General features: G+C 46.4%; 4 protein-coding genes across 14 annotated transcripts; 1 reads left to right on the forward strand and 3 right to left on the reverse strand.

Moving 5' to 3' along the window:
• Positions 1 to 2,348: 2,348 nt before the first annotated feature.
• Mmp14 (matrix metallopeptidase 14) lies at positions 2,349 to 13,158 on the reverse strand. The gene is made up of 10 exons (XM_038309975.1): positions 12,781 to 13,158; positions 8,860 to 9,008; positions 8,321 to 8,443; positions 7,673 to 7,980; positions 6,521 to 6,682; positions 5,714 to 5,874; positions 5,375 to 5,513; positions 5,111 to 5,261; positions 4,525 to 4,640; positions 2,349 to 4,207 (listed from the first exon to the last, which is right to left on the reverse strand). Exons 1-10 carry the CDS (start codon positions 12,886 to 12,888, stop codon positions 3,876 to 3,878), a joined length of 1,749 nt encoding a protein of 582 aa, XP_038165903.1. The 5' UTR covers positions 12,889 to 13,158; the 3' UTR covers positions 2,349 to 3,875.
• Positions 13,159 to 15,273: 2,115 nt separating this feature from the next.
• Positions 15,274 to 18,245, reverse strand: Mrpl52 (mitochondrial ribosomal protein L52). 2 transcript variants are annotated; one of them, XM_038310238.2, is made up of 5 exons: positions 18,170 to 18,245; positions 18,038 to 18,095; positions 17,899 to 17,966; positions 16,236 to 16,300; positions 15,274 to 15,440 (listed from the first exon to the last, which is right to left on the reverse strand). In XM_038310238.2, exons 1-5 carry the CDS (start codon positions 18,195 to 18,197, stop codon positions 15,294 to 15,296), a joined length of 366 nt encoding a protein of 121 aa, XP_038166166.1. In that variant the 5' UTR covers positions 18,198 to 18,245; the 3' UTR covers positions 15,274 to 15,293. The 2 variants fall into 2 exon arrangements, with proteins under 2 accessions (XP_038166166.1, XP_038166165.1); XM_038310237.2 differs by having other exon boundaries at positions 18,038 to 18,098; positions 18,170 to 18,229.
• Positions 18,246 to 27,213: 8,968 nt separating this feature from the next.
• Positions 27,214 to 77,426, forward strand: Slc7a7 (solute carrier family 7 member 7). 10 transcript variants are annotated; one of them, XM_038309924.1, is made up of 11 exons: positions 27,678 to 28,085; positions 30,486 to 30,593; positions 35,012 to 35,554; positions 69,241 to 69,366; positions 70,510 to 70,654; positions 73,180 to 73,303; positions 73,543 to 73,646; positions 73,896 to 73,992; positions 75,256 to 75,405; positions 76,500 to 76,683; positions 76,967 to 77,426. In XM_038309924.1, exons 1-11 carry the CDS (start codon positions 28,079 to 28,081, stop codon positions 77,068 to 77,070), a joined length of 1,692 nt encoding a protein of 563 aa, XP_038165852.1. In that variant the 5' UTR covers positions 27,678 to 28,078; the 3' UTR covers positions 77,071 to 77,426. The 10 variants fall into 10 exon arrangements, with proteins under 10 accessions (XP_038165861.1, XP_038165854.1, XP_038165852.1 ...); XM_038309933.1 differs by lacking the exons at positions 27,678 to 28,085; positions 30,486 to 30,593 and adding an exon at positions 27,214 to 27,253; XM_038309926.1 differs by lacking the exons at positions 27,678 to 28,085; positions 30,486 to 30,593 and adding an exon at positions 27,298 to 27,649.
• A 750-nt stretch (positions 77,427 to 78,176) lies between these two features.
• On the reverse strand, positions 78,177 to 85,845 carry Oxa1l (OXA1L mitochondrial inner membrane protein). Its single transcript, XM_038309934.2, has 10 exons — positions 85,713 to 85,845; positions 85,159 to 85,308; positions 83,182 to 83,395; positions 80,039 to 80,182; positions 79,747 to 79,832; positions 79,411 to 79,575; positions 79,154 to 79,258; positions 78,906 to 79,068; positions 78,608 to 78,688; positions 78,177 to 78,527 (listed from the first exon to the last, which is right to left on the reverse strand). Exons 1-10 carry the CDS (start codon positions 85,773 to 85,775, stop codon positions 78,403 to 78,405), a joined length of 1,296 nt encoding a protein of 431 aa, XP_038165862.1. The 5' UTR covers positions 85,776 to 85,845; the 3' UTR covers positions 78,177 to 78,402.
• Positions 85,846 to 141,458: the final 55,613 nt, after the last annotated feature.

Below are 141,458 nucleotides of genomic sequence, written 5' to 3' on the forward strand. Positions count from 1 at the left end.
GGAAGTCTATTAGACTGTGGGGGGAAGGCACTGGGAGAGAGGCTGGGGAGGACCAGCAGGCTAACCAGATTCTAGAGGGTGGCAATGCCCCTCTGCCCACACTCTCTTTCGGAGGGTGTGGCTCCTCCAAGGTCTTCCCTGATCTGGTCTGCCTGGCTGGCAGTCCAGGAGGCTTTGGATCAGCTGGTGGCAGGATCCCTGGAAAAGGGGAGCGATGGAAAGAGAGGCCCCCACCTCTGGTTGAGGGGTGTGTTGGTGGACAAATCGTTGCTCCTTCTTGCTCTTTGTTCCCACTCTAATATCTTTTTAGAGCAGTGTCCCCAGCGCCGCCCAGGCCTCCTCACATATTCCACTTGGCTCCTTCTGGCTGCCCCAGCACACAAGTGCTGCTTTCGAATAAAGGAACTTGGAACCATAGAAACTGGGTCAGGCCCAGCAGAGAAATCGGCCAGGCCAGTGCGAACAGTGTGCAGGTCCTTGGGAGCCAGAGGGCCCTCTGCCTCCTGACATGGTGGCTCACTCAAGTGGGGCCTCATGACCACTAAAGCACCTCCCAAGGTCGCTGGGCAATCTCGCAGGTTCCAGTGGGCAGGTCCAAGTGTATCATCAGCACCAGACCCTTCTGCCTCCGCCCCACAGTCCCGTCTGTGCAGAATCAAACTTCCAGCTCATCCCCGCTTTGTCTCCAGTTCTGCATTCCCATTTCTTCCCCTTGGCTTCAGAGAGCATCTTGTGATTCCAGAATCCTAGCCAAACAATTTCCTCGTGATGGGGAAACCGCACTCCAGCCCTGGGCTCCCCTCCTCTTCCCTCTGGCAGTCCCCCCTCCTGGGCTCTTCCACTGGCTCCAGCTGTGTTTTGCAGAATTCCCTCTGGACAGCATCTGTAATTGCCTCCATATGTGGACCACAAAAACACAAAGGGCCATGAGCTCATCTTCTGAGTTTTTTGTCACATGCATGGACTTGATTACCCCTAGATGCCCCCGATTTCCCCCAGGGCCACCTTCTCAGTTTTAATCCCTTATGGTGATGGTGGTGTTGGGGGTTGTGCCTAACTTCACCGAGACACACAGGCCCTGCCAAACAGCTGTTGGCAGGGGAGGCACAGGTGACCATGCTTGGGGTCAGGGTTGCTGGCTGGCAGGAAGGTTGGGTACCCCATCTGCCAAAGTAATCATGCCAGCCACCCTGCAGAGCAGTTGGCTAGAAGGGTGGCATAGGTGGGGCTAGGCTCTGAAAGGCAGGCTGTGGAGGACCTGGGCAGAAGCCCAGTGAAGCCTGGGCTGAGGCAGGAAGGGAAGGCGGGAGAACGGGGCTGCTCTCCTCCAGCTGAGCTGACTCAGCAACTGAGCTGACCCCTCCCTTCAGGCTGGTTTCGGAGGAAGGGAGGGGTCAGCAGCCTGGGAACCCTGTCTAGGGCAGCAGTTTCTATGGAAAGTGGAACAAAGCCTTGTTATTCTACCCTTGCAACCTGAGGGTCCTGGGTCTCCTGGGCAGCTGACACTGTGCTACCAGGGGTAGGACACGCCTAGTACCACCTCCCCCCACCTTCCTGATCTCCTAATCCAACATCAGAGTCCCAGGCCTGTAGGAACCACCACCTTTTCCTCTTTTTTTCTTTCTTAGGCAGGGTCTTACTGTGTAGCTCCAGCTGGCCTAGAACTTACTTATGTAGACTGGGCTGGCCCAGCAGTATGCCTGCCTCTGTCTCCAGAAGGGCTGAGAGTACAGGTGTGCATCACTATGCCCGGATTTGTCCTCGGGCCTGTCCCTGAGCTCCAGTGTAATGTGATCATGGGAATACCCTTGCTGCGGGGACACATGGATGAGGAAACCCGCGTGTCTGTGGCCAGATCACACGGCAGAATAATGCAATTTAGGAAGATTTTCCAAATAGTCTCAGCTTGACCACTTCCTCCTATTTCTGGCAGCTTTGACATGCAATGGTAGACTTTTAAGGATTTGGGGGAGGGATGCTGGGTTCTGCCGATCACTCCTCTAACCTCTAGTGGGGTATGCCTTGCTCCCAACTCCAGCTCTTCAATCTCACCGGTCCACTAAGAATAAATACTTATGACACATACTAAGCCCCTAAATCGTGAGAAATGCTCTTCTCAACGCCTGCTCTTCCTGGCCCTGCTTGGCCACATCCAATTCACCCCTACATCAAGCTATAGTCACACAAGGAATGTGAAACACAGTTTATTCTTCGTGGAAAGGTTGAACAAGGTCAAAAATGTCCTTAGAGGGCACTGACCCAGCCCCGCCCTGCAGGTTTCTGAGGTCAGTTGCCTCTGCCCCCCTCCCCCACCCCTCCCCATGCCCCTTGTTAACAAAAAGGAACGATTTGAATGGCATTCATATATAATAATTATAATAAAAATATACATTAAACAAAACAAAAAACCCAAACAAGACAGAAATTTAGCTGGGCTTCCAGCACCGTTCACCCCGTTTTCCCTAGTCCCAAACCCCACCCAGATACTCCTTTCCTCTCACCCCCTCCACAGGGTGTCACTCTCCCTCCTGAGTCCCCAGTACCATGACCACCTTCAGTGGCTGAAGGAGACTTTCAAATGGGTTGGCTGGGTGGGGAAGAGGAAGGGCAGGACACAGGTAAAATGGGCTGAGGAGTGCCTGCATCAGGAGAGGGAGGGGCCCACCCTACCCAGGAGCACCCAGACACCTGCCTCACTAGTACAGTGAGACAGACTGAGCAAGGCTAGGCCACTATCAGCCTGGTCTGGTCTCTACGGAGTCCCCAGTCCCTGTACTATAGGCTCTTCACTCCTATAGCCACCCTTATCCTTCCTGTCCACAGTCAGTAAGCAAGGAGACAAAAAGAGGCCAGTGCGGCTTATTAAGGCCCTCTCTGAGACCCAATACAATGTGCACGCTCCTGGGTACCACAGTGTCATGCGTGTGCTCTGCAGTCTGCCCAGACTCCCGGCATACACTGCTACCACCACACCTCATTTCCTGTCCCCTCGGACTGCTGTCTTTGGGTCCCAGCCCCAGCAACTTGCATGTGAACCGGTCTTTTTCTACTCTGAGCCCTAAGGCTCCTTTTCTCCCATGTTCCAGATCCCACTGTCTCCTCTTGACCGCTCTGTACCCAGGCCCGTTCCCCCAGCTTTCAGCTCTTCTGACCTTGAACTGGACAGCCAAGGCTATTGAGGAGGGGCCAGTTTTGCCAAAAGTTTCCTCAAACCCATTTAGTCCTAGATGGCTCAGGCTCCTTGGACGTTCTCCAGGGTGGGTTGGATAGAGGCAGATCTTTGTGGAGAGAAACTTGGTTGTTCAAGCCACCAAGACCCTCATTGAGTGATTTTTTTTTTTTTTTAAATCAAAGTCTTTAGGGTAGCTGAGCAATCTTTCCACTTCCAACATACACTCTTAGGTTCCTTTTAGTCGGTGGTGGGAGGGCTGCCAACTGGGTACACTTGGCACTGAGAGGGCTCAGATGCCCAGAGCCTCCTGAGGTCAGAGTTCAGAGATTTAAGGTATGCAGTTAGGGGAAGGAAAAGAAGCAGGTGATCTCATTTGGCCTTTGCCCATGAGGTCAGAGGGTCTTGCCTTCAAGTGCAGAGCCCTGAAAACATTCAAATAGGGTTGGACACACACCAAGCTGTGAGGTTCCCCTGAGGGCCAGAGGTGGGAAGGGACCACCTTCCTGCTCAGCCCTCAGGGGACCCACCTATGGCTGAAGCAATGCTGGGTGAGGGTAGGAGAGGCCAATTAGGGACCGAGAAAGGAGGCCGGAGGGAGAGAGGGCTCAGGATGGGTGTGAGCAGCCCACCTGTCACCACCTGCTGCCACTGGCCTTCAGGGGCAAAGTTCATGTGGTAGAAGTGGGTGGGCCAGCGGTGGGGGTCAGACCTTGTCCAGCAGTGAACGCTGGCAGTAAAGCAGTCGCTTGGGGGTCCCATGGCGTCTGAAGAAGAAGACTGCAAGGCCCACTGCCAGCACCAGGAGCAGCAGCAGCACAGGTAGGACCACTGCGGCTGCGCTCACTGCTCCGCTGCCGTCCTCGTCGACCTCGATGATGATCACCTCTGTCTCTTTCTCAGTCCCCTCATCCGGGCGGTCCCCTGAAGGGCAGCCCATCCAGTCCCGCAGAGCTGACTTGGGGTACCCTGGCTCTACTTTCAGCTTCTGGTTGTTGAATTTCCAGTATTTGTTCCCTTTGTAGAAGTAGGTGAAGACTGAAGGGCACCAAGAGGATGGTGTAGGACGACAAGAACCAGGATGGGCAGAGTCCATAAAGGCCCCAAAGAGAGAGAAGAAGAAAGCACGGTTAGTGTGATGGGCAGCTAAGCTTCCCTCTCAATCTTCCTCAACGTTTGCTTCCTCAAGTGGAGAATGGAGTTGATTACAGCACCAGGTTGGAAAAGTGGCCAGACCGAGGGTGGTATTACATATGCAAGCACCATCAATGTTTTCCACTAGACACTCTGTCTTTCTGCTCTTCCTCGGCTCCCTGTGCCCTTCCTTCTCTACACAGTTTCCCTTGCCCACTCACCTTCATCGCTACCCATGAATGACCCTCTAGGAGACTCAGGGATTCCTTCCCAGACTTTGATGTTTTTAGGGTACTCGCTGTCCACTGCTCTGAACTCCTCATTGAAACGGTAGTACCTGGGGGAGGGGAGAGAAACCGAAGCGGCTGGATACTGGGCATGCCCTCAGAGGTCAGCAGACCCATGACAGAGTGCACCGGGGAACAAAGGGTAACTATGGACACGGTTGGGGACAGGGGTTTTGAGTAATGAGGGCCTGCAGCTGAAAGAGGGGAAGGAGGAGGTGGAAGGGAGGGTCCAGGCTGTAAGGAGCCACCAGCAGCCCTTAATAACAGTGCCTGGTGGCTGGGGTGGAGACACAGTGCTGGGGGCAGGAGGCATCAAATGACCAGGTCTGAAATGGTGACCCGGTCACATCCCACGCACGCAGCACTAAGAAAAACTGCCTATTGCTAGGCAACATAAAGACTTGGCCAGTTCCAGGGCAATATACCTTGGGGGGTAAAGTGGGCCTTTCTTCAGAATTTGGGGATTAGGATATTTGGGGTGGCAGTGGAGAGGCTTGGAGTGAAGGGCTGGAGAGCTTACTTATTTCCCCTGAAGAAGTAGGTCTTTCCATTGGGCATCCAGAAGAGAGCTGCATCAATCTTGTCGGTAGGCAGTCCTCGGCCTAGCTCCTTAATGTGCTTGGGGTACCCAGGTTCCAGGGAAGCCTCATCAAACACCCAATGCTTATCCCCTGGGATAAGAGAGGAAAGAGGAATCTGGACTCAACTTGACTCTGAGGTCTCTGGGAATCAGCTCACCCACGGAGACCCTCCAACTTCCCCAGTCCAGGAAATGCCTGGTTACCTTTGAAGAAGACAAATTTGCCATCCTTTCTCTCATAGGCAGTATTGATGGATGCAGGCAGGCCCCTCCAGAACTGGCCAATAGGCATTGGGTATCCATCCATCACTTGGTTATTCCTCACTCGCCAGAACCATCGCTCCTAGAAACCAGTAAAGGTGGGATTGCATTATGCCTTGTTCTTCTGCAGCCTCCTAAGCGCCCCCACTGCCTTCAGCCCTGTGCTTCTAACTTTCATTCCTCCTATTGCTATTGTCACCCAGCTTCCTTGCTGAGAGTCCTTCTGCCCCCTTTCTTCTCTTCCTCCTTCTTTTTCCTTTTCCCTTCTTCTGGTCCTCTCACCTTGAAGACAAACATCTCTCCTCGGAGCATGGCCACGGTATCAAAGTTACCATCACAGATGTTAGGTCCATAGGTGGGGTTTCTGGGCTTATCTGGGACAGAGGGCCGAGAGGTAGTTCTGGGTTGAGGGGGCATCTTGGTGGGTGACCCTGACTTACTCCCTGAGAAAGAGAACAATAGGGCACTTCAGATTTTGAGGCAGAGAATAGAAGGATAGACAGATAAACAGACAGCACCCTTAGAAAGCACGAAGAGAGTGGGGGTGATCCAGAGGTGGCTCAGTGGTTAGAGCAATACTGCTCTTGTAGAGGATGTGAGTTTGAGTCGCAGCATTGACATCAGGGGGCTCACAACCTCTAGAACCCTGCTTCTAGGAAATTGGATGCCTCTGGCCACTGTGGACACATACACACCTCTAATAGTGTGAACAGGTTTTTGGAGAAGGTTAGGGTGGTATGTTCAAAAGGTATGCTTGAAAGTGGGAGCTGCGGAGCTGGGGACGCGGCTGACTGATTGGGAGCACTTGCAGTTCCTACCAAGGACCCAAGTTTCGTTGCCACCACTCACCCGGCAGTTTCTGCTGGCCTCTATGGGCACCAGGCATATACGTGGTACATGTATACATATATATTTGCAATATACTTATAAAAAAAAAAAACTTAATAGAGTCGGAGCTAAGAGAGGTGGGGAAAGGTGGTGCGTATGTACGTACAGACTTCACGGCACGCCGCAGGGAAAATGCAAACCAGAGACTGGAAAGGGACGAGAGCAGAGGCAGAGGAGCAGGTAAGCGGATGGATAACTTGCCATAAAGTTGCTGGATGCCGCGGCGGTCATCGTCAGGCAGCACAAAATTCTCTGTGTCCATCCACTGGTAAAAGGGTGCCATGATGGCAGAGGGGTCGTTGGAGTGCTCCAGGCCGAGAGCATGGCCCAGCTCGTGCACAGCTACCAGGAAGACATCATTGCCTGGAGGGATGGAGATGGTGAGAGTTTGGATCCCTTCTTAGGCTTCCTGCTTCCCCTCCAGAGACCTCAGGTTTACAGATAAGCCTGCCGGTCAAGTTTTCCACCTAAAGTGACCAAATCTTGAGGGTCAGTTTCCTGTTTGGTTCAGTCAGTACCCTCTTCTGGGTGGGGTGGGGTGGGGCGGGGCGCCCTGGGGCAGGATTCCAATTCCAAGGAAACCTATATTGTGGAGATTAGTTGCCTCTAAAAGCTAGGTAGGCATCATGTTTGCCTGGAGAAGTCTGTGATTGGCAAGGTAGTGATAGCACACCAAATATACAGACATAAATAGCTTTAAATGTAATTCCTGCTTTCACAGTAGGCCTGTGTGGCTAGTACTTAGCTGTTGCTGGTTTTTTGTTTTTGTTTTTGAGGCAGGGTTTCTCTGTGAAACAGCCCTTGTTGTCCTGGAACTAGCTTTGTAGACCAGGCTGGCCTTGAACTCACAGAGATCCGCCTGCCTCTGCCTCCTGAGTGCTGGGATTAAAAACGCATGCTACCATGCCTGGCTTTATTATTTGTTTGTTTTTTTATTTTTTGTTTTTTGAGAGAGGGTTTCTCTGTGTAGCTTTGGCTGTCCTGAAACTCACTCTGTAGACTAGCTTGGCCTTGAACTCAGAGATCCACCTGCCTCTGCTTCCCAAGTGCTGGGTGGGATCAAACACCTGTGCCACCATCGCCCGGCTTTGTTGCTTATTTTGAGAAAAGTCTTGCTATATATAGCATAGGCAGGCTTCAAACTCACAATCCTCCTGCCCCAGCACTTAGACTTATATTTTAATTTTATTGATTTATGAGACAGGGTCTCACTACTGTAGCCCTGGCTGGCTGGAACTTACTATGCAGACCAGGTTGGCTACTACTGCTAGCTTAGCTTCTGGAAGGAGACCCCTCTATAAACAAGGGACAGCACACGCTACCCAGGGTGGAACTCAGGGTTCCCTTACTCACCATTTAGGTCCTCATTTTGGACAGTCCAGGGCTCAGCAGAATCAAAGTGGGTGTCCCCTCCGATACTGGGGCCTGGGAAATAGGCATGTGCCAGGAAGCCCCCTTCACCATCAAAGGGTGTACTGTCACCGTGGAAACCCTCAGCAAACAAGATCATGATGTCAGCCTGCTTCTCATGACCCTCTCGGATGTAGGCATAGGGTACTTCACGGAAGCGCAGTGGCGTGGCACTCTCCCATACGCGGAAGGCCTTCCTAATGGCCTCGAATGTGGCATACTCGCCCACCTTGGGGGTGTAGTTCTGGATGCTGACACCCAGATATGAGGGTAGAGAAGGGAAGCATTAGGATAAATGAGGCAAAGTTCCCTGTGCTCTCCCAGCCCTGACCGAACTGCCCGGCCACCTTGCCAGACCTGCTATCCCTGCTATTGCATATTTGATGTCTCAGCCCCCAAGAACCAGAGTCTTGGGGGTGTTGGCACAAGTGTATCCCCCAGATAGCTGCACTTCTCTGCAAGGTTAGAACTATTTTCCTTCCCAGTCCCTAAGAACGGGGGAGACTAGTACAGGCCACCCCTGCCTCTACCTTATACAATTAAGAGGGAAGGGTAGTGGATGTGAGAACAATCTCTAGTAGTCGGACTCACCAGAAAGTGATCTCATTGTGCTGCCATTTGAGGCCCTGGATGGCGTAGCGCTTCCTTCGAACATTGGCCTTGATCTCAGTACCAAACTTATCTGGAACACCACAGCGAGGGCGCCTCATGGCCCTGGGGAGGAAACACTGGGGTCAGTATAGTACATATAATAAAAAAGCTCTGGGTGGTGGTGGCACACGCCTTTAATCCCAGCACTCAGGAGGCAGAGGCAGGAGGATCTCTGCGAGTTTGAAACCAGTTTGGTCTACAGAGTGAGTTCCGGGACAGGCTCCAAAGCTACAGAGAAACCCTGTCTCAAAAAAACCAAACCAAACAAGCAAACAAATAAACAAGTGAGGTCTTCAAGGGGAGAGAGTGGAGCGTCACAGTTGACCCAGGGTCCTGGCCTCTGGCCCCAGGTCAGTGTTGGGTGAGGCCTTGTATATGCCAGTGTAGAGAAAGGCCAGGTAATGATACCAACGGGAGAGGGTTGGGACACTGGCACAGGGGCAGGTATTCAGTGTGCTCAGTGGACATTAGGAACTTACTTCAAGGTGTCCAAATCAGCCTTGCCTGTCACTTGCAAACCATAGAACCTTTGCATGGCGGCAATGGCAGCTGAGAGTGACTGAGGGGAGCGTTGTGTGTGGGTACGCAGGTCCCCTGGAGGTAGGTAGCCATACTGCTGCAGCCAGGCCTGTAGGGAGAGGGATGTGGCTTAGAGAATTTTCCACGTGGTCCAGGGGGCCCACCTGCCTCTCCACAGTGCCTGGAAGATATCCTTGGCTTAATGAGAAATATGATGGGCTCCCATTCTGGTTCTGCCAGGAACTTTCAGGCTAATGGCTGACTTATATTGATCTATAGCCTAGATCCCAGTGTGCCTGTCCCCAAGGGTGATGGGGAGCAGACAGCTATAAGGTTGGAGAGCCATTGGTCCTGACTGGTTATAGTACTCTAGTAAATGAGAGCATTAATGGACTGAGAGAGTCTTAGGATGCTTTTGGTTGGTGCTTACATGTATGTGGAGGTCAAAGGTCAACCTCTGGTGTATTCCTCGGGAGCTGTCCACCTTTTTTTTTTTTTTTTTTTTTTTTTTAGGCAGGGTCTCTCACTGGAATCTGTGGTTCACCTATTAGGCCAGGCTAGATGGCCAGCAAGCCTCAGGGAATTGCCTGCCTCTGCCTCCCTCACACTGAGATTACAAGTATGCGCATCTTGTCTGGTGTTTGCCGTGGGTGCTAGGGTTTAAATTCAGGCCCTTAAGCTTGCCGCAAGCATTTTACTAAGCCATGCCTGTGCTCTAGAATGTCTTCTTAGAGCTGGTATTTTCTCTATCACTTTTCTCCTCCGTCAGTTCTGGCAAAGATGGCATGTCCCATTTGAAAGTGAGTTATGTCCATGATAGGTAGAATGGTGGAGTCGAACAGGGTGAGGGGGTTCCTGCAACAGAGGTGCCACACTTCTAGGGCCCTCAACAGCAGAAATCTTTTGACGGAGTCCAGGAAAGGAGCCAGGGTTGAGGCTGGATGCTGACGGGGAAGCTGGGCTCTTAGGAGGTGGTAGCTAATCAGCCAGGACCCCAAATAAATACTCTATGACCTAGCAATCTAGGCTTGGAAAGTCAAGCAAGCCATGTTGTGTATGAACTTTGAAGATGCTTGGATTCTTTTGTAGGGAGCCATGATCCAGATAGAGCTGGGCCTATTCCAGTTTTACCTTATTTAAGGAGTTCAGAGGGGGGCTTCACGTTGCCTAGAATGGGCATTTGGAGGGGGAAGGGCAAAGCGGCTTTGGGTCCTGCATCTCCTACCCGGGGTCATTAGGATGGATTTATCTCCACATGATGCTTCCCCATTAGGGCTAGGCATGGGTGGTGGAGCAATGCTCTTGTGTGGGGTCTGGGGGTGATTCAGGAGCAGCTGACTTAGGACCTGAGCCCAACAGGGGCAGGAATTGCAACACAGTTCCAGGAAGTGATTCCCCTCAAGTTAGGGCCCAAGTTGTAAACAACCCAGCCTTTCCCCCAGCCAATCAGCCTGGCCAAACTTCCCTAGCAGCACTGGTTAATCAAAACCCTTCCCAGGGGCTCAGGAGTTTTTAACCGCTTGTATGTCAGAGGGCCCTAGCAAGGTGGGTAAGTCCAGAGCTGTTCCCTCATATCTGAAGGCTTGCCCTGACCTGTGCTGGCTGATGCCACAGCCAGCGCCCTCCTGAGGCCTGCTGTGGCCTGTGCCAAGTATGCAGGAAACTCCCTTTGCACCTAGTCTCACCTGTAGACTCTGACCCCTGCTAGGGTAACACCTGCTACAGGGAGGATGGGAGTGGCCTGCTCCCTCCCCCCATAGCTGGAAGTCAGGAGGAGTGGAGGGTTTTTAGCCAAATAGAAGGAATGTTCCTACAGGAGGATGGAGAAACTGGTGGGAGAAACAGCACAGCCAGGAGCTCTGAATAAACCCCTTTCCTCCTGGCCTTTCAAGAGACAGGCAGGTCTAAATAAGCAAACTCATAATCCCTGCCCCATACCCTGTGAAGAAAAGTGGATGCTTTGTCAGGAAAAGGACTCCCAGGAAGAGTATCACAAAGCCAGGAAAGAAAGCATCCCCATCATTTTCTTCCTTTCCCGGACTGGGCAAGTTTCTTTCTCCATCTCACAGAGCCAGGCTCTGAGCAAAGCAAGAACCACAGACTATGAGCCTGGAACCACAGGAGAGGACTCTGGTGTCTGCGGCTGAGTGGGGGAAGGGTGAAGCCCCAGACACACTGTTGTGGAGTAGTGTGGAGCTATGGAGGCCTGGTGAAAGGGACCGACCTCGCTGCCCAAGGCCAGGGCTGCCTCTCCCCTTCCTTCAGCTTGGCCTGGAGAAGGAACAACTATCTTGGGTGGCAGAACCTAGTTGGCTGGCATTGTCTTGATTAGTAAGTGCAGGGTATTCCCTATGAGAAAGTCAAGGAACACCTCCCACTGTAGGAGGCCAAGAGGGTGGGGGCTCTCCAGCTCCACATCAAACCTTGGATCCTGGCCTCTTCTGGGGCTGCCCCGCCCTCCCTCAGCTTCCCACCCGACTGTGTTCCAGAAGCAAATGGTGGTTCTGGCTCTGGGACGACCATGACCCACTTAAAGTGGAGCCAGGGCTGCCGCCCCTCCCCTAGGGGACCTAGTGGAAGCTGGGGAGGAGAGAAAGAAGTTGGCAGTGGGCAGTCTTCCAGGGGTTCCTTTTGTTAGGCACTCTCTTTGGGGCTAAGATAGGAGCTTCAGGCCTGGGAAAGTCACCTCCTCTTTGACAAATGGGTTTGGTCTCCAGTCTCAGAGAGGATTTTACTCTTTCTAGACTCTATGCACAAGTGTGGCCCCATTTCTAGGGCCACACTTGTCCCTTCAGCCCCAGGTCTCTTTAGGGGCACAGGCAACATGTGCCCCCAGTGCACCCCCCCCCACATCACCTCGGAGGGTGTGATCCAGCCTGGGCCTGGGACTAGAGCAAAGGGAATCAAATCAGACCATATCCTGCCTTTTGGGCCCTTCCCTGCCCTTCCCTACCACACCCAGGTTCTCACCAGGATGAGTGGGTTGGATGGCCCAAAATAAGAAGCTGATTAAATCCATCTCCCACCTTCACCCCAAAATAAGAGAGGGAGGGAAAACTTCCTCAGACTACTCCCACGCTGCTTCCTTTAGGACCGGGGTGGGCTACGGTCATGGGAGGGTTGGGGATGGGGGTGGGGGCGCCCAAGCAAGTCAGGACGCTTGAGGGCGACCCAGGCCCGCCCTCAACTCGCTCGCCGAGCAACTCCACCCCCCCAACTCTCTCCGCAATTAACTCAGAAAAACAGCAACAAAAAGCGTCCCCCCCCCCACCCCGCAAGGCGCCGGTTAGGGTGAGGACGCGGGGAGGTGGTGGCCAGGCTGAGCCCCGCGGCTCACAAGAAGAGCTTTGTGTGCGCGGAAGTTCTGCCCGCCGCGATCCTCGACGCCAGGGCCCGAGGCCCGCACCGAGGGCGGTCCAGGGAAGGCGGGTAGCGATCGGCCGCCCCCGACGCCCCACTTGGTACAGATGCGCCGGTGCAGGGCCGAGGGCACCTGAGCGCTGCCAAACTGAGGGAACAACTTGCGTATGACACCGGCACGGACGGCGCGGGGTTGGAGCGGAGTCCAGTGTTTGTGAAGCTCCTGCCTGGCCAGAGTGCGCGCAGAACCCGGGAGAGCGAGGCCCAGGCCCCGCTGCAAAGTTCTTCCAGGGAAGGGAGGAATAGGAAAGAGGCGGCGGAGGGGTTTGGCTGGAGGCAGGCAAAAAGTTGGATCGACTTGCAAGTTTGCAGATAAGGGGGGGGGGGAAAGAAAGGCCAGAGCAGCAGAGTGTACCACCCCAGCGGGGGGGAGTTCTCAGCGGGGGCTGTCCCCTTGGAGACCCCGGGACTCGCCTACCCGGCGGGCGCAACCCCGGGAAGGGCGGGAGGAGCTCACTTACTTCGGGGCTAAAGTTGCTGCCTTGGGCCCAGCCGAGGGAGGCGAGCGCGGTGCCGAGCGTGAGCAGGGGGAGCAGGAGGCTGCGGGAGGGTCGAGGGGAGGGAGACATGGTCTGTGGCGTCGGGGCGCCGGGCGGTGCGGGCTCCGCGGCGGGGCCCACGCCCTGGGGTCGCGCCGCCGCTCTCTTTGGGCGCCTTTGTCTTCTGAAGGCACGGAATTTGGATTCCTAGAGGGCAGCCGGCTTGGAGGTGAGGGGATTGCTCCTGAAAGTGCCTGTTTGCTCTTCTCTTTTCCGTTTTTTGATCTTTCTTCTGCTTAGTCGGCGAACTGAGTTGGAAGCCTTCTCTACTCTCTCCTTTGGTCCCTCCCTTCTCCCACAGCCTCTCCTCCGCCCCCGCCCCAATGCCCTCCTTTCCTGGTGGGGACGTGGTTGTTTCAGCCTGAATCCAATTACAGCCAAGAGCAGGAGAGAAGGGGGTGGGGGGGGAGTTGTCTTTCTGTGGTGCAGGCTGCCATCTGCAGGGGTTGAGGCCACAGCTGACAACTAACTAGGAGACTGGGTGTCCCAGGGGACGGATGCGGAAGACTTTCTCTTCCTAAGCATTTTTTGGGTGGCCCGATTCCCGTAGTATTCAGCACGTCTCACTTCAAGAGTGTTAAGTGTTGGGAGGTCTGATGGCTAGGGAAGGTGGTGACATGACGTTTTCAATGCCTCGTGAGGAAGGGGCATTTACTAACAAGGGGTGTGTGTGCTGAGACCTGTGGACAGCCTCCTTCTGCCCCAAACTTACACGGTAACAGAAGCCATTACCAAACAACAATCACAATTACTTTAAATTTTGGGGCCCACTCTTTTATTAATGGCTTTTGCTGTTCCATTAATTGTGAACTGCAGGGGTAGGAAAAGGTTCAAGGTCGGGGAAAGCCAAATGGAAGTCTGATTAAAATTGTTGGAAGAGGAAGAAATGGGAGTTAGGATTATGGAGTTTTGTTCAGTCTTTACACTGGAGATCGTTCCTTAGAGTACAGCTTCCGTGCTGGTGAGCTGGGAGAACAAAAGGAGAGGTATGCAGGGGAGGGGAGGACAGGCTGAAGCTGGCAGTAAGAAAGGCAGATAGATAAGAGGTTGAGAATTAGATCTGGAAAAACACCAAGCAGTGGGACAGAGGCAGGAAAAGAGTGGGAGACAGAAAACTCGACCATCAGCGAAATGTAAGATCCAAGAATTGCGTTTGGTCAGCGAGAGGAAGGAGGTAGTGGGGAGAGGAAGGGAGGGAAGGCAGTAGAGGGAAGCAGCAGAGGGTAGAAATCAGGCCAGGTGGGAAGCTCCTGAAATCCACAACTACCGACCGGGTTTATGGTGGGAAGATGCAAGCCCAGCATCCAGTACTGGCAGGGAACAAAAGCCCTGGCCTTCAGAATCCTGGGGAGGGATCATGATCAGTGAAATCAAGGGCTGCCAGGTCACTGGCAGTTTCCAGGAGGTTCACCGTGGGTATTAGTGCCACAGGGGTATTGTTAGGGGTGAGGAAGTACAGAACCCTCTGCAACCAACCTCTGGAATTCAGTCAGAACAGAACTCCTTCAGCAGAAGACTAAATATACAAGTTCAATTCTTCCTAGGTCAGCTTTCCAGAGTGAGTGCCTCCTGGAGCGTGTATCTGGACACTAGTTGATGGTTAAGAAAGAGACTTCTGCCAGGTATGGTGGTATTGTGGTTTAAACCCAGAGGCAGGCAGATCTTTGGGAGTGCAAGACAGCTTGGTGTACATGGCCAGTTTAGGCAGACCCTATCTCAAAAAGAAAAAAATGACCTCAGATGGGAAGCACTTCTTTTTAAAAAATCTACAGCAAATTTCCTCTTTATTTTTATTCTATGTGCATTGGTGTTTTGCCAGGGCTGTCAGGAAATTACAGACAGTTGTGAGCTGCCACGTGGGTGCTGGCAACTGAACCTGGGTCCTCTGGAAGAGCAGTCAGTGCTCTTAACTGATGAGCCATCTCTCCAGCCCCTGGGAAGCCCTTTTCATCAAAACATTTATTGAATGCCAGCAGCACACAAATGAGCTGTTTATGGGCTAAGCTGTGACTCGAGGAGGACATGGGTAAAACCAGGAAAACTGGTACTGCCCCCTTTTCTTCCTTCACAGAGCAGCCACTGCTCTTTAGATGGGTTGGCCCCATGGCAAGCACAGCAGAGATTAAAGTCCCAGAGCAACAAGGCTAAGTGGTAGGGTGATGGTGTCCTTAATTTCCACAGGGCTCTGGATTTGTTCTCTACACCAGGGGCAAAGTAATAGCCCCAGAGCAAGATCTGGCTGAACTGGAATGGAGCGTGGACTAAGGGCACCAGGCCAAGCCTCCCAGGCAGTGATTTTAAAGTTCCTCTTGGTGCCTGACGTCTTTTACTGTCAATACAAATGGCGGGAAAAATGACTTCATTCTCATGGGATAAAGCATTTGGTGACAGAAAAGAAAGGCAGAGAGTCTGGGAAAGTGTGAATGGAGCTGTTTTTATTGATGTGGAAGTGGACTTCTCAGTGAAATCCCCTTGGGTTTAAGACCATGCTCCTGTTTCCTTTCTTCCTCCAACTTCTGCTGCCTAAGCTTCCATGCCTGTAATCCAGCATCCATTTCCTGTGTCAGCAGTACAACTCGTCTCTGAAAGGACAGGAAAAGAATAAATAACACCTGGGGCTCAAGTGGACCGGACAGTTGAGCAGATATCCTTTCCCTCCAGAAGTCAAAGGACTTCAGCTGGATGTTGATGCTGTTGACTGGCATCAGACCAGCATTTGCCTGACAGAAGGGAGCTAACAATGTGAAGGGAAGGTCTGTTATTGGTTTCTGCCACAAGCCCCCTACTCCAGTCACCCCTTCTAACAGTGCCATTAAAACATTTGGCGTGGGCAGGTAGGGTGGTCCATCCTTTGATCCTAGCACTAGGGAGGCAAAGGCAGGCCCATCTCTTGTAAGTCTGAGGCCAGCCTGGTCTATATATCGTGCCTAAATGAATAAATAAATAAGTTAGTTATCGGCGGTCAGGACTAGAGACGCGGCTGCTGGTGGTACACTTGTCTAGCGCCCAGGAAGCCCTGGGTTTGCTCCCAAGTTCCGCCAAACAGCAGCTCAGGCACAGCACAACCTAGAACAAATTATATTATAATAACTGAGATGGCTCAGTGGTTAAGAGTACTTTCTGCTTTTACATCGGACCCAGATTCAACTCCCAGCACCCACATGGCAGCTCCCAACCATCTGTAATTTCCGTTTCAGGGGATCTGACACCCTCCTCTGACCTCTACAGACACCAGGCACACATGTGGTGTACATTCATAGAGGCAAAACACATACATATAAAAGTCAATCTTAAAGAAAACAAGGAGAAATGATCATCTAAATTTTCCTCCTCCAATTATAAAGAACGCAGGCCTTGCTCGAGTTCCAGCTACTTACTGCAAGCTTCTCCCTTTGAGCTTTTCTTCGAAGTTGGCCTTTCATTGGGGGAGCAGGACGGCCATCTACAGACAGAGGAGAGAAAAAGGGAAGTGGTAAATGTGGCCGGACCATCTTCTCCAAATACTATGATGTGACAGGAACTATAGAAGAGTCAGTCTCTAGCTCCCCTCTTCCAGTTTACATCTGCCAGGGCTGGGGTGGGGACTAGCATGTAAGGCCCCCAGGTTCAAGTCCCAGCACTGCCCATCAAAAATAATACTGAAGAGGAAACCAGTCCACAACCACTCTAGCTTAGTTTTGTAAAATTCATCTAGCATCTTCAATGGTGAGGTACAACACAGTCATGAAAATGAGTTCTAAGGGGGCTGGAGAGATGGCTCAGAGGTTTAGAGCACTGCCTGTTCTTCCAAAGGTCCTGAGTTCAATTCCCAGCAACCACATGGTGGCTCACAACCATCTATAATAAGATCTGCTGCATACATAATAAATAAATAAATCTTTAAAAAAAAAAAAGAAAATGAGTTCTAAGACACGTTCCTATTATTTCATTTAGTCATGTGATTAGCATGGAATTAGGGTCATCTGCAATGCTGAATTCACTCTTTTTTTTGTTTGTTTTATTTTTTGAATTTTTGAGACATGGTTTCTCTGAAGCTTTGGAGCCTGTTCTGGAACTTACTCTGTAGACCAGGCTGGTCTCGAACTCACAAAAACCCAGTTGCCTCTGCCTCCAGAGTGCTGGGATTAAAGGCAAGCGCCACCACCACCTGGCTCACTTTTGATGTAAGGTCTCACTGGACAACCAAGGCTGTTCCCTAGCTCTCAATCCTTCTGCTTCTACCTTCTGATTACAGGCATGTGTCATTACTCTTTCCTCATTTTATGTTTTAAAAAAAAAGTTTTATTTTTATGTGAATGAGTGTTCTGCTTGCACCGTGTGGGTGCCTGGTGCAGGTGGAAGTGAGAGGGATTGACATCAGATTTCCTGGAACTGGAGTTACAAGGAGTTGTAAGCCACCATGTGGGGGTTAGGAATAGAACCCAGTTCCTCTTGAAGAACAGTCAGTGCCTCTGAGGCATCTTTTCCAGCCCATAACCTTTTTTTTTTTTTTTTGAAAAAAGAGAAAAGACTTCTGGATTGAGTCTGCCATCTTCAGTCTGGTAGGGATCTTTGGCGTTCCTTTCAGCAGCTTTCCAAATAATTCCTTGTGTATGTGGAGTCAAATTCTAAAAATGCATTCACCACACGTGCCCCCTTCTGAAAAGATAAAAGCCACACACCCTTCCAGCCCCAGGACTGCCTAAATTAGAATTATATCTATAAGTCATGATCCCCTACTCACCTTCCTTAGCCAACTTACTATTTATTTATCCATTTGTTTATACACGGGGCCTTACACTGTAGTTCAGGATAATCTGGAACTCACTCAGAGCCACATACTTGCATTGACCTCACAGTGATCCCTCTGCCTCAGCTCCCAAAAGCTAAGATTTCAGGTGTGAGCTGCCACACCCAGCTCTGTAGTCAGACAAAATTAGAGTTCCTTTCTTCAAACACTTGCCTAAGTAAAAGGTTCAATATTTTCCCAGACACGCCCCCAATCCCTACCGGGGGTGGTCTCCTGGAGGAAAAGGAAAAAAACCTGACATCAAGGCTCACCGGCGAAAGACCAGTCAGGAAGCTCCGTGAGGGGCCCATAGCCGGAAGGATTGGCAGCCAGTCCCTGTCTGGGTGGGGAAACAGGGGGTTAGGGCTCGGCCGGCTTCCAGGTCCCGCCGCGCCCCCGCCCGGCACTCACTGAAGTCGCCAGTGGCCGCCGGCCCGAGCCGCTGCGCTGCAGTGCAACCTCCGGACACCTACTGCAAGAGCCGGGAGTTAGAGGGCAGCCCACCCCCCGGGATCCCGGGTCCCCAACCCCACAGTCACTCACTGGACAGCCAAGACCCCAGCGCAGCCATGCCGCGGCGAAGGGACCGGAAGTGGGCGTGGCCCCGACGGCCACGCACGACGCTGCGGGGCAAACCGGAAGCCGACATCTTGAATGTGGTTTTCAATCGCGGGTCCCGCCATCTTGGCTCCGCGTACGGAAGTCAGGGCCAGCTGCGGGCTGGGCGTCTTGGGCAGGAGGACCTATCCCGCGCGTGCATCCAGGCTTTGGAATTTGGGGATAATTCAGAAGAGTAGCCTCCAGCGAACCTCTTTGTGCAGCACTCTGCATGGTTTTTAACACTGGTTTTCGGATCAAGACATGATCAAGTATAGAACGAGCCAGAAAACTTTGTTTCTCGTCCAACCAAACCGAAGAAGTAGTGAGTGGGTTTAGGAAATTGTTAAGAGTAGCTAAACCAGTTCATCAGTTAGAGCGTTGGGTCTAGAGAAGACAAATGGTCACAGACATGACTAATACTACAGCCGAGTGCTGGAAAGAAGAAGTGCATGTTATTTGTGAGAACATTTATGGAAATAGGATGCAGAGGACACTGTTAGGAACTTGTACTGGAGATAATTTCTTTCTTTTTTTTTTTTTTTTTTTGAGAGTTAACCTATGTAGCTCTGTCTGTCTTGGAACTTAGTATGTAGACCTGGCGTTGAACACTGCCTCCAGAATGCTGGGATATAAGACGGCAGCTCTGGTTCCCTCCTCCCTGCCCTCACACCTCGCCAGACTGGTTTCTCTGTGTAGCTCCGACTATCCTGGAACTGGCTGCCTCTCCCTGCTGAGTGCAGGGGGATTGAGGGCATGTGCCACCACCATCTGTCTCTGATTCCTGTTTTTTCCTGTTATTTATTTACTTTTTTTATTTTAGAGACGGTTTCTCTGTGTAGTTTTGAAGTCTGTCCTGGAACTCGCTCTGTAGTCCAGGCCAGCTTTGAACTCACAGAGATCTGCCTGCTTTTGCCTCCTGAGTGCTGGGATTAAAGGCTTGTGCCACCATTGCCCGGCTTCTTAAAAAGCGTCCAAAATATATTCTTATGAGTTAAGTATACATTGAGTGCTCCCAACCTGAAAACTGAGCTCTGAAGTGCTCCAAAATCAAACTTGTTGAATCCATCTAGCTTGCTACAATGGAAAATTCCACACCTGGTGTCAAGAAGAAACGTTATCAAAAACCAGGTGTACTAAGGGCTAGTAATGGTGCTGGTGGTGGAGTCTAAGCGTGCTTAGACTTTGGGTTCATCTCCCACATACACAAAACTAACATGGCCGTAACTGGGCAATGGTGGCTAACGCCTTTAGTTCAAGTCCAGCCTGGTGTCTACAAAGTAAGTTCAAGGACAGCCAGGGCTGTTACACAGAGAAACCCCTTCTTGAAAAGCCAAAAGCTTGGCAGCTTAAAAGAAGGGCCTTGGGCCTGGGGAGATGGCTCAATGGTTAAGGGCACTGGCTGCTTATCTAGAGGACTTGGGTTCGATTCTCAGCACCCACATGGTAGCTCACAGCTGTCTGTAACCCCAAGATCTGACACCCTCCCACAGACTATATGCAGGGAAAAGGCCAATGCACATAAACAACAACAACAACAACAAAACCCCAAAACCAAAAAACAAACAAAAACCCAAGGGCATTATGGCCTTTTTTCCCTGCTAGTAGGCCTCCTGCTGATGGATTGGCTCCATCAATTCAAGGCTAGATAAGGACACATTACAAAACAATTGTGGGTCAGTCATCCATTCTGTCTTCAAACTGACTAACTCTAAATTAGGGGAGGAAAATTCTTCAGAGAATTAAAAAACAAAACAAAACCCAGACCTGGAGAAGACACTGGATTTTTGTCTTTCTGAGTCCCCCCATTCTCCTTTGCATAGGGCCTTTTCCCTCTGTGTCTGACTCATGTGTTTCTTTACCCCAATAAAAGCCCATCTTCAACTGCTGATTCTGTCTTCTCCTGTTTACTACAATTGAGATTTCTCTGCTGCTACCTGTTGCATTTGAGATTTCTGAGTTTTCAGAGTTTTAATTCCTTAACTGGCAGTGGAAATAAAACTGATTAAGATCCCTTGATGCCTAGCCAGGAATAAAGGTGGCACACGCCTTTATTCCCAGCATTTGGGAGACAGAGGTAGGAGGATGAGTTCAAAGCCAGCCTGGTTTACAGAGCAAGTTCCAGGACAGCCAGGAATACACTGAGAAACCCTGTCTTTAAAAGCCAAAAACTGGGAGCTGGTGAGATGGTCCAGGGGTTAAGAGTACTGGCTGCTCTTCCACAGGTCCTGAGTTCAATTCCCAGCAACTACATGGTAGCTCACAACCATCTGTAATGGGATCTGATGCCTCTCTTCTGTCATGCAGGTATACATGGCAGAACACTTAACACATTAAAAAAAAAGACTCCTAGATGTTAACAATACCAAGCATTGGGCTGGAGAGATGGCTCAGTGGTTAAGAGCACTGCCTGCTCTTCCAAAGGTCCTGAGTTCAATTCCCAGCAACCACATGGTGGCTCACAAGCATCATGTAATGAGATCTGGTGCCCTCTTCTGGCCTGCAGGGATACATGCAGACAGAATACTGAGAATACTGTATACTTAAAATACATAAATCTGTAAAAACAAAACAAAACAAAACAAAAAACCACCACCAACAAAAAAATACCAAGCATTTCAAATAAAGGATACTTAATCTTTAAAGCTAGCTCTGCCTTACCTGCCCACCACCGCTTTTGAGATGGGGGTCTTGCTGTGTAGCTCTGATGACACAGTACCTGCTAGGTAGCCCTGGCTGCCCTCAGTGTTTTCAATATCACCCCTCAGAATACTGGGATTACAGGTTTTGAATTACCATACCTGGTTTTATTTATTTTCTTTTGATATTTATTTCAGTCTTTGAAGGAGTCATTTTCCCTTCCTTTCACCTCTCTTTCTTTCTCTTTCCTTCCCTGCCTCCTTCCTAGCCTCTCTCACTTCCATTTTGAGTCTTGCTATGTAACCCAGGCTGATTTAGAACTCTTGAGCTCAAGGTGATCGTGTAAGTCAAAGTCCTTTATGGTAAAACTACAGATGTACTCATTAGTGGGTTACAGTTACAAACATGTGCAGACAAGGACAAGAACATGAGACAGTGGTTTAACGGCCTATCTTCAAGCTTCCGTTTCCTTCTGTAAGACTGGGAGGTTTTTATACTGGAGGTGTTTCTGAGTTGTACTTTGAAAGAAGGGAAAAGTGGATCCTGGTTTAAGAAGTAAAAGCTGATAACAAGAATGTTGAAAGATGGGACTGAACTAAAAAGTGGGGATGGGAACAAAAAAAACGTTAGCTAGATGCCCCAGATTGCCACCCTGCCCCAAGGAAAACAAAATAAAGCAATGGGGAGTTGGGTATGGTGACAGAGCATGCACGGGGTGGGGGGAATAAGAGAAGGGGTTCAAGGCCAGCCTGTGGTAACTGAAAAATCAAAACACTGGAGCAAAATAAGGCACAGACACAGACTACTACTCTACTATTGCTTTTTTTTTCCTTCTTTTTTGGAGTGGGATGGAGTCTGTGAAGCCTAGGCTGGTTTGGAGCCCATGGTGTAGTCCATGTTGACTTCAGCATTGCAGTGACATTCTAGCTCGAAGTCCTCCCGAGTGCTGAGATTCCATGTGAGAGTCACCATACCTGACCCCAGCCTTTATTTTACTTTGAAATTTGAGACAGAGTCTCACTCAGTTTGCTCAAACTGGCCTTGAGCTCTGTATCTCAAGGTGGCCTGCCTCAGTCTCCCAAATATGACAAGGATTAGAGGCCTGGCTTCCGTGTACATCCATATAAGTTTATCTTTCTTTTTCTTTTGTAGTCATGTTTTGAACATGCTAGGTATGAACTCTACCCGTTAGCTCCATACACCTATTTTTCTTTATTTTCTTTTTAAAAATAATTTATTTAAATTTACTTTATGTGTATTGGTGTGAAGGTGTCAGATCCCCTGGAACTGGAGTTACAGACAGTTGTGGGCTGCCATGAGGGTGCTAGGAACTGAACCCGGGTCCCTGGAAGACCAGCCAGTGTTCTTAACCACTGAGCCATGTCTCCAGCCCCTCTTTTCTTTCTTTTTAAAAGATTTATTTTATGTATATGGATATTTTGCCTATATGTATGTATATGTACCATATATATATGTCTAGTGCCCATGGGAACCACAAGAAGGCGTAGTATCCCTTGGAATTGTAGTTACAGAACATGACAGCCATCCTGTGTGTATGTGTGGTGGTTTGAACGGAAATGCCCCCCATAGGTTCACAGGGAGTGGCACTATTAGGACGTATGGCTTTGATGGAGTAGGTGTGGTCTTGTTGGAGAAGGGGCAGAAGTTCAAGCCAGGCCTCGTGGCTCACTGTCACTTCCTATCGCCTGTGAATCCAGATGTAGAACTCAGCTACCTCTCCAGCACCACATCTGCCTGCATGCTGCCATGCTTCCTTCCATGACAATAATGGACTGAACCCTGGAACTGCAGGCCAGTCCCAGTTAAATGTTTTCCTTTATAAGAGTTGCTGTGGTCGTGGTGTCTCTTCATAGCAACAGAATACTAAGACAGGGTGCTAGGAACTGAACAAACTTCTTCTACAGAAGAGCAGCCAGCACTCTTGACCACTGAGTTGTTTCTCCAGCCCCTTCCATACCCTTACTTTTCAAAACCACTTCTACTGCTCTTGCAAAGAAACTGAGTTTGAGTCTCAGCAGCTATATCAGGCACCTCAGAATTATCTGCTCCAGGGGTTCTGACCCATGTAGCCTGCACTCAAGTGCACACACACACACCCCACCCCCACACACACACACATACACATAATTAAAAATAATAAAAATAAATCTTTCAGACCACTTCTACATAAGTACTTTCATACGTTTTTCCCACAAAGGAGATTAGACAGTGCTGGAGCAACCATCACACAACTTTTCTTGATGTTTTCAAGGAGATTGATGGAAATGTGACTGTTGGGATTGTGGCCCACTGGTAATGTGTGCACTTGCCATATGTGAGGTCCTGGTTTGAGCTCTAGCAACACACATACACACACACACACACACACACACACACACACACACACATACACACATACACACAGAAAAAGACCATGGATGATTTACTTTTTTTGCAGGTAGTGTCAGAATAGAGACTGAACAACACTTCTTCCTCTTTTTCTTCTTCTTCTTCTTCTTCTTCTTCTTCTTCTTCTTCTTCTTCTTCTTCTTCTTCTTCTTCTTCTTCTTCTCCTCCTCCTCCTCCTCCTCCTCCTCCTTCAGATTGGATCATTCTCTTTTTTTAAAAAATTAACTTTATGTGAATTGGTATGAAGGTATCAGATCCCCTAGAACTGGAGTTACAGACAGCCGTAAACTGCCATGTGGGTGCTGGGAATTGAACCCAGATCCTCTGGAAGAACAGTCAGTGCTTTTAACTCATGAGCCATCTCTCCAGCCCCATGATACTGTTCTTAAGTTTGTCTTACTAAGCCTTTGGCAAAAGCCAATATTCTGCAGCAATAAAAAAGATGATATCTTCACACAGTCACCCTGGGGAATAATAATATAGACAATAATACATGGAAAAATGGGGATATGTGCCAGGTGTGATAACACTCACGTTGAATCCCAAAATGTGGAAGGTAGAGGCCAGCAGATCTCTGTGAATCTGAGGCCAGCCTGGTCTGTATAGTGAGTTCCAGGACAGTCAAGACTACACAGTGAGATCCTGTCAAACAAAACAAAACAGCAAAAGCCATGTATGGTCATTCAGTAGAGAAAGACCTAGAGGATTAGGGGGACAGGGTAGGAAGTTTGTTCAGAGCTCCAAAATATGGAAGAGAAACTCTAGGAAGGGAAGGCAAGTCCAGCTTTGTAACATGAGGGGGCCAGCTTGTTGGGGTTTCTGTCTCGCCCAGCACCCCACAGCAGGCAAGCCCCAAAGAAAATCACACAGAGATCTCCATAAGTTATAAAACTGATTGGCCCATTAGCTCAGTCTTCTTATTAGCTCTTGTAGCTTATATTAACCCATTGTTCTTTATGTATGTTAGCCACATGGCTCAGTACCTTTCAGCCAGGCAGGTTACATCTTGCTTCTCAGTGGTCTGGGCTGGAATGGGAGGAATGGACTTCCTTCTTCCCAGAATATTTCCATTCTCATCGCCCCACCTCTACTTCCTGTCTGGTGGACCCACCTATACTTCCTGCCTGGCTAATCAGCGTTTATTTAAAACATGATTGACAAAATACAGACAATCTTCCCGCACCACAGCTTTTGACATGATTAATAGAGGTGCAATCCATTGATTATAAATAGACTGCAGCTGGAAGCACCAGACTTTCATCTCAGCATTTGAGAGACAAAGGCAGGCAGCTCTGTGAGTTTGAGGCCAGCCTGGTCTACAAAGTGAGTCGCAAGACAGCCAGGGCTACACAAAGAAACCCTGTCTTGAAAAAAATCAATCAATAAATAAACTGTTAACATTGCCACCATTTTTTTTTTGAGACAGGGTTTCTCTGTGTATCCTTGGCTGTCCTGGAACTCACTCTGTAGACCAGGCTGGCCTCAAACTCACAGAGATCCACCTGCTTCTGCCTCCTGAGTGCTGGAAATAAAGGTGTGTGCCCTCACACCTGCTGCCACCATTCTTTTTTAAAAAGTTTATTTTTATGACTGTGTGTGTGCCTGAGAGCACGGATGTGCACCTGAGAGCACGGATGTGTACCGTGCATGTGCAGGAGCCCTTCGAGGTCGGAAGAGAGCATCACGTCCTCTGGAACTGGAGTTACAGGCGGTAATGAGCTGCCATGTGGGTGCTGGGGATGGAACCTGGGTCCGTCTGCAAGGCAGGGAGTGCTCTTAACTGCTGAGCCATCTCTCTAGTCTACCAGCTTTGGAACATTATGGAACAATCGAGTCTGGCATTGGCTCAGTCCTGTCTAGTGACTTACTCAGCCATCTCAACCACAGGAAAGTGGCTGTCTGTCTTGTCACACTGATTGTCCTCTGTACTTCATCTGAGAACAGTGGAATCCAGCACTATAGAAAATTGAGTGTGAGATTCCTGTGTTTCTCCCAGACTCCTTTGCTGTTCAAGTCAAGGACGCCAGGTTCCAAGTTTAGCTTTTGCATTTTGTTATGCACTCGCCCGCCCCCCCCCCCCACCGTGCACCCTGTGTTATCCAAACATCTCTCTGTTCTGTCTAGGCACTGGTACTTTTGCTCAAGTCCGGCTGCTCTGTGAAATTAGATGCCCCTTTTGCTACCTTTTTTTGTTCGTTTTTTGGTTTTGTTTTTCGAGACAGGGTTTCTCTGTAGCTTTGGAGCCTGTCCTGGAACTAGCTCTTGTAGACCAGGCTGGTTTCGAACTCACAGAGATCCACCTGCCTCTGCCTCCCAAGTGCTGGGATTAAAAGCATGCACCACCACCGCCTGGCTACTTATTTTTTTTATTCATAATCAGAATTTAACTTTGCCGTCCAGTTAGACTTGGAGGAGAATATGAAAACCAAAGGCCTGCAGTGCAAGCACAGTGATCACAGGGTACTGCGAGCTGGCCTGCTGGTTTAGAAGCACACAAATGTCAGAGCCGTTTCCAGTGGGCGATGGAGAGCCTCTTGCTGAACTTGCTGTTCCTGGTCTGAAAGCACTCCATGTCTTCTGCAATGCTCACGCCATCTTTCACCTTCCTGAAAGGTCGCATCCCTGCCGTATGGGCACTCAGGACTCAGGACGTGCAGATGAAAAACTGGAAGCCGTCTGTGCTTGGTTCAGCATTTTTGATGGACTAGATGCCAGGGTCTGTAGGTTGACATCATGGCAATCACGATGCCAGTATGACATCCCAACCCTGGCTCACGAATCCTGGACTGATTCTGTGAGAGTAGGTCATGTAACTGGATCGGTTCCCTTCAGTGTTCCCTAGCACCCACCTGAAAACCGGGATTGACTCCATGAGCCTATTTATTATCTTCGTATGGGGGAACAGAAATAGGCAGGTCCTGGGAGCTTGCTGGCCAGATAGCCTAGCAAAACTGGTGAGCCTCAGGTCAGCGGGAGACCCTGTTTCAAGGGAATGAGATGAATAGCAGTAGAGGAAGGGAGACACCTAAGGAACTCCGGTCTCTGCTTGTCTGAACACCCCCACCAGCCCCCCCCCCCCCCCCGCACAGGTTCATACGTACATATGCCATTCAGCACAGACACCCCCGCGCCCCAGACAGGGTTTCTCTGTGTAGCCCTGGCTGTTCTGAAACTCACTCTGTAGAGCAGGCTGGCCTCGAACTCACAGAGATCTACCTGCCTCTGCCTCCCGAGTTCTGGGATTAAAGGTGTGCACCAGCACCCCCTGACAACAGACACAAATTTTATCATGCCCTCTGCGAGTCGAACATGGAACTCATGTATACTAGGCAAGCACCCCAATGAACTATATTTTTTGGTCCTTCAAACCCCTTTTTCTTTCAGTCTTTTCCTTTTTGAGCCCGGCGGGCCTTCAGTTTGCTATATAGCCGAGGGTGGCTTTGAACTTCTGGTCCTCGTGGCTCTACCTCCTGAGTCCCGGAATTACAAGCGTTTGCCACCTCGCCAGGTTCAGATTCCCAATCTGTCTGGGCCTGGGTCTGATGAAAGGTGCACTGGGGAGTTCAGTCTTCGCTGCTCCCTTGCCGCCTCTACTTTTGGTTAAGTGCTGCCTCCTGGCGACTACTAAGGACACCTTCGGGGCAACCTGGGCATTTTAATTTGGGAACCTTGAAGATGACGCAACAGTTCCCCCGAGGGGGCGGAGAGTCTGAACAAGAAGGCTGGCAGAGAAGTCCGGGAGACCCCACCCCTGGCTGCGAGCCCTGTCGCCGGCTCCCCTCGGGGCTTCGCGGCCTGGTCTGCTTCTTGGTTGGAGGCAGAGGCCGTCTGGGGTTGGGGTTTTTGGTTAGACCGCGGTCTGGCTGCCTGCCCTGGCTGGATTGGGAGGGTGGGAAGAGGAAGCTGAGTGTGCCTGGGCAGAGGACACGTCTCTAAGGGGAACCGCGGTCATTTCGCGGGGATTAATCTTGCAGGTGCCAGGTCGGACTAAGGTGGTGTGTGTGTGTGTGTGTGTCGGTGTGTGTTGGGGTTCCCAGACCTTTGCTGCCTTCTCTTTCATTCACCACAATTCCTTCTTCTAGAGTATCTTAGATACAAGGGACGCCGGGTAGAGTGGAGTGGAGTTCTGGTCTCCACTCCGACAGAGCGCTGGTCGGCACCTGCTCATTCGAGGGCATTGTGGCTAGGTCAGGTATTGAGCGGCCCAGATTTTAGCGCTACAGACCAAGAGGAAGAGCCAACTAAAGGGAGGTGCCGGCGGGGCCCCAGTGAAATGAGAGTGGCTGGGGAGGGAGCGTGGGAGAAAGAGGCAAAGGTGAGCCAGCTGGTAGAGGGGGATGGGCCGCATCTAGATGGGGTCCCAGGAAAGAACGTTAGGTATAGGCCTTTTAGTTTTCCATTAACTAAACAAAAGCCAATTTCGTTTCTGGTGTGCATGTATGTTGAGTGTGGTGTATGAGCACGTGTGTGTTGGTGCTTGTGCCAGTGTCAGAAGATGCAGGGTATGCACACTCGATCACTCTACCGGTTCCCTTGAGTCAAGGTCTTTCACCCCATTTGGAGCCTGACTGGCAACCAGCAAGACTCAGCAATCCTCCTGTCTCCACCCAAAGTAGCTTTTTTTTTTGGCCAGGTGTTGGGATTAGAACTAAACTAGCCTCAGACTCATTAAGTATTAAGGCTGACTTTGAACCAGATCCTCCTGCCTGCATCCACATTCCAAATGCTGAGGTTGAGCTACTGTGACTAGCCCTAAAACTCTCCTACACCCACTGACTGCTAGAGAAGGAACCCAGGATCTTGTGCATGCTAGGTAAGTGCTCAGCCACCAACCCCATTTCAAACTCTTTTAGGCCTGTAAAAAATGAAAACCACACTCCTTCCCTTAAGGCCATTAAGATGGAAAAGATTAAGTGTCTGTGAACTGTCCTTACTCTAAGTAACTGAAATGTAGTCACACTAAGTGACCTGGAGGGCAAGTTCAAGGACCCACCCAGGAGCCCAGCCAGCTGAGAAATCAGAGAGGAGTATTGTTCATCTTTTGAGTTATTTACCCAGCAAATGTCTTTTGGTGGTTTGTGTGAGCCTCCCTCCCCGGCAGGGTACAATGGTGGACTGAGCTCTTCTGATGCTAATCTCCTTTTGACTGACCAATAAGTAATGACCAACAAATAATACCAGGAATGAAAAATGTCGTAGAAAAGAATGTTCCTAGCAGGAAGAATGGTCAGACAGACGTTGCCAAAGCTCTTTGGTGGGAGTGAAGTTGTTGTGTGGTCCCAGGAGAGAGGCCAGACTTCTGTGATAGAAAGGAGGGGCAACTCTGTCTCTCATCTTATGACTGCCACCCTCCTCCCAATAACCTGGACCTGTCCCCAGACTAAGACTAAAGGGCCCGTCAGGCAAGGAGCAGCCTGGATATAAAAGGACATTACATTTTCCTCGGAATAATTCTGATTTGGTGCCAGTGAATTCTGATTTCTGCCTTTTGGTAACGTGTGATTTGGCTCCTATCTCGTGATGCAGCCAGAATTATTTTTGACATTTATTTTATTCTGTGTGTGTGTGTGTGTGTGTGTGTGTGTGTGAGTGTGTGTGTGTGTGTACGGACTGTGCATGGTATTGCACATGAATGCGAGCGCCTGCAGAGGCCAGAGAGGGTGTCAAATGTCCTGGAGATGCGGGGAATTAGGAGCTGCCTGACGTGTGAGGTGGCTCTGGAATAGCAGTACGTGCTCTTCACAGTGTCATCTCTAGTCCCCAGTCAGAATTCTCGAGTCCTCACCCGGACCGTATCAGGAGTAATTTGCGGGACGCAGGTGCAAGTTTCAGGGTGTGGACTGGAGACCAGCAAGCTGATGGCTGCCTCCAGTCAGCAGTCACACCTGGGATTGTGCCAATGCTTCCAGTGCTGTGAAGAGGCCCGCCCCTGGACAGATTTACACCGTCTGTATGTCAGTGGTTTACTACGCCTACCAAGACATGCAAATGACATCTCTAACATAAAAAGGCTCATAGAGTTTTTAAACATTTTGATTTGTTTGTTTGTTTAAGACTGGGTTTCTCTGTGTAACTTTAGAGCCTGTCCTGGAACTTGCTCTGTAGGCCAGGCTGGCCTCGAACTCACAGAGATTCACTTGTCTCTGCCTCCCAGAGTGCTGGGATTAAAGGCGTGTGTCACCAACGCCCGGCTAAACATTTTTATTTTTTACTAGTGTTATGTACCTGTGTGTGAGTGTATGTGTGTACAGGTGTACGCGTGCCACAGAGCAGATATGCCAGAAGACAGTTTTTTTTCTCTTTTTTCTTTTTCTCTCTCTTTTTAAAGACAAGTTCTGTTTAACCCTGGCTGTCCTGGAACTCATGTAGGCCAGTCTGGGTTCGAACTCACAGAGACCTGCCTGCCTTTGTTTCCCAAGTGCTGGGATTAAAGGATTAAAGCCTGAGCCACCACACCCAGCCAGAGGCCAGCTTTCGGGAGTCGTGTTCCCTTTCTCCCACAGCTTCCAGGGCTAGGATCAGCTTGTCAGGTTTCAAAGGCAAGCACTTCTACCTGCAGAAACATCTCCCTACTCCTCTTCTACTTTTTATTCCAAGATCACATTTCCCCCATTTCTACAAAGTCAACATTCAGCAGATATTTCAATAACAGTGGCTTGAAAGGCTGCCAACTTAGGAATGTGCCCAGGGTGGCACAAAACTTGTTGTTTTTTACCTAGCAGCTCAGACTCACTGTTAACTCCTCAGCCAATTAGGGATCTGAGCTGCCAGTGGGCTTGTTGACATCTGGGTACAGGCTTGGCTGTGCCCACAGGTGGCCTTCATTGCTATGCCTTGGCTTGCTTGGTTTGTTCGAGAGGCTGACATGGCACCGACTCTTGAGATAGGACTGAAGAATTTCACTGGCCTGTCGCTGGAAACAGAATGAAGGAGAGGCAGGGAGGGGCTCAGGAGGCCACTTTACATTGCTGGTTGCACTGAAGTGCTTGGCAAGCAAGGGCACCGAGGAAGACCAGGGGCTGATGTGGGGAGGAGGAGCCCAACAGAGGAGAAGATGCCTAGGTGCCAGCAGGCTCGGAGGTTCTCTGGGTCTGACCAGGCAGCCTCAGCTCCAGCCGGTCCTCTGGCCCCTCCCCACTGCCGGCCAGAGTCACACATGTGTTTTCCTGTTTTCCATTTCGGTCCGTCACCCTCTGCTCTTTCTGCTTCTCAGAGTCAGCAGCTGCTGAAGTCACACCCCTGATTCTCTTAACTGCACCCCCTCACCCCAGTGTGCTGATAGCCCCCTCCTCCCTGCACTTGCTCAAAGGTCTCCAGACAGGTAAGAGGCGGGGAAGCAGGGAAAGTGAATGTGTGGGGAAGCCCAGGAGGAGGATGGAGTACCTGAACATTGCTCAAGGAGAGACTTATTTCTTGGCCCCTAGCCCTGGCCCTGTCTAGGTAGAGCCTTCTGTCGGGAGACTTCAGCTTTTGGTTAATGGGAAGTCCCGGGCAGAACAGTAAACAGATTCTTTATTTAATTCATTTTTTTTAAAGGAACGGTCTTAGTTAAGTGGGATATAGAAAAAAACAAGTGGAGATCTGGAGAGGGAGGGGCTGAGCAGCTATTGTGGAGTGATGAGGACTCTAACAGCACCAGCCTGTACCTGTTTTGTTTCTGTTGTTAAGGGAGGCACAGGGACGAACCCGATGGATAGCAGAAAGCAAGCCCTGGGGTCTCAGGCAGAAAGTGTATTCTTACCATAGCTCATAGAGCTTGGTGGTTGGGGAGTCAAGACTCTGAACTGCGGGCAGGTTCCTGGAGGAAGAGGAAGAGTGTTTTAGTGTTGCTGTTGGAGTGGGGAGCGTGGTCGGTCAACACTGGCTGGCTGCTCTGGCACTCCATGCACGGTATCCACTTGTGAATGAAAACTCCTCTAGGCTATAGAATGAGCATATTTTTTCTGATAGCCATGATGTCCTCAGAGATGAGCACACCAAAGGACAGGGAAAATGACAAGGGGTTTGAAGGTTTCTGTGAAACCTGTTTTGGCTGAGCCCTTACAAGGAGATCCTCAGGGAACGCTGCTTGACCAGGCTGCCCGAATGGGGCAAGCATTACTCTGAGAGTCAGGGTCTCAGGGAGAAAAGTGAGCTGCCAGCCCTGGTGACTTCTCCTCTTTGTTGTTAGGCAGCGGTTGAGAAAAGCTGGGATGTTTCCATGAATGGCAGCCTCTTGTGCCTGACTGGCAGGCTGGGAAGATGAATCCATTTGTAGTACTTCCTGGTGAGACCACTAGGGCATGCTGTTTGCTGGGGTGTGGGTTCTGTCCTGGGCTGTCCTGGCTCAGCTCCTTGAGGATTTCACTTTTATGCCAGCCATGAACTCAGGCTCAGGTACCCCCACCCCATACATACACTTCCTTTTCTCCTTTCTTCTTTTCTGAATTTGTTATTATATTGTTATTATTATTATTATTACTATTATTATTATCATAGATTTGGTTTTATACTCCATTGGTGCCAGTGTATTTTGATCCTAAAAGGATGTGTGTTTCTCTGTGTTTTTAGTAGTGGGCACCCTAGATGTTACATCACTCCCCAAATGATCAAGACAGGAGCAGCCCAAAGGCAATGACATTGCTTTCTTTCCCCCACACTGCCGCCTAAAACCGCAGGGGCTTTCTTTTCAATCTGATCCCAGACTTCTCTAGGTAACTCATTAGGGAGCCACCTGGAGTGGTTTCCTGTGACCAGTGACCAGCAGGGGCCGGAGAGCTGGAAGTTGAGAAGATAGCATAGCTCTGTGATCTTTGCTGTCTCCCCTCTGCTTTGGCACCCCACAGAGTGTATGGTACCTGCCTTATGGGGGCGCATACCGTTCGGTGATATGATGCACTGAAATACGCAGCAGCATGTCTGATCTGGGCAAGAACTCAAGCACTGTTTTTCTGGAAAGCATAAAAAGCATTGAGGGATGCTGGGAGAAAAGGAGAGGGTCTTCTGGGTGAATTTCAGACATATGCAGGGCTGTCTTGTAAGAAACATGAGCTTTAAATTTTTTAAATTTAATTAATTTATTTATTATGTATACAGTGTTCCGTCTGTCTGTATGCTTGCAGGCCAGAAGAGGACACCAGTTCTTATTGCGGATGGTTGTGAGCCACCATGTAGTTGCTGGGAATTGAACTCAGGAACTCTGGAAGAGCAGTCAGTGCTCTTAACCTCTGAGCCATCTCTCCAGCCCCCGAGCTTTAAATTTTTTTTAATTTTATTTTTACATATGTGGGTATTTTGATTGCATATGTCTGGGTACATGTGTGCACAGTGCTCACGGAGCCCAGAAGGTGGCATGAGAGCAGGAACTGAGTTACGAGCCACCATATGGGTGGTGGGAATTGAAGACTGGTCTTCTCAAGAAGGGCCAGTGCTCTTAGCTGCTGAGCCATCTCTCCATCCTCCAGCGTGGTCTGTGGAAGGCCTACGCTCAGCATTCCCTCTTGGTTTATCTAAAAGTTTTAACAGGCTGGAATGGGACGGTGAGCTGTAGAGATAATTAACCTTCAGGATATTTTTGTAGAATAATCAAAAAGGGGTAGGAGGACAGAAGAAGGGACAGACAGTTCGGTGTCAAAAAAGACTGAACACCACATTTAAAGTAGATTCTAAAGACAGAATAAACTGTGGTCTTCAAAATGTGGAACCTGTTCTGTTTATACTGGGCCTGCCTAGCATAGCTCATGAAACCTTATTTCCACACATGTGTGTGGGTAGGTGAGCACTCTACCACTAGCGACACTCCAGCCCTCCATAGATATCTATACACTTATTGATTCATTTATTGTTTGTTATTATTATTGAGACAGGGCTTCCCTGCATAGCCTTGATTGTCCTGGAACTCACTCTGTAGACCAGCCTTCCCTTGAACTCAGAGACTTGCCTCCCAAGTGTTGGGATTAAAGGCATGCACCATCACTGCCCCTCATAGAAATGTTTGGATGTTCCAGAGGTCTTAGTATGTTTCCCGAAGGATGAAAGAGCTCACTGGTGGGATGGAGTTGTAGCCAGAAGTTTGATCTCATTTCTGAATCATATTTCTTTGGAAATAGCTTGAGACACAAGCTGTCATCCAGGGTGATGGCTTGAGCTTAGAGGTTGTTGCCCTGCTCCCCGCATGGGGAAGTGTACAGAGCTCTGTCTTAGGTCGCCCACACAGGGCGTCTGAGCCGCTCTCACACTTCCTGTAATCTCAGCATATGAACAATGGGTCGCATTCTATAGCCCTTCCTGCCTTTTTTGTTTGGGGTGAGAGAGAAGTGAGGTTTGGGTGGGACATGGAGGACCTAGAGGTCTGTGCCCCTGCTCTGCCCTTGCTGACTTGCTAGACACTCCAGGACTGCAGAGAACACACCCAGTTGGCTGTCCCTTCCCTCTGGGCCTCCTGTCCTGGGGCAGAGCTGACAAAGGAGACTTCTGAGTGAGCACCTTCTTATCACAGAAAGTGCTGAGCCAAGAGCTCCAAGCTGCCCCTTTCGCAGATGTGAAAGGCCTGTGAACCTTGGACCCAGATGGTTGCTTAACATTCCTCTCCCTTTCCCTCACCCCTTCCTTTTCTAGCTCCCTCACCTCCTCCTCCCTTCTTGACCTGACTTAAATCCGGTAGGCATTTGTCTAGCCTTCCCTTTTACTGCTGGAGGAAGGAGGAGCAGGCCAGACCACTGTCCTTGGAGGGGGCACGCCTCTTTGCCTGCTGCTGACCATTGCTGTGGGAACCCACTTCTATCCAGAGCCGGGGAGTGAGTGTGCCCCACCCTGTTCCCTTGCTAACCCCTCTCTGCTGTTCTGCATGTCCTGTCACTTCCTCAAGCTCCAGCGCCTCTTGCTCTAGTGTTTCCCCATTTGTCTGACTAAGCTTTCCTAGTTTGTGCAGCTGTCTCTAGCTCTGTGTTTTCAGGCATCTTCTGCCCGGCCTCAGCTCTTTTCCTTGGTTTGGGCTGGTATGTCTCCAGCAGTTCTGTGGTGGGTGGGTGGCCACCACCCATTGCCTCCAGTCACCTCTGGGTCCTGCTGTGTATTTGGGCCACTCTTCTGAAAGGTCGTTCCTACTTTTTGGCTGGTGTGGATGTGAGCGATTCGGTGGCAGGAACCTGGGATGGTAGAGGCTGGGACAGGTATCTGGAAAAGGAAAAGCAACATAAAGAGAATTGCTCGTCTTTTTTCAGGATGGGTGGGGCTGCTTGGGTTATGCCTACATTGGAGATGCCAGCTGACCATTTGCTAATGGATGTTCCCAAGTTGGGAGGTGGTCATGCGTCCCTTTGAAAGCTTCAGACTCTCACAGGAGTCCCTTAGGGGAGCTTGCAGCATATCAGCAAAAAGAGGATCCAGCAAATTAGTCTCTTGCAGGGCTGGTTCCTCATGCAGGCATCTGTCTCAGCATAGTGACGTTTGAAACTGAAATCAGAGGGAAGACAGACTTCTTTGGGGGTTGTGGGAGTGGGGAGGCAGAAAAAGTTTCAAACCACCGTGGTTATACAGAGCGCTGCTCAACTGCCTCCTGCCTGGCCTGTGTCACAAGAGACTTGGGATTGAGAGACCGGGATGCTTCTCTTCTGGGGGAAAAGTCGAGTTGGGATCATTTTGACAAGGCTTGAGGGAAGTCGGAAGTGAGAAAGGTCTCTGAATTGGTGGGTGCTGACCCTGCGGAGTGGGAGGGAGAGATGCCGTGCAGTTGCCAACCTTGCCTTCTTTCTTCCTTAGAGGGCAATGCAATCGAGCTGGTGAAGGCCTTCCTCCTCTCCACCATGGTCGACACTACCAAGTATGAAGTGGCTGCCCAGCATGAAGCAGATACCTCTGCTCTGGAAGATGGGGCCAGCCCAGGGGCCGAGCAGGTAAAACTGAAGAAGGAGATCTCACTACTTAATGGTGTGTCCCTGATAGTGGGGAACATGATTGGCTCCGGCATCTTTGTCTCCCCCAAGGGTGTACTCATGTACAGTGCCTCTTTTGGCCTCTCGTTGGTCATCTGGGCCGTTGGGGGCATTTTCTCCGTCTTTGGGGCCCTTTGTTATGCCGAACTGGGTACCACCATTAAGAAATCTGGGGCCAGTTACGCTTATATCCTGGAGGCCTTCGGAGGATTTCTTGCCTTCATCCGCCTCTGGACTTCTCTACTCATCATTGAACCCACCAGCCAGGCCGTCATTGCCATCACCTTTGCCAACTACATGGTGCAGCCCCTTTTCCCGAGCTGTGGGGCTCCCTATGCTGCTGCCCGCCTGCTGGCTGCTGCCTGTATCTGTAAGTAGAGATGGGGCAGGAATGGGGATGAGGAGGACTGGGCTGAAGTGGGGGTGTGAGCCTAATCAAGAAGAAGGAGTTGGGGGAATGAATGCCCATGACAATTATTTTAACTGTAAAAATTAATGTATACTGTGGGGGTCTAGCTTAATAAGCCCTCAAAAGGAGGCTCTGAATTCAACAACCAGTACTACCCCTAAACGTTTTGTGTGAAAATTCAGTTTATCTTAGTTTAAGGGTTGGTGAGGTAGCCCAGTTAATACAGAGCTTGCCTTGTAAGCATGCAGCTGTGGATTTGATCCCCAGCACTGTGTAATCTGTGTGTGGCGGAACCTGTAGCCCCACCATCTGGGAGACAGAGGCCTCTTGAGAGTCAGGAGTTCAAGGTCATTTCTTAGCAAGTTTGAGGCCAGCCTTGCAGACAAGAAACCCTATCTCAAAAAGCAAACAAACTGGTTGGGTATGATGGAGCATACCTTTAATTCCAGAAGGCAGTTAGATAGCTTTCTAAGGCCAGCTTGGTCTATACAGTGAAATCTTGTCTCAAGCAAGCAAGCAAGCAAGCAGAAAGTTTAATATAGAATTAAATAGTAAAGGAAGAGCTGGGTGGTGGTGCATGCCCTTAATCCCAGCACTTGGAAAGCAGAGGCAGGCAGATCTCGTTGAATTCCAGGTCAACCCGGTCTACAGAGCTAGTTCCAGGACAGTCAGTCAAAGCTACCCAAAGAAATCCTGTCTCAGAAACAAAACAAACTTCCTCAACAAAACAAAATAACCTCCTCAATCCCCACCCACCCAAAAACCCAACCAACTAACCAACCAATCAACCAAGCAAGCAAACAAACAAAGCAAAAAAGAAGAAAGCAGCCTACATCTTCTTTCCCTAATTCTGATTGCTTATCGCAATTGCCATGTTTCTATGTGCTCCTTGTGTTCCTACTTATTCTCCTTCAAGAATAGTTAGTATTTTTTTTTTATGAAGTAGGATAATACAATCGTACTAGTAATTCTTAGCCTTTATCAGATTACCTAGCTGCCAGTCCTGTTCCTGGCCTTGTACGCCAGTTCCAGTTTCTCGGATTTGCAGGTGGTCATGGGTAATGGTGTACTGTAATAGTTACCCACTTAGTTTATGCACTTTTCCTTCCTCTCCTCCTACTCCTCTTTTCTGAGACAGAGCCTTGCTGTGCAGCCCACATTGACCTTGAACTCACCACGTCACTCAGTCTGATGAAATTTGCGGATCTTCACGGGTTGTAGGCCCATGCCACTGTGCCTGCTTACACGTGTATTAGCACATAGTAGCTGTATGTATTATGGGATGCAGTATGGCATCTTATGTTTTTGGCTATGAGCCTAGCCTTTAAGGGCTGAGGCATCTCTCCAGCTCCAGTTGTGACATTGTAATCTGTGTGTACAGCATGGATGATCAGCCGGTAGCTGGCGTTTCTGCATCTCATCGTGTGTCTTCATGCTCAGCCGTTCTGAAACATTCAGCAAACCGTTGTCAGCCGCTGTCTGACCGCTGTAGGATCTTAGAAGTTATTTGTCTTCTCCAGTTCACCCTGTGCTATCAGTCTTCCAACCCCTAGGTTCTGGGAATCCTCTTCCTCCTTTTATTTTTTTTCACCCATGTTCTATCATCCTTTTTATTTTTTATTTTTTAAAGTTAAGGATAGGGTCTCACTGTGTGGCCTTTTCTGGCCCGGAACTTGCTGTGTAGAGTAGGCTGGCTCCAAACCTGTGTCTGTCTCCCAAGTTTCATTTATGTTCCAGATTGCTCTATATTAAGCCTCCCCCCTACCCCAAGCATTTTGTGTTTTAAAAACAAAAGCTGTGTGTACAAGCAGAGCCCAGAGGGAGATGTCAGGTGTTCTGAGCTCTTCCCGTCTACCGTACTCCACTGAGATGCACCGAGACAGGGTGACTTTCTGAACCTGGATTGAAGCTGGTGGCCAGCGAGCCCAGTGATGCTTCTGTGTCTGCCACCGATAGTGTGACCATGCCCAGATTTGTGTGTGGGTTCTGAGGGTTTGAACTCAGGTCTTTATTTCCCTACTGGTTGTGATTGTTTTTCTCCTTCTGTGAGGAACGTCACTATGTACTCTGCACTGACACTGTGGGTTGTTTGGATAATACAGACATTTTAGTGCCATTCTTCAATCCGTGAGCATCTTTCTTTTTAAACAAGGTCCCTTAACTTAGCCCTATCTATCTTGGAACTCTCTGTAGACCAGGCTGGCCTCAAACTCACAGAGATCAACTTGCCTTTGTGCTCAAGTGCTAGGATCAAAGGACCAAGACCCTGCCGTGCCTGGCTCTTCTTGTGTATGGTGTGTGTGTATTCTCTTTAGCTTTAAGTGTTGTTTTGTGACTTTTATTATTTTATTATGAATTTCCTTGTTTACATTTATTCCGGGGACCTTAGCTATTGTGAACAGGGTTGGGGGGGAGAGAAGGGATGTCTTGGTTTGTCTTCCAGCAATTTCAGTGTATAAAATTTGGTGTATAAAAGAGCTAATTATTTTTAAAATGCTGGTTTTATATTTTGCAACCTTACCGAACTTGTCAGCTCCAACAGCTTTTGGCTGGAGTCCTGAGTTTTTCTATGCATGGCCTAGTGCCATGTGCAAACAGGCACAGTCTGACTTCCTCTACTCTGTTTCAGTGCTCCTCACTTCTTCACTTGCCTAACTTCTGTGGCCTTACTTCTCACTTTGCACTCTGTAAGAGCCCGCAGGCATGGTGGCGCACGCCTGTAATCCCAGTCCTTGGCAGCGGTGGTGTGCAAGATCAGGAGTTCAAAATCGTCCATGTTTCCGAGATGAGGTCTGACTACATAGTCGGGTCTGGCCTCAGTTTGCTTTGTGACCTAGGCTGCAAGCAGTGTAGTACGTGTATCTATTGTGTGTGTGTGTGTGTGTGTGGTGTGTGTGTGTGTGTGTGTGTGTGTGTGGTGTTTGTGTGTTCACCTTCACATGTGATGTGTCACAGCAGGGTCAGAGGACAAATCAGGTGTTGGTCTTCGCCATCTGCTTGAGAAAAATATGACTTTGAAAGTATGATTTTTCTGATAATTCCATACATTTATATAAATGACACATTTGGGTCATTTTCACTTTCTGCTGCCCTCTCTCCTCCCTGCCCACTCTTATGAACCTCGTCTTTTTCTCAACAAGTCTCCTTCCCACTTCACATCTTTTTTGTTTGTTTATTTGTGACCAGCCGAGTTCAACAAGGATTGCTTTCACGAGCTTTCGTGGGGAGTGATTTACTGGTGCATGGGTGAGACCACTGAAGGAAAGAAAGAGCTCTTCCTCCTCCTCCAGCGACTTTGGCGCCCAGTGGGACCCGAGCGCACCCCAGTCCTGATGCTGTGTGGACTGACTCACCTTGAGCAGTTCTTGCTGGAGTTCATGAGTGCAGTGACATTTCACACCCTGCCATCCTCCAGATCATCCATTTCCCCCACCCTCTCTCCTGAGACGTCCCTTCAGCCTTGGAGCTGGTGACATAGATGTCCCATTTGGGGCTGAGCACTCAGAGCCACTTATCCTATGGACATTGACCAGCTGGGAGTCTCTGCTTTAATCATTGTCCAGGGCAAAAGAAGCTTCTCTGACCAAGGTTGAGAGCGGCAATAATCTACGCGTATAAATATTAATATGTAGAAGGCAGTTGGCTACCATGTCCGTTTAGCAACCCAGCAGTAATAGGTTTCCCCTAAGGCCTACGACCTCCTGTACCGTGGGCTTTAGACAAGGGTTACAGTACCAGGCGCGAATTCCCTCCCTCCCGCAAAGCCTGCCTCAAATCCAGTCACAAATTGGTTGGTTAAACCACACAACAGTCACATCCTCTGTTGTGCCAGAGGACAGCTTGCCTGGTAGGTGGGCTTTGTAGCAGGCACAGTTCTCAGCTGGGTAAGGTCACTGATGACTTTTTCTTCCCCAGCAGTGGATATGGCACCTTCTGGCACTATGAAAACTACCCAGGGGTGAGGAAACTTGCAACTGCGTTCTAGCCCGGTGTCTCTCACTATGCAGCCCTGGCTGGCCTAGATAACATGTTCCCTTTCCCCACTGGTGTGTGTGTGTATGTGAGTATGTGTGTACGTGTGTGTATACTGTATGTGTATACATGTGTGTGTACGTATGTGTGTGTGTGCTCTACATTTTTCTCTGCTCCCCTCCCTGTCTCTCTTCCCCCTCCCCCCTTCAACCCTCCCCCAAGGTCCCCATGCTTCCAGTTTACTCAGGAGATCTTGTCTTTTCTACTTCCTACTTCCCATGTAGATTGGATCTATGTAAGTCTCTCTTAGTGTCCATATTGTTGTCTAAGCTCTCTGGGATTGTGGTTTGTAGGCTGACTTTCTTTGCTTTATGTTTAAAAACCACCTATGGGCCGGGCGGCGGTGGCGCACGCCTTTAATCCCAGCACTCGGGAGGAAGAGGCAGGCGGATCTCTGTGAGTTCGAGACCAGCCTGGTCTACAAGAGCTAGTTCCAGGACAGGCTCCAAATACAGAGAAACCCTGTCTCAAAAAAACAAAAAAAAAAAAAAAAACCTATGAGTGAGTACATGCGATAATTGTCTTTCTGTGTCTGGGTTACCTCACTCAAAATAATGTTTTCTAGCTCCATCCATTTTCCTGCAAAATTCAAGCTGTCGTTATTTTTTTCTGCTGTGTAGTACTCCATTGTGTAAATGTACCAAATTTTTCTTATCCATTCTTTGATCGAGGGGTATTTAGGTTGTTTCCAGGTTCTGGCTATGACAAACAAAGCTGCTATGAACATAGCTGAGCACATGTTCTTGTGGCACGATTGAGCATCCTTTGGATATACACCCAAAAGTGGTATTATTGGGTCTTGAGGAAGGTTGTTTCCTAATTTTCTGAGAAATCGCCACACTGACATCCAAAGGGGTTGTACCAGCTTGCATTCCCACCAGCAATGCAGAAGTGTTCCCCTTTTCCCACAACCTCTCCAGCATAAGTTGTCATCAGTGTTTTTGATCTTGGCCATTCTTACATTTCAACTCTGGGGATTTTTATTATAAAATAATTTTGGTTTCTGCATTGATTGAATGGTTAGTATACTTTTAATCCTTCACTTTATTAATGTGATTGATATATCAGATGTACTGTATAGCTTTTAAAATATTTTGCGTTTATTTATTTTGTGTGTGTGCGTGTGTATACGTGTGCTGGGAATCTTTTGTCCTGTGGGTCCTGGGGATGGAACTCAGGTCGTCAGGCTTAGCAGTAAGTCCTTTACCTACTAAGTCATCTCTCCCTGCCCTCTTTTATTTTGCTACTGGAAACTGGACTAGGGGCTTTATGCATGCTGAATAAATGCTCTGCCACTAAGCTGTATCCCCAGCCTGACTGTATACTGTATATATTAAAACATTTTTGCATCCCTGTATATTCCCCTTTGATATTGTCTATAATCTTTAAAATTTTAATTTGAGACAAGGTTTCACTGTATAATCCTTGCTGGGCTGGGATTTAGAATGTAGATCAGGCTGGCCTTGAACTCACAGAGGTCAACCAGCCTCTGTCTCCTGAGTGCTGGGATTGAAGGTGTTTGCTACCGTGTCTGACTTTATTTTTTGAAATTTTAAATTTTTTTGAGATATCAAAGGCTGTGCAGTCATAAATTGGCCTTGAACTGGTGATACTTTTGCTCCTGCCTTAGGCTCTTGAGTACTGGGATTACAGGCATGCACTACCATGTTCTTGGGCTGCGTGAGTGGTTCAGCGCTCAAATGTTTGTTTGGGTAGCATTTGTGAGGGGCTGGATTCAGTCCTTGGTACTGCAGTCTCCTTCAAACAAATAGCAACAAAACCGGCTGGCTATGGTCTGGGGGGCAGCTCAGTGGTGGAACACTTGCTTAGTATGTTTGCGGTCTTGGGTTCTACAGGACTTAGCAGCAAAACTGTCTACCAGTGGGCTGCATTCCTTCTCTCTATATATAAATATATTCAAAAGTGATTCAGTGTGTGTGTGTGTGTGTGTGTACATGTGTGTGTTTGTGTGTGTATGTGGGTCAGAGGACAACTTGTGCGAGTCTGTTCTGTCTTTCTACCATGTGGGTCACAGGATCAACTCAGGTCAGCATCACCGTTTTGTTGGGCAGTTTTTTCTTGAGAGACATTTTAATCTATGATTCAATCTTACTATCGGTTAGTTGTCTGCTTAGGTTTTGTATGTCCTCACAATTCCACGGGCAGATTGTATGCATTCACAAATTCATCCGCTTCTTCTAGGTTTTCCAGTTCATATTCATAATGATCCCCGATGACCTTCTGTATTTCACTTATAATGTCTTCCTTTCATCTCTGATTTTACTTCTTTGGGATTCTCTTTTTTTTTCTTATTTAGTATAGCCCTTGCTAGACACCAGAAGCTAATAAAAAGCCCAGTGTTAGGAATGGGTTATACCTTTTGGAGTTGTTGGCCCAGTGAGTAGAGTAGACTTCCCGACATTCCAGGCTATTGCCAATGACATTGGTTGCCTTCAGAATGCCATGGTGGGCCACCAGTGCCAACGACACGGCGTGCAGTGTCAAGCTGTACTGCCCTGGGGTTTTGTCTCTGCAGGCTAGCTTTCCTAGCGTGGTGTAGGTGGGCTTTTCTGTCCCGCCAGCCCACTCTCAAATAGCCACACAGACGCAGAGACTTACTATTAATTAGAAATGCTTGGCCAGTAGCTTAGGCTTGTCTTTAGCTATCTCTTATAACTTAAATTATCCCATTTCTATTACTCCATGTGCTGCCCTGAGGCTTGTTTACCTTATCTACATAGTTCCCATCATGCTCACTCTTTGTCTTGTGGCATCTCCTCTGACTCTGCCTTTATTCTTCCTAACATTCTCTCTGCCCCCCCAATCCTGCCTAGCCATCATCCAATCAGCTTTATATTAACAACGAGGGCAACACATCTTCACAGTGTCCAGAAGGACTATTCCACATCAGGGCTGGAAGGTGCATGGCATACTCCTGGAGGGGAGAAATAGTGGTCAATTTTACCCAGCTATGAACCTGAGAGCTACAGTAACAATCTGTCTGGCAAGATAAGCCCATGGTACAATAGTGGCACGACTGTTATAGGAATAACCAGCTACCTTCTGACTGGATTTAAGCCTGATCTATGGGACTAGAGAGATGGCTCAGCAGGTCAGAGTATTTGCTGATCTTCCAGTGGACCCAGGCTTGATTCCTAGAACACATGTATATGCTCAACAAACAACAGTCTTTAACTCTAGTTCTAGGGGATCTGAGGCTTTTTCCTGACCTACATGGGCAGCAGACACACATGCTGTATACAGACATACATCAAAGCACTCATACACATTAAAAAAAACTATCCTATGGCACTGTTATCAGGGCTATGACCTGTGACTGGGTAGGTCAATGGCCTTAGGGTGGCCCTACTATTATTATTCTGCTAGATGGATATAGGCTTAAACTGACTCCTGAAGACTCACTGCAGATTAACAAATTACATCAGCTCCTTTTCTGTTGTGTTGTCAAGATACTGTGACCAAGGCAATTATAAATGAAAGTATTTCATTGGACTTATGATTTCAGAGAATTACCGTCCATGATGGCCAAGCAAAGGCATGGTGGCAGGAACACCTGAGAGCTCACATCTGATCTGAAAGCAAAGAAATAATTTTATGGCTGGGGGTCACCACAACATGAGGAACTGTATTTAAGGGTCACAGCATCAGGAAGGTTGAGAACCGTTGCCTTCGTCCCTTGTTTCTCGCTCCTGTTTTAGCCTGGGTGAGCCTAGGACCTTGGAGATTGCTCTGATCCCCAGCTGTGAAGTGCAGACACTCTGTCAGTTGATGCAGCAGCAGCAGCAGCAGCAGCAGCAGCAGCAGCAGCAGCAGCAGCAGCAGCAGCAGCGTGCAGCCCAGCGTATGTGGGAGTTTTACACCAGTGCAGCTGTTCCCTGGGCTGACCCCTGTAGCACAATTAGCAAAAACCCAACTCTTATTTTCTTTTCCACTTTCTTCATTGCTCTCGTTCCCCAGCTTCTTCCATTCCTCTGCTTTATAACCGAGAGTTTCTTGCGATTTACACACCCATGTCTGTGGCTGACACTGATCCCTGCGTGGGGATGTTTGTCCTGCAAGGCAAGTGTTAGGAAGGCCAGCAGGCACTCTTGGGGAAGGAAGCCTTTTCCCGAGGTCTCAGATGTGACCTGTGGTTTCTCTTGTGTCGCTTTCTTGTGATCTGGTAGGTCACTGACTGATGAAATCCCTTTCAATATTTGTTGGTCTCGGGCTCCTTGAATGTGGTATAAAGTAACGTGGCTTGTGCAGAGAGGGTTATTCTCGTAAGTGATATTTTTAAGGTGACTGCATCACTGTAAGCACCAGGCCGCTATTATTTTTAACCACTTTTGCTGACATCTCCTTAAAACCAGTGGTGCATTTGCTTGCCTTTGTAATTTGACATTTCTTTTGATGACTCAGGGCTATTATTGCGCAGCCCCCCCCCCCCTTCCCGCCCTTATTTTCTTCAAGACAGGGTCTTGCTAAATAACGAAGGGTGATCCTAAACACATCTCAATTTCTTTTCCTGTCTTAGGCCCCTTGGTAGGGAAGAACATTTGCTTCCTTACTGGCTACCGACTGCTGGCTTGACTTTAGTCCTCTGGGTTTTAGTCTTTCCTGTTTGTGCCGTCTGTGACAGCTGCCTGTCATTCCTTGATTTTGGCATTATGCCCACCTACATCTGTCACTCCATCTGTCACTCACTCCCTTCTAATTTGCTGTTTCTAATTTAGGAGTAGAAATGTACTCAATCCCTTGAACACCCGCATGCACACGCACATGCACAAGAAAACATGCAAAGCAGCCGTAGTTACGAAGAATCTTTGGACTTCCCCAGTGAGTAAAAGGCATGGGGTTTGCATGTGGGTTCAGGGCGTGCTTTTAAGACTACCCTGTAGAGTAAAGAGTGTGTTCCACGTGTGTTGGAGGCTGAGCTCAGCAGTCGTGTGCTTCAAGGTGTAAGGGAAAGTGACTTTACCCCCAGTAGAAGGTGAGAAGGAATCGAGAGTCAGGGAATCCAGCTGCTGTGACGTTACTACCAGGATGACTACTTGAGCCCATGGATTCCCGATAACATATTTCAGAGATTTACTGAAAAATAGCTGGGCACGCGGCACCTGTCTCCCAGTTTAACATTTGGAAGGTGAAAGTGGATGTTTCATGAGTTCCAGGTCAGCCCAGACTACATAACAAGACCCTGCCTCAAAACCAAACAAACCAAAAACCAAACCAAACCAACCAAACAAACAAACAAAAAAACCCCCAAAACAAACAGGGTGTGCCTTTAATCCCAGCACTCTGGAGGCTCTCGCAGGTGAACTGTGAGCTCAAGGCCAGTCTGTTCAGTGAGTTCTAAGCCAACCAAGGGTATACAGTGAGTGATATTTTGTCTCTAAACAAACAAAAGCAGAACCCATCTGTAAGAAAGATTCGATGAAAGCCATACATTAAACTCAAGTGTAAGGGATTGATTTTTATTATGATTGAAGCTACTGTCAGGTATTTGTAGGCGTTGACTTTTCCTGCAGTTTGGTCCCATCCATGAGATACCACATAAGTAGCGTTATGGTAAAAGTAAAATCCTGCGGATCTCCAAGTGGCTGCATCCGGCAGCGGGCCATGAGACCATGTTGCAGGTCCCCGACATGGCAGGCAGCGGGCAGCGGGTCCCGAGACCATGCCACAGGTCTCCAAAGTGGCGGCAGGCAGCGGGTAGTGGGTCCTGAAACCATGCTGCAGGTCCCCGAAGTGGCAGTGGGCAGTGGGCCATGAGACTACACCAGAGGTCCCCACAGTGGTAGCAGGCAGCAGGCAGAGGGTCCTGAGAGCAGCCAGTCCCAGGCAGGAAGCTGCATGGTGGGTGAGAGACCTTGATGGGACACAAGGAGAGACAGTTGGATGGGCATACCACGAGACCACACCACAGGTCTCTGAAGGCCGCTGGTCCTGGGCAGGGAGTCATGCAGCAGGCAAGAGACAGAGACATGAATAGGCACGCCATGCAGAGTGAGGTTGGATATTTACTAAGTGAGTTATGGAAGGGAAAGGGGAGAAGGGGAGAAGAGGAGAGAGAGAGAGAGAGAGAGAGAGAGAGAGAGAGAGAGAGAGAGAGAGAGAGAGAGAGAAAGAGAGAAACAGGAGGAAGGGGAAGTTGGGAGAAGAGAGAGACAGAAACTGTCTCTTTGAGAGGGAGATGGAAAAGGAAGGGACTCAGGCAAAAAACTGAAATCAGCTTGCCTTGGCAGATGGGGTAGGGGAGGAGTGGGCGTGGCTTGTCTCTTAAAGGGACAGAACAGACCGTTACAGGTAACAGCTGGACTTTTGTTCAGTGAGAGATAGAGATTGGGAAGATGGTTCAGAAGGGCAGAGAGTAAGAATTTACTGACATGATTCATGGTTTCAGTTCTTCAGTCACTGTTACATAAGCTCATAGTGCAAGTCAGCTGCTGAGGCCTCTTGTCAGAAGTTTCTGTCCCACCAACAGCTCCCAAATGAACACACTGAGGCTTATATTAATTACAAAATGCTCGGCTAATAGCTCAGGCTTGTTACTAACTAGCTCTTACATTTAAATTAATCCATGTTTCTTATCTACCCTCTATCATGTGGCTCATGGCTTGTTACTTTGTTTTCTACACATTCTGTGTCCTCTGTGTCTGCTGGTGTCTCCCTTGGCTTTGCCCTTCCTCATCCCAGCATCCTTAGTTTGGTTGCCCTGCCTATACTTCCTCCCTGGCTACTGGCCAGTCAGCATTTTATTAAACCAATTCAAGTGACAAATCTATACAGTGTACAAAAAGGACTATCCCATAGCAGAGGCCTGGAAGGACATTTTGGTTAGCCTATGTGAGGACTCAAGCTAAATCTTCATGTGTAACACAAGAAAGGCTTTAATATACAGCTCTCATCCATTCTCTTCTTCAGATAGCGTGACATAAGCATACTATGTGCTAGATATTTTGTTTGGTATTGGGAAAGGAGAATGGCGCCTATCCCTTTCCATCCAAGAACTCATATGGCAGGAGGGAGACATATGCTGTCATATAGCATGACATGTATTGGAAGTGTGGTGGCAGGCGTGAGAGATGCCAGTAAGACAACTGTAGCTTTGCCTTTTGCTTTGAAATGGTTTCCCTATGTAGCCCAGGCTGGCCTCCCAATTGCTGGTTATTACAAAGTGTTTACCATTCCTGGCAGACGGTTCCGTGGGAGGAGAACTTAGGAAGGCTTTTCAGAGAACAAGCACGCTCAGCTCAGACACAAGTCTGAGCGCTACACAGCTTCTCAGAGAAAACCGCATTTGCAGCTTGTGGAATGTTCAGAGAATCCTAGGTAGTTGGAATGTCGGCTGGTCAAGGAGATGGCCCAGGGTGAAGATGGTTCTGCCTGGTGCCTAATATGGGCTCAATCTTAGCGGTAAGGGAGCTGTTAGTTTCTCGAAGCCCGTGAAGTTGAAGGAGGTGGGAGGCACTGAAACAAATGCAGTTGGCTCCAAGGAGAACTCTGGTAGCTATGTGAAAAGTGTTTTTGGAAAGAATGTGAGACAGAAGATGGGGAGAAAGGTTTAGGACTAGAAACCCCAGTTTGGTACAGTGGTTAAGAGCACTGACTGCTCTTACGGAGGACCCAGGTTCAACTCCCAGCACCCGCGTGGCAGCTAACAACTGTCTGTAACTCTAAGATCTGGCAACCTCATACAAACATACATACAGGTGAAACACCAATGTACACAAAATAAAAGAAATAAAATTAAAAAAAGAAACCTAAGTCCCCATGGAGAAAAAGGAGTGGCCTTAGGGACAGAGGTGCAGGGTTGGATAAATTGCTGGGACTTCTTTCATGAGACGTGTGTGGGAGCTGTCAGAAGTGAACAAGGGAACGTGAACAGGTCAGCGTGGTGGGGACACCTGTTGAAGGAAGGGAGATGGACTAAGTGATGAAGTAGAGGCTTCCAGGCTTGGGCTGGGCTCCTACAGTTCTTCTGTCGACAACAGCAGGAGTGAGAAGCCCAGATTCACACTGCAGCGGCAGCAGCCTGAGAATTCTTTGCAGAGTTCCACTCAGGTGAAGCCAGGACTCTCAGCTTCACCGTGGAAAGCAATTCAGTATGGGTCAATATGAAGCAAAGCTGGAGTTTCTTGTGTATACATACACATATACACACACATACATAGATATACACGCACATCTTGGTCTCTCTTTCACTGAGACCCACCTGCCTCTGTATCCTGAGTGTTGAGATTAAAGATGTGACACCATGCTTGGAATATAGAATTAAAAAAAAATGCAGACCAGGCTCAAACAAACTCAGCCTCCAGAGTTCTGGGATTAAAGGTGTGTGTATTTGGTTCTTCACTATATAATAATAATATGTTTTTAATTAGCCAGGAGGTGGTGGCGCATGCCTTTAATCCCAGCACTCGGGAGGCAGAGTTAGGTGGATCTCTGAGTTCGAGGCCAGCCTGGTCTACAAGAGCTAGTTCCAGGACAGGCTCTAGAAACTACAGGGAAACCCTGTCTCGAAAAAAAAAAAAAACCAACAAAAAATATGTTTTTAAAGATTTATTTTCTTTTTAATTATGTGCATGTGTGTTTACATATGTGGATGGGTGCTTGTGCATGCAGGTCCCCAAACAGGCCAGAGGCATTGGATCCTTGTAGACCTGGACTTATAGGTGGTTGTGAGGAGCCTGAAGTGGTACTGGGCATAATACTTAGGTCCCTGCAAGTCCAACACACACTCTAGTCCCTGAGTCCTCTCCCCAGCCTGAAAGTTGGAGTTTCTCTTCTTTTTAAAGATTTCATTCACTCATTCATTTATCTGTTTATTTATCTATTTGTGTGTGTCTATGTTTATATGTGTGTGTATAAATCTGTGTACACAGATGTGTGTGCAGGTACCCATAGAAACCAGAAGAAGGTGTCAGATACCTTGAAGTTGGAGTTAGAGGTGTTTGTGAGTCAACTGATGTATGTGCTGGGATCTGAACTCTGATCCTTATAATTGAGCAGCAAGTGCCCTTAGCCACTTAGCCATCTCTCCTGTCTAAATTTAGTTATTTTTTTATTTTATGTGTATGAGTGTTTTGTCTGTTTTGTATGTAAAGTGCACAGCTTGCTTGCTTGGTACCCACAGAGTCAAGAAGATGACTTGAAAGTGGTTGAAGGTGGTTGTGGGCCTTCATGTGGGTACTGGGAATCAAACCCGGGTCCTCTGCAAGAGCAGTCAGTGCTCTTAATGGCTGAGCCATTGTTTCAGCCCCCTCCTCCCTAAGTTGGAGTTTCTAAAGAAAAGGTTTTAACATAGGTTTGAGTGTGACCCTTGCAGGGAGGGAGGGATGCTCAGGAAAAGGGGTTATTTACCCAGATGTGGGCGGGTCTCTTCAGAAGAGTTTGCTCTTAGGCTCTCAACAGTATCCATTTATATAATTTCCATGGTTTCTGAAGTTATGTGGTTCAAAGAGTTGCCAAGAACTTCCCCCTCCTTTTTGGAAAATGAGATCATAGGGTGGTTCATGACTTACAAGGGAGTTAAGAAGTGTGTTTGGTTATAAACAGAGTCAATAATCTTATTAGTGAGATCCTCAAAAAAAATAACAGGTTTGCATCTGGGTAAAAAAAGAGGTTAAATTAAAAGATTGTGTAAGCATGGTCCAGTTTTATTTTAACATTTGAATTATTTCTGTTTGGAAGGAATATTGTTCCTTTAGGTAATCTTTGTGGCCAATTTTCTCAGTTGTGCCAAAATTCTCAACCTTCAGCTGGTGAGGGATCTCAACCAGACTCTGGAGTGAGGGCTGCTTCCGTCTCATTTCCCCTTCATTCCCCCTAGTCCTTTATCCTGTCTTATTTCTATATGCAATGCCTTATGGGTCACTATGACCCAGAGTTGGGTCATTTTCTGGGGAGCTGAGTCATGTTTGCTTTCAAAAGAAATAGATGCGTCAGATGTTAGTTACAGTGGTGAGCATGTTGAATTAAGTTTCTTTTGCTGTGAGGAGACAGCATGGCACAACAACTCTTTTTTTAAAAAAATTATTTATTTAATTTTATGTGCATTGTGTGAGGGTGTCAGATCCCCTGGAACTTGAGTTATAGGCAGCTGTGAGCTGTCATGTGGCTCCTGGGAATTGAGCCTGGGTACTCTTATCCATTGAGCCTTATCCACTGAAGTGTGTGTGTGTGTGTGTGTGTGTGTGTGTGTGTGGTGAGAATGCCAAGTGTGTGCAGGTACACTCAGAGGGTGTACCAAGACACATCAGACCTCTTAGTACTTGAGTTACTGGCTGCTGTATGAGCAGGTGGGGTATGAGCATGTGGGTGAGTCGAATTGAATGCCAAGTCTACAAGAACACCAAGTGTGCGTAATCACTGAACCATCTCTCTAGTCTCTCCCTAAAAAGTTAAAGATTGAATTTATTGATGTTGTGTGTGTATGTATATACATGCCATAGCACACGTGTGGAGATCAGAGGACAACATGCAGGAATAAGTTCTCTCTCTCCTTCCATCATGTGAATTCTGGGGGTCAAACTCAGGTCATTAGGCTTGGAGAGAGATGCCTTTATCCACGGAGCCATCTTGTGGGGTCCCCTCTTTTCTTTCTGTAGCTCCTTCTCGTCTTTTTGTTGTTTTGTTTTGCAGGACTGGGACCCATGCCAGGCATGCACTTTGCTACTGAGCCACACCCCAGCTCCCTGTTTTCATTTTTCTCTGTGGCACTCATTGCCACCAAGCATCAAAGATTTATTGTTTATTGTCTGGTTTCTCCTCTACAATGCAAACGTTATGGGAATAAGAACTTTATATTGGTTATTGTTGGCTCTCTAGCACTTTCTTCTTCTAGGTACTCATTAAACCTTTTGAAAAAGGGGTGTGTGACTTTCTGGACACAGGGAAAGGCAATAGAAAGAAAGACACACAGCTGAGAAAAAGTGTAGGGTATGGGTGTTTATAGGAGACTGTGGGATAGAAGGAGCAAACAAAGCATGGGGCTAGAACTTAAGTTTTACCTTCCTGAGGGGTCAGAGTTATCCTAAAGCATGGGTGTGGGCAAGGATTAAATGGGACCAATAAACCGGGCAGTGGTGGCGCACGCCTTTAATCCCAGGACTTGGGAGGCAGAGGCAGGCAGATCTCTGTGAGTTCAAGGCCAGCCTGGTCTATAAGAGTGAGTTCCAGGATAGGCTCTAAAGCTTCAGAGAAACCCTGTCTCAAAAACCTTAAACGGGACCAATATAGCTGGACTGGAACAGGGCAAGGCCAGGAAGCTCTTTCAGGGGCTGCAGAGATGGCTCAGTAGTTACACACTCCTGTAGAGGACATAGGTTCTAGTCCTAGCACCTACGCTGACTCACAGCTGCCCAACTTTATCATCCAGGGTATCTGACCTCACAGGCACCAGGCATGCATGTGGTACATATATGCCAGCAGAAAAAAATACCCAAGCACATTAGAAAAAGAAGAGAGAGAGAAAAAACCTGAACTAGGGAAATGGCACTTGGATGGACAGAAATGACGGCTCTGAGAGCAGTTTAGTGCAACCAGTGAGGGTTTTGCAGTGTCTTTTATTAGTTATTCTACAAATTTCATATATGTAAACAACTTCTGCTTGTTTGTTTTTATTTTGGAGGCAGGCTGTCACTGTATAGTCCTGGCTGACCTGGAACTCTAAGATCTGCCTGTCTCTGCTTTCGGAGTGCTGAATTACCACAACTGGCTTGTTATTTTATTTTTTTTAGGAGTAAACACTAACTAGTGTGCACCTGGTGCCCAAGGAAGCCAGAAAAAGACATCGTATCCTCTGGGACCTGGTGTTACAGATGGTTGTGAGCTGGCATAAGGGTGCTCGGAACTGAACCTGGGTCTTCTGCAAAAGCAACAAACACTCTTAGTCACTGAGCCATTTCTCCAACCTTTGTTAGTGTTTTTAAATGAAATATCTTTGATTAATTCCTTGACAGTTTCGTATGTGTAAGCAATGTGTCTGATCCCATCTAACCCCAGCCCCCCTCCCCTCAGGAACATGCGTCCTTGTCCTCCCTTCATTGCCTCCCCTTCTTAAGTCAGGGAGTCCAGTTAGTGTTGTCTGTCGGATGGATGGAGCTTGTCCAGGTCTTGTGCAGGTAGCCACAGCTGCAGGGAGCTCATGAGAACAGTGTCCAGGTCGTGACCAGAAGACAGCATCTCGCAGCCTTATCTTCCACCTCCAACTCTTCCATTCTTCCTGCCCCCTCTTCCTTGGTGTTCCTCTGACCTTGGGGAGAGGGATTGATGCAGCTATCTTATTTAAAAACGAATACTCGGTACTCACCTATTTTCAGCACTTTGACCATTTAGTGGGACAACAGTGGTAGGTCCCTCTTGAGAGCCTGTGACCACCTGAGCTTTTGACTAGAGATCCTTCCTGTGCAGCAGGCATCAGATTCAGTCACAAAGCAGTTGGTTACCTTCAGAACCTTTGTGCCACTATTGCACCAGGGGTTTTATAGTATTCAGGGCTCACCACTGAGTAATACCATCGAAGGCTTTTTTTTTTTTCCTCCCACTGGCCTGCATAGCACCTTCCAGCACTATCAAAGCTAACCAGAAGGAGGAAGTTTGGGGGTCAGTTCCAGCGTGAGGTTTTTATTCCTGTAACCAATGTGTATTGTGTCTATAGTAATGGGTCTTATCCATTGGGCGATCAAGAGCAATAGCAATAGCCTGTGTTGTTTCGGGGCTTTTGGGGCTTCCTTAAGTGGTGACTTATATGTATTCCTTGCCTGGAACTGAGGTTTTTATTTAATAACCCGTGTCTTCTGGGGTAACCAGTGCAGGGTTATTGTGTTCAAATTCCCTTTCCCTAAAAAAATAAGTATTAAGACCTTTTTGTTTTTATGTTTTATGCATGTTTTGCTTGTGTGTATGTCTATGTAACATGCATGTTTTGCTTGAGTGTACGTCTTTGTAACATGCATGCAATGCCTGTGAGGCCAGAAGCAGGTGTCAGATCCTCTGGAACTGGGGTTACGGGTGGTTGTGAGCTGCCACGTGGGTGCTGGGAATGGAACTTGGGTCCTCTGGAAGAGTAGTGAGTGGTTTTCATCACTGAGCCACCTCTCTGCCCCACAATATTATAGTTTTAAACTAGATTATAAAATAGTAGATTTCCATAAGGGATTTTCATACACCCTTAGTTTGAATTAATCTCCCTCTCCCAAGCCTCTTCTCTCCTGTGTCCTCCATGCTCCCCCCCACCAAGTCCCGCTTAAACGCTTAACCCCTAGTGTTCCATTCAGTCCTCTGTGTCCTCCTCTCCCTCCATCCTTTAAGAGCTTCTCATCTCCCCTGTCACGGGCTCTAGCCTCCTGAGCTCCACAGACAGTCCAGATTAAACACAGAGATCCAGAAATCCAAAGCTAGGATCCACATAGAGACAGCACTGCTTATGTCTGCTAATTTCCTTAGTTTTGGTCAGGGCGACTTGTCATTTGTCGGAGGTGGGGTGCTGAAGTCTACCACCACGTTACCAGCACAGGTTAGCTGTGCTGAGGCTAACCTGTGTCTAGCTTCCATTAGTTCCTGTTTTGTGAAAATGGCACTCCTGTGTTTGGGGCACACATGCTTAGAACTGTACTGTACCATTGCTGATCGTTCCTTTAATCAGTATGAAGGGCTGTCTTTATTCTTTCTCACTAGTTTTGCTTTGGAATCTGTTCGTCTGAAATCAGAACAGCTCCAGCCGCTTGTTTACTGGGTCCATGTGCTTGGGAATTTTCTCGAGTCCTTGGACCTGCGGTAGTGTTTGTCTTTTGTGGTGAGGGGAGCCTTGGCTGTAAGTAGATGGCTCCTGATTCTCCATCCAGTGTTCCAGTCAGTGTCTTTGATTGGGGAAGAGAGCACAAATATTCAGTTATTATTGGAAGTTGTTTATCAATCCCTGCCATTTTGTTCATAGTTTTTTTTTCTTTCTCTGTTGCTCTAGTGTTTTTTTCCTGTAGCTCTTGGCGGGGATTTGACTTTCCTTCTAGTCTGAAGAATTCTTCAAGTAGTTCTGTGGAGGTGGCAGAGTGGCCATAAATTCCTTTTGTCTGTTTTGTTTTGTTTTGTTTGTAATAGTCCTAGCTGTCCTGGAACTAGCTCTTGTAGACCAGGCTGGCCTCAAACTCACAGCGATCCACCTGCCTCTGCCTCCTGAAGGCTGGGATTAAAGATGAGCCCCACCACTGCCTGGTGCTTTTTGTCTATTTTTATTTTTATTACTTATTTATTTATGTATTTGGTTTTTTGAGATGGGTTTCTCTGGCTCTCCTGGAACTAGCTCTGTAGACCTCGAATTCACAGAGATCACCTGCCTCTGCCTCCTGAGTGCTGGCCTATTTTTACATTTTAAAACTTAATATTTATTTATTTATTTATTTTCAGACAGCATCTTTCTACGTAGCCCTGGCTGTTCTGGAACTATCTATGTAGATCAGGCTGGTCTTGAACTCACAGAGCTATACCTGCCTCTGCTTCTCAAGTGTTGAGATTAAAGACATGCACTATTATGCCTGACTTCTGTGGTCTATTTTTAAAAAGTCTATTGTTATTTTATATGAGTAAGTGCCTGCATGTATGTATGTGTACCATGTACATGCTTGGTGTCCAGGGAGGCCAGGGGAGGGCGTCAAACTCCCCTGGAACTGGAGTTACCAATGTTTGTGAGCTGCCCTGTGGGTGCTGGGAACTAGACCCAAATCCTCTGCAGGAGCCAGCCTCTCTTTAATTTATCATGATTATTTATTTAAGATTTTATTTTAAAAGTGTGTGTGTGTGTGTGTGTGTGTGTGTGTATGTGTGTGTGTGTGTGTGTGTGTGTGTGGTGGGGTATGTGCACAAGCATGCAGGTGCCTTTGGAAGCCAAATGTGTTGGTTCTCCCTGGAACCAGAATCACAGGTGGCAGTGATCCCCTTGATAATGGTGCTGGGAACTGAACTTGGGTCTTCTGCAAGAGCAGCTCATGTACTCAACCACAGAGCCATCTCTCCAGCCTGAAACTTTGTACTTTTGAATCTGTGATTTTTTTTAAGTATACAGGTCACAGCAGAGAGATAGTTGTGTATGCTAGCTGATCCTGTGGCTTGGACTAGAATCATAAGATCATGGTTTGGGGATAAGGGTCTGGTTAGATATTGGCTGGGGCTGATGGTGACAAACAGTGAGTGCTGATGTTGATCACGGATTTGAGGAGGAGGAGTTTCGAGAGAATTGATGGGATTAGTTCTCAATATGTTGAGTTGGAGATGCTGTGCCTGGCACCATCCAGTAGCGATTTTATTTTTAAAGCATTATTTTTTTTTAATTTATGTACGTGTGTCTGTGTGAATGTATGCTACATGGGTTTGGGTACACTCAGAGGCTGGAAGAGGGTGTCAGGTCCCATGGAGCTAGTATTACAACCAGTCGTAAGCTGCCCAGTGGACCTGAGCTCTGGTCCTTCGGAAAGAGCAGCAGGCACTCATAACTGCTGAGCCGTCTCTCCAGTCCTGCTAGCAGTGATTGACTCATCGTGTTTCTAGGATCACCTGGCTGCTATTATACTTTTGGGAATGTTATCATGTTGTAATAGAAACCCCGGGTACAGAGGAGATGACCTTGGGCCAGGTGGTAGGAAGGTGTTTGGCCGAGTGATGACACAGGACAACCTATCCAGAGGGAAGACAGAGAGATGGCTCTGGGAGAGAGGGGCCTGAGAAACAGCCAGGGTGCAGCAGCGTCCGATTCTCTGAGAGTCTGAGCAAGATATGAGAGAGTGACAGGGAGCCCAGCGGTGACGTCATCGCCACGTGGGCTTTCTTCTAAGGCAGTTTCAAGGCAGTGAGGCTGGAATTTGGATTTCTGAACTGTTCATCTGCTACTCAGTGTTACTATGTGCTTGATTCTCTTCCATGCCTAGGGAAGGCAAAGGTCCATTAAACATCCCGTCTTTCTTTAGCTCGTGGTGGATACAGAAACCATTCTAAGCCACCGTGGTAGTGTGGGAAAGAGGGACAGAGAGGAAGGGCAGTGTGCTATAAGGACAGCTGGTGTGAAAGACTCAGAGTAGTCTTTCAGGAAGAAACGTGAGGAAGGAACGTAATATCATTTGGAGTGAACAGATCCCAAGCAGGAGCTCAAGGAAACTCTGGCCTGATGGACACTGGACACGAGACGCTAGACTGCCTCGTAGGGAAGGGAATGAAGATAGTCTGTCTTTGTCTCTTCCTGTGTCTGTTGTCTCTCTGTCTCGCTCCAGATTCTCACTGTGTAGCCCTGGCTGACCTGAAACTTACTATGTAGACCAGGCTGGTCTCAAAATCATAGAGACCCATCTGCCTCTGCCTCCTGAGTGCTGGGATTAAAGTTGTGTATCATCACACCCAGTAAATTTGTGTGAATGTGTGTGTGTTTTGGGGTGGTGTGGGTGGAGCCGAGGAAGAGGCTAGGCGTACAGCTGAGCAGTAGAGCTCTTTCAGGACTAAGGACCCAGTCTGGCTCGCCAGGAAAGTCCGAGAGATGGCTCTGCGGGTACAGTGCTTGCCCTGCAAGCATGAGGACCTGAGTTTGGGTCCCCAGCACCCCTGTAAAAGCTGAGTGCTGGCTGAGGTGCAATCCTGGTGCTGGACGCGGAGACAGGATGGTCCCTGGACATAGGGTGGAAATCACCAGAGGTCACACCTGATGTCAGCCCCTTGCTTCCACACCTGAATTGGCTCTGAAGGCAAAGAGGGCTGTCAGTGGGAAGAATAAAGACCTCCTCCAGGGGCTGGTGAGATGGCTCAGTGGTTAAGAGCACTGACTGCTCCTCCAGAGGACCCTGGTTCAATTCCCAGCACCCACATGGCAGCTTGCAGCTGTCTGTAGCTCCAATTCAAGAGAATCTGACATCATTATACCAATGTGCATGAAATAAAGTTAAAGTTTGTTTTTTTTTAAAAAAAAAAAAAAAAAAAAAAAAAAAAAAAAAAAAAAAAAGACCTCCTCCAGCTTTGGGTGCTCTTAGCAATCGCTCTTCTTGGAATGGTCTAGAGATAGCCTCCTCCCTTTGGAGGTATCCATGCATAGTGGTTAAGGGCGAAGAGTCAGGCAGGACTGGGCTTAATCTTAAGCCAACTGTATTGGTTTCGGGTTTTCACTTCTTAGAATAAGGCTCTTATCTCTTGGAGGCATGACCAGTATTTCAACTGCATTTTCATCTTTTCCCCAGTCAAACAGCAATAATTTCAAAACAGTAAACCAAATTTCTGCTCCTTATTGGCCCTTGGCAGGCACAGTCCCCCAGTGGGACGGTTGAGGCACTGGCCGGTATGGCTGATAGAACTTGAAGCTGCTTGCTGCTTACTGCTTGGGCAGCTTTTTGGGTGAGTGGGTGTCTTTACTCACTGCCAATTCCATCTTCAGGGTAGTGACATGCTGCCGGCTCTGGGAGGAATACTGACGCATGCTGTGGCAGCTTCTATGCAACGAAGCCTGCAGCCCCAGACAGGAGGCTTGCTCTCAGGGACTTTCCTGGTGCTCAGTTCTTAGAATTGGCTGTGTTCTGTTTTTCTGTGAAGGCCAGGTTTGCAGTGTCTGAAGCACAGTGGGAACTCAATATGGATGCTTCTGAGTCATTGAATTCTTAGTCCAGTTCAGGCTACTAAAAAGGATTACTTTCCCAGTCAGTTCCGTCTGAGGGTGGCTGTTCTGGTTTCTGAGAGCTGTGTGGATTGCTGTGGTTCTCCGCAGGTGCAGTCTGCATCATCGTATAGAATTCCTCCTCTAGGCCTACATGTTTGTACAAAAGGGAGAATGTGGTGTGGTGAAAGGGACATAGACTTAGGGCTGATTGCTGACTGAAACATGTGATTTTTCTCAGCACTAAGATAATGACAGTAAAACTGGATCTCTTGTGGATTTTTTGTTTGTTTGTTTTTTGTTTTTGATTTTGGTTTTTGTTTTTGGTTTTTCGAGACAGGGTTTCTCTGTGGCTTTGGAGCCTGTCCTGGAACTAGCTCTTGTAGACCAGGCTGGTCTCAAACTCACAGAGATCTGCCTGCCTCTGCCTCCCAAGTGCTGGGATTAAAGGCACCTTAATCTTACCACCGCCGGGCTTACAACTGGATCTCAAGAAGGCTCAGTGCCAGACAAAGAGCTCACCTTGGATCCTGATGACTTGAGTTTGATGGTGACCCATGTGGTGGAAGAAGAGAACCAATTCCTGCAGGTTGCCCTCGACCTAAATATGTGTGTTATGCATGCATCCCTAGCAAGTAAATGCAATAAAACTAATTTAAAAATAAAATCTATTGCCATCTACTTTTAGTGCCTAAAAATTTTATTTTCTGCATTCTGTCTTTTTAAAACCTAAAAACAGTTTTAATTTTATACTATCCCAGAGAGCAGAAAAGAAAGCAGAGGGGGCTGGAGAGATGGATCAGTGGTTAAGAGCACTGGCTGCTCTTCCAGAGGACCCAGGTTCAATTCCCAGCAACCACATGCTGGCTTATGACTGTCTGTAACTCCAGTTCTCGGGGGTCTGGTGCCCTCTTCTTGTTGCTTAGTGTATCACATGGTGCACATGCAGGTGAAACACACATACACGTAAAATAATAAAATAATTTTAAAAAGGAAAGCTGGGCATGGTGAAACACGCCTTTAATTCCAGTTCTCTGGAGGCAGAGGCAGGTGGATCTCTGTAAGTTTGAGGTCAGCCTGGTTTACAGAGCAAGTTCCAGGACAGCCAGGGCTATACAAAGAAACTCTGTCTTGAAAAACAAACAATAGCAACAATTTAAAAAAAAAAGAGGAAAAGAAAGCTGACCCTTTTCTTCTGTCAGTTTTGCAGAAGAGGCAGAGGTGGAGTTTTCTCTTGGCAGAGTTGGGGCTGAGCATCCAGAAGTCAGTGCCTGTCCGACAGGCCCTTTCTCAGAGCTAGTATGCTCCGGCCACTGTTAGCCTATTGTCGCTCACTGCAAACTAGCTATTTTGGTTTAGCTTTTTCCTTCTTGTTAACAGGACATGTCTTTAGTTTACCTCCTGCCCCAGTCATCCACAGCGTTTGCTGAGGGCCGTGGACAGGGCACCTACCATTCTTTGGGGAGCAGGCAAATGTCCTTTGGCCTTACTTTTGGCCCTGCTGAACTGTATGTGCCCATAGGAGCTCCAGGAGATGATGCTTTGCTGACTACACAGAAGATAGAACTCGAGATTCATCACCTTTGAGACAAGGCATTTCATGCTGTGAACTCTTGCGAGTCGGGCTGAGGCCTGAGGCTTCTGTGGAAGTGGACTGGCAGAGGGGAGGGCAGGCAGGCACCAGGAGCTGACTAGCACAGGACTTCGGATCTCTGTGCGTGTCTGTCTGAGATCTTTGACCATGTGTGCAGTTTTTCCTGACTGGAATGACTGATCTCATGAGCTTGTGACTAATGAGGTGGGACAGCAGGGCATCCGACTGACTTTTGCCCCTTGAATTCCTACTTGGAAGCTACTTTCCTATTTTGGAAAGGTTTTAAGTTAGAGGTGAGGTCATATCCCACAGTCACCTTAACAATTAGGGTGGCATCGGGGTCTTGAGTTATTCCTAGTATAGGATCAATGTGAATTTGGGAGCAGAAATGATACAGCTTTTTTAAAAAGGTTTATTTATTATTTATTTATTATGTATGCAGTGTTCTGCCTGCATGTACACCTGCACATCAGGAGACGACACTAGATCTCATTACAGATGGTTGTAAGCCTCTATGTGGGTGCTGGGAACTGAACTCATAACCTCTGGAAGAGCAGCCAGTGCTCTTAACCGGTAAGCCATCTCTCCAGCCCCTGATACAGCTCTTAGGGGTTTATTCTTGGTCTCTTTTCTCTGTTACCTTTGTCTCCACTTCAGAAGTACCAAGGGAATGGTCTAGAGGAGGCTGAGAGAGGAGCTTGGGACAGCAGGCCTGGATCCTGACTGTACAATGGAATTATCCAGAGAATTTTAAAAAGTGCTTATTTTGTGTGTATGGGTGTTTTACCTGCATGCGTATTTGTGTACTCTGTTCATGCCTGGTACCTAAGGAGACCGGAAGAGGGTATGGGACCCCTGGAATTGAAGCTACAGATGGCTGTGAATTACCATGTGGGTGCTGGGAATCAAACCTGGTTTCTCTGAAAGAGCATCTACTGATCTAGTGCTCATAACTGCTGAGCCATCTCTGTGGCCCCCTTTTTAAAACAGGGTCTCACTATGTAGCCCGGAACTTGCTATGTAGACCAGGCTAGTCTCAAACTCATAGATATCTGCCTTACTTAAAGGTATAGGCCACCACTCTCAGCTCATCTAGAGAATTAAAAAAAAAAAACAAACAAATCCAAAAGCATTCCTTGCTGACTCCCTGAAAGTGTCTGAGCTGCCAGAGAAGATGGGAGTCTGTGGGGAGACAAGACTTGAGGAAGCCAGACCACTTCTGGGGTCTCCTGTTGCACGAGGCAGAAGAGTAGTTCTCAGTGTTGTCATGGATACCTGGAGCTTCAACAGCTTGACAGCAGAGGTTCTGACTTCATTGCTGTGGGTGGCACCTGAGCTTGTCCAGTGATGGCAGTGAGCTGCAGGGATGGAGGGGCCCAAGGTAAGTGAGAGGTCAGGCATGCTCTGCTCCAAGTTGGTCTGTGTGTGATTATCTTGCTGGGTGATTACCTCAGTGAAAAGCAAAGTAGTTTTGTGTGTGTGTGTGTGTGTGTGTGTGTGTGTGGTGCCCCCCCCCCCCACACCATCACCATACTGCTCTGGGAAACCCTGTCCTGACTTCCTGAATTAGAACTCCCCAGGAGCCTCCATGTGGCAGGTGATTCTTAGGTCTGCTCAGGCCTCATGCCCGGTTTCTGAGGATAGGAACTGAACTGAGAGCTCAGCAAACATTAAGGATCAGGCTACTTTCAAAAAATTGCATTTTATTTATGTATTGTGTGTGTCTGCGCACGCGTGCATGCATGTATGTGCACATGCACCAGGGTGTACTTTTGAAGGTCAGGGGAAAACTGCGGGTGGGATCTGGTTCTCTTTCCACCAAACTGGTCCTGGGGATCAAATCTGGGTTGTCAGGCTTGGTTGGGTGCAGGCACCTTTACCCACTGAGTCGTCTTGCTTGCCCTCTAGTTGCTTTGAAAATGGATGTACAAATTCTGTGCTTGCTTCCTCAGAGCTGTCAGAGCCTTGGGGGTTAAAGTGCTGACTGAGTTTCAGGAAGAACACGGGGAGGGGTCTGATTCAGTGACCCATGGTCATTTTGTGTTTGTGTCGTCTTCACCTATGAGGCCTGAGTCAGTGAAACTCTTCTGAAGCTGGACTAGCACCTGGGAGGAAATCACATGAGAAAGCCAGGAAAAAAAATGTGATCTTAAGCCAGGCATGGTGGTACAAGCAGTAATCTCAGTACTGGGGAGGTGGAGGCAAGAGCATCAGGAAGTCAAGCCAGACTCAGTGAATTTGAGGTCAGCCCCGGGGTTCCAGTGTAGCATTACAGGGAAAACAAAATAAAACAAAACAAACAAACAACAGCAAGAAGAACAGGCATCTAATAGAGGAAAGGAGGAAGAAGAAGAAACAGCGATGAGGGTTTTCCAGATAGCTTACGTTAGGCCTTCTGGAAAAACAATGTCGAATGTTCAGGAGCCCTGAGCATACCAGACACAGGGCATGGATGCTTCCCCGAGTCCATCTCTGACTCCACGTACAGCAGTCTAGTGGAGGGATGTGCAGTTTCTGCACAGTGTGATGAGGACTGTGCTCGGGACAGCTAAACCTGTGGACTGCCATCCTTCTGCAGATTGCTATGGGGAAAAGATACCACCTATTAGAAGATGTCAAAATAATAATAATAATAATAATAAGCCACTGGTCGCGCTGACACGACAGCAAACTGAATTTCTGAGGGGTGTTCATTGTCCTGCCTGTCAGCTGAAAGATGTGAAGGAATGAAGAGCGCAGAGCAGGGGGCTGGAGACAGGATGGCTCAGTGGTTAAGGGTGCTTGCTGAGTTTGGGTCCCAGCTCTCTTGTCAGACTCCTCACAAGAGCCTGTAACCCTAGCTTCAGGGGATCCGATGCCCTCTTCTGAAAAAAGGATGCAGCACACACAGTGCCTGACTGTAAACCCTCCTGCCAGACGGAGTTGGGGCAGGGAATAGAGCAGGTTCATATGCTTGGTAGAGAGATGTTGATATCTGATTTTGCCTGAGAAGCTGGGATGCGATAGGAGAGATGTGTTTAAGGGAGCATTAAACTGAAATTGGAGGCGAGGAGAAGCAGGGTGAAGATAAGGGAAAAGGTGAGCACGTTCTGTGTGCATGCGTGCCCTGCCCACGGCAGATGCTCTTCTGTATGACTTCGTGCCTGCTCCTTTTCAAACATGCTCCCACTGAGCCTGGACCTGGTGTCCGGAAGCCCATGGACCCTCCTAGCTGTGCCCCACATGGCATGGTTACAGTACACTGTGCCTGAATTTTGAGGTTAGTGCTGGAGACCCAAACTCAGGTCCTCTTGCTGGCGTAAGGCAAACACTCCTGCTCATCGAACCCTCTCCTAGCCCCAAATCATGAGTATTTTGAAGCTATCTGGTGCTACACAGCAAGATGGATAAGGCTGGAGGAATTGCTCCGTAAATCAGAAAGAAGCTGATGACTTGTACCTACAAATACCATAAGCAAGACCGAGAAGCATCTTTGACTTTTTTAAACTCCAAGAAGACGCTAGCAATCATTATGGTACTCGGTTAGAGTCGAACAGTGAAAGACGATAATTGGATGGATTTGCTAGAACTGGGGTGTACGATCAAAGAGAGGTTCGTATGAGGCTCTACCATAAAAACGTGTGCCTGCTCCCTCCGTCTTTGATTGTGGCAAGAGGAAAATTTCAGTACGCCAAGATACTGAGGCCTGCCTAGAGATTTTACTTCTTTCTTTGTTTTCTAACTAGTGTAGTGAACAGTTCCACTGAGCACTCCCAGTTCTCTGCCTGCATGCAGGGAGTTAAGAGATGTAGCCCATATCTTAGAAGGGGCGTAAAGATGCCAGCCTCGTAAGCGTGTCTTCCTTCCTTAAGGAGAAGGGTTACTAACAACACTCTTGGACTCTCAGGTTCCATTTGCAACAATTTTTCTAAAGTGATCTCTCTCTCTCTCTCTCTCTCTCTCTCTCTCTCTCTCTCTCTCTCTCTCTCTCTTTAATTTGAGGCAGGGTCTGACTATGTAGCCTTGACTGGCCTGGAACTCACTATGTAGACTGGACTGGCCTCAAAATCAGAGGTTCACCAGCCTCCGCCTCACCAGTGGTGGGATTAAGGACCTGCACCACCACATACAATAAGGTCTGCTATTGTAATTGTGCATGAAAATCAGGGCAGGGGAGATGGCTCAGCAGTTAAGAGCGCTTGCTGCTCTTGCAGAGGACCTGGGTTTGCACTACAACGAGTGGCTTGCATCTGCCTGTAAGTCAAGCCTCTGGCTTTCTCAGGTACCTGCACTGGTGTGGTGTCCATGTAGATAATCGGGCACTCATACATACACATACACACACATATAAAAGTAAGGAAGTAAACACTTTAAAGAAAATAAATGCCTATGGTGAAGGCCAAGCCGTGCAGAGGAAAACAGGCCAGGGCAGATGCAGGACCAGAGAGAAGTTATAGAATTGTGGCATGTGGTGCACGTTATCAGATTAGAAAAAGAAACTGTTTGCTTTCCTAATAAAGATTATAAAATATGTACAAAATGGAAAAAGAAGCATCGACTCCTTGAGCATCCTTTGCTAGACATCGCCTCTCTCTAAGTTAAGAGGGGCATATTACTAAGAAATGCAGACCCGTATCAATGCACGTGTAGAGCGAATGGCAGGATGAGCATGGGGTGTTCCAGCACAGCATGAACTGTCCCTGTTGTCACTGCCCTGAGACTACTGATGCTTATCTAAGGCATCATTAACATTTAACTTATAAAGACTTCAGGGTTAATCTCTACAGGATAAGGACTTACAGTGTGTTTGTGGGACTTTAGACTATTTGGAACAAACCTGGGCATTGATCAAAGCAGCTAAAGGCATTGTTTCTTTTTGAGTAAAAACTATTTTATGTATACCTGAGTGTATGTTATGTGTCACCTGCATGCAGGAACCTGCAGAGCTCAGGAAAGTGTGTATGGTCCCCTAGAACTGGAGTTATGGGTAGCTGTGAGACACTGTGTGGGCGCTGGGAACCAGACCGGGAGTCTTTGGTAAGAACAGCAAGTGCTCTTTAACTGCTAGGCCCCTCTGTTCCTCTTCCAAACAACCTGAACTGGAAATTTCTGGTTTGTTCTAGTGCTGGTTCTGTACCTCAGTGGCAGAGCCAGCCTCCTCCCTGGGGACCTTGTATCTGCTGGGATGTCCTGTCCTGGAGTGCCTCTTCAGGTTACAGGAGTAACATCTGTGCAGCAGCTGCCATCCCCCTGAAGTTAAAAGCAGGGACGGAGAAGCAGCTGGGTCAAGGTTAAAGGTCATTTTAGGCAATCCTCCCATGGACTTGGCTCAGTGCTGGGTGGGGACTGAATGACTCCCTGAGGTAGAAGGTTCAGGCATCTGTCTGGAGGTTAACTTGCAGTTACATCTGTGTTATTCTACCCCTACTTTTCCTCTCGTGTCTCTGACTCTGAAGCAGGAGGTTGGGCTTTGTTTCAAGAGCTGTGCATTTGTCGGAGCTCTGGGGACTCTGGTCAGCTGTATCTGCTACCGTTGGGGACAAAGAGCCTGCTCAGCCACTGAGCCTTGCCTTATTCATTTCCTGTTCCCAGGGCCAGGAGCTCTGGAGGAAGCAGGGAGCTGTGGAAGGGGCAAGCCAGCAGTTCTCAGTGCCTCATTCTCTGTATAGCATCCAGACCCAGTCTCCCTCCCCACAGAGTAGAGCAGGGCACGGCGCTGGGTCTGTGGCAGAAACAAAAGCACGGTAGTGGGGAACACGGAGGTAACAAGAAGGATGAAGTGAATGGGTGGAGAAGCAGTAGGGATCAAACAACCTCAACATCAATGGTTTTCAACCTGTGGGTCACGACCCCCGTGGCGGGGGTGGGCTGGGGTGTCGAATGACCCTTTCACACGGGTCACGTATCAGATATCCTGCATATTAGGTGTTTACATTGCGATCATAACAATAGCAAAATTACAGTTGTGAAGTAGCGATAGAATGATTTTGTGGTTGGGGGGGTCACCACACAGAAGGAACTGTATTAAAAGGTCTCCGTATTAGGAGGTTGTGAACCATTGCTCAACAGTCTCATGACAGGGGTTGCTGTAGGAAAGGGGAGTTGTCTGTTGCTACTTTTCTGTGCTTATGTCCACGAACGGAACTGAGCCAAGAGCCCTGTGGGTAGAACTGCAGACTCTGTGAACTAGAACGATTCCCTTATATCTATTCCAGTTCCATGCTGTGACCTATAGTTACTCTGCAGCCTACTCAGGAACTTGCTATGTTACCAGAGTTGCTAGAGGAAGACGCTGGGTCCTTACAGAGCTAGGCTGGGCCACCCTGGTCCATAGTAGGCCACTCAAAGAGACGCAGTAAGAGTAGAAATGGAGGTAGGAGACTGACTCCGTGTGGCTACACTGGGAAGGGAAACAAATGAAGAGGTCCAGTAGATCCTAATAGGAGGAGGTTTAGGCTTACATAGAGGGTAAAAGGTACACACAGCTAAGTGGTCCCAGTAACAGTGATTTGGTCCATCCTGGCCCCCCCCCCATTGTCTTAGCTCTAGTCTCTCTTGCAAAGTGGTCTGAGAAGTTATCAGAACTGTGTGAAATCTCTTAGAGCTAGACAAGAGTTTCCTTCTGTTGGCACCAGGCTTCAACCTTTTTCTTCTCCCAGCATGAGACTCCTAGGGAAATTCCAGCTTCTTGGAGACCATTGCTTCAATAGTTGGCTAGCCATGTTGGGAGGGACAGAAGTTTCACTTTAGAATGTCTTCATCTCTGCTGGGTGGTTCCAGTCCTAGGGGATCCCTCCCACTCTCCCGGTCAGGCATACGGCATATGTGCTGGTGTTTCTTTTTTTTTTTTTTTTTTTTTTTTTTGGTTTTTTTCAAGACAGGGTTTCTCTGCAGCTTTTTTAGAGCCTGTCCTGGACCTAGCTCTTGTAGACCAGGCTGGCCTCGAACTCACAGAGATCCGCCTGCCTCTGCCTCCCGAGTGCTGGGATTAAAGGCGTGCGCTACCACCGCCCGGCCTGTGCTGGTGTTTCTTAAGGAAACCCGGTTTGTGTTGTGTTTCTAAGTCAGAGCAGAGCCTGGAGGCAAGGATTAGATTAGAGATCACAGGGTGGGGAGACCTGCTTGGCGCAGCTGAGGGTGGAAGTCCAGTGGGGAGTATGGGCTAGGTGACTGCTGAGGAAGATCAGCCTGCATCAGGCTGGTGGAGGGCAAGAGAAAGGCGCTTCATTCTGTGGGATTACTGAGGAGTCAGTCCACTTGTGCCTTTAATTATTAACTTAGCACTGGGCTGACCTGGAGATGGGTACATGTTTGCTCAGCCTTGTGATAAGGTTTGGTTGTTTGTTGTCATGTCTATTAGGCATGAAGACTTGTATTTGAAAGAGCTGGAAAGCCCCTCAGTAAAATTAGAAAACAATGTAGGCGATTAATAGAACAACGGGAAGCAGAGCCCCCCTCCCCCCCCCCCAGATGGCTCACTGGGCAGAGTGCCTGCTGTTCAAGCAAGGAGACCTGAGTTCAGCTCCTCAGCACCTGCTGAAAACGCCAGGTTGCCCAGTGGTTGGGGAAATGGCAATGCGCTCCTGCTGCAGCGAGAATATCTCCGAAAAGGAGGGCGGAGAGTTGGCAAGCTGGCTCAGTCAGTAAAGGCTCCTGCTACCAAGCCCAAGTTTGATCCCCAGGTGCCTCACAGTGGAAGGGGAGGTAACTGTCTCCCTCAAGTTGTCCTCTGATCTCCATGGGTGTGCTGTGACATGAAAATAATTATAATAAAACATAAGGCAGAGAGTGATCGCGGAAGACACCTGACATTGGCTTGCATATGTGCCCGCATTAGTGAGCACACACACACATGTGCATGCACTCACGTGTGCGTGCACACACACCCACACCCAGACACCGGTTAGAAGGAGATTGGAATAGAAGATGGCTGAGTTTCCCTGCTTCCTAGTGTACCGGCCTCTGGGTTAGAATGAGAATGGAACTAGGGGCTAAAAACCACAGGAAGTCTGCGGACCCTGAGGGTTTAAGGTTGCTTTCTTTCCTTCCCAGGCAAGGTCTCTGTAGCCCAGGCTGGCTTGAGATTCACTATGTAATCCAGGCTGGCCTCAAGTTAAAATTTGTAGGTCTAACAACACGACTGCTCCGTGGTGTGGTCAAGGGGAAGGTTTTCCTTGTAGATGAGAGAGAGAGAGAGAGAGAGAGAGAGAGAGAGAGAGAGAGAGCATAGCGAGTATAGTTGGGTTATGAGAAGTAGACTAGCTGAAGGGAGAGGGAAGCAGGTGAACTGGAGGGAATTTAGGGTAGGGGAGAACGTGAGAAGGGTTAGGATACTTGCGTGGACTTTGAAATGCAGGACAGGTACCTGTGATACCTGGGGGAGCCTGGAGGCCTTAGGATGCTGATAAGGTCCCAGGGTTAGGGGGAAATGACTTCTTTTGGTGGACTGCACTGGCTTCACAAGTGCTTGAGGAATGTTGGCTTTTAACCTCCAGAAATCCTCCTATGGTTCAGGTTGAGCTCATTTCCGGATATTTGGACTGCTTTTTGCAGGTTTGGGAATTGATTCTCCTTTGGATCTGATATTAGGCAATCCTCCTGTCTCAGTCTTCTAAGTGCTGAAAGTCTTGAGCCACTGCCCTTGGACTTGGAAAGTTTGTTTTTATTTGTTTGTTTTGTTGTTGTTGTTTTAACTGTGTTGACTGCTTGGATCAAACAAGACCTCTGTTGGGTTCCCTTTTCTTACTGGCCAGGCTAGCTTTTCTCTGAGAACCTTGGTGGGGAGACTTGCCAGTCAGGTACTCCGCGGGTCGGGGGCGAGGGGGAGAAAATTCCAGTTGCTGAGCTAGAAGAAGCTGTGCATTGATTCCCTGTCTCTGGATTGTTTGCCCTTTCTTCCTTCCGGACCCAGAAGCTCTGGGCTGCCAGCCAGCCTCACAGCATGCGTGGGCTTCCCTTCTTGAATTTCTTCCAAAGTATTGGATTGTAACTTTTGGGCTAATGCATTTTTCTGAGATTCTTATTTATTTATTTATCGGGTGAAAAGATTTGAGCCTAGGGCTTCATGCATTTCAACACACTGTCTACCACTGAGCTGAACCCTCTGCCACTACTCTGAGCGTTTGATGAAAGAGATTGGCTCTTTTTAGGGAATTGTCTATGTTCATACGCCATAACCCTTTGTGAGAGACTGTCATGCCCTGTTACGAACACTTACTCTGAGGATGGTCTGTGAACTTCTCTGAGTTCATCTGGGTAGAAGGGTAGAAGGGCTTGAGGAATGTCCAGGTAGGAAAAGTGCCCTGCCCTCTTTCTACAGGAACGTGTTTTTGTGGGGGTCAGCCATGATAATCTAAGTCTGGGCAGGTCATGCAAAGGAAGTTCTTTACTTCCAACCATTATCACTTGGGACTCTGGCCACAGATAAATTTAAATAAGAGGCCTGAGTCTCAGTAGTTTACCCTGAAGCAATACCTGGTAGCAGGAAAGAACCACAAGCTTAGATAACCTGACCCCCACCCAAGAGCAGACCATTCAAAGGAAATGTCTGACATTCCAACTGCTGTAGATAGGATCACCTGCCAGCACCTCACCAGGACACCCCTAGACAAATGTCAGCCAATCAGGGTCCTGAACCTTAGCGACCCCTCACCCCCACTTTACTACTATAAAACCCAATTCTAATGGAGCTCGGGGCTCTCTGGATACTCCAATATGTTGGACATGTGGAGAGACTGGGTTTGCAAACTTGATTAAAATAAAGGCTCTTTACTTTTATATAAGGGACCAGGTCTCCTTTGTTGGCTTTTGTGGGGACCCCACGGATTTGGGCATAACATTTTTAGCTGCAAGAATTTTACCAAGCACAAAACAAATAGTGGGGTTGGTGGGCAGGGGACAGGAAGTTGGGTCTTCATCCTAGTCCTTGGACATGCACACTGACCTGCTGGCCTAGACACTGAATAAGTTGCAGCAGGATTTGTCAGGGTTAATAGCAACAGCATAGAGCCAGGATGTTGGGTATTAGACCCGTGTGTGTGTGTGTGAGTGTGTGTGTGTACACGTGCACACGCATAGAAAGGAGAGACTGACTTTAAAGAGCCTGGGACCAGAATACACTACTCATCTGGACAACTCCCAGGTGCCTCCCTCGTGTGTGGCCGGGAATTTTGCCACCTTGCTCTGTGACTCCAGTTTGAGGTAGTAGGGTTTGGGAGTGTCGCTGTGGAAGAGCAGGTGTTCACCAAATGCCTTGCGGTGATGACACCGAGGTTGATGGGGGCGAACGGGCACAGTCCAGATACACGGCTGACTGCTTGAGGGGTCTGTCTTGACGTCTAGTGCTGGAAAAGTTGCCTTGGACTTTGAGGCCCTCCGGGTGGGAAGGGTAGGTCACCATCAGTATTCTTTTTCTTTCAGGTCTCTTAACCTTCATTAACTGTGCCTATGTCAAGTGGGGAACCCTGGTCCAAGACATTTTCACCTATGCTAAAGTGTTGGCGCTGATTGCAGTTATCATTGCAGGCATTGTTACACTTGGCCAGGGTAAGGAAAACAATCCCAACTAGCAACTAGCCTTTACTTAAACATTTTTTTTCCTATTTCTTTGGAGTGTTGGGGATCAAACCCAGAGTTTTGGGCCATGCTAGGCAAGCCGTAGATCTCAGATCTACAACTTTGGCCTTAATTTAGCATTAGGGAGCTGATAACTTGTCTTATTTAAGTCTCCAAATACTGTGTTTGGTAGGCACTATTATTACTCCTTTTATATAGGTGAGGAAACAGGCCCCGGAATGACCTGGCTTACGCCGGACAGAATGAGGTGGCAGTCAGAGGAGCAGGAGTTAAAGATCACCCTCAGCTACATCCATAATTTGAGGCCAGCCTGAGACACAGAAGACCCTATCTCAAAATAAAAACAAAAACCTGGGTGTTTTATTCCAGCACTCAAAGGCAGAGTGGATCTCCGAGTTTGAGGCCAGGCTGGTCTACATAACAAGTCCCACACCAGCCAGGGTACGCGGTGAGACCCTATTTTAAAACAAAACAACAAAGCCCCCAGACAGATTACCCAGACGATCTTCCTCAAGCCCCCAATGGTAAATTAGAAGACTTGAAACGCGTGCCCCACAGACTGACCCCAAAGCAGGTCCTTCAGCGTCTACTCTGCTGCCTCCTACAGGAAACTGACCTTGGCAAGGAGGCTGCTGGCCTCGCCCCAGGGATTGGCTTTTACAGTGTGCTGGGCCTAGCGCCATTGCCATTTCTGCCCTCGGAAGTGAGCAGTCAGAAATGCACTCCTTGTGCTCACCCTACCTGGTTTCCAGGTATGAAGCCTGTCCTACAACTCTGTTGACCTGGGCATCCTGAACTCTGTCTGGCCTCTTCCCGTGTTGTCCCTGTCTAGGGTTAGAAAGTGGCAAGGACTCAAGGCAGCCTACAGTGTAGAGCAGAACACCCAATGCTAGCCCCTCTCAGCTCTGTGGTCGTTTCTTATCCTGGACTCACCCGAGCTCTTCCTGTCGAGACCACAGCCATGGTTCTCTGCATGGCAGCTGTCTGCTGACGGCTCTTCTGTTGCCACCCCTCAGTGGTCCCCTGGCAGGGACCTGCTGATATCACCACATGCCTTCTCCCCTGCACAGGATTGGCCATTAACGCTTGTCTTGCGTTGTTCTCACCTTCCAGGAGCCACGAGTCACTTCGAGAATTCCTTCGAGGGTTCATCGTTTGCAGTGGGTGACATTGCCCTGGCGCTGTACTCAGCTTTGTTCTCCTACTCGGGCTGGGACACCCTTAACTATGTCACTGAAGAGATCAGGAATCCTGAGCGGTAGGTACCTTACCCTTCCGAACCAGCGAGCCATCACTGACTGAGCTTCTCCAAGCTGGCCTTCGTGCCTTCTCCACTCTGGGATTCATTTCATCAGTCTGATTTTAACAGAGTCAAGACCTAGAGACGTACTTGTCTATGATTGTAGTTGCTAGGCTAGATGTACACTTGCCGGCCTACGCTTTGTAATCCTTTGGGAAAAAGTTTGTACATTGATTGATTTCTACATTAAATAAAGCAGGTTATATTCATGCTTCTATCTGCTTTGAAGCACCCAGGGTCCTTGCCAAGCTATTCAGAAGGCTGAAGCAAGATGATTACTTTTGCCCTCGAATTTGTAAACTAATTTGAGCAACATTGTGAGAATAGTTTCGCAATGCCTTATCTGTCTTCAGACCTCCACTCTGCTTTATCCCTACGTAGCTAACTTCAGGTCATAGACTTCCTTCTTCCGCCTCCCTCCTGAGCCTTTCTCTTTGCCCCAGTTCATACCGCTAGTGTGGAATCGTTCCAGCCATTCACCGGATCGCCCCGGTGGTGTTGCTCTGCCTTGCCTCAGAGTTGTGCACAATAGAGAGCCCTGGATTGGGGGTCTCAGGTCTTGGATTCGGTCTTCCCCTTCTTCCCTTTATTAGTTAGAGGCCCAACAGCTGCTCTTCCTTTCTGCAGCCATGTACTTGCTGTTCTGTGTTCTTTGTTTTGTTTTGAGACAAGCTCTCACAGCATGGTCCTGGCTGGCCTAGAACTCACTATGTAGATAGTCCACCCTGGCCTCAAACTCATAGAGATCTCATTGCTTCTGCTTCCCAAGTGCAGATCAAAGGTGTGCACCACCTGCCTGGCCCTTCCTTGTTTCTTTACCAAGACTCCTTTTTTTCTTTCTTTCTGTGACATCATCTCTCTATGTATGTAGTCCACGTTGGCCTCAAATTTGTAACCTTCCTGCCCATGCCCAGCTTGCCTGGTACTCTTTGTGTATGTGTTTGCTGTGTGTGCACACATGCTTGTGGAAACCATGTGGGCGTTATTCCTTAGGTACTGTCTACTTAAAAAATATATTTATTCTCGTATGTATCTGTGTGCCTGAGTGCTTGGGTATGCACCACATTGGTGGAGGAGCATCCAGAGGTCAGAAGAGACCAGAGTTATGGACAGTCGTGAACCACACCATGAGCATTCACAGGACCCCCCCCCCCCCCCGAGACAGGGTTTCTCTGTAGCTTTGAAGCCTGTCCTGGGACTCACTCTGTAGACCAGGCTGGCCTCGAACTCACAGAGATCTGCCTGCCTCTGCCTTCTGAGTGCTGGGATTACAGGCGTGCACCATCACCACCCAGAGAACATGTGTTCTTAACTGCTGACCATTTCTCCAGGCCTTCACCTTTCTTTTTTCTTTTCTTTTTTGTTTTTTGAGATTGGCTCTTTCACTTGCTTGGTGCTTGCTAATGAGGCTAGGCTGGCTGGCCATGGGACCCCAGAAGTTCCTCCTGTCCCCATCTCCCTAATTCTGGGGTTACAAGTACACACTATCCTCCACAGCCCACCCAGCATTTGCCTGTGGGCTCTGAGTTCAAACCCAGGCCCTCCTTGCAAGGCAAGCACCTTCGTCGACAGAGCCATTTCCCTAGCCCTTGCCTGCTTCTTTAATACAAAATTAAGGGGTTGAATTATAGAATTTCCATGACCTTTCCTGACTCTAAAATATTATGATCCTAGAAACTAAAATATGCCAGGAAATAATTTCCCTAAATTATAACAGTTCCCATACCAAATCAACTTTTGACTTTGAAAAACAAAAAGCCTTCCTGGTACACATTTGCTGGCTATGGAGGAGCATGGCTACTAGATCCAAGTGGAGGCTAGGGAGTGGTGCTTCCACCTACTGGCCAGAAGCTGAATGACTGGATTATTTGCAATCCTGCCTTCAGGCATACACACAGACAGAATATTGTATACATAATAAATAAAAAAGATTTATTTATTAAGCATACAATGTACTGCTGGCAAGGAAGGAGCCAGGTCTCATTACAGATGGTTGTGAGCCACCATGTGGTTGCTGGGAATTGAACTCGGGACCTCTGGAAGAGCAGCCAGTGCTCTTAACCTCTGAGCCATCTCTCCAGCCCCCCCTGCATAGCTTTTCTATGGGAGTATTTCTTCCCCCTACTACTTTTTAGTTTCTTTCTTTTTTTTTTTTTCCCTGAGACAAGGTTTTGCTGTAGCTTTGGTGCCTGTCTTGGAACTGGCTCTTGTAGATCAGGCTGGCTGTGAACTTGCAGAGATCCGCCTGCCTCTGCCTCCTGAGTGCTGGGATTAAAGGTGTGCGTCACCACCGCCCAGCTCCTTTTTAGATTTTAAGAGTTCAGAGCTTACGCCAATCCTTCAGGCAACCTCAGAGGCAGAGGAACTGGGGAGCACAGACATCTGCATTCCTGGAGAGAATGGCATTGCTGAGTCTGAGGACTGAGAGGCAGGGATAAAACGGTAGGACTGACGTATCATTTTGCTTGTTTGCTTGGCTGTAGGAACTTGCCCCTCTCCATTGGCATTTCCATGCCCATCGTCACCATCATCTACCTCTTGACCAATGTGGCCTATTACAGTGTGCTCGACATGAAGGACATCTTGGCGAGTGAAGCTGTTGCTGTGGTAAAGGATTTTCACTAGCATGATGAGGGTGTGCTGCGGGCTTCTGGAATATTCCAGCTTCAGTCCTGGAAAGGGAGTAGACAGCCTGATAGGAGTACATTTAGGATAGCGGGGCTTGCGAGGCCTGCTGCCTTCACTGTGGCAAGCACTGGGCTCCTGATGGCGGATTTGGGCATGTGCCTGTGTGTGATTTCCATCCCTTTTAGGATCTGCTAATGACTTCTATTCCTTTCTCTTAGACCTTTGCGGATCGGATTTTTGGAATATTCAACTGGACAATTCCAGTGGCAGTTGCATTATCCTGCTTTGGTGGCCTCAATGCTTCCATTGTGGCTGCTTCTAGGTAGGACTGTCATTTTTTGCTGACAGGGCGGGTATCAGGAAAAGCTTTGGCGGAGACAGTCAAACATTGGTGCTGGGATTTCAGTGGCCAGTGTTCCCCAGTCTCTTTCTTCTTGTTACCATTAGCAGCCTCCACTTCTAAGCTCCGTACTGAACTCCTTTCGAAGGGACTGCAGAGGGAGGGCTAAAAGACCCAGGCTGCCCTATGTGTCCCACGGTTTGGTCAGCCTCTCTTATTTTACCTCAACAGGCTTTTATTTGTGGGCTCAAGAGAAGGCCACCTCCCTGATGCCATCTGTATGATTCATGTTGAGCGGTTCACACCAGTGCCTTCTCTACTCTTCAATGTGAGTGATCTCGGGGATGACACTGAGAGCCGGATTGCGGGAAGACGTGGTAGTACTAGACGTAGCTACTCTAGGTTCTTGAAACCAGAGAGGGGGTTCTGACCTCAAATGTACTGATGCATTGTGCCAATCACTGATGAAGTTCCCAGACTCAAACTTCTGTGAGAGGTGCCAACTCCTGTGGTCTAAGGTAAGGAGTAAGGCACGCAGATAACTCTGTAACGATTAGCTGTCACAATGGTCTGTGACGCACCCTTTAAGAGAAGAAATCATCACTTCCATGAGGGCAGAAGTTGGCTGAGAAAAAATTTGCGGAGCAGGGCATTTTAAGATGGAGTACGATGGTTAGGGTTGCCAAGATGGGCTTTAGGTAAGGGAGGCAGCATCTCAAAGTCCTCCAATAAAGCTTTGTGGAATTTTGTCATAGAGGAACAAGGCTTTGGTCGGAGACATTACAGGGAGAGTTTGCCCAAGACTTCTGTGGACTTTGAACTGTTACAGTTAACTTGGTGAAGGTGTAAAGAATGCACTAAAAATTTAGATGAGAGGCAAGTATCTCCCCGTCCCCCACCCCAACAAGATTTCTCTGCATAAGTTTTTTTTCTTAATAATTTATTTAGCTTTATTTTTATGTGCATTGGTGTAAAGGCATCAGATCCCCTGGAACTGGAGTTACAGACAGTTTTGAGCTGCCATGTGGGTGCTGGGAATTGAACCCGGGTCCTCTAGAAGAGCAGCACGTGCTCCTAACCTCTGAGCCATCTTTCCAGCCCTGGAACTCACTCTGTAGACCAGACTGGTTTTAGACTCACCGAGTGAGCCAGTCTGCCTCTGCCTCCTAAGAGCCAGGATTAAAGGCGTGTGCCACCGCACCTGTCTTTTCACACACACACACACACACACACACACGCACGCACGCACGCACGCACGCACGCACGCAGGCCTCAGACAGAGTTTCTTTGTGTAGCCCTGGCTGCTGCCCTGGAACTCCTGTAGACTAGACTGGCCTTGAACTCACAGAGACTCACCTGCATCTACATCCCTAGTGTTGGGATTAAAGACCACCACCACCTGACTAAAGGCAAGTTTCTTTTAATAGAGGAGGAATTAAGTACCAAGAGTGCTGCAGGGTTTGGAGCAGAAGGCAAACATGGAGACTGTAAAGATGTGACGGGGGGATGGGCTTGGGAGGGGTTAAGCGTGGTAGAAGGCACCTAGAATAACCAGGGCCTGAGAGGAACTGACTTGGACTTGCATCAACAGGGCATCTTGGCACTGGTCTACTTGTGTGTGGAGGACATTTTCCAGCTCATTAACTACTATAGCTTCAGCTACTGGTTCTTTGTGGGGCTTTCCATTGTGGGTCAGCTTTATCTACGCTGGAAGGAACCTGACCGGCCTCGCCCTCTGAAGGTAATCCATTTCCCTTACCCTACCTTTGTTCCATTTAGTGCAGCTAGTACTGCTGCTGCAGGCATCTTACAAGAGCTTATTCTTTCCCTACGTCAGGCATAGTGGCATGTATCTGCAATTAAAAAATCAAGGGTTAAGCTGGAGAGATGGCTCAGAGGTTAAGAGTACTGGCTATAAGTTCCAAATTTGCATTTAACAAAATCAAGAGTTGGGCTGGAGAGATGGCTCAGTGGTTAAGAATACTTGGTGCTTTTGCAAAGTACCTGGGTTTGATTCCCACCACCCTTATGGCAACTCACAATTGTCTGTAATTCTAGTTCTAGGGGATCCTCTGTGGGTACTCAGACACATAAAATGAAAATAAACAAATCTTTAAAAAACTAAGAACAGGGGCTGGAGGGATGGCTTAGTGGTTAAGAGCACTGATTCTTGAAGAGGATTCAGGTTTCCCGGTACCCACATGATGGCTCACAAATATAACTCCAGTTTCAAGGGATCCAGTATCTTCTCATTTCCTCTGGCACCAGACATGTATGTGGTGCACAGACATACATGCAACAAAACACCCATATGAATTAAAGACACAAAAAACTCAACACCTCTAGGAAAGAACAAAACCCACAAGGGATGGGGAGCTGGGCATTGTAGTATGAAAAGGCCGGTGAGCCAACAACCCCACAAACAACCAACCTAGCAAGGATTGGGGATCCAGCTCAGTGGTGTATCCTGTCTTGCATAGAAGGCCTTGGGTTGGATCTTCAGGAGTCTCATCCACTGCCCTAAAATAACCAACAAACGATGGTAGGAATTGGTGGTGTCTGCATGCAGATGACAGGAGGCCGAGTACTTATGTCCGGCAATGCTATACCACTGTGTTCCATCTCCAGCCCTTCAGTGTTTTCATCTTCAGGGTATTAGGATTACTTAGGATGTCAGCAATTCCGAGCTGGGTTTAGCAACCCATGCCTACAATCCTAGCATTAAGGCTGAGGCAGGGTGATGGGTTTAAGGCTAGGTTGGGCCACAAAGTGAGACCACCTCCAAACAACCAAGAACAGGCCGAGCTAACTCCCGGTTGTTCTCTGTCCCCTCAGCTCAGCCTTTTCTTCCCCATTGTCTTCTGCCTCTGCACCATCTTCCTGGTGGCCGTTCCACTTTACAGCGACACCATCAACTCCCTCATCGGCATCGCCATCGCCCTCTCAGGCTTGCCCTTCTACTTCCTCATCGTCAGGGTCCCTGAGCACAAGCGACCGCTCTGCCTTCGCAGGATTGTAGGTAAGCTCTGGATCTCCCAGTTGCTCAGCTACCTCAATAGACTGGTTTTGTTTGCCATTTCCTGCAAACCTAAGCTCCCAAGACCAGGCTGGTCTCGAACTCACAGAGATCCACCTGCCTCTGCCTCCCGAGTGCTGGGATTAAAAGGCATGCACCACCGCTGCCCGGTGTGGTACCTGTTTCTAACCATATGGCTTAGCTTGTTTCAGGCCCAGCCCCCTTTGGTGCCTCTGCTCAGCCCCCTGAACCGGTTTCTAGTTTTAACTCAGATTTCTCTTTGTAGCCTCCACCACACGGTACCTCCAGATCCTCTGCATGTCAGTTGCTACAGAACTGGATTTGGAAGATGGAGAGCTGCCCAAACAACAAGGTCGCAAGTCTAAGTAGAGCTTGGAACTCTGAGATGCGGACAAACGGGTGCTTCTTACGTCCCACTGGCCAGAGCCTCTTTGGAGGTACCCATCCAGGAGCCCAGTCTCGGCAGCTTCAACTTTGAACTTGCTTTTGAGGGATGAAAAATAATTTATTTGTTTTGCTATGTATTGTTTCAGACTTTATAAAGGGATAATGCAGACTGTGGCAGGAAGCAGGCCACTTCTGGAGCCTGGTTCTGGAAGTGCCTGGGTGTGCCTACCCACTCCTCTTTTCCTTTACAGGGACCAACAATGCTCCAAACTTGTCTCCTTTAGAGGGACACAAAACTGTCATAGTTGCAAAACAATAAAAAGGTTATGTTCCTACAGTCTGAGTGGCTTTCTTTACTTAGTGACTCTGGGTACTAATGCAGTTTAAAGACAGACTTGGAAAGTAAATGAGTCAACTTCTCCCTCAGGAGCCAGCTGCCAAAAGGTTATAAAGCCTATTTCTATAAAAACATGTGAATTGCCACACTACAATGATACAAACGTGAAAAGCTAGTGCATAAGAACGTCCCCTTTTCTTGGGTGGTGCATGTGCAGGGGCCAGAAGACACTAGGTGTCCTGTCTGTCACTCTCCACCCTATTCCCCAGAGACAGGGTCTCTCACTGAACCTGGAGCTAGGCTGATGGCCAGCAAGCCCAAGTAATCCTCCTGTCTCCACACCCCCACAGACCTGGGGTTAGAGATGTAAGAACAGGGCCACGCCCAGCTTTTCACATGGGTGCTGGGAATTTGAACTCTCACCTGTTGAGCCATCCCCCCTTCATTCTTCCAAATCACCACTCAGAATTCCAACACATCTCCTTCTTAAAGAAACCGTATGCGTAATCTTGGGGGGTAGGTCAGGAAACATGGCTCAGGGCTGGAGATGTAGGGTCAGTCCCCAGTACAAGAGACCACACAGTTTTGCCTGTCATATCCCTACAGTGTAAACGCAGAAGCAGACGGACAACGTGGGAGGCAGATCTGAGCTTTGAAGCTCATGTTAAAACCCAAAGCTCCTTCCCAAGAGCAAGGGCGAGTGAGGTTCTGAAGCACCATTCCCCTTCCGTATTTAACAAACATCAAGAAGTCCAGACAAGACAGACGTTTACTAACTCTGGATGAGAAGGTTGCTTCCTCTCTAGTGCTCTTTTATACACAGGAGGAAGTCTCTTCAGTCTGTGGTAGAAACAATTTTTAAAACAGACACTTCCAAATCCTGGGGTTCCCAGGTTTGGGGCGAGGACACAGCATCAAGTCTGTGTGCAGGAGTCTGTGAAGACGCAGTTCTTGTCAGAATGAGCATAGGATAGCAATCAGCCGAGAGTGTCATTCCAAGGCTTTGACTTGGGCTTGCTGCTGCTGCTGTTGGGGGTGTTGGGAGGGTGACTCGGATCACGCTGTAGCAGAGGGTTGTGGGTGAAAGTCTGTCGTAAGGGACCTGGGAGAAGAGAGAACAAATCTCAGTCAATAGAGAGAAAGAAGAAATGGAAGGGAATCGAGCCTGAAGGGCTTCCTCACCTCTGGCAGCCAGGTCCAAGTGTTTCTGCATTCGCTGTTCACGCTCTCGGAGCTGATGTGCCAGTTCAGCGTTCTTCCAGCCTGTGTGAGGAGAGTTCTCTCATTTTTAGGATACTTTCTCCTGGTCTTGAACACCTCCCTTCCTCTTTGAGAAAAGTCTCAAGTTCTATAGCCCAAGCTGGTCTTGACCCACTATGGAGCCTCGGGTGGCTAGGCAGTGCAATCCTGCTTCGGCTCCCCCCTTGCTGGGATTACAGGTGTCCTCACCACATCGCACCGCCCGCCTGATACCCCTTACCTGTTTTGAAGCTCTTCAAGAAGCCTTCCCGAGGAGGCAATTTGTCAGGGTCGTGTACGACACGCTGGGGGATTTTAAGCACTGTACGCACAGCTGGAATCCGGAGGCAGGCCACTTGGCACAGGGAGAACACGTTGGAGGAGAGCCAGTACATGAACACTGCCTGTGTGAGCGAAGAGAAGATGCTCAGAGCTGTGTCAGAGGCACTAGGTGGAAGGACTCGGAAGTAGTACAAAGCCGTTACCTACCGAGGGGAAGTGGATGGTCACGGGCAAGACCACTAGCGGCATCACTCTGATAATATTCCTCATGAGCTGGAGGTCAGAGCTCTGCATGCCCGTCTCCGCACCTAGCTGCCCAAAACGGGTTGAGGAAAAGAACAGTGAATTCCAATCTCTCACCCGTCAGCTCTACTCCTCCGGGGAATGGAAGGTACATTCTGCATACCACTTCATCCCTTCTCCCTGTTACTGGTGGGTCTCATACTTGGCTAGCCCCAGCTTACCTCAAGGACACCCCACATTGTGGCAGTGACTACCAGTGGCAAGACGTAGATGGGATCAGATACCGTGAGATCTTGGAACCACCAGAGCCCACCTGTCTGCAGGCTGGGCACAGGCAGGTTGGCCATCTCTCTCAAGGCAATAAAGAAGGAGATGAAGATGGGGGCCTGTTACACAGGATGAACAGTCAACACATCTAACGGGTACATTTTCAGAACCCCATTACTAAAAGCCATGCACATCACCATCCCCTGCTTTTCTGGGGATCTTGGGACATGGGAAGCAGGAGACAGCTTCCTGGGTTCAGGATGGATAAGCAGAAGGACAGTTTTGCTCACCTGAGTGAGAGGCAGGATGAGCGGTCTGAAGAGTTTAATATCATGCTTTTTCTGATAGCGTGTCATCTCTATGGTGGCCCTGTAAACTGGGAGGGGAGGGAAATGAGTCACTGGGTTAAGAGTGACATCAGTGAAGGTGAACAACTTCATCTTGGGCCCACGACCTTTCCAAGGAAAGCTAAACCTTTAGATTTGCCAGAACCGCCCAACGGCAGCACCTGCCCCTCTCCCACAGCAGAATGTCTCACGTCAAATGTGCTTCTCTCCCACACTTGCCCTGGAGCCGACTCACACTCAGCCTGGTCTCCTGCCAACTTGGCCTCTTTGATTTGGGTGGAAAACTTCTGTATCACTGGCATGTGGTTGTGGATCTTGGCTGCTTCTCGCTGGCCCTTCACAATCAGTGGAAAAATGAGGCAGCGGGCAAGGACCGTACCTGGAAAATACAACATGGGCTTGGAGCGGAATGAAAAGCTGCCTGCAGCCGGAAGAGTGAAGGTTTCAGGTCCTCACTCTAAGTCTTATTCCAGTCTTTTCCACACCGTGGCTGTCACCCAAGGGGCCCAGAAGTAAAGACAGGGCACATCCAGCTCTGCAAGGCTCAGACTGCTGCCACAGAATAAAAGTTCAGCATAACTTCTTTAAGCAGATGAGCAGGGATTTTTTTGTTTCTACCATCCGCCAGCAAGCAAACATTCCTTTTGTATTTCAATAGGCACCAAACTTTCTATCATCAGTGGAGATCTTTTCCTCAACTGTTCACTGCAGATGAAAATACACAAACGAAGTCACTCTTGATCAAGGGAGAACATTTCCCTTACCTTCACCCTGTCCAGCACTTCTCCAGAGCTGAGTCTTAGAATAAAGCATGATTTTATTTTCTGAGACAGGGTCTTGGTGTATACAAGCTGGCCCTGAACTCATGAGCCTTCTCTCTCAGCCTCCCTAGTGCTATAAGCACAGGTATTTGCCATCATACCCAGCTTAGAACAAAACTGGCCAGTCACTTTTACAAGTCCCTAAAGTAGTAACCCACCACATTCTGGTGGCTTAACCTTTCCTCTTTCCTTACACACACTCCTGACTACTGGCCATGCCAACAAATACTTAAGTTTACGCCATCTGTGGCCTGGGCTAAGAAGGAAGCAAGGACACAACCTGGAATACCATCCCTCAAGAAGGGTGAAACTAGGCAAGTGTAGTTAGAAAACAGGAAATTAGGGGGCGAGGATAGGAAAGATTGTCACAAAAGCCAAAGGTAACTCTTTAAGCTCTAGTGTGTCAAATACAGGAAGATCAATTATGATAAGAAGAGTTGATTCAGTAATGCCATCACCAGCAGTTACACTGAGGTGATCTTAGCTGAGGGACAAAGAGTAGAAAGAAGTGGGCCCACTGGATCCCTTAAAGAACACACAGGCATGCTAAAGCTGTTTATATACTTAGCATAAACAGAAAGGGACTGAAACAAAGATGGCGGGCGTGCTTCTAATCTCAGCACCAGAGAGGCCAGGAGTATCAAGAGTGTGAAGTCTTACTGTCTCACACAGTAAGACCTTACTTCAGAAAAACCAAGGGGGTGGGCTGGAGAGAGTGCTCAGTGGTTAAGAGTGATTGCTGTTTTTGCAGAGAACCTGAATTGGTTCCCAGTACCCATGTGAGGTAGTTCACAACTGCCTCTAACCCCAGTTCCATGGGATCCAATACCCATTTGGCTTCTGCAGGTAAGTGTACAGACTCACAGGCAAATGCATGCATGCACACACATTCATGAGTTTTTTAATATTAAATTTAGTGCATACATGATAACATTAAATCTTTTTTTTTTTTTGTTTTGTTTTTCGAGACAGTGTTTCTTTATAGCTTTGGAGACTGTCCTGGAACTAGCTCTTGTAGACCAGGCTGCCTGCCTCTGCCCCTCGAGTGGTGGGATTAAAGGCATGTGCCACCAATGCCCAGCTTAAAATTAATCTTAAAAACAAAACCAAAAAACCCTCAAAAACCAAGAGCTTGAGAATTTGGCGCAGTGGCAGAGCCGCACAGCTGCAAGATGGCTGCATCCAGGCCTTGCACACACGTGGTGCACGGGCATGCATTCAGACAAACACGCATACATACAGAATAAAAATAAAGTAGAAACAAAAGATTCATTTTTATTTAATGTGTATGGTGTTTTGCCTGTCTGTATATATGCCCATGAAGGACAAAAAGGCATCAGATCCCCTAGAGCTGGAGTTAGACAGCTGTGAGCCACCATGTGGGTGTTGGAAATAGAACCTGGGTTCTTTGCAAAAGCAGCTGTGCTCTTAACCACTGAGTCATCTCCAGCACCCCCTTTTCCCTGGGTTTCTATTACCTTTGCTAGCTTGGAACTTGTTATATAGTTCAGGCCGGCCTCAAACTTACAGAGATCCACCTGCCTCTGCCTCTGCTGGGATTAAAAGCATGTGCCACCACCACCTGGCTTTTAAAAACCTTTTTAAAGGCTAAATTTTATGAAGCTCAGGCATGGCGACTTGAATAAAAATGGCCTCCAGAGTCTCACATATATGAATGCTTACTTATTGGGTGTGGCACTATTTGAGTGGCATTAGGAGGTGTGGCCTTGTTGGAGTAGGTGTGGTCTTGTAGGAAGTGTGTCACTGAGGGTGGGCTTTCAGGTTTCAAAAAGTGACTTCTCTCTCGTCTGCCTACAGATTAGGATGTAATTCTCAGCTCTTTCTCCAGCACCATGCCTGTCTTCACGAGGACATGTTCCCCACCACGGTGACAAAGGACTAAGCCTCTGAAACTGTAAACAAGCCCCCAGTTAGATGCTTTCCTTTATAAGAGTTGCTGTGATCGCGGTGTCTCTGCACAGTGCTAGAACAGCGACTCAGGTCTGACGCTAGCCTGGAACTCTTTATTTAACTAAGGATGTCTGCATCCCATCGACCTCCCAAGTACTGGGGTCAGATGAATGCTAAAACAGGGTCTTACTATGCAGCCCGGGCTGGTTTTGTGCACGACAGGCAAGTGCTCTATCACCAAGTTACATTTCTACACGTAACCTAGCTTTTAATGATAAAAAGTCCTACTGGTCTCCCCAGGAAGAAACAGGACGAAAACAGTTTCAGCTTTTTTAAGAGCAGTGAAAACAGCTTTCTAATTTGGGAGCGTAAGTACCTGACCCAATCTTCTTTCTGCTAAGTCAGGGTAGCTTCATTACTGTTAATATATATGGTTCCCTACTCCAACTCCCGGGTCACATTCAAATACCTGTATGTTCTGAATCATACATGACACCTGGTTTTCCAATGCTCTTTAGGAAGTATTGAGAGTATTATCTGCTTTTCTGACCTTTAGCTGTCTGCACCTGTTTCTAATCCACTGACAGAACTGCCATCGTTGAGGTTCTGCCCCCACCCGTCTGCCCTCCTCAGGATGCACTCTTACACGTGGCGATGGCCCCCCACCAAGGCAGGCCCAGGTCAACATGCATAAATTCCAAGAGGTTCTGGATGAGCCCCACAGGGGTGTGATTCCCAAGTCCCAGCTCAGCGAAGCTCTGCTCTGCAGCACATTGGGCTGCATCTGCAGCTCCCCCTGAAGCCACCTCAGGTACCGCAGGAGGGGAGGAGGTAGCAGGAACCACAGGGGGTGCCTGGACCTGTGAGAAAGGAGACCAAGAGTCATTATAAGTGGGACGCACAAAAGGCAAGGTTCCCTTATACTAACCAGTTCTGGGTTACATTTTCTTGCTTTGACTTCTTGCTCTTCCAGATGCCCAAGGAGGTCTACACATTCCTGCTTTTACCACTAGTATAAGAACAAGTTGTCTCAGGGTTTCCCCCAGGGGAGGCACAGTGATTGCTTTTCATGTCCCGCTGCCCAGACTTTGGAGCACCATGGTCACCATCCTTTTCATATTCTGAAACTACAGTGCTTGGGATACTTTTCTGTTGTTTTGTGCTGGGCACTAAATCCAGGGCCTCACCCACATCTGACAAGTACACAGACCACCGAGTTAGTCCGCAGCCCACAGCTCCTCTTTTAAGTTAACTCAATTTTTTTTCAATTTCTTTTTTTGGGACGGTGGGGGTGAATTTTGGAGGCAGGCTCTTGATTGCTCTGCAGCCCAGGCTGGCCCTGTACATGCTAACCAGGAGCTCCACTATAGAGTTTATCCCCAAGAGATGGCTCAAGGGTTAAGAGCTCTGATAGAGGATCCAGTTTCAGCTCCCAGCACCTTTGTAGCAGGCAGCACACAGCCACCTATAACTTCAGCTTCAGGGTCTCTATGGCTCTCTTCTGGGTGTCCATGGGCACCCATGATCACATGTACACAGTCACACACATACACGTACAATAAAATCAATCTTAAAAAATCAACAAACCTACTTAGTCTTCTAAGAAACAGTATTCACAGAATCACAAATATTAGTATGTAAAATACACACCCATAATCACAGTTCACATTATTGGCTTGCCACCACTCTGGTAATCAGTGTCTTGGATATAACACAAAATTTAAATTAATTTAGTATTACTGTGCTTGCATGATGTGGGTAGGCATGCACACCATGGCGTGTGTGGAAGTCAGAGAACAACTTTGTGGAGCCAGTTTTCGCTTTTCTCCTTTACTTTGTTTTATTTTATTTTTTCCTTTCTTTCTTTCTTTCTTTCTTTCTTTTTGGTTTTTCAAGACAGGGTTTCTCTGCAGCTTTTTTAGAGCCTGTCCTGGACCTAGCTCTTGTAGACCAGGCTGGCCTCGAACTCACAGAGATCCGCCTGCCTCTGCCTCCCGAGTGCTGGGATTAAAGGCGTGCGCCACCACCGCCCGGCTCATTTTATTTTTTCGAAACAGGGTTTCTCTGTAGCTTTGGAGCCTGTCCTGGAACTAGCTCTTGTGAACCTGGGGAGCCTCGAACTCAGAGATCCACCTGCCTCTACCTGCCGAGTGCCGGGATTAAAGGCGTGCGCCACCACTGCTTGGTTACTTTTTTTTTTTTTTTTTTTTTTTTTTTTTAAGACAGGGTCTCACTATGCAGCCCTGGCTTGCTATGTTGACCAGGCTGGCTTTGAACTCAGAGATCTGTCTGCCTTTGCCTCCCAAGTGCTGGGATTTCAGGGACTCCACCTTTGCTGGGGTTCCAGGATTGGCACTCAAGTTCCCAGAGTTGCAAGGCAAGTGCATTTGCACTGCTGGGCCATCTCACCAGCCCCACAAATTTCTCGTGTACTTTCAAAAGTTTCCCCGCCGAATTACTAAGACTCTACTTCTATTCCAAACGGAGAGGCTAATATTATTAGGAACCTCGTGGAGTGTGGAAAAGAACTCTGCTACACATTCCCTCTCTCAAAATGACAAAAACACAGAACAAAAGAAACTGGCCAAGAAGCTGCGCTCTGGCAAACGTGGGGACTTCTTACCTGGGCTTCTGCAAAGAAGCTGGCAGAAGTACTGAGGCAGCGAGGACTTAGGGCGGCGAGAAGAGCAGAGTGTGGCCGCCCACTACCCAGGCGGGCTGCGACGAGGAGCTCGGTGGCCAGCGGTTTCAGGGACCCTGCGACGCTGTGGAGCTGACCGTGTGAAAGGAGAAGGGATTACCCCTTGAGTCCCAGCGACCCCGCTGTCCCGCAGACAGCCTGCTGCAGCAGTCGGGACACTGAAACTCTGCTCGCGCAGCCTGCAGGCCCCGAAGGCGTGCACCGGAGCATGCAGGGTGCAGCCCGGACCCTGGTCTCTCGAATCCCGTTCCTGAAGCCAGGCGACGGGGCTCAGAGGTTAGGGCTCAGGGTCGAAGGCAGCTCCCAGACAGCTAAGAGAAAACGGGCCATCAACCCCTGGACATAACCCTGCTGCATCCTCACGCGACCCGAGGTCACGACACACAGGTTACAGTGACCGGGTCTGCGTCTCCTCATGATCTCAGCTCGGGTGACAGGGACAAGGCAGCATGCTGGCTGTATAGACGCAACCTTACCGAACGCTGGGGCCCTAGGAGGCGCAGAAGCGGCCGGCGGCCGCATACTAAACTCAACGCCATTTTGCGGGTAAGAGAGCTTACTTTCGCGCATGCGCACTTAGAACTTCGACGCTGCGGGAGCGGCCATTTTGGAAATGGGCAGGGAGTCTTCCATGACGTCACAGCGGCGAGGGAAGAATGAAGCTAAGGCGGTCATATTTGAAGTGGTTAAGAAGCCTCAATAGGGGACGTCGACAACAAGATCGCGAAGAGATTGAAGCTAAGAGACGCGGTGGTGACCTCTGTTTAGTGGCAGTGCAAACATGGCGTATTTCCCATGTTGCCCTTTATAAATTTTATAAACCGTAATTGTCCCCTGATTTCTTGGGTTAAAAATAACCTTCATGCTTGGAATAGTCCCAGCCATTTGGGAGACGGAGGCAGGAGTATGGCCAGGAGTTTGAGGTCAATTTGAGTTACCTGGTGTTTTTAAGGCCATCTTAGACTACAAGGGAGAGACCCTGTAATCAAAAGAAAGCAAAGAAGCAAAATCCCCAACCAGAAATAACCACACAAACAGGCAAACCTTAGAAATCAAAACATAACAATAGCCGTCATATCTGTGCTTGGCATGTTTTTTTTTTTTTTTTTTTTTTTTTTTTTTTGTTTAGTGACATGGGATTCTTAATGAAAGATAATACCGTGATTACAGATCCAATGAAATTCGAAGGTAGCCTGGAATCTGACAGAACTGTAGGGAAGGCAGCTTCTAGGAAGTTGAATATGATGTTATTGATCTGCTGCATCGAGCTTGTTATCAACTATTTGTAGACCATTTGTATTCGTTGTGTATTTCTTGAAACTGAAAGCCTCCCTAAAGTGTAAGGCAAAGCAAGCTGGGCATGGCATTGCATGCCTGTGATCCTCGCACTGAGGAGGAAGCTGATGATTGGAGATGGTGAGTTCAAGGCCAGCCTGGGTTATGAATAGAGAGCTTGTCTAAAATAAAAAGATATGTAATGTGAAAAATGAATTACTGCTGAGAAGGTGGGGTTGATCATGTAGAGTTCTCCACATGCTACCAGACAGGAACTGCTAATTCTCTGAGGGAATAAAGACTTCTTTAACCTTTAGCTGATGGTTTTTTTTTTTAAATATTTACTTATTTATTATGTATACAATATTCTGTCTGTGTGTGTGTCTGCAGGCCAGAAGAGAGCACCAGACCTCATTACAGATGGTTGTGAGCCACCATGTGGTTGCTGGGAATTGAACTCAGGACCTTTGGAAGAGCAGGCAATGCTCTTAACCTCTGAGCCATTTCTCCAGCCCTGATGGTTTTTTTTTTAACACACATACACACACACACACACGCACACGCACACACACACACACACACACACATTCTCTGAGGCCAGAAACAGGCATGGGATTTCTCTGAGCTGGAGTTAGAGATGTTTGTTACATGAGTTCTAAGATCTGAACTCTCATACTCACCATGGAGAAGCAAGTACTCTTAACCACTGAGCCACATTCGGCCTCTAAATTTATTCTCTAAATTTATTTTGTGACTTTTATTTTGGAATGTGTGGGCATGCATGTTCCTATATATGTGCATATGTGCGTGTGTGCTTGCATGTGAAGACCCACAGTAGGCATTGGGTGTCTGCCCCAACCATTCTCTATTGAGGCATAGTCTCTTGCTGAACTGGAGCTAATCAATTCCAGCTAGTCTAGCTAGCCAGATTGCCCTGGGGTCTGCTCTCTCTGCCTCCTTAGGTGCTAGGATAGGCAGTTGTTTTGCTTGCTCAATTTTTGTATTTTTTTCAAGGCAGGGTTTCTCTGTGTAGCCCCTAACTGTCCTGGAACTCACTCTGTAGACCAGGCTGGCCTCAAACTCAGTGATCCACCTGCCTCTGTCTCCCAGGTACTGAGCAGTAGCATATGCCACCACTGCCAAGTTGCTTGCTCGATTTTAAATGCATTCTAGGAATCTGAAGTCTGGTCCTCATGCTTGCAAAACAAGTGCTTTATCTACTGAGCCATTTCTCTAGCCCCTGTAAGAGTGTTTTAAAGATATAATTTACCCATTTAAAAAGAAAACCATTTAGTGTTTTGTAGAAGGTAGTTACAAAAATTGTGTAACAATCACACAGTTGAGTTTTGTTTAATTTCTATTAGATTTTTCCAATTTTATTAGAATGTTCTCTGTAGGTGAACTTTTTTGTTCCACCAGCCAGTCCCCAAATAATCACACAGAGACTTATTATTACTTATAAATGATCGGCCTATGGCTTAGGCTTGCCACTAACTAGCTCTTACAACTTATATACACTCATTTCTATTAATCTACATGCTGCCTCGAGGCTCATTTACTCCATCTATGAACTTTTCATGTTGCTTCTTCTGCATCTGGTTTCACAGATGTTAGTGGCAAGCCTAAGCCACAGACCAATCATTTATAATTAATAATACCACCTGACAAGAATAAATAATATTGAAGTCACTAGCGCTTGATATTTTAAAATTGTGGACTAAATAAATACAAACAAGTTTATTAGTAGGAGCTGGTGAGATTGCTCAGTGGTTAAGTGTTGTGCTTTGGCAGAGGAGCTGGATTTGGTTCCCAGCACTTATATGGCAGCTCACAATTCATTGTAACTTCAGAACCAGGACATCTGACATCCTCTTCTGGTCTCTGTGGATACCGGGCATGTACATAGTGCACATACATACACGCAAGCACAACACGCATACACCAAAAACTTTTTTTTTTTTAGCCAGATGTGATTACTAACAGCTTTAATCCGAGTCCTCAGAAGGCAAAGGCAAGTGTCTCTCTGTGAGTTGGAGGCCAGAATGTGGTGATATTTTGTTCGTGCTGTAACAAACAAGGCTTACCTGAAGATCAGAGTGTGGAGCTAGCCACACTAGTTAGCCATAGAGGCCAGGCAGTGGTGGCGCACACCTTTAATCCCAGCATACAGAAGACAGAGGCAGACAGATCTCTGTGAGTTCAAGAGCACCCTGGGCTACATGAGATTGAATCTGTCTAAAAGAGAAACAGAGTTTATACAAAGGTGATCCCAGCACTTGGGATCACACCTTGCCTTTAATCCCAGCACTAGGCTGGGCAGAGAGAGGAATATAAGGTGGGAGGAGATAGGAGCTCAGAGCATTCAGACTAAGGATTCATGGAGACATGATCTTGCTCACTTTGGTTTGAGGATTTGGTAGAGGTAAAAGGTCTCTCTATTGGCAGGCTCCTTTACTTCTCTGACTTCTCAGCATTTACCCTGATATACGACTCCAGGTTTTTATTATTAAGACCAATTAGAATTCGTGGTACACCAGGCTGGTATACACAGTGAGTTCCAGGACAGCCAGGGATACATAGTGACATTCTGGCTCAACAAACAAGCATGAAAACAAAACAAAATAAATCCTTAAAAAAAAGAGATCAATCTGATCGACACAAAATGCCCAAACAAAACGGAACATTACTTTAAGCAACACAATACAATGTAGACACTCAACAATGAAATGTTCATGTTATTTAATATCTGATAAAAATTAATAGACATACAATGGGCTGAAAAATCAGGCCTGGAGTGATGGTTCGGTGGTTAAGGATGTGAGTGTGGTCCCCAGTACCCACACGGTGAGTCATAACGTCTCTGATTCTAGTTCTGGGGGGTCTGATGCCCTCCTCTGGTCTCGTCAGGCACCAGGCATGTGGTACACATTCATACACACAGGCAAACACTCATACACATGAAATAAAAATAAACTGTTAAAAAATCTGAAATGTCATGGTATATCCATGGTATAATATACATGTAATTAGGGCTGGGAAAATGACTCAGAAGAGCACTGACTGTTCTTCCAGAGGTCCTGGGTTCTATTCCCAGCAACCACACGGTGGCTCACAACCATCTATAATAAGATCTGGTGCCCTCTTCTGGCCTGCAAGGATACATGCAGACAGAACACTATATACATAATAAATAAATAAATCTTTAAAAAATATGCATGTAATTGTAGTTGGGATAGTTTGAATGTAACTGGCCTCCATAAACTCATAGGGAGTGGCATTTATTAGGAGGTGTGCTGTGGGAAAATCTTCATACACTAAATATGTATTACTCTCATCGGTTAATACAAAGCTGATTGACTGATGGCTAGGCAAGATAAGATTAGGTGGGGGAATAAGACTAAGAGTTCTGGGGGGAAGGGAGGAGTCAGAGGGGATCCCGAGAGGTGCAGAGAGAGTAGGAGGGACAGTACTTACATGAGGTAAACAAGCCTCAGGGCAGCAATAGATGAATAGAAATGGGTTAATTTAAGCTATAAAAATTAGCTAAAGACAAGTCTAAGTTATTGTGCTAGCATTTATAATTGAGTCTCTGTGTGGTTATTTGGGAACTGACTGGTGGGACAGAAAAGTCTACCAACAGAGGTGTGATTTTGTTGAAGTAGGTGTGGCCTTGTTGGAGGAAGTATGCCACTGTTGAGGCAAGCTCTGAGGTCTCATATATGCTCCAGCCACACCCAGTCATTCAGTTCACTTCTTGTTGCCTGCTGATCAAGTTGTAGGACTCAGCTCCAGCACCATGTCTGCCTGCACGCCACCATGTCCCACCAGGATGATAATGCGTTGTGTGATATTTTCATTGTGTTCTGACAAATAAAGCTTGCTTGGAGTCAGAGAAGAAGTCACAGTCCTTTCTTACCTCTTTGATTCCTCTGACCAAAAGGGCTGAGATCCTGTCTTAGCCCCGACTTACCACTTCCTGTTCTCTTTCTACAGTCCTCCAAATCATTATGGCCAACTAGTGGTTCATCAAATGGTGTTCATTCAATCTGAACTGACTTATAAGACTAACAAATGCTTTTCATTCGATCAAATGAAACTTGCCAAAAGTTTGAAGTTTGGTGAAGAAAGGAGAGTGAACTCAAAGTTTTGGATGTGGTGAATAGGACATAGTGGTTGTAACTTTTAGAGATATTGGTGAGCTTAGACTTTTGAATAGTGGTGTAACTGTGAGAACTTAAGGGACCCTCAGAGATGGACTAAAAGTGTTCTGAATTATGAAATGAACATGAGACTTAAGGGCCAGGAGTGGAATATTGTGGTTTAAAGCGATGTGTGCGGGTGCCGAGTTGGCTTGTGGTGGCTAATTTTGATTGTCGGTTAGATAAGGAAACACTTAGGGCCTTGCTGAGGTGAACCTTTGGGTATGTGCATGAGGGATTTTGCAGAGAAGTTGGGAAGTCTGAAAGGGAAAGGCCTGTCCTGAAAGTGGGCAGCTCCCTCTCATGAATTGGAGAAAGAGAAAGCCAGCTGAGGGCTGACATTGCCTTTTCTCTGTTTCCTTCCAGGGGCCACAAGTCAAGTTGCTTCTGCTGTCATGCCTAGCCCCCACCCCCACGACTGAAGCGATTCTTCTCATTGTGAGACAAAAGAAACTCACTCCCTTGGGGGAGAGGGTTGTGGGAAAATCTGTGAGATGACCACGCTGACACCCTAGAGATTAATTGTTCACTGAGTTTGATTTATCACCTCATTGAAGGATCAGCTTAAGAATGATTTTCAAATGGCATCGAGTTCTGGGAAAACACCGAATCATTTGGAGTTTGAATTTTACTATGTGGACACATCATATGCAGATATTAACAATGATAAATAAAATTAAATTAAAAAAACAAGCCAAAAATTTTCAAGTACAATGATGGGTTTATGATGATGTGTGAAGCTCATCCTTGAATGTCTATGGGGCTCTTTTCTCTCCTAAAGAGAAGACCGCTCCTTCTGATAAGGAAGGCCAGAGGACTGTGCAGCCTCCTAGGCTAAGGAATCTCCTATCCCCTGAGAAGAACATCCACCCTTTCTGATAAAGAAGCCCAACCCAAGCTAAATCCTCAGGTTTAGAAAAGCCTCAGGTGTCCACCCAACTGCTCATCCTCAGAAAAGCCACAAAAATTCTTGCCTCAACCCCTACTTCCTACCTCCATCCCTGTCTCTTCTAAAACCCTGGCTTCCCCGACTGTATGTTGTAGGATCCTCATGCCCTTGGGAAGGTTGCTTACTCTTCATAGCGATGAAAGAGTTATTTTTTTTTTTTCTGTTTGGTTTCAGAGTCTTTTTTCTTTAGGGTCACCAGGAAAGCTCCTGAGTCATTTGGAAGGCAGGAATTTTTATCCTCACTTCTATTATTTGATCCTACCATTTTGTTACCAGGAAAATTGGGATCCCTTATTGAGGTTCTTATCTTGTTAATAAAAGAATTTAAGATCTGCCAAGGGGGGATAATCAAAAAGCCAGAGAGATGGTTCAAGGCCCTCTGTGACCTACGTGCGGCATGGTTGCATCACTTATGTATGATGCAGCTACATAAGCCCTGTGCCCGCATGTGTGAGCTCCATCATCTGTGTATGACATAGCTACATCAATCACCCCCCCCCACCCCTGTGCACATGCGCTAGGCGTTTTCAAGCTCTCTTTCTCCACACTGACTTCCCCAGATTCAGGGACTCACGTAGCCCAGGATGATCCTCAGGGTGCTGGGATTATAGTTATGTGCCACCATGTTTTCCCCTTCAAAACCAATTTTTAAATTTTTATTCTTTGTATATGCTTGAGTTCCTGCATGCATGTATGTGCACTGTGAGCATGCCTAGTGCCCACCGAGGCCAGAAGAGGGCACCAGAGGCCTTTGTGAGCTGCTAGTACTCTTTTAACTGTTGAACCATCTCTCCAGATGCCCCATCCCACCTTTAAAATGAACTGGTGGGCGCTATTAGGCAAGCACCTACTAAGCTACATTCTCAGTCCCAATATTTTTCTTATTTAATAACTTCATTAATTTATTCATATCAATATGAATATCCCAAATTCTATGTTAGTTGATGGATTAGGATTTGTTGCTCTCATTATTAAACAGTATGAAGTTCAAACTGTGTCAGTTCTAGTCAGTGAGAATCCTGTCAATCTGAGTCCCAGGCCCTTTGAACGCTTTCCCATCTTTCTTTGAGAATTGTCTTTCTTGTTCAAGATGATGCGATGTTTTCAGCTCATCTTACATCCCAGTTCTGGAATTGGTCGTTGATCATTTCTCTGAGGATTTTTTGGAGGATGATATTTATAAACCAAAATCTTTAGTGCTCAGAAAGTTCATTGTGATTAGGGTATCACATGAACACACTAATTTTATTTACCTCTCTATCCATCCTTTTCATCATCTGCCAAGCATAAACTAACATCAATACCTCCAATTCCAATTTAGTGCTTCAGTTTTTCTTCCTGGTCTTCTTCAATTCTACTCATGTAAATTTCTGTGTTGATTATCAATAAATCTGGCACTCATGTTGGATATGTTATCTTATATAGATGGATTTTTCTTTGGGCTTCCAGCTCACAAAAAACAACATGGAAACTTACATTAATTATGAAAGCTCGACTTTAGCTTAGGTCCTTCCTTCCTTCCTTCCTTCCTTCCTTCCTTCCTTCCTTCCTTCCTTTCTTTTTTCTTTTATTGTTTTTATTGAGCTGTATATTTTTCTCTACTCCCCTCCCTTTTTCTTCACTCCCCTTCTACACTCTTCCATGGTCCCAATGTTCCCAATTTACTCAGGAGATCTTGTCTTTTTCTATTTCTTATGTACATTCGATCCATGTACGTCTTTCTTAGGGTCCTCTTTGTTGTCTAGGTTCTCTGGGATCGTGAATTGTAGGCTTTTTTTTTGCTTTATGTTTAAAAGCTACTTATGAGTGAGTACATATGATATTTGTCTTTCTGGGTCTGGGTCACCTCACTCAATATGATGTTTTCTAGATCCATCTATTTGCCCAGAAATTTCAAGATGTCATTATTTTTTAACTGCTGTGTAGCATTCCATTCTGTAAATGTACCACATTTTCCTTATTCATTCTTCGGTCGAGGGACATTTAGGTTGTTTCCAGGTTCTGGCTATGACAAATAATGCTGCTATGAACATAGTTGAACACATGTCTTTGTGGTATGATTGAGCATCTTTTGGGTATATACCCAAAAGTGGTATTACTAGTAGGTTGTTTCCTAATTTTCTGAGAAATTGAACTTAGGCTTGTTTCTAACTAGCTCTTATAACTTAACTCATTTCTACTAATCTACTTTCTGCTTTGTGGCTTTATTACCTCATCTCCATACTGTGAACCTGCTTGCTTTGTGTCTCCTAGCATCGCTGCCTTCTTCTCCCCCAAGTCCTCTCTGCCTGGAAATCTTGCTTAGCTATTGGCCATTCAGCTTTTTATTAGACCAATCAACGAGGCACATCTTCACAGTGTGCAAAAAGATTATCCCACCACAGTGTTATGTTCTCAACCTCCTGGACATCACCAGCGTTTCAATCACGTGGTTTGCTTCCTCTCCAGCTTTCTTTTTGACCTGCTGACTTTTACGGTCTAGCTCCAAGTGCCTTCTCCTGGACCAACATCTGCTTTGCTTCCCTGTCTTACTGTGGCTGCCTCTTCTGTGTCATACTGCCTCCTTCTCAGAACAAGCAAGGACGTGAAAGAAAGAGGAAGAGCCATCCTGATACTCCTCCATCTCCGTAGTGAGAATCTCACACTCTCCAAGATGTTCAGAGTAAGAATTTGACACCTGAAGACATTCCACGGTGCTGGGATGTTTTATAACTTAAAGTGATTAATGCTTGAGAGTTAATTATGTTTAGTGTAGTTGTCCTCAGCTTGTCGATCATGGCCCCTTTGGGGCTTGAACGACCCTTTCACAGGGGTCACATAAGACCATTGGAAACCATGGATATTTACATTATGATTCGTAACGGTAGCAAAATTACAGTAATAGGTATAATTTTATGGTTGGGAGTCACCACAACATGAGGAACTGAGTTAAAGGGCTGCAACATTAGGAAGGTTGAGAACCATTGGTTTAGTGGGAAGAGAGGAAGGGAATCAATAAAAACAGGTGGGGAAAAATGTGAAGGGTGAGCCACCATCACTCTGGGTGTGTGTGGACAGAGCCACTTCAAGTCTTGGTTTTCTATATTTCTGTTCTCATCTGTGTTTCCCCAGAGCAAGCGGGAACCTTGTCATAGCGAGACTGGTCTGGCTGGAGGGGGATGGGAAGAGGCTTTTCGGGTCAGTCCCGGAATGCAGCACTCATTTTAGAAGGGCTTTGGAATCAGTTGGCTTCCTAAAATGCTTTGTGGTCAGGATAGACATGGGTAGGCCTCTTCAACTCTAACCACCCCTGCCCTGGGCCTGAATTCAAATGGCCTCTGGAGGGCAGAAAAGCACCATGTGATTTGCTGTCTATTGTAATCTTACAACTTTGGTTGAGAGCAATGTTCACTTGTTAAACTTGTGGACCTCCAAAAGACCAGCTGACCTCCACAGTGTTTCCTAAAGTGGACAGAGGAGAAACATGATATTCTGGAATCAAAGGAAGAAGAGCTAAGTGGCATTTGCCGCTTCTAAATCATTCAAATGATCCACAAACTTTGGGTTTCCAATGAGTGAGCTAAGTATACAACAAGAAGGAGTGAAAAAATAAAAGAGCAAGCCCTGGATTAGACACTTCCACCATTCAGCAATCCACTGGGGAAGAAGCCCCCAGGAACCAAGAGTGTTAGCTGGGGCTCTGATCCATGGGATCAAAGATGGCTCACGCTACTCCCACTCTCAAGGACACAACATTTTCCGTCTTTGTTCTCCTTTCCCTTTCTCACACAGCACAGGGTCCAGCCACTTTCCAGACAAGGGGACTTGAAGGATACTCTAAAAAGCGGATGTGCTCGGGTCTGAAGTAGGGGCCAAACCTGCCTTCAGAGCCAGTGTCTCAGTGAGCTTAAATAGCATGTAATGGTTTACTATGTAATGTATGTTACCTGCTCATGAGTATAAATGAGTAAAATAGTCCTCGAACCCACTGCTCAGAGGGACAGTCACTACCAACAGCCTGCAAAACACAGTCACACGAATTTCTAACAGTGTCTTACATTTGGCTGTATAGAACAGTGGCTGTCGTTGGGGGGGTCGCCCCACATGGAAGGTTTATACCCCTATGATACAAAGTTGTGTATATCTTTTTCCCCCCAAGGCAGGGTTTCTCTGTAGCTTTGAAGTTTGTCCTGGAACTAGTTCTTGTAGACGAGGCTGGCTTTGAACTCATAGAAATCCGCCTGCCTCTGCCTCCAGAGTGCTGGGATTAAAGATGTACGTCACGACCGCCTGGCAAAGTTGTGTATCTTTGGGAACCTCAGTAACTTTTTTTTTATTTTTATTTATTGAATAACATATTCTTTTTTAAAAAAATATTTATTTATTATGTATACAATATTCTGTCTGTATGTCTGCAGGCCAGAAGAGGGCACTAGACCTCATTACAGATGGTTGTGAGCCACCATGTGGTTGCTGGGAATTGAACTCAGGACCTTTGGAAGAGCAGGCAGTGCTCTTAACCACTGAGCCATCTCTCCAGCCCCGAATAACATATTCTTTATATTCTTTATTGATTCTTTGGGAATTTTTAATCAGGCTCCCCAACCTCTTTACCTCCCATTCCTCCATATTTGCCCTCATTCCTGCAGCATCCTTCCCAAAGAACTCCCCCCAAATTAATTAAAAACAAAATAAAACAACAAAAAAACCACCTTGCTCCTCCAAATTTCCAACACCTCTTCTTTCATCTTGGTGGCACTGGGAGCTGTGGTGTGTCACACAGTGTACCCTTTGTCCGATCAGCCCCACCTACAGCTGTTCATCACAATGAGTCATTGGTCTGGTTCAAGGCCTCTGGTTTTTGGCACACCGTCATCATGGACCCTCAGTGGAACTCCTCTCAGATGTCCGGCTGCTGTTCTGAGTCATGGGGATTCTGCAGAACCAATCCCTTCACATGCTCCAGAAGGTCATAGATGGGTAGATGTTAGGATGGGCCAAGCCACGGGCCAGGATGTGTGCCTGGGTGGCAGCTGAGCTGGTCAGTCTGGGCTGCTGGGACCGCTCCCATCTCAGGTAAGGGGCAGAGACAGCCTGTGGTTGAGGGTTGGATTCATCTCTCCCAAGTGGGGGTAGGGCCAGCTCTCCCACTGCAGTGTCCAGAGAGGGGCAGAGCCAGCTCTCCCAGGGCCAGTGAAGGGCAGGGTGAGCTCAGCATGGCCCTCAGATTCCAACACACATGGTTCCTATGCTCCCCTGTAATAACATGGGCCGTGGACATCAGCACAGACCCCAGCTGCAGCAGGATCATGGACCCAGACATTGCCCTTGGTGGCAGCTAGGGCCCGGTTGTCACCATGACCCCAGTGGCAATACAAGCCACCCAGATCAGTATGGCCTGGGTGGCAACATGACCCTCAGACACCAGCATGGTTTCAGGTGGCTGACCAGACTCTGGGTATCTGCACGGCCCTCAGTGGTAACAGGAGTCATGGACGTTGACACAGGCCCTGATTATGATAGGGCCATGAACCTGACACGGCCCTTGGCAGCAGCCCAGGCCCAGACATCACCCTAGCCCCAGGTGGCATCAACCCACATTGGCCTGTTCCTCATTGCCCTCTCTTCTTCAGTTCGGCCTCTTTCCACAGCACAGGAACTGCTCTGCTTCTCTTTCTTATTTCTCCACCATATAGTTGCTCGTCGTATTGACACTTACCTGCCTGGTGCCTCAGGGCATGGGTGGGGGGTGGAGGCAGGGTGGTGTGGACCGTGGATGCCTTCAGCCAGCCTGGACTGGGAGGACCCAGGCTGGCCTGTGGGTCTTTCACCCACCTGGTCTGAGTCCCAGACTTTTTTTTTTCTTTGAGAAATGTTTTACTATGGTTTCAATTTTATTGCTGGCTATAGATCTAGTTAAATTATTTATTTCTTCTTGTTTTAACTTTAATATTTTATACAAAATTATTTTATACAAAAATTAAGAAATTTCTTTGAAGTTTTCTAATTTATTGGCATATAGGTGTTTAAAGCATGCCCTCGTGATTTTGAGTTTCATTGGTATCTATTGCAATGTCTCTGTTTTCATCTCTAGCTTTGTTTTAGCTATTTTTTATTTTGTGTATAGGAGTGTTTTGCCTGCCTGTATGTCTGCATGTGAATGAAAGTGCTCATGGAGTTAGAGGAGGATGTTGAATTCCCTCAAGCTGCAGTTGTGCCCTAGAGCTGGAGTTACAGGTGATTGTCCGATGTGTGTGTTGTGAACCAAACTTGAGTCCTCTGCAGGAGTAATACATGCTCCTAACCGCTGAATCATCTTTCCAGTCTGTCTTATTCTTTCCTGGTTCATTAATTTCTACCCTGACATTTTAAAAAAGATTTATTTATTTTATGTGTATGAGTACTCTATTTACACATATGCTATCATGCCAGAAGAGGGCATCAGATCCCATTATAGATGGTTGTGAGTCACAATGTGGTTACTGGGAATTACCCTGATTTTTTTTTTAATGGAAATAGCGTCAGCTTTATTAGTTTCCATTAGCTATTGAAATGGTTTATGCAATTACTCATCTTTCCTGGGGGAAAATTCCCATGCCTCAAGGACATGTTTTAAGTCTTTCTAGGTCTTTTTCAGTAGAAATAATTATCTCACAACGAGGCAGAAACTCTTGACAATACATAAAACTGGAAGCAAGTGGCTGGGCAAACAACAGAAAATCATTTCTTTTTCCTACATCTGATGGTGTTGGCCACTTTAGTACCATGACAGCAATAGCCTTTATCTTCCTCCTGGGTCTGGGATGTACAACTGTATTTATTGAGTATCTCTCTCATCTCATAGCTGCTGCTCTAATGCTGACAGCTCATATGATTTGTGCCCCAAGTCCCTGACTGCTATATAGTAGGAGATAATCTTTAAATGGGGCCCATTTGTGCCTTTAGTTGGTACCAGGCTCTGACTACAGAGGATGGAAGTAAAACACCAGCAATTCCCGCCACAGGCTACATTTCAGCTTCTCTTCTGCCTTGATTTTAACGATTTCCTCTTGTCTACTGTTTTTGGGTTGGCTTTGTTTTTGTAAAGTATTCTATCTATCTATCTATCTATCTATCTATCTATCTATCTATCTATCTATCTATCTATCTATCTATTAAAGACAGTTTCTTCATGTAGCCCTGGCCTTCCTCTGTAGACCAGGCTGACTTTGAACTCAGAGATCTACCTGCCTCTGTCTCTGAGTGCTAGGATTAAAGGCGTGCACCACCACCAACCCGGCATTGGGTTTTATCGGGTTATTTTCGGGAGCAGAAATGACTTAAAGAGGCTGCATCACCAAAGTCCAACATCATGGGTGATGGGTCATAAAAACTGGAGGCAACAAGAAGATGGGTTCAGTTTTCTAAGTCAGTGTGCTAGCCTGTCTTTTTTAATCAGTGACTTGAAACTTCTAATACTCTGCCCCCTGAGTGCTGGGATTAAAGATGAGCACCATCACCGCTCAACTATAAAATGGCATTTTTAATATAGATTTTAAGCACAAGGGTTAAGAGAAGGAAAAAGATGCCCAGGAAGAAAATAAGATCAAAAAAGCAATCAAACAGAACCTCCACCTGACAATAGATGAAGAAAATGACAGAGCCCCACATTGGAGCACCGGACTGAGCTCCCGAGGTCCTGATGAGGAGCAGAAGGAGAGAGAACATGAGAAAGAAAGTCAGGACCGTGAGGGAACCTCCAGCTGGCGACAGATGGGGAAGGTGACTGAGCCCCACATTGGAGCACTGGACTGAGCTCCCAAGGTCCTGATGAGGAGCAGAAGGAGCGAGAACTTGAGGGAGAAAGTCAGGAACGTGAGGGGTGCGTTCACTCATGGAGACGGTGGGACAGAACTAAAAGGAGATCACCAACTCCAGTTGGAATGGGACTGATGGATCATGCGACCAAACCCGTCTCTCTGAATGTGGCCAACAGCGGGGGCTGACTGAGAAGCAAAGGACAATGGCGCTGGGCTCTGATTCTTCTGCATGGACGGGCTCTGTGGGAGCCTTCTCAGCTTGGTCGATCACCTTCCTGGACCTGGGGGGAGTTGGGAGGACCTTGGACTTAGCATAGAGTGGGGAACCCTGATGGCTCCTTGGCCTTGAGAGGGAGAGAGGGGAGGTATGGGTGGAGGGAAGGGGAGGGAAGGGGAAGAAGGAGGGGAGGGAAGGGGGAGGAGGAGGGAAGGAGATGGAAATTTTTAAATATAAAAAAAATAAACCATGAGAAAAAAAATAAACACAGTCAATAGTACAAAAAAAAAAGAGGAAAAGAAAAGATAATTGAGAGCATAGGTGGGCTTCTGGGGGGGGTGGGAGGGAGGGGAGAGGGAGGGAGAAAGAAGGAGAGAGGGAGGGAGGGAGAAGAAGAGAGGGAGAGAGGAAGAAGGAAAAAGGGAGGGAGAGAGGGAGGGAGGCTCTACACTGCTGTTATGGTGGACACGAATAGGATTGTGAATGGAGTTCTGGGAAAGAAGACGGACTTTGCCTTGAGTGCTCTTACAGGGCTGATGGGCTGATTAAAACTCAATGACTTTGGGATGTGGTGGGCCAGAGCTTAATTACAATGTATCTTAGGCTATGTTTAGCATCATTAATTGCCATCCCTTGCCCACCTCTGTGTCTGACCTAATATCCTTATGATTATCTGGTGAAGAATTTTGGAATGCATCAACAGATCCCTAGTTTCCACCAGCCGAAGCTAACAATGTCACCTGATAACATACGAGACCTCTAGCAGAGGTTTCCACTGTTGGCTACAACCTACTTACCCAATGTACCCACCAATGTATTTAAAGAGTATTTTGATTTATGATGTTCTCTGTTCTTTTACTCTAAAAATTTCATGGAAGTTATCCTTTGTGACCTTTGGGGTCACAGAACTTGAAGTAATCAAAAATCTTCATTCCTAGGCCATGGTCACCCATATTTAGTCTCAGAATGAATTACCTTTCTTCTACTTTGAAGGAATGGCGCTTCCTCCATAGACAAGATTTTGTGGGGTTGAAGCTGTTATTTTCAAAAAGGTCACTAAGGAACCTAAATGAGGTCACAGGGTAGGTTCTGGTGGAATTACAATAGATAAACTAAAGCTATATCAACAGGGATGCAGAAAAGTAGGATATTTTGCTAAAAACCAAGTTAACGTCTTGAGAGTCTTAGGTAATATCTGGGAAATGAATGGGGTCTTCCCTAAGGTCTTAAGCCTTTTCGTTGTTATTTTAACTTTACAGAAGCAATATTCTGTGTCCTCTGTCTTCACAGTTCATGCCTTCATGTCAGTTGTTGGGATTCTTGCTTCTCGGCTGGCGAGGCTTCAACCACCTCTGGGGGAAGGGGCTTCTTTGACTCTCCACGTCCCCACAATCTCCTGTCTTTTTACCCTGCCTCAGAAGCCTTCCCCTTTCTCTTTCCAGCACAGCTCACTCGGGGATGGCAAGGCCTTGGCTCCTTTTTAAGTCTCCCTGTGTGCTTTCTTTCTCTGTTCTGCAGAAGGAACAGGGTTACATGGTGCTCTGCCTATGTGCGTCCAAGAAAGGTCTACAGATCATTAAAGCCCAAGATTTTCTCTTATTCATCCAGAGAAGGGTATTCATTCCACTTGAATAGAGGCATGAAGCTCCTTTTTAGAGCAGAGCTGGCTATTTTACAGAAAACAAAGGAGTTATACATTAGCATGGGGTAACTGGCTTTTCTGGGAGGCTACCTAACAATGACGAGAGACAATGGTTTAATTATAAGCCACACAGTTAAAAGATGCCTAGCTCACACACAATCTCTGAAAAAAAAAATTCACTATGCCTTTAGAAAGAGATTTAAACTGGTGTGGGTCTAATGAGGGGCCTGCTTTGTTCTCCATCTCAGAGCTTTCGGAGAGCTTCCGCTGTATTCCAGGCTCTGGCCTTTGCCAACGCTGTTCCCACAGCCAGAGGACCTTATTTCTTCTGTGTGTCTGTTCTGCCTTCTCTTTCATTGCTTACATCAGGCATTTCCTCCTGGATAAACTTTTGGTTTCTTTTCATCTTCAGACTTTTCTGAGTTCTGCTGACTATGACCATTCACTTTGGCATCACACCCCTCAGCCCAGGCTGCACTCCAGCTGCATGTGTGTGTCATGCTGTCCCACAGGACTCAGCCCAGGCTGCATCTCAGCTGCGTGTGTGTGCCATGCTGTCCCACAGGACTCAGCCCAGGCTGCACTCCAGCTGCATGTATGTGGCGTGCGGCCCCACAGGACTCAGCCCAGGCTGCACTCCAGCTGCATGTGTGTGTGATCTCATCTCTGTAGACATGAACTACTTGAGTATTCAAATCATTCAGGTGTTCTACCCCCTAACATAGACCATAGCAATACAGTTTTTTTTGTGCTTTTTTTTTTTGTTTTTTTGAGACAGGATTTACTGTGTATAACAGCCCTGGAAAGAGCTCTGTATACCAGGCTGGCCTCGAGCTCACAGAGATCTGCCTGTCTCTGCCTCCTGAGTGCTGGGATTAAAGGTGTGTGCTACCACCGCCTGGAGTAACACAGTTTTCTTGAACCGATGAGTGATTGAATGTGTGGACAAAAAAAAATCCACAGTTCTCACTTTAAAGTGGATAAGAAGCAGCTCTTTTTGGAGTTAATCATGTTCTGGGGGCACAAATCTAGCACTCAAAATTCTGTATTTTAATAGGGAAGCACTTTCATGAAGTTTTTATAGTGACAAAATAGAACAACAGAAAAAAAGTTATGAATTGCTGGATGGTGGTGGTGTAGGACTTGGGAGGTGAGAGGCAGGGGGATCTCTGAGTTCAAGGTCAGACTGGTCTATGTAGTGGGTTCCAAGACAGCCAAGGCCACACAGAGAAATCCTGTCTTGAAAAAAACAAAACAAATAACAGCAACAAAAACAAACAAACAAGAAAACAAAAACAAAAGTTATGAATCAAGATACTTTTCAAATACATTGGCAGGTACATCAGGTAGGCAGGCTATAGCCGTACACTATAGAAACTTTTAGTAACTTTTTTGCTAATACTATGGGTTATATTATGTGAGGCTTATATGGTTATGGTGATACTTCAATTTATTTATTATAGGCCTTAGATACTATCTGAGAGAACTGGGCTCATTAGAAGAAAGTAAAGTTTGTTAACACATTTCAAAAGCTATGCTATGCTATTCTATGCTATGCTATTCTTTTATTTATTTTAAATGTGCTAGTCACAGAATGCTAGCTTTGACTTTATCAGTTAGTCATGACACAGAGCTAAGCAACAAAGAATGGCTGTTTATGCGGATAACAGGATGGCCTAAGATATATTGTAATTAGGCTCTGCACTTGCAACGACCCATGGGGGGTTTCTAGAGTAAGAGCCACAGAGCCCATCCATTGGCTGCTACAGGAAAGGAGAAGGGAGAAAGGGGCTGTTAAGTTTCCTTTCCTGGTCCATAGTTGGCTATTGCTAGGAGTAGCTGGGGAAAAGGTGAGCGGTGAGTTAATGCTTGTTAAGTGGTTTATAACCATCTCTCATGTCAGCCATTACCTGCAGTCACTGGGAGTACACAGGGCTCAAAAGGTCAACCCCACCCAGTGAGAATAAGGCCACTACCACGATTTTTGAGCCAAATTTGAAGCAAGTTTCATTAAATCCTGGCCAGGCTGATGGACGCTGGGCTGGTTTATACCCAGGACTCCATGAGAATGGCTCCAGATTATTTTAGCCAGGTACTGATAAAGGAAAATCCACAAGTCTCCGTACTTCCCACCTTCGTCCATTCGGGGACAAGCACACATTCTGACGCACTTCCTGTCTATGTACCTCCTGCCTATGTGTGATCAACAACATCCTGTGGAGTTGGGGCAGCCAACCCTCTTTACTGAAGCGAAAACACATGGCTAGTTATCTTACATGAACAGCTCCGAGCATCCAGGAAGTTATCCGTCCTTAGCCAAGTGAGGTTTACAGGTTAGAGCGTTTTGTTTTATAGATCTCTTAAGCACAGCAATTTAAACTTAAAACCTAGCTTTAGCCCTTACGCTAGTGCTGTAGGAAGTCCCACAGCCCGTAGTTACCCGTCCACTGGGGCGTGGCCTCTTATACTATTTGTGCCTATGTAGAGCACGCTTCCAGTCTCTTTTTAGGGTTTCTTATCTCCGTTACAGCAGAGGATTCTGATTTGTGAGTCTACCCCTAAATAAATAACCGTCTATTTCTCAATTCTGAGCTAGTGTGGGATTTCTTTTAAGCATCCTTCTTCATCTGGCGCCCACGCGGATTCAGACTCCACGGCTATCAGGCTTAGCCGGTCTGTGGCCCAGACAGTCTCCCAAACCTGCCCGCCTGGCTTGCTTTTACCTAAGTGGTTTTTTTTTTTTTTTTTTTTTTTTTTTTTTTTTTTTTTTTTTGTAGAACTCCCACCACAGTGGAGCTTACTGCATGTGGCAACTTGGAAATTTCCCAAGCGCACGCATGACTGCTGCATTCCCGTGCCGCGTGGCGACTTGTGCAGCTTCGGGTTTCTGTTCCCTGCCCGTGAGTTCTGGGTTTCTTGCTTCGTGTATGGAATTGATTTAATTGCTTTTAATTTGTCAAGCAAAGCATATTTCTCAGTATTTAACCAGTACCAAGGCAGGAAACTAAAGCCGCTTGGAAACTAAAGCGTCTCAGGATTATTCCTGTCACCACCACGACTCTGTAACCATGACATCTGCTGGACAATAAAGATGACAGTTTACTGGATCACATAACAGGTAATAAATAAATCAATATGGTAGACTACTTTAATACTGAAACTTTTGGCAACTTTTTTGCTAATACTATGGATTATATTATGCGAGGCTTATATGGTTATGGTGATACTTCAGTTTATTGGGTATTGGGACTCAGTTTTTTTCTTCATATTCTATCATTAAGGAAGACTATGGCACTTTTAGGAATGATACAGTCTTTACAGATTAATAATGAATAGCTAGTTGATAGGATTAATACCATCAGAAATAAAAAGTTACCATATTATTACATTATTAAAAAGGATAACATTAATTTTACAGACAAAATTGAACCCATATCTAAAGGTACTAAGAAGTTATCTGAAAGAATTCATACTGTTGAATTTGATAATCAAAATTTGTTAAAAAATTATAATAAATTAGCAGATAGAGTATCTCACCAGGATGGCAATCTGCATGCTATTCAAGTCATGCCCAAGGATTAAATGTTATCTTTAAAGGAGAAACTTCAGACCTTGGAATCACATGTGCAAAATGAGAACCAGAGGCTAGGTGCCTCAATGAAATCACTAGAAATATATACAGGCCAGAAGATTCAGGTTTTTCAAAAGATAATAGTAAAACTATTTGAAATAATTGAGGAAATTATTAGAGCTGATGAAAAGGGAAAGAAGGTACAAGGACAGGATTCAACATTGCCAGTAGCTATCAGAGATGACTTATCTAGGGTTTTAGCTTCCTACCCTGTAATCTACTCTGACAAAGTATCAAGTTCTAAAGACCCAAAAGGATCCAAAGAAGGTAGATGGATACCTACAGGAATAAGTGATCTAAAAGAAATTAAGCAAGCTGATGTAACTCATAGCTCACATTCCACATTTGTTAGGGAGATGATAAAGGCATGGTCTTCTAGCATCAAAGCAATGCTGCATGACTGGATTCAGCTAGCTTCAGCGGTCCTGGATCATGGGCCTCAATTAATGTTTAGAATTTATTTCAGAGAAGAAGCAAAAAATTTTAGAACAACAGGGAAAGCAAAAGGCCTTGAGACTTCCCAAGATCAAATTCTTGGTGAAGACCCTTATGCTGACCCACAGGCTCAAGCTCTTTACAATGAAGAAATCTTGTCCCTATGCCACAAAGCAGCATTAAATGCTTGGTACAGGATTCAAGAATGAATTGAATCATATACCAGGGTTAAACAGGGCCAGAGAGATCCCTTTACTGACTTTTTACAAAGATTAACTAAGGCTGTACAAATAGGAGTAACAGACCCAGATGCTAGACAAGTATTTATGGAATCTCTGGCTTTTGAAAATGCCAACTTAGGATGCAAAAAGTTAAAAAAGTTAGATCAGCATCTATGGAAGAACGGATCCTGCATACAATGAACATTGAGACATTTGACTATAATACTGAATCTTGGGTAGGAAAAGCAATTTCCAAAGGAATGAAGAGACATCAAAATGCCAAATGTTTTAATTGTGGTAGAATAGGACATATGAGAAGGGATTGTAGACAAGGAATTCCTAGTAATAATATCTCCTCTGGGAATGCCAAAAATAGGAGGACTCAGCCCTCAGGTATATGTAAAAGGTGTGGCAAAGACTGACATTGGACCAATGAAAACAGATCAACAAAACATAGACAAAGCAACCTGATAACATCGGGAAACTCCTTGAGGGGCCTCTCACAGGTCTCCAAGCCAAACGTGGCCCAGTCATTTCCAGTCACTGTGGAGGATATGTCTCACTAGGAAAATTAAAAAATCCAGAGCCTTCTGTAAAAGACCATACTGTTCTAGATGATGATCTAAACATGGAGGGGATAAGTAAAAAATTCCAATAGGAAATAGGAAACGTATATTCTGGCAGACTTCTATAAATGATCAAAGACCAAAGCTAAGAGTGCATATAGACAGCATTGTAATTGTTGGTTTGATAGACACAGGTGGGGATGTGAGTATCATTACTCCAGAATCCTGGCATCCAAATTGGCCTCTTCAAGAGGCAAACGTCCAATTACTAGGAATTGGAACCATATCTCAAGTTAAACAAAGTACAAGGTGGGTTGACTGCATTGGTCCAGAAGGTCAAAGAGGGAAGCTGAGGCCATATGTGGCTAATATTGAAGTAAATTTATGGGATCGTTGTCACATCTATGGCTGTCCCGCCTGTGTGACAAAATGCCTCTCAGGTGGTGGCCATTTCAAAATGAGGGGCTCGTGTTTCCCAGAGCTTGGCCCCTGGCGGCTCTCTGGCAGTTTGCTCGAATTGTGGTGCCTGATCGGCCTCAACGACCTTGTTCACTTTGTTCCTGGCGATGGTTCTTTGCGTTGGCTCTGCTATTTTCTTTCTCTGTCCTATTTTTCTCTTGCAAAAATCTTAATCTGTTCAAGGAACCAGGAACATTCCCAACAGCTCCTTGAATATGGAGGAACTGATGCATCAGTCCCCTCCCTTGATTCAGGCCATTAATGTTATAAGACTCCGGCTTGCTCTCTGGGGGAATTTATGAATACCCTAGAATAAAAAGAGCTCATGATAATAGAAGATGGGTAAATTATGAAGGAAAACATATGGAGTGACGTGAGTTACCATCTATGGAGAGGCTAGCCAGAATGAGAAACCCCTGGTGCATTTTAGATAGGAAAGAAAGGCAGGCTATTCTTGACAATATGAAGCCAGCCATTCAATATTGGAGCAAGCCCTGGGGGTGGAATACTGAAGAATAGTGTTTGGGTTACCTTGAAGGCAGATATGATTTAGAGCCATGAGAAAGTTAGCAGTTGGTTAATGGTGTGAGACGAATTTCAAAGAAAAGCTCTGCCCACCTGGCCCTAAACCACAAGACATGCTGAAAACAATCAGCTGCCTGTAATCATTTTTTTCATGTAAGCTTTTGTGTCTGCCAACTTTCTTCTGTAATCTCATAAAAGTAATGCTTGAATTTTAGTAAATTTGCAGCAGATTCAAACCTCATTAGAGTTGTGTCTGTCTGTCATTTGCCAAATCCTGGGTTCTCTTTAGCCTTCACCCCTATTCTCCCTCAGTCTTCGATCTCCAAGAGAGTCAGTCTGCGGCAGATCGTGACCTGCTGCAGCAATGGAATACCCAGATCCCTGCAGTCCTAGGAACTCATGGTTCTGGGAAGGATTTTGTAAGGTACTATACACAAAGGTCACCAGCCATTCAGGTTGTACAAGAACATAAAGCAACTAACAAACCTTTAGAGGTACCAATAGCCCTACCTTTAAAATGGTTAACTGAGAAACCAATATAGGTTAAGCAGTGGCCTCTAGCTGAAGATAAATTGCAGGGTTTAAAATAGCTGGTACAAGAGCAACTAGATGCTCACCATATTGAAGAATCAATTAACCTTTGGAATTTTTCCTATATTTGTTGTAAAAAAGAAATCTGGTAAATGGAAAATGGTGACAGATCTAAGAGCTGTCAGTAAGGTAATTCAACCTATGGGCCCTCTACAATGTGGAATCCCCTCTGCTTTCTCTATTACCAAAAGGATGGCCTCTTATAGTTATTGATTTGAAAGATTGCTTCTTCACTATACCTTTACAAGAAAAGGATAGAGAAAAATTTGTCTTCACAGTGCCTACTTACAATAACTCTCAGCCTACTAGGAGATATCAATGGACTATCCTCCCACAAGGAATGCTCTATAGCCCTACTATGTGCCAATACTTTGTAAGTCAGTTAAGTCAGCCATTGGAAATAATACATAAGCAATTTCCTAAGTCTATAATTTACCATTACATGGATGACATTTTTTCTATCTGATTCAATCATAGGCACTTTAGAAAGAATGTTTGAAGAAGTAAAGAAAGTTTTGCCAAAATGGGGATTACAAATTGCTCCTGAAAAAATACAGAGAGGCAATTCTGTCAATTACCTAGGTTATAAAATACGTTTGCAGAAAATTAGATCACAAAAGGCACAAATTAGGAAAGACAGGCTGAGGACTCTTAATGACTTTCAAAGATTGTTAGGAGACATTTCCAGTTTATGACCGGCTGTTGGGATAACACCTGATCTAATAATTCATTTAAACAAAACATTAGATGGTGATATAGACTCGAATAGTCCCAGAGAATTAATAGCTGAAGCTGAAAAGGAATTGACAGTTGTTGAGGAGAAATTACAGGAGGCACATGTGGATAGGGTGAATCCAAATGTTAAGTATATTCTAGTCATATTGCCTTCCAGAATTTCTTCTACAGGAATTTTAATGCAGAGTGATGATATTATATTAGAATGGATCTTTTTACCACATAAACTAAGTAAAAAATTAAAAACATATGTGGAAAAAGTCTGAATTAATTATAAAAGGTAAATTGAGAATTTGTCAATTAGCAGGTATAGACCCAGCAGAGATTATAGTGTCTTTCACTACTGATGAAATAAAAAAGTTATGGGAAGACAATGAGCCGTGGCAAAGAGCTTGTGCTAATTTTTTTTGGGAGAAATTAATAGCAATTATCCCAAAAGCGATAGACTTAACCTTATAAAGAGAACTTCTTGGATTCTTCCTTGAACTGTACGTAATGCTTCAATAACTGGAGCCTGTACGTTTTATACTGATGCAAATAAACCAGGGAAGACAGGTTACAAATCACAAGAATTAAGTAAGGTGGAATTATATGCTATTCTCATGGTGCTAAGGGATTTTAAAGAACCTCTTAATATAGTTACTGATTCACAATATGCAGAAAGAGTTGTCTTGCACATTGAAACCACTAAATTTATACCAAATGATACAGAATTAACTTCATTATTTATCAAGGTGCAAGACATAGTCAGGAATAGGCTTTGTCATATATATATATATATATATATATATATATATATATATATATATATATATATATATCTTACATATTTGATCCCATATGGGTCTGCCAAGTCCTCTAGCACAAGGTAATGCAAAAATTGATCAATTATTGATTGGAAGCATGTTGCAGGCCTCAGAATTTCATAAAATACATCATGTCAATAGCAAAGATTTAAAGAAAGAGTTTGCTATTACATGGCAACAAGCTAAGGAGATTATAAAGAGATGCCCTACTTGCTCTTTCTGTAACAAAACACTGCTTCCTGCAGGGACTAACCCAAAGGAATGAAACCTGGCAGATGGATGTGCTCTACTTTACAGAATTGGGAAAATTAAAATATGTTCACCACACCATTGACACTTATTCAGGTTTTCAGTGGGCTACTGCTTTAAGCTCAGGAAAGGCTGATTCAGTAATCACTCATTTATTAGAAGTTATGGCCATCATGGGTATACCTGCACAAATAAAGACAGATAGTGGTCCAGCATATGTCTCTAAGAAAATGAAACAGTTTTTTTTGCTTATTATAATATTAAGCATAATACATGTACAACATACAGTCTTACAGGTCAGGCAGTTATAGAAAGATCAAATTGAACTATAAAGAATGTGTTAAACAAACAGAAAGGGATGGAAAATGCCCCCAGAAATAGATTATATAATGCTTTATTAACCTTGAATTTTCTTAATGCTAATGAAACAGCAGCAGAGAGACATTGGATAATAGAAAAGTCTGCTGAATTAAATCAACTGGTTTATTTCAAGGATGTGTTGACCTCACAATGGAAGTCAGGAGATGTGCTATGTTGGGGAAGGGGTTTTGCTCTTGTTTCCAAAGAAGGAGAAAAACTATGGATATCATCAAAATTAATAAAGATTTGGTTTGAAAAGAAGAAACCTCTTACAAAAGAGAAATGACAGCTCATCGACAATGGTCACAACCATACAGATGGTAAGGAAACCTTATAAAGGTTGGGACAGGGTTCTGTTCTTGTTTTCATAGGAAAATACTCATCTTCAAAAATTCAAGAGACCCTGGATGTTTGAATGCTGACAGATGAAAAAATAACTATCCACTAAACATCATTGAGAAAAAAAGATCATGATTTTTGACATCAGGTAATTGATGCACATACATTTAAACACAAACACACACATATGAATATATAGAGATGAATATATATATATATATATATATATATATATATATATATATATACTGATTCTGTCCCTCTCTAAATCCAAGCATGTTGTTAAAATAAAAATTCAGAGTTTCTGTCTCATGTCAGGAACCATAATATGGGACAGAAAGAAAAAAGAATTTGGAAAAAAATTTTACTTTTCTTCATACCTATTTGTCTCTATCATACCTTTCATTGAATATATATGTCTCTATTTGTCTATATAAATAATGTTTAAGTTTTCCACAATGAACAATGAATTTTCCTTCAGTAATCTTTGAAGTTACCAGGAAGAACATAGGGCCCACAACAACTTCACCTGGTTGATATGACTTGTTTTGGATACCAGCTGCTCAAGATGGTTCCAACTTGGTTTGTAGTGTGGAGCTGCGGGCTGTGTTAGCTTATGCCCCGAAATAACAACACCAAACTGTATTCATTTAAACACTGCCTGGCCCATTAGTTCCAGCCTCTTATTGTCTAATTCTCACATCTTGATTAATCCATTTCTAATAATCTGTGTAGCACCACGAAGTGGTGTCTTACCGGGAAAGATTCAGCATGTCTGACCTGATGGCTGGCTTCATGGCAACTGTCCCAGAGAGGAGAGGCAGGGCAATTGCCCGAGGCATCTGCCTCACTCCCAGCATCCTGTTCTGTCTACTCCACTCACCTATGTTCTAACCTATCAGGCCAAGCAGTTTCTTTATTAATTAACCAATGAAACAGCAGATAGATAGAAACACTCCTACATCATTGGTTAGCTGAAAAGATGCACTTTTTTACAATGTTCTTGCCAGTACTCCAAATAGGAACCTCAGAAAAACCCTACTGAATACTCAGAGACTATTTGCAATTATACCAGACTTGGAACTTAATCGTCATTTTACTTTCACAGGCTCCCATAGAAAGAACATCGCCACTATGACAGCTGGAAGTAATTCTAGAAGATGACATCCCCTCTCCCAACAAAGTTTGTCCTCAGGGCTAGGGAAATAATTTAGGGGTTGATTATAATTGGTATAGGGTTGGGAGTTGTGGGGGAAATTTTATAGGCTCAGGGTTCTCTTTGAAAAAAAAGGGGGAAAATTGGATGGGATAATAGATTAGTGTGAGCTTATACTAATAGTGAGTAATAGAGTAAATACTTGTGAGTTATTATTTATAGGCAATTACATTGGTATTGATTCTTGTATATTGATACAAAGTTAAATTATATTGAACATTGTATGCATGTATACTTCTACCTCTGCTTAAAATATTTTTTATATATTGATATATATTTATCATATTGCAATGTACATTTCTACCTCTGATCAAGATACTTATACATTGTTTACATTCTGAGGTCATTGTCTTCACTCGTTGCACAGTTGTATACTATATAATATTCTAATATGAAGTCTTTTAGTCTTTAAGTTATATAGGTATTAATAATTATAGATCAATAGTCATCTATGTTTGTCATACTTATACTTAGACTAATCAGGTTCTTTAGATAAATAGATATTGTATTCTGAATAGATAGGAAACCTTCAACCACTTCAAGAGCTGTAGAATATGGCATTTAAATAACTTAGGGTTCTGTTGAAGTGAGACACCATTGCTTCTGGCAGCACCGATCTATTACTTTTTTTTATTTTATTGAAAATTTCCATCTCTTCCCCTCCTTCTCCTCCTTCCCTCCCCTCCCCTCCACCCATACATCCACTCTCTGCCTCTCCAGGCCAAGAGGCCATCAGGGTTCCCTACTCTATGTTAAGTCCAAGGTCCTCCCAACTCCCCCCCAGGTCCAGGTAGGTGAGCAACCAAGCTGACTAGGCCCACACAGAGCCCGTCCATGCTGTAGAATCCAAGCCCATTGCCATTGTCCTTGGCTTCTCAGTCAGCCTCCACCTTCGGCCACATTCAGAGAGTCCGGTTTGGTCGCATGTTCCATCAGTCCCGTTCCAATTGGAGTTGGTGATCTCCTGTTAGTTCTGTCCCACCGTCTCCATGGGTGAGCGCACCCCTCTTGGTCCTGACTTTCTTTCTCATGTTCTCCCTCCTTCTGCTCCTCACCAGGACCTTGGGAGCTCAGTCTGGTGCAACAATGTGGGGCTCTGTCATTTTCTCCATCCATTGCCAGGTGAAGGTTCTATGGTGATATGCAAGAAATTCATCAGTATGGCTATAGGATCTGGCCTTTTCCAGCTCCCTCTCCTCAGCTGCCCAAGGAACTAGCTGGGGGCATCTCCCTGGATACCTGGGAACCCCTCTAGAGTCAAGTCTCTTGACAACCCTCAGATGGCTCCCTTAATTAAGATATATGCTTCCCTGCTCCCATATCCACCCTTCCTATATCCTAAGCATCCCATTCCCCCGAGCTCTCCCCATTCTCCCCTTCACGCTTTTCTCTCCCCATCTCCCCTTGGCCCCATCCCACCCCACCCCCAAGTTCCCAATTTTTGCTCGGTGATCTTGTCTACTTCCAATATCCAGGAGGATAACTATATGTTTTTCTTTGGGTTCACCTTCTTATTATCTTCTCAAGGATCCCAAATTAAGGCTCGATGTCCTTTAATTATGGCTAGAAACCGATTATGAGTGAGTACATCCCATGTTCATCTTTTTGGGTCTGGGTTACCTTACTCAGAATAGTGTTTTCTATTTCCATCCATTTGCATGCAAAATTCAAGATGTCATTGTTTTTTACCTCTGGGTAGTATTCTAACATGTATATACTCCACAGTTTCTTCATCCATTCTTCCACTGAAGGGCATCTAGGTTGTTTCCAGGATCTGGCTATTACAAATAATGCTGCTATGAACATAGTTGAGCAGATGCTTTTGTAGTATGATTGGGCATCTCCTGGATAAATTCCCAAGAGTGGAATTACTGGGTCCTGGGGTAGGTTGATCCTGAATTTCCTGAGAAACCTCCACACTGCTTTCCAAAGTGGTTGCACAAGTGTGCATTCCCACCAGCAATGGATGAGTGTACCCCTTACCCCACAACCTCTCCAGCAGAGGCTATCATTGGTGTTTTTGATTTTAGCCAATCTGACAGGTGTAAGATGGTATCTCAAAGTTGTTTTGATTTGCATTTCCTTGATAGCTAAGGAGGTTGAGCATGACCTTAAGTGTCTTTTGGCCATTTGAACTTCTTCTGTTGAGAATTCTCTGTTCAGATCAGAGCCCCATTTTTTAATTGGGTTAATTGGCATTTTACCATCTAGTATCTTGAGTTCCTTATATATTTTAGAGATCAGACCTTTGTCAGTTGCAGGGTTGGTGAAGATCTTTTCCCAGTCAGTAGGCTGCCTTTGTGTCTTAGTGACAATGTCCTTTGCTTTACAGAAGCTGCTCAACTTAAGGAGGTCCCATTTATTCAATGTTGCCCTTAATGTCTGTGCAGCTGGGGTTATGCGTAGGAAACGGTTCCCTGTGCCCATTTGTTGTAGAGTACTTCCCACTTTCTCCTCTATCAAGCTCAATGTGTTCAGATTAATATTGAGGTCTTTAATCCATTTGGACTTGAGTTTTGTGCATGGTGATAGATATGGATCTACTTTCATTCTTCTACAGGTTGACATCCAGTTATGCCAGCACCATTTTTTGAAGATGCCCTCTTTCTTCCATTGTGTACTTTTGGCTCCTTTATCGAAAATCAGGTGTTCATAGGTTTGTGGTCTTCTATTCAATTCCATTGGTCGACTTCTCTGTTTTTATGCCAATACCAAGCTGTTTTCAATACTGTAGCTCTGTAATAGAGTTTGAAGTCAGGGATGGTAATGCCTCCAGAAGTACCTTTATTGTATAAGATTGTTTTGGCTATCCTGGGTTTCTTGTTTTTCCATATAAAGTTGATTATTTTCCTCTCAATATCTGTGAAGAATTTTGATGGGATCTTGATGGGGATTGCATTGAATCTATAGATTGCTTTTGGTAGAATTGCCATTTTTACTATGTTGATCCTCCCAATCCACGAGCAAGGGAGATCCTTCCATTTTCTGGTATCCTCTTCAATTTCTTTCTTCAAAGACTTAAAGTTCTCATCAAATAAATCCTTCACTTCCTTGGTTAGAGTTACTCCAAGATATTTTATGCTATTTGTGGCTATTGTGAAAGGTGATACTTCTCTGATTTCCCTCTCTGCTTCCTTATCCTTTGTGTATAGGAGGGCAACTGATTTTTTGTAGTTGATCTTGTATCCTGCTACGTTACTGAAGGAGTTTATCAGCTGTAGGAGTTCTTTGGTAGAGTTTTTCGGGTCGCTTATGTACACTATCATATCATCTGCAAATAACGAAAGTTTAACTTCTTCCTTTCCAAATCGAATCCCCTTGATTCCCTTATGTTGTCTTATTGCTATTGCTAGAACTTCAAGCACTATATTGAAGAGATAAGGAGAGAGTGGACAACCTTGTCGTGTTCCTGAATTTAGTGAGATGGCCTTTAGTTTCTCTCCATTTAATTTGATGTTAGCTGTCGGCTTGCTGTAAATAGCCTTTATTATATTTGGGAATGACCCTTGTATCCCTAATCTCTCCAAGACCTTTATCATAAAGGGGTATTGAATTTTGTCAAATGCTTTTTCAGCATCTAATGAGATGATCATATGGTTTTTTCCTTCAGTTTATTTATATGATGGATGACATTGATATATTCTTGTATATTGAACCAGCCCTGCATCTCTGGGATGAAGCCTACTTGATCGTAGTGGATAATTTTTCTAATGTGTTCTTGGATTCTGTTTGCCAGTATTTTACTGAGAATTTTTGCGTCAATGTTCATGAGTGAGATTGGCCTGTAATTCTCTTTCTTGGTTGAGTCTTTGTGTGGTTTAGGTATCAGGGTAACTGTAGTTTCATAAAAGGAATTTGGCAATGACTCTTCTGTTTCTGTATTATGAAATACCTTAAGGAATATAGGTATTAGGTCTTCTTGGAAGTTCTGGTAGAATTCCGCATTGAAACCATCTGGTCCTGGGCTCTTTTTGGTAGGGAGGTTTCTGATAACAGTTTCTAATTCTTCATGACTAACAGGACTATTTAGAGCGTTCACCTGGTCCTGGTTTAACTTTGGTATATGGTACTTATCTAAAAAACTGTCCATTTCTTTTACATTTTCCAATTTTGTGGCATACAGGCTTTTGTAGTAAGATCTAATGATTCTCTGAATTTCCTCTGTGTCTGTGGTTATGCCCCCCTTTTCATTTCTGATCTTATTAATTTGTGTGTTCTCTCTCTGCCATTTGATTAGTTTGGCTAGGGGTTTGTCAATCTTGTTGATTTTCTCCAAGAATCAGCTTTTGTTTCATGATTCTTTGGTTTGTTTTCTGTGTTTCTATTTTGTTGATTTCTGCCCTCAGTTTGATAATTTCCAGTCTTCTACTCCTCCTAGGTGAGTCTGCTTCTTTCTTTTCTAGAGCTTTCAGGTGTTGCTGTTTAAGTCTCCAATGAGTGCTTTCTCCATTTTCTTTAAGTGGGCACTTAGTGCTATGAACTTTCCTCTTAGCACTGCTTTCATTGTGTCCCATAGGTTTGAGTATGTCGTGTCTTTGTTTTCATTAATTCAAGAAAGACTTTAATTTCTTTCTTTATTTCTTCCTTGACCCAGGTATGGTTCAGTAGTTGACTGTTCAGTTTCCATGAGTTTGTGGGCTTTCTGGAGGTAGCATTGTTGTTGAATTCTAATTTTAATCCATGGTGATCCGATAAGGCACAGGTGGTTACTAATATTTTTTGTAACTGTTGAAGTTTGCTTTGTTACCAAGTATATGGTCAATTTTCAAAAAGGTTCCATGAGCCGCAGAGAAGAAGGTATATTCTTTCCTATTTGGGTGGAATGTTCTATAGATGTCTGTTAAATCCATTTTGTTCATTACCTCCATTAAGTCTTTCAATTCTCTGTTAGGTTTCTGTCTGATTGACCTGTCCATTGGTGAGAGAGGAGTGTTGAATTTTCCTACTATTATTGTGTGTGGTTTGATAGCTGCCTTGAGTTCTAGAAGTGTTTCTTTTACATAAGTGGGAGCTTTTATATTAGGGGCATAGATATTCAGGATTGAGACTTCATTCTGAAGGATTTTTCCTGTTATGAGTATAAGGTGTCCCTTTCCATCTCTTCTGATTTATTTTAGTTTGAAGTCAACTTTGTTAGAAATTAGTATGGCCACACCCGCTTGTTTCTTAGGTCCATTTGCTTGATAAACCTTTTCCCAACGCTTTACTCTGAGTAGGTGTCTGTCTTTGTGGTTGAGGTGTGTTTCTTGTAAACAGCAGAATGTTGGATCCTGTTTTCGTATCCAATCTCTTAGCCTGTGCCTTTTTATAGGTAAATTGAGTCCATTGATATTAAGTGATATTAATGACCAGTGGTTGTTAACTCCCGTCATTTTTTTTTATGGTTTATTTTTTTTTTATATTTAAAAATTTCCATCTCCTTCCCTCCTCCTCCCCCCTCCCACCCCCTCCCCTCCCCCCTCCCTCCCCCCCCCCGCCCCCCTCCCTCCCCTCCCCTCCACCCATACCTCCCCTCCCTCCTTCTCAAGGCCAAGGAGCCATCAGGGTTCCCCACTCTATGCTAAGACCAAGGTCCTCCCAACTCCCCCCAGGTCCAGGAAGGTGATCGATCAAACTGAGAAGGCTCCCACAGAGCCCGTCCATGCAGAAGAATCAGAGCCCAACGCCATTGTCCTTTGCTTCTCAGTCAGCCCCCGCTGTTGGCCACATTCAGAGAGACAGGTTTGGTCGCATGATCAATCAGTCCCATTCCAACTGGAGTTGGTGATCTCCCATTAGTTCTGTCCCACCGTCTCCATGAGTGAACGCACCCCTCTCGTTCCTGACTTTCTCCCTCAAGTTCTCGCTCCTTCTGCTCCTCATCAGGACCTTGGGAGCTCAGTCCAGTGCTCCAATGTGGGGCTCAGTCACCTTCCCCATCTGTCGCCAGCTGGAGGTTCCCTCACGGTCCTGACTTTCTTTTTCATGTTCTCTCTCCTTCTGCTCCTCATCAGGACCTTGGGAGCTCAGTCCGGTGCTCCAATGTGGGGCTCTGTCATTTTCTTCATCTATCGTCAGGTGGAGGTTCTATGGTGATATGCAAGAAATTCATCAGTATGGCTATAGGAACTGGCCTTTTCAGGCTCCCTCTCCTCAGCTGCCCAAGGAACTAACTGGGGGCATCTCCCTGGAAACCTGGGAACCCCTCTAGGGTCAAGTCTCTTGACAACCCTCAGGTAGCTCCTTAAATTAAGATATATGCTTCCCTGCTCCCATATCCACCCTTCCTATATCCCAAGCACCCCATTCCTCCGAGCTCCCCCCGTTCTCCCCTTCACACTTTTCTCTCCCCATCTTCCCTTGGCCCAGTCTTGCCCAACCCTCAAGTTCCCAATTTTGCCTGGCGATCGTGTCTACTTCCAATATCCAGGAGGATTACTATATCTTTTTTTGGGAGTTCACCTTCTTATTATCTTCTCAAGGATCCCAAATTTATAGGCTCGATGTCCTTTAAATATGGCTAGAAACCGAATATGAGTGAATACATCCCATGTTCATCTTTATGGGTCTGGGTTACCTCACTCAGAATAGTGTTTTCTATTTCCATCCATTTGCCTGCAAAATTCAAGATGTCATTGTTTTTTTACCGCTGCGTAGTATTCTAGCATGTATATATTCCACAGTTTCTTCATCCATTCTTCCACTGAAGGGCATCTAGGTTGTTTCCAGGATCTGGCTATTACAAATAATGCTGCTATGAACATAGATGAGCATATGCTTTTGTTGTATGATTGGGCATCTCTTGGGTAGATTCCCAATAGTGGAATTGCTGGGTCCTGGGGTAGGTTGATCCCGAATTTCCTGAGAAACCGCCACACTGCTTTCCAAAGTGGTTGCACAAGTTTGCATTCCCACCAGCAATGGATGAGTGTACCCCTTACCCCACAACCTCTCCAGCAAAGGTTATTATTGGTGTTTTTGATTTTAGCCAATCTGACAGGTGTAAGATGATATCTCAAAGTTGTTTTGATTTGCATTTCCCTGATAGCTAGGGAGGTTGAGCATGACCTTAAGTGTCTTTTGGCCATTCGAACTTCTTCTGTTGAGAATTCTCTGTTCAGTTCAGCGCCCCATTTTTTAATTGGGTTAATTGGCATTTTACCGTCTAGTCTCTTGAGTTCCTTATATATTTTAGAGATCAGACCTTTGTCAGTTGCAGGGTTGGTGAAGATCTTTTCCCAGTCAGTAGGCTGCCTTTGCGTCTTAGTGACAATGTCCTTTGCTTTACAGAAGCTGCTCAACTTCAGGAGGTCCCATTTATTCAATGTTGCCCTTAAAGTCTGTGCAGCTGGGGTTATGCGTAGGAATCGGTTCCCTGTGCCCATTTGTTGTAGAGTACTTCCCACTTTCTCCTCTATCAAGCTCAATGTGTTCAGATTAATATTGAGGTCTTTAATCCATTTGGACTTGAGTTTTGTGCATGGTGATAGATATGGATCTACTTTCATTCTTCTACAGGTTGACATCCAGTTATGCCAGCACCATTTTTTGAAGATGCCCTCTTTCTTCCATTGTGTACTTTTGGCTCCTTTATCAAAAATCAGATGTTCATAGGTTTGTGGTTTAAGATCCGGGTCTTCTATACGATTCCATTGGTCAACCTCTCTGTTTTTATGCCAATACCAAGCTGTTTTCAATACTGTAGCTTTGTAATAGAGTTTGAAGTCAGGGATGGTAATGCCTCCAGAAGAACCTTTATTGTATAAGATTTTTTTGGCTATCCTGGGTTTCTTGTTTTTCCATATAAAGTTGATTATTGTCCTCTCAATCTCTGTGAAGAATTTTAATGGGACCTTGATTGGGATTGCATTGAATCTATAGATTGCTTTTGGTAGAATTGCCATTTTTACTATGTTGATCCTCCCAATCCACGAGCAGGGGAGATCCTTCCATTTTCTGGTATCCTCTTCAATTTCTTTCTTCAAAGACTTAAAGTTCTTGTCAAATAAATCCTTCACTTCCTTGGTTAGAGATACTCCCAGATATCTTATGCTATTTGTGGCTATTGTGAAAGGTGATACTTCTCTGATTTCCCTCTCTGCTTCCTTATCCTTTGTGTATAGGAGGGCGACTGATTTTTTGGAGTTGATCTTGTAACCTGCCACGTTACTGAAGGAGTTTATCAGCTGTAGTAGTTCTTTGGTGGAGTTTTTGGGGTCGCTTATGTATACTATCATATCATCTGCAAATAATGAAAGTTTAACTTCTTCCTTTCCAAATTGAATCCCCTTGATTCCCTTATGTTGTCTTATTGCTATTGCTAGAACTTCAAGCACTATATTGAAGAGATAAGGATTGAGTGGACAGCCTTGTCGTGTTCCTGAATTTAGTGGGATAGCCTTGAGTTTCTCTCCATTTAATTTGATGTTAGCTGTCGGCTTGCTGTAAATAGCTTTTATTATATTTAGGAATGACCCTTGTATCCCTAATCTCTCCAAGACCTTTATCATAAAAGGGTGCTGAATTTTGTCAAATGCTTTTTCAGCATCTAATGAGATGACCATATGGTTTTTTTCTTTCAGTTTATTTATATGATGGATTACATTGATAGATTTTCGTATGTTGAACCAGCCCTGCATCTCTGGGATGAAGCCTACTTGATCGTAATGGATAATTTTTCTAATGTGTTCTTGGATTCGGTTTGCCAGTATTTTATTGAGAATTTTTGCGTCAATGTTCATGAGTGAGATTGGCCTGTAATTCTCTTTCTTGGTTGAGTCTTTGTGTGGTTTAGGTATCAGGGTAACTGTAGCTTCATAGAAGGAATTTGGCAGTGACTCTTGTGTTTCTATATTATGAAATACCTTAAGGAGTATAGGTATTAGGTCTTCTTGGAAGTTCTGGTAGAATTCCGCATTGAAACCATCTGGTCCTGGGCTCTTTTTGGTAGGGAGGTTTCTGATAACAGTTTCTAATTCTTCGCGACTAACAGGACGATTTAGAGCATTTACCTGGTCCTGGTTTAACTTTGGTATATGGTATTTATCTAAAAAACTGTCCATTTCTTTTACATTTTCCAATTTTGTGGCATACAGGCTTTTGTAATAAGATCTAATGATTCTCTGAATTTCCTCTGTGTCTGTGGTTATGTCCCCCTTTTCATTTCTGATCTTATTAATTTGCGTGTTCTCCCTCTGCCGTTTGATTAGTTTGGCTAAGGGTTTGTCAATCTTGTTGATTTTCTCCAAGAACCAGCTTCTTGTTTCATTGATTCTTTGGATTGTTTTCTGTGTTTCTATTTTGTTGATTTCTGCCCTCAGTTTGATTATTTCCAGTCTTCTACTTCTCCTAGGTGAGTCTGCTTCTTTTTTTTCCAGAGCTTTCAGGTGTGCTGTTAAGTCACCAATGAGTGCTTTCTCTGTTTTCTTTAAGTGGGCACTTAGTGCTATGAACTTTCCTCTTAGCACTGCTTTCATTGTGTCCCATAGGTTTGAGTATGTTGTGTCTTTGTTTTCATTAAATTCAAGAAAGACTTTAATTTCTTTCTTTATTTCTTCTTTGACCCAGGTGTGGGTCAGTAGTTGACTGTTCAGTTTCCATGAGTTTGTGGGCTTTCTGGGGGTAGCATTGTTGTTGAATTCTAATTTTAATCCATGGTGATCCGATAAGACACAGGTGGTTACTAATATTTTTTTGTAACTGTGGAAGTTTGCTTTGTTACCAAGTATATGGTCAATTTTCGAAAAGGTTCCATGAGCCGCAGAGAAGAAGGTATATTCTTTCCTATTTGGGTGGAATGTTCTATAGATGTCTGTTAAGTCCATTTTGTTCATTACCTCCATTAAGTCTTTCAATTCTCTGTTAGGTTTCTGTCTGATTGTCCTGTCCATTGGTGAGAGAGGAGTGTTGAAGTCTCCAACTATTAGTGTGTGTGGTTTGATGGCTGCCTTGAGTTCTAGAAGTGTTTCTTTTACATAAGTGGGAGCTTTTATATTAGGGGCATAGATATTCAGGATTGAGACTTCATTCTGATGGATTTTTCCTGTTATGAGTATAAAGTGTCCCTTTCCATCTCTTCTGATTGATTTTAGTTTGAAGTCAACTTTGTTGGAAATTAGTATGGCCACACCCGCTTGTTTCTTAGGGCCATTTGCTTGATAAACCTTTTCCCAACCCTTTACTCTGAGTAGGTGTCTGTCTTTGTGTTTGAGGTGTGTTTCTTGTAAACAGCAAAATGTTGGATTCTGTTTTCGTATCCAGTCTCTTAGCCTGTGCCTTTTTATAGGTGAATTGAGTCCATTGATATTAAGTGATATTAATGACCAGTGGTTGTTAACTTCAGTCATTTTTAGTAGTAGAGTTTGTGTGTCTCCCTTCTTCTAGTTGTGCTGGTGAAGGGTCGCTAGATGCCTGAGTTATTGTGGGCATTGTTGGACTCCTTGGTTTGTGATTTTCCTTCTATTACTTTCTGCAAGGCTGGATTTGTGGCTGCGTATTGTTTAAATCTGTTTTTGTCCTGGAATATCTTGTTTTCTCCATCAATGGTGAATGCAAGCTTTGCTGGGTATAATAGTCTAGGCTTGAATCCATGTTCCCTTAGTGTCTGTAGCACATCTATCCAAGCTCTTCTGGCTTTCATGGTTTCCATTGAGAAATCAGGTGTAATTCTGATAGGTTTCCCTTTATATGTTACTTGACCTTTTTCCTTTGCAGCTCTTAATATCTGTTCTTTATTCTGTATGTTTTGTGTTTTGATTATTATATGGCGTGGGGATGCTTTCTTTTGATCCAGTCTATTTGGTGTTCTCTAGGCTTCTTGTACCTTCATAGGAACATCCTTCTTTAGGTTGGGGAAGTTTTCTTCTATAATTTTGTTGAATATGTTTTCTGGGCCTTTGAGTTGTAATTCTTCTCCTTCTTCTACCCCAATTATTCTTAGGTTTGGTCTTTTCATGGTGTCCCAGATTTCCTGAATGTTTTGTGTTAAGAATTTGTTAGATTTGTTTAGTTCTTTAATCTGTGAGTTTATTTCCTCTATTGTATCTTCAGAGTCCGAGATTCTTTCTTCCATCTCTTGTATTCGGTTGGAAATACTTGTCTCTGAAGTTTCTGTTCGTTTACTCAGAGTTTCCATTTCCAGTCGTCCCTCAGATTGTGTTTTCTTCAATACCTCCATTTCATTTATCAGGTCTTGTACTGTTTCCCTTACCTGCTTGATTGCTTTTTCTTGTTTTTCTTGGGTATCTTTGAGAGATTTATTTATTTCCTCTACCTTTTTGTTTGTCATCTCCATTTCTTTATGGCAGTTTTTTACCTCCTGTTTAAGGTCCTCTATTATTTTCATAAAGTACTGTTTAAGGTCGGTTTCTTCTATATCTTCTGGGGTAGGGTGTTCAATTCTTGTTGTTTCGGGATGTCTGGCTTGTGGTGATGTCATGTTGCCTTTCATGTTGTTGGAGGAGCTCCTGCATTGGCGCCTGCCCATCTCTTCCTTCAAAAGGAGCCCGGAGGCGTTTGGTGTCCTAGACCAATCTTTGCTGTGACTGAAACTGGTTGGATCTCCCCAGTGCCAGAGGAGGACCTATTCCTTGCGTCACAATCTGAAGAAGCCCACACTCCCTTGCAGGAATCCTCAGACCTGCCTGGAGGCCAGAGTCTGACTCCTCTGGGTGGATGTCCTTAGAACAGGAGCAGGACACCTGAGAACACTAGGGAAATCTTGGGAGACACAGGGACGGGAGAAACCGACACAAGCCTGCAGAGGGAAGTGGGTGTAGGGGGTCTGTACTCTCTTCCAGGGCAGGTCGCCCCAGGGTCCGCATTCACTCACCAGTTCAGATGGAATGTCAGGGCACAGGATCAGGGATTCCAGGCAGCCCAGGGTCGCAGCCCAGACAAAAGGGCCAAGGTGGGGGCAGGGCGGGTTGGAATACCACCCAGCGAACCTGGCAGCACAATCTGAAGGAGCCCGCACCCCTCCGCAGGAATCCTCAGACCTGCCTGGAGGCCAGAGTCTGACCCCTTTGGGTGGATGGCCTTAGAACAGGAGCAGGACACCTGAGAACACTAGGGAAAGCTTGGGAGACACAAGCCTGCAGAGGGAAGTGGGGGTAGGGGGTCTGTGCTCTCTTCCAGGGCAGGTCGCCCCAGGGTCCGCATTCACTCACCAGTTCAGATGGAATGTCAGGGCACAGGATCAGGGATTCCAGGCAGCCCAGGGTCGCAGCCCAGACAAAAGGGCCAAGGTGGGGGCAGGGCGGGTTGGAGTACCACCCAGCGAACCTGGCAGCACAATCTGAAGGAGCCAGCACCCCTCCGCAGGAATCCTCAGACCTGCCTGGAGGCCAGAGTCTGACCCCTTTGGGTGGATGGCCTTAGAACAGGAGCAGGACACCTGAGAACACTAGGGAAAGCTTGGGAGACACAAGCCTGCAGAGGGGAGTGGGGGTAGGGGGTCTGTGCTCTCTTCCAGGGCAGGTCGCCCCAGGGTCCGCATTCACTCACCAGTTCAGATGGAATGTCAGGGCACAGGATCAGGGATTCCAGGCAGCCCAGGGTTGCAGCCCAGACAAAAGGGCCAAGGTGGGGGCAGGGCGGGATGGAATACCACCCAGCGAACCTGGCAGCACAATCTGAAGGAGCCAGCACCCCTCCGCAGGAATCCTCAGACCTGCCTGGAGGCCAGAGTCTGACCCCTTTGGGTGGATGGCCTTAGAACAGGAGCAGGACACCTGAGAACACTAGGGAAAGCTTGGGAGACACAAGCCTGCAGAGGGAAGTGGGTGTAGGGGGTCTGTGCTCTCTTCCAGGGCAGGTTGCCCCAGGGTCCGCATTCACTCACCAGTTCAGATGGAATGTCAGGGCACAGGATCAGGGATTCCAGGCAGCCCAGGGTTGCAGCCCAGACAAAAGGGCCAAGGTGGGGGCAGGGCGGGATGGAATACCACACGGTGAACCTGGCAGCACAATCTGAAGGAGGCCGTCATTTTTTTTGTAGTAGAGTTTGTGTGTTTCCCTTCTTCTGGTTGTGCTGGTGAAGGGTTGCTAGATTCCTGAGTTATTGTGGGCATTGTTGGACTCCTTGGTTTGTGATTTTCCTTCTATTACTTTCTGCAAGACTGGATTTGTGGCTACGTATTGTTTAAATCTGTTTTTGTCCTGGAATATCTTGTTTTCTCCATTGATGGTGAATGCTAGCTTTGCCGGGTATGGAAGTCTGGGCTTGCATCCATGATCCCTTAGTGTCTGTAGCACATCTATCCAAGACCTTCTGGCTTTCATGGTTTCCAGTGAAAAGTCAGGTGTAATTCTGATAGGTTTCCCTTTATATGTTACTTGACCTTTTTCCTTTGCAGCTCTCAATATCTGTTCTTTATTCTGTATGTTTTGTGTTTTGATTATTATATGGCACGGGGATGTTTTATTTTGATCAAGTCTATTTGGTGTTCTGTAGGCTTCTTGTACCTTCATAGGAATATCCTTCTTTAGGTTGGGGAAATTTTCTTCTATAATTTTGTTGAATATATTTTCTGGGCCTTTGAGTTGTAATTCTTCTCCTTCTTCTATCCCACTTATTCTTAGGTTTGGTCTTTTCATGGTGTCCCAGATTTCCTGGATGTTTTGTGTTAAGAATTTGTTGGATTTGTTTTGTTCTTTAATCTGTGAGTTTATTTCCTCTATAGTATCTTCAGAGTCCGAGATTCTTTCTTCCATCTCTTGTATTCTGTTAGTAATACTTGTCTCTGTAGTTTCTGTTCATTTACTCAAAATTTCCATTTCCAGTTTTCCCTCGGATTGTGTTTTCTTCATTACCTCCATTTCATTTTTCAGGTCTTGTACTGTTTCCCTTACCTGCTTGATTGCTTTTTCTTGTTTTTCTTGCTTTCCTTGGGTATCTTTGAGAGATTTATTTATTTCATTTACCTTTTTGTTTGTCATCTCCATTTCTTTATGGCAGTTTTTTACCTCCTGTTTAAGGTCCTCTATTATTTTCATAAAGTACTGTTTAAGGTCGATTTCTTCTATTTCTTCTGGAGTAGGGTGTTCAATTCTTGTTGTTTCGGGATGCCTGGATTCTGGTGATGTCATGTTGCCTTTCGGGTTGTTGGAGGAGTTCTTGCATTGGTGCCTGCCCATCTTTTTCTTCAAATGGAGCTAGGAGAAACTTGGTGTCTTGGTCCAATCTTTGCTGTGACTGAGTCTGGGTGGATCTCCTCAGTGCCAGAGCAGGAGTTATTCCTTGCAGCACAATCTGCAGGAGCCTGCACTCCCTTGCTGGGCTCCACAGACCTGCCTGGAGGACAGCCTCTCACCCCTCTGGGTAGGTGGCCTTGGTACAGGGTCAGGACACTTGAATACACTAGGGAAGGCCGTCCAGATGGGACTCCACAGCACCGAATCAGGGATTCCTGGTAGCTGAGAGACACCTCCCAGATGTGTCTTCTGGTATTAAGATCTGGTGTCTTTGCTCCCAGATGTGTCTTCTGGTACTAATATCTGGTGTCTTTGCTCCCAGATGTGTCTTCTGGTCCTAATATCTGATGTCTTTGTTCCCAGATGTGTCTTCTGATCCTAATATCCAATGTCTTTGTTCCCAGATGTGTCTTCTGGTCCTAATATCCAGTGTCTTTGCTGTCCTGGGAGTTCTGGAGAGGGCCTACCTTGCTGCAGTCAGGCTATTGAAACAAAGAAACTCCTGCCCACTGGTTGCACTCCCTACGCAGTCCCAGCGCCCTGATCGGGCTGAGCTGGAGATATTATGAACCCGAAGAGGGGAGGAAGAAGGGGCTGTTTTTCTGGGTGCAAGCTGGGTGGGGTCGGAAGATGGAGGCAGTAGCTAGGGAGACTAGTCCCAGCCGGAAGATTAGAAAGTGTCCGGGGTCAGAGGGTGGCTGTGCTCTGTCTCCTAGGCTGCTGCCGAGGGGTCAGGAAGTCACTCACCTCCCAGATGTGTCTTCTGGTCCTAATATCCAGTGTCTTTGCTGGCCAGGGAGTTCCGGAGAGGGCCTACCTTGCTGCAGGCAGGCTATTGAAACAAAGAAACTACCACCCGCTGGTTGCACTCCCTACTCAGTCCCAGCGCCCTGATCGGGCTGAGCTGGAGATGTTATCGCACCGATCTATTTCTGAGAGAATATTGATCATCGAAGACACTCCACTTGGAGCTTGTTTTCTTCTTGGCAAAACTGGCCTTTGGGCAAGGAACTGCCCACACCTCAATCACTGACAAGGTAGATGGTATCTGGAAATGGATGAGCAGGACTGTCATATCTTGCCAAGACAGTATAAGATGGTTTTGAAAAGTTTCCTGTCTCAGAAAATGGTCTGCCAGTTATTCTAGGCCTTAGCCAAAGCTGGTTGCTTTAACATTGCAAATGAGACTTTGGGTGATTGCCCACGTAGCCAGTTGTCTCTGTCATTTGTGACACATTTTGGAACTTTCTTGATTGCACTTCCTGCTTACTCAAGTAATAGTTTTCCCTTCTCGGATCTTCAATGGAGTTGAAGACTAGATAGTTGCAGATACTTTCCTCTCATGACTTGGCCAAGTTATTTATTATACAAGACTTAAACTAATTAGGATAGGATAATTATTGAAATATTTGTTCTTATTGTATATAATTTTGTATTAGGCTTAGAACTCTCTTATTTAAACAAAAGGGGGAGGTACTTTAGGAAGTCCTACAAGCAGTAGTTACCCACCCACTGGGGCATGGCCTCTTATACTATTTATGCTGATGTAGAGCATGTGACTGGTCTCTTTTCTGGCTATGGGATTCGGTTTCTGATCTCCGTCCCAGCAGAGGATTCTGATTTGTGAGTCCACTCCTAAATAAGTAACCATCTCAACTCTGAGCTAGTGTAGGATTTCTTTAAGTGTCCTTCTTCACACTAAAATCTAGAGAAACAAGTTATTTTAGTTTCAGGTATTTAGCTAAAATGGAGGAGTTTTGCTGAATGGTGTGGCCATGGTTAGTGCTCCCCATCCAGTCTCAACATTTCAGTGCTGGTCAGATGTGAGAAATCCCAAAATCCCACCATGTCTTCCTCCAGCATTGGCTCACATTCCCTTTCTTCTTTGAAGACAGATGATCTAAAAGAGAATTATCTGGTGGGAAGGAGAGGCAATTGTAAACATACTAAAACATATTTTGTAACCTTGATTTTGAGTTGTATTCAATTCCACAGGTTGGATTTTATTCCACAGTGATGACCAGGCAGGAAAGGTTTGGCTTGTAGGTAACTGTAGAGAACAGGTTCCCAAGACCCCACTACACCTTTTCGGAGCAGGAACATTTCACTCAGAAAAAAGTTTCCAGCCGGACATTTCTTGATGTAACACACAATTCTCAACTCAAATGGGAATAAGCGAATTTATTCTTGAGTCAAATATAAATGGCCCTGGCCTGGGAATACAGAATCCAAAACAGAAATTGTTTCATGAAGTTTTTAGATTAACGGAACAAAAGAATGTTACAAGTTCTCAGCCCCTGGGGAAGAAATTAAAACTGAGTACACCCATTTGTTAAATCTCTGTCATTCTTTTGACAGAAATGCAATAGAAGCTTAAAACAAAGTTGTTATTAGGTCTCAGAAACCCAGGACAAATGGCTGAGGTGCCAGTTAACTGACCAAAGCAGGTGGACACTGGGCAGCTCTCCCAGCATCCCTCAGTACCTGCGGCTCCACCAGGTTCTCCCAGAATCCCTCAGTACCTGTGGCTCCTCCCAGCATGTCTCAAGCCACCCTCTACCCTAAAGCTCTCCCTTCCAGTAGCTGGGCTTTCACCCACTTATTTTTCGCCAACCTAATCCCTCTATAACTCAGCCATTTTGGCTATGCTGCTCTTTTGGTCTCTTGGCCTGTGCCCCGTTGCCCCACCTCCATGGTCGGGATTAGTCTGTCAGCCATGTTCAGCCTGGACTCCTCCCTCTGCCTGCTTTCTCCGTTATAGCTACAATAAAAATCTTCCCCATCCTTTAGTAGCAGTCTCCTCCTCCTCTTATTTCCTTTTTTCATTCATCTGGTGCTGAGACCACGGGAACGGTGTAAACGAGCTCCTTTTCCGAGGGACTTGGCCTCGCTGAACCACGCTGCCGATTTGGCTCTTCTAAGGTATGTACGGGTCATCTGTTTCTGCTGGCTTTAGCCACCCACCATATTTGTTTCCAAATTCTAGAGCCTGCCTCTTCCCTGCGCCTCCTCTAACCAACGGTCTCTCCTTCCCTACTTGGTAACTGTCCTCTCTGACTCCGGGAGCCTGCTATGCTCTCTGGGGCACCCACCCTAGGGACAGCTCCCTACTGTGCCCTCCTAGTGACTACCTTATGGGTATCTCCCTGCTGCACCATCTGAGGCCCCATCACATGGGCAGTGAATACAGAAGGGACTGTTCTCTCTGTACACAGCAAAAGGACAGTGCAGTAACAACAGCCAACAGGAAGACAGCTTGCACGGCAGGGTGCCCACCATGAAGAAGATGGCCCTGTCTTTAGCAAGCTTATAGTGAAGTGAGGGTGAGGAAGGATTAGTTTTACAATTTTTAGAATTTAATCTTCAAATTATGTGTGTGTGTGTGTGTGTGTGTGTGTGTGTGTTAAGTGCCCACAACGGCCAGATGAAGGTCTTGGACCCCCTAGAGTTAGAGTTACAAGCATCTACAAACTACCTGATTTGGGTACTGGGAACTGAACTCAGGTCTTTCTGCAAGATCAGCTCGTGTTCTTAACTGCTAAGCCATCTCTTCAGCCCGCTGTCCAATTTGAAGTGCTGTGAATGAGATAAATAGGCTCTGGATAGAAAGGACCTGGAGGTGAAAGGACATATGTAGATAGAGTGGTCAGGGGAGACGTCCCTGGAGAATGATATATAAGCAGAAGTCTGAAGAGTGAGCTGAACTCGCAGGCAGAATGGGGAAAGGGAGGTCCCTGATAGGCCCCAAGTGTATGAAAACCCAGACCTCAGTGGAGGTCAGTCTGGCTGGAGGATGGAGACATAAGGAGTAAGAGGTAGTAGCTTGGAGGGGAGGCCTGGGCCAGACAAGGCAGGAACTTCAGGCCACTGGGGAGTCTCTCATAGGAAGTCCAGTGGTCAGGGCTAGTGCAGTGGACAGGGATAAGCCTGGTAACCTGAGTTCAACCCCCGGGACCCATATGGTGGGAGGAGGGAATGATTCCTGTAAATTGTCCTTTGGCCTTAATATGTCCACCTTGACATGAGTATACACACACACACACACACACACACCACACACACACACATTTGCACATACACATGTACACACACACACACAATAAGTAAATGTAATAAGAAAATTCTAATGACCTTAGAACCAGCATAGGACACCGAGAGGTAAGGTTTTATTTGAAGACCAAAGTGTTAGGATTGCGTGGCGGAAGGTACCTTGGTGGGTCTGCATAGATCACACCACACGATGGATCTAATGAAAGAGGTTTATTGAGGGGAGGGAGTGAAGGTCCATCAGGGAGTGGGGATATGAGAGAGAGACAAAGACAGACAGAGAGACTGAGAGACAGAGAGAATGAGAGCGAGTTGTGCTGTCCAGAAGGACATTTCAAATGATGTGCCTGTTGCATAGGAAAATGTGTGACTCAGCAACAATGGAAACGCACCATACGTAGTGGCAGTGGGTGATGACATAGGGCTGGCAGGGAGCAGCTGGAAGGCAGACTGGTGGAGCGCCTGATTTACAACATTCCTTCCCCCACCCCCTGCTTCTTTGAGGCAGGGTTTCTCTGTGTAGCCCTGGCTGTCCTGGAACTTGCTCTGTAGACCAGGCTGGCTTTGAACTCAGAGTTCTGCTTGCCTCTGCCTCCCAAGTGCTGGGATTAAAGACACCCGCCTCCATTGCCTGGCCCATTTTATAAAAGATGAGGAAATGGGAAGGGGTGATGGTGATGCAGGACTCTTTAGACGGCTTTCTGCTGTCTGGGATGACGACATCTTTGGGAACCTAAGAAAGCTCCTGGATGAGCCAGCTGTTTCACTTGCTGTCCAGGCTATGAGGGATCACCTGGGACTAGGAAAGTGCAGGCCTAGTCGGAGTAGTCTGTGAGGCCCAATCACCTGGGGCTAGCTGCTTTGAGCTGTCTGGGATACAGAATTGAGGGAGCACCTGGACCTGGCAGGATGCTGGGACATATATATATATATATATATATATATATATATGGCAGAAGATAAAATTAAGGAGTTTAGGGGGAATTTTTTTTCTTAGGTGTACATTGGAAACTTTTAGGCCCATGGTCCTGGTAGTTGAGGGAGGAGAGTCCCAGGACCAGGAAAAGGGAGCAATCCCATTCTTAGGAATGAGCAAAATAGGCAGGTGGGGAAACAGGCTGTTGGTTGATAGGAGTACTTACCTAGAGTCCATTTGATCTGTGGGAGGTGGATTCAAGTCGATTTCCTGAGGTTTACAAGAATTTTTAAACATTTACCAGAAGGGGTAAGTTTTAGACACGTTAGCATTACCATTGTTTATAATCTATCCTGAAATCCACACTGTAGGAAAGGCGGTCGGTGCACACCTTCGTGCCGTAGTAGAGCTTGGGAATGACTGTGGGCTAAAAGCAAGAATACTCATTAGGGCGCATCCAGGGAGGACTGAAGCTTTCCCTGGAGCAGAGGGCAGTAGCTCTCTTTATCCTGATTTTTGACATGAACACAGACCATAAAAGCAGGGCCTCTTTCCTCTATCCAGACGACTGGATGTTTTTGTAGATTAGATAGAATTTTTTTTTTAGCACAATGTAAATTACTTCTCAGTCTCTACTTCCAAGGCAATCAAAGGAAATTTAAACTCTTACACTTGTGACTATGAGAATAGTAGCAGTGCTTTGCCAGAGCTAGATTAATAGGCTATCACAACGCCATCGGTTAATGTTAAAACTCTGAACTTTTGGAGTCTTAAATCAATAGTAGCATAGCAAGGAATAGGAAGCACTTTTCATTCTCCAATGACCTTAAATCACATCGCCACTTAAGCTCTCATGCCCCCCCTCATAACTTGCATTTTCATGGCTTAAAACACTTCTTAGACCCTAAAACATTTTTAAATTCTTCCAACTTAAGCCTTTTGTATCCTCAGACCTTACACAGACTTTACGCCTTTTTCTAGCTAATCCCTCACCACAAGGGACGGGTGCTTGATAACTGAGGTGGTCCTATATAAAGCAAATTCTTATAAATAAAGGAATGGTAAAAAGTAACATTGCTATCTGGTTTTTTTTTTTTTTCGAGACAGGGTTTCTCTGCAGCTTTTTTAGAGCCTGTCCTGGAGCTAGCTCTTGTAGACCAGGCTGGTCTGACCAACTCACAGAGATCCGCCTGCCTCTGCCTCCCGGGTGCTGGGATTAAAGGCGTGCGCCACCGCCGCCCGGTTTGTAACATTGCTATCTGTTTTGTGAGCTCATCTATTTCCTGAATCTGGTAATAAGTTCAACTGATGTAGGAGGTTTTTCTGTCTATGTGTTGCTTTCATTGGTTGAATAAAGAAATTGCCTTGACCTTTTGATAGGGCAGCCCTTAGGTGGGCGGAGTAGAGAGAACAGGATGCTAGGAAGAAGGCAGTGTGGCAGACGCCATGGTTCTCCTGCCCGAGACGGATGCTGGTTAGACTCTTGCCGGTAAGCCACAGTCAAGTGGCGATACACGTTAATGGAGATGGGTTAAACTAATATGTGAGAGTTAGCCAATAAGAGGCTAGAAATAATGGGTAAGGCAGTGATTTAATTAATACAATCTCTGTGTGGTTATTTCAGGGGTTAAGCTAGCAGGGCGGCAGAATGCAGCCCTCCCCTTCTACTACATTCAACGGTGCCTAGACCCAGTAGTAGCTCTAGGAGAGTGAGGCCTGTGGCCTGATCTTTACAGACAAGGAGAGCTGAGAAGGCAGCTGCAGCCTTGGCTGCTGCTGCTAACTGACAAAGCTGTCACCAGCCTCGCCAGTAACACCGTCAGAGACCTGAGAAGGATGAGTTTTCCCGTAGAAAACCAGAAGCGCAGCCCAGACAGCTTCCAAATCTCTCAGATATGACAGGGCTACCTGGACAGTCACCCTAGGTTCCTCCATGGTTATTGGGGGCAGAGGTCCCAGGGCAGTGTCAACCTTCGACCTTCAGGCCCAGAAGATTTGATAGACTTTCCTGTGAAGAAGGAGCTTGGAGGGACTGGCCTGCCTTGTCTAGGCAAACAGGGGCAATCAACGCCCCAGGGTCCTGCTTTTCCACAGTTTGGACCATGTCCTGGTAGCAGGTGAGGTGAAACAGTTTTTTTGCTCAGTAAACACATTTAAAGCAAGCTCCTACTTGTTTCCCTTCATCTTTGGAGGAGATGGGGTGCTGCCAGGAGCTGGTTCGTCTCTAGATCACAAAAAGTTTTTTTTTTCCTTTTTGATACAGTTACTCTGTGTGTAGGCTTGGATGTCCTGAGACTTGCTCTGTAGACCAGGCTGGCCTTGCATTCATCGAGATCTGCCTGCCTCTGCTTCCCAAGTACTGGGATTAAAGGTGTGTGCCACCACTGGGTGGTGTGGGAGAATGGTCTGTATTCTCTCAATTAAATTTTAAATAAACACTGATTGGTCAGTAACCAGGCAGGAAGTATAGGCAGGACAACCAGACAGGAAGTAGAGGTGGGTCAATGAGAACAGGAGAATTCTGGGAAGGAGGAAGCCCATTCCTCTGCAGTCCCTGCCCAGACATAGAAGAAGCAATATGTGACTGCCTTGCTGAAAAAGGTACCGAGCCATGTGGCTAACATATACTAGAATAATGGGCTAATATAAGTTATAAGACTTAATAAGAAGCCTGAGATACTAGGCCAATCAGTTTATAGTTAATGTGGAGCTCCGTGTAATTTCTTTGGGACTTAACAACTGCGGGAACCAGGCAGCACAAGGACCAGGTGGGACAGAAAACTCAGAAAACAACTGGGTGGCTACAAAAAGTTTTCTTATTAAACATTTTAAATAGCATAATCTGCAGATCTCCGAAGAGTTTAAGACCCATCTATTTATTAAGTATACCTGCCTAGTAGTTTGGTACTAACCAGTTAGCAAAGATGTAAGTAGTTAGATATACATCTTAAATCAGCTTTTGTTAGTCTGAATAGACCTTTATAAACTTAAAATTTTCATCATCAAACAGTATATTCCTAATCAGAGTTGAATCACATAAACAGTGTGTTGTAGCAAATATAATCTTAAATTTTTATCATCATACAAAAGTCTATACCAATCCAAAACATTTCAGACTTGTTGCCTCCTTAGTCTAAAAGGAGATACAGTGATAATCAGAGCGCTTAGGACTAAAAAGTTTTATAACTCTTGCTTTTTATCATGTGGTCATCTTAAGATGTTGAAGTCACATGGCATGTACTTTTTAACCTCAGTAAAGATGGTTGTTAGCCATTGGTCACTTACATCCCGATGAGGTCACCAGATCTCCCTCCCTCCCTCCTTCTCTCCCTCCCTCCCTCCCTCCTTCTCTCCCTTTCTCTCCCTTTCTCTCTCTCTCTCTCTCTCTCTCTCTCTCTCTCTCTCTCTCTCTCTCTCTCTCTCTCTCTCTCTCTCTCTCTCCAATAAAGACTCAAAAGTCAGATATTGGGGCAAAAACCTGATAGATCAAAGAAGTGGAGGAGGAGTGACCAGCTGACCTTCCCTCTTTTACTGGAGACCCAGTGAGTGAGTATCTCTCTACATGTCCTGGACCAAAAAGACTGAGAATCTCTAAGTCCCTCCCTACTCTTTCCTGAGCCTCTCTATCCCTCTTCCTGGGTCCTCCATACTTTCTAGGCTAATTTTTGTCAACTAGTTGCTGGCTCTGCCCCCTGTTCCAAGGTTAATTTTATTAACACAGCTTCAGAGTTTCACAGTGCAATCAAATATCCTGCAACATCCATCTATCTATCTATCTATCTATCTATCTATCTATCTATCTATCTATCTATCTGTCTGTCTGTCTGTCTGTCTGTCTGTCTGTCTGTCTGTCTGTCTGTCTGTCTGTCTATCATCTATCTATATTTTATTAAATGAAAGTTGAATCCAAGTTACATACACACATATAGAGTTGAGCCCAAGTTATATACACACATATAGAGTTGAATCAAGTTACATACACACACATAGAGTTGAGCCCAAATTATATACACACATATAGAGTTGAATCATATTTATACACATGTATAGAATTTTAATTATAACCTTTTATGAATTTAAAGCCAAATTTTGTTACAGATTATATAGATTTTTAAACCGTAACAAATGAGCAATTTACAAATCCTGAGATAAGATTTGACAGCATAATCTAAAGATTTTTTTTTTGAGAGCAGAGTGCAAAGAAATCACAGTGATAAGAGATTTTTAAGAATGGGGAAGCAGAGGTCCAAATGAGGAGCAGAAGGAGGGAGAACATGAGCAAGGAAGTCAGGACCGCGAGGGGTGCACCCACCCACAGATACGGTGGGGCTGATCTAATGGGAGCTCACCAAGGCCAGCTGGACTGGGACTGAAAAAGCACCGGATAAAGCCGGACTCCCTGAACATGGCGGACAATGAGGGTTGCTGAGAAGCCAAGGACAATGGCACTGAACTTTGATCCTACTACATATACTGGATTTGGGGGGGGGGGGCTAGCCTGTTTGGATGCTCACCTTCCTAGACCTGGATGGAGCGGGGGAGGACCTTGGACTTCCCACGGGGCAGGGAACCCTTACTGCTCTTCGGACTGGAGAGGGAGGGGGAGGGGAGAGGGGAAGGGAAATGGGAGGCGGGGAGGAGGTGGAAATTTTTTAATTAAAAATAAATAAATAAGAAAAAAAAAAGAACGGGGAAGCAGAACCTTAGAGGTAAGAGATATTTGGAAGTGAGAGCAGAGCAAGTTTAGATTTAAGATATTTGGGGAATCATCTGTTTGTGACGGTCGTAGTACTTAATGATTTGTGAGAATTTAGAATCAGGTTTGCCAAATTTTGGCCATTGATTTGTACTGAGACCAAGCAGCCGTAATAAAATCTGAGTCTGTGGAGGAAGAGAGAGAGGGAGGCAAAAGTGGAACATTGTGAGGGTGGGATCCTCTAACTTCCGAGAGGGAGGTGCCGAGTTCAAGTTGTAGGACTGCAAGCTGTAGCCAGAGATAGCCCGCAGAGAGCAGGAGAGGAGGGAGCTGTGCACGTGGAGGCTACAGCCGGCTAGAGGCAGCAGCAGCTGAAGAATCGGACTCTAGAGTGTGGAATCAAATTCACAAAGACCTTAGGAAGGTTAGATCACCGGACGCTGCAGAGCTCCTGGGGCTGGCCTGCTTCTTTGCCCCTCCTCCCAGTTTCTGATAGCTCGGACTCTCACTTTGCAACAAGCTTACATATCCATCAACCCTAACCTAAAGACATGACATTTACACAGTGTGGGGAGGGAGACCGCGCAGAAACAAACAGGGCTTAAGTGAAGAAAGTGAAATAGGAAATGAGGATTTTATTTTTTAACCTTTCCCCGTTGCGTTGTAAGCGGTGGCATTTAGATTGATTAAGGGTTATTGAAACCAGATTTGTCTGGAGAGGAGTGGTTGGGTGTTCTCCAAAAGACTCCCCAAGGGGGAGTGAGGAGGTAGATGATGCAGTTCCCATAGGTGAGGTGGAGAGAGAGGTCCGGATCATGAAGTCTGAAGCATCCCAAGGACTCAGGGAAGGCAAGTTGAATAGTGCGTTATCACCTCACACAGTTCAAGGGTCAGGGCTCAAAACCGGAGGAGACCGGGCACCTGGTACCAGGACTTTTGAATTAAGTCAGAAGGTGAAAACTTGTGTTAAAAAAAAAAAAAAACAAAAAAAAACAAAGCTTCATTCAAAGGAAATAGTCAGAGGTGGAGACCTCTGCCTCCAAATGTTAAGTATTTTTCTGACCAACAAGCGTCTCCACGGATGCAATAATCCCAATCAGACCAAATCAGACCAAATAAGAAGATGCCCAGGTTAATGGGTGCCAGCACTTCCGGGTGGTGGTGGTGGTGGGGAAACACAGAAAGGGGAAGGGAGAACTGGAACAACCACTGGAGAGGGAAAAAGGGAGACCACATGTTCATTCTCTGGGGGGCAGTTTAAATAGCCTGTGGGAGTGGTCTTGACCCTCCCTTGGGAGGGGTCACTATTTGGTGGGCTTTCTTGGAGGTGGAGTTTGGAGAGGGAGGGAGGGAGCTAGCCTAGGGGAGGGAGCTTTGAAATGGAACTTTCCACCCAAAGTTTCAAGATGGATGCCTAGGGCTGGGGTAAAGCCCCCCAACTAAACAATCTAGATTCTTTGTATAAAGGGGTGCCAGGGGGCTGAGGTGATGCTTCTGACCAAACATTCCAGATTCTTTTTGGATAAAGGAGCGCCGGCTCAAGTCTCGCTACTTCTTGTGGGCATGGGACAACGTGGGAGAGGGGAGAGCTGGGAGTTGGTGAGCTCACACTCAGCGAGAGGCGTGGCTGGAAAGGCATCCGGTTTACTGCCATCTTAGAGGCGTCAGGCATCTGTTCCTTGAGGGAGATGAGAAGGCAGGAGGCTAGGAGAGAAAATATTGTTAGTGCCCGTCTTGTTTGTACCGACAAGGTGAGTGTGCCAGGACAAGGAGCAGACAGGCCCTTCATTGTGGCATCTTGGAAAACCAGAGGATGGCGGGTCCTGACTGCTGGACAGACCAAGTGTTCTGAGTAGGGGCCTGCTTGAGCCCAGAGAGATGGTACCAGCATGGGTGTCCAGAAGCTTGGCAGCTGAGGGGGTAGTGAGGATTACCATGTGAGGTCCTGTCCATCGAGGTTCAAGATACCTAGGAACTAACTGTTTGAGGAGTACTCTGTCCCCTGGGCATTAGGGTCCACTGGTGTGGGGGTAGGGAGATAGCTGTCAGCATGTGAACAGATAAGAGACCTCAGAAGGAAGAGGTAGTGGAGATACGCCCCCAGTGGAGGAGTTTGGGCTGGGAGGTGATGCTTAAGGAGAAAGGGCCTGCCATAAAGGAGCTCAAAAGGGCTCAGATCTGTAGGGGAACATGGGGTAGCCCTGAGACGGGTAAGCGCAATGGGGAGAAGGAACAGCCAAGATAACCTGAATTCAATGGAGAGCTTGATTAACTGTTGTTTGATGAGTTCATTGGCACTCTCCACCTTTCCCGAAGATTGTGGGCAGTAGGGGATGTGGAGTTTCCAGAAGATGTTGAGAGCTTCTGACCCGAGCTCCATGACCCTGGAAGTAAAGGCTGAGCCCATTGTCCGTCTGGATGGTCTGTGGGATGCCAAACCGAGGAATGATGTGGTCCAGGAGTACCTGAGCCACCACATCTGCTAATCCCTGGAGGCCAGAAACGATTCTATTCACCCTGTAAAAGTGTCCACAAGTGTTAGGAGATAACGGAGTCTTTTATGAGTAGGCCCCTAGTTGAGCACCTAAACATACCACTGTGGGAGAGCACAGCTGAGCCTTAGATGGTGAGACTCGATATCCCAGGGATCTGAGGAAATTTAGGAGCACAGAGGTGTTGGGACAGAGACAATGTAGGAACTCAGAGAAGGAGATCATCAACATACTGGAGAAGCATGCTAGGACCAGGGTCAAAATTTGAGAGATCCTGATTCAGAGCTTGGGCAAAGAAATGGGGCCTATCCTGAAAACCCTGAGGGAGAACAGTCCATGTAAGCTGTCTGGAGGTCCGGGAGTCAGGGTCCTCCCAGGTGAAGGCATAGAGGAAGTAGAGTTAGGGTGTAAAGGGACAGTAAAGGAGGCATCTTTTAGGTCCAGACAGTAAAGTAGGAGGTGGCAGGAGGGATGTTAGACAGGAGATTGTTAACCAGAGAGTGAACTGGAATGACTGCCTCATTTATGAGGTAAGGTCTTGAACCAAGCAGTAAGCGCCAGAGGGCTTACACACAGGAAGGATGGGAGTGTTGTGGGGTGAGTGGATAGGAATGAGAACTCCTTGAGATAGGAGACAGGTGATGATAGGCTTAAGGGTAAGCAATGGGTTTTAGGAATAGGACACTGGGGTCTGGAAGGGAAGGACGAAGGGTCTTTAAGGCGAACTAGGACTGGCTGGTGGTGAGTAGCAAGGATCTACTGGATCAGGGAGGGTAGGGACAGGACAGTCTGGGGTAGGAACCTGAGAGGCCATTAAAGTGAGAAGAAACTGTGAGTCAGGAGAGTGTGTGGGGGCCAAAGTGAGTGTGACCCCGAAGCGGCTGAGAATATCTCAACCCAGTAGAGGTGCAGGGCAAGCAGGTGTGACCAGGAAAGAATGAGAAAAGAATCGCCCTGCAAGAATACAGGGCAGATAGCAAGAACCTGGAAACAACCTAATTGCCCCTCGACCGAAGAATGGATAAGGAAAATGGGGTACATTTACACAGTGGAGTGCTACACAGCAGAAAATATTAACAACATCTTAAATTTTGCAGACAAATGGATGGAGCTAGAAAACATCATTTTGAGTGAGGTAAACCAGACCCAGAAAGACAATTATCACATATACTCACGCATAAATGGTTTTTAAACATGAAGCAAAGAAAACCAGCCTACAAATCACAATCCCAGAGAACCTAGACAACAAAAGATCTCCTGAGTAAATTAGGAGCATGGGGACCTTGGGAGAGGGTTGAAGGGAAGGGGGAGGGGAGCAGAGAAAAATGTAGAAGCTCAATAAAAAGCAATAAAATTAAAACAAAAAGAATGCAGGGCAGTGACAGAGTTTTAAGTGGGAAGGAGCGGGTCCCATCTACCCTCATGACTGAAATTGGGGAGGGGAACATAGGGACCGAGTGAGATGTTAAAACAGAGTAGATAGCTCCCGTGTCCAAAAGAAAAGTAATGGACTTACCTGCTACCTGAAGTATTATCCTAGGCTTGGAGAGGGCAATGGGAGTCACCAAGTCTGGGCCACATCAATCCTCTACCAGGCTGAGTAGTTAGTTCAAAGGCTGGCACAGTCTCACTTGCCAATGCTGGTGAGGCTGGACCTCCATGGTGTGGCATACAGGACGAGCCCGCATGGGGGCATTGTGATTTCCAGTGTCCAGGCTGCCGGCAGATAGGTCATGGCCTCATAGGCAGTGGAGGCCCAGGGCAATATCATGCCAAATGGCCATTTAGGCCACATTTATAGCAGGCTTTCAGGAAGGTTGACTTAGGCTGATCTGTGGCAGGATGGAATCTCCTGGTCCACTTTTCTTGTCTCCCTTTTGGGGGTCCCAGTGGCCTCAGGGCAGCTGCTAGGACTTGGGCTTGGAGCAATTGTCGCCTGCTGCAGCCTCATCTGTCGGGAGGACTCAGCTGCCTCTTCTTGGGCATTAAAAATATTAAAGGCCATTTTCACCAATTTCTGGGGGTTTGGGGACCCTCCTCAGCCTTTTAAAATTTTTTTCTAATATCTGGTGCTGATTGAGAAATGAAATGGGTAGCCAGGACCGTGACTCCCACTGGGGAGGCTGGGCCCAGTCTAGTATACTGAACCATGGTCTCTTGTAATCAGTTTTAAAAAATGGCTGGGTTTTCGTCAGCTAGCTGTGTGATCTCCCGAAGATTGTCGAAATTAACTATTTTTTCTGAGGCCATCTCCATACCCTGAAGGAAGCAGCAGACCATGATGTCCCGCCTCTGTGGCCCGTTTTGACCAAGCTGATAATCCCATTGTGCTTCTGTGGCTGGCAGGGCCACTTCCCCCACAGGGACTGTACTGTACACTAGGTGAGTCTGGTCTGCGTACTGTCTAGCTGCTGTCTGAATTCTACTTGGCTCTTCAGGAGTGAGATGACAGAAATCATGCCAGGTTAAATTGTAAGCCTGGCACAGATAGCAAAACTCCTTAATATAAACAGAAGGATTAGCAGAGAAGGAACCCAACCACTTTTCTGTCTGAGAGAAGTCCCAAAGAGAGAAGGGAGCATGGACTTTAATAAAACCATCATCTCCTCCTGGAGAGGGCAGAGAGGGCAGGGGTGTGGTAAGACCTGGTATGAGAGGAGACAGGGGAGGATTGGGAGGGGTTAGGCCAGTGTGTAGAAGGGGTCCAAGAGGTAGGCTGTGGCAAGGAGGGGTAGGGGAAGGTGGTAGGAGAAAAGGGATGGAAGGTGGGTAAGGAGGAGGAATGTGGAGAATGTTGCTCCACAGGAGGGGTTGGGTAGTCAGGGTTTGAGGGAGTGGGGGAGGGGCCAATGTCTCTGGCAGCATGGTCATGGCAGAACTTTTAGGGTCCCAATTCCCAGATAGTTGGGAATCTGGAGGCACTGTGACCCTGGCAACCAAAATCAGTGCTGTAATATACTGGCTACTGAGGGAGGGATGGGAGCACAGCGCCCAGAAACCATGGACATATGCGAGTTCTGTCCACTTATCCCCATGCCGGCAAAAATTTTTGAGGTCCTAGAGAATGGAAAATTCAAGAGTTCCCTCTGGTGGCCATCGTGTCCCATTGTCAAGGTCATATTGAGGCCAGATCTCAGTGCATAGAGAGATTAGCTGTTTGGGACAGATGGTATTGGACAGTCCCCATTTATAAAGACTTTGTAGAAGGCAGCCCAGGGGTGATAGAGAATCTGGCTTCAAATTGCAAGAGCCCACTTTACAAGTCTATGCCAAATCTCAGGACTCAATGCCTATCACAATGCGTCCACCATGATAAGACTCTTGAGTCAAAAACAGAGGGGCGTGAGAAATGTGTGGGTAGACATCTCTACCCACGCAATCCCACCTCAGCAAGGACTGCCTTGCCGCTTGTGGGGTCGGCACCTGGCACAGACCATGGCTTCCACAGACACCCCAACAAATGACAGACATAAACGTTTGGGTCCTGGACCCTAATGGCATGTACTTGAGAAAGGGGAACTTACCCAGACGAAGCTGATCTTAGCCTGGCAGAGAGCACGGGTGAGAAGGGCATTTTTCAGCACATAGCCCTGGGCCAGTGGGAAAAACTGGCCCCTTATGGGACCTCCAAATTTTAAGTATTTTTCTGACCAACAAGCCTCTCCTCTGATGTAATAATCTCAATCAGACCAAATCAAACCAAATT

This window comes from Arvicola amphibius, chromosome 13 (assembly GCF_903992535.2).
Source record: "Arvicola amphibius chromosome 13, mArvAmp1.2, whole genome shotgun sequence".
Classification (NCBI taxonomy): domain Eukaryota; kingdom Metazoa; phylum Chordata; class Mammalia; order Rodentia; family Cricetidae; genus Arvicola; species Arvicola amphibius.

What these genes read in the sequence shown, in the direction of transcription:
- Mmp14 (XM_038309975.1), bottom strand. Translation starts at nt 12,888, where the DNA reads ATGTCTCCCTCCCCTCGACCCTCCCGCAGCCTCCTGCTCCCCCTGCTC. An exon ending in CGGCATCCAGCAACTTTATG is followed by an intron (nt 5,875 to 6,520) that starts GCAAGTTATCCA and finishes TCTCTTTCTCAG; the next exon opens with GGAGTAAGTCAGGGTCACCC. An exon ending in TACTTCTTCAGGGGAAATAA is followed by an intron (nt 4,641 to 5,110) that starts GTAAGCTCTCCA and finishes CCCCTCCCCCAG; the next exon opens with GTACTACCGTTTCAATGAGG.
- Mrpl52 (XM_038310237.2), bottom strand. Translation starts at nt 18,197, where the DNA reads ATGGCTGCGCTGGGGTCTTGGCTGTCCA. An exon ending in GCTGGGGTCTTGGCTGTCCA is followed by an intron (nt 18,099 to 18,169) that starts GTGAGTGACTGT and finishes CGGCTCTTGCAG; the next exon opens with TAGGTGTCCGGAGGTTGCAC. An exon ending in CTCAAAGGGAGAAGCTTGCA is followed by an intron (nt 15,441 to 16,235) that starts GTAAGTAGCTGG and finishes CTGTCCTTTCAG; the next exon opens with AGACGAGTTGTACTGCTGAC.
- Slc7a7 (XM_038309924.1), top strand. An exon ending in TGCCTTCTCTACTCTTCAAT is followed by an intron (nt 73,993 to 75,255) that starts GTGAGTGATCTC and finishes TTGCATCAACAG; the next exon opens with GGCATCTTGGCACTGGTCTA. An exon ending in CTGCCTTCGCAGGATTGTAG is followed by an intron (nt 76,684 to 76,966) that starts GTAAGCTCTGGA and finishes TTCTCTTTGTAG; the next exon opens with CCTCCACCACACGGTACCTC.
- Oxa1l (XM_038309934.2), bottom strand. Translation starts at nt 85,775, where the DNA reads ATGGCGTTGAGTTTAGTATGCGGCCGCCGGCCGCTTCTGCGCCTCCTA. An exon ending in CAATGTGGGGTGTCCTTGAG is followed by an intron (nt 79,259 to 79,410) that starts GTAAGCTGGGGC and finishes CGTTTTGGGCAG; the next exon opens with CTAGGTGCGGAGACGGGCAT. An exon ending in TGACCATCCACTTCCCCTCG is followed by an intron (nt 79,069 to 79,153) that starts GTAGGTAACGGC and finishes TCGCTCACACAG; the next exon opens with GCAGTGTTCATGTACTGGCT.